The sequence below is a fragment of the Panthera pardus genome, unplaced genomic scaffold, assembly GCF_024362965.1.
Source record: "Panthera pardus isolate Hobbes unplaced genomic scaffold, ASM2436296v1 HiC_scaffold_3, whole genome shotgun sequence".
NCBI classification, from domain to species: domain Eukaryota; kingdom Metazoa; phylum Chordata; class Mammalia; order Carnivora; family Felidae; genus Panthera; species Panthera pardus.
In genome coordinates, this window is record NW_026526876.1 from 13,281,992 (window position 1) to 13,392,188 (window position 110,197).

Sequence of the window (110,197 nt, forward strand, 5' to 3'; positions counted from 1 at the left end):
ACACAGAATCCGAAGCAGGCTCCAGGCTCCGAGCTGTCAGCACAGAGCCTGACGCGGGGCTTGAACTCATGGACCATGAGATCATGACCTGAGCTGAAGTCGGACGCTTAACCGACTGAACCACCCAGGCGCCCCTAGAGTGAGCTTTTTTTTATTTTTATTTATTTTTTTAACGTTTATTTATTTTTGAGACAGAGAGAGACAGAGCATGAACGGGGGAGGGGCAGAGAGAGAGGGAGACACAGAATCGGAAACAGGCTCCAGGCTCTGAGCTGTCAGCACAGAGCCCGACGCGGGGCTCGAACCCACGGACCGCGAGATCATGACCTGAGCTGAAGTTGGCCGCTTAACCGACTGAGCCACCCAGGTGCCCCAAGAGTGAGCTTTTTAAAGGACAGTGGAAACAATGTCTGTGAGCCAATTAATGAGCATGAATGAACCAAACGTGGGAAATGGTTTCCATCGCTTCCTAATGAAACACCGCAGTCAACGATGCCACTCTGAGGGCATTGCAGATTTGAGACTAGTGTCTGCAGTCACATACCCGAAGCACCTGAAATCCCTCAGATCATACGTGTTTTGGCCAAATCCAAAAGCAATGCTGGAATGCACGTGGCGTTACCAATAAGAATGCACAGCTGACATACTGCTCAGCCGTGAAAAAGAATGAAATCTTGCCATCTGCGATGACGTCGACGTCGACGTCTGGAGCTAGAATGTGTTATGCCAAGTGAAGTAAGTCAATCAGAGAAAGACAAACACCATCATGATTTCACTCACGTTGATTTAAGAAACAAAACAGATGAACATATGGGAAGGGAGGGGGGGAAAGAGAAGAAAGGGAAACAAACCATAAGAGACTCTTAAACACAGAGAACAAACTGAGAGTTGCTGGAGGGGAGGTGGGTGAGGGGAATGGGCTAAATGGGGGACGGGCCTTAAGGAGGGCATTTGTTCTTTTTTTTAAATTAAAAAAAATTTTTTTTAATGTTTACTTATTTTTGAGAGAGACAGAGCACGAGCGGGAGAGGAGCAAAGAGAGAGGGAGACACAGAAGCTGAAGCAGGCTCCAGGCTCTGAGCTGTCAGCACAGAGCCCCACGTGGGGCTCGAACCCAAGAACCGCGAGATCATGACCTGAGCCGAAGTCAGATGCTTACCGGGCTGAGCACCCCCCAGGCACCTCAGGAGGGCACTTGTTCTGAGGAGCACTGGGTGTTGCATGCAAGTCACGAATCACTGAATTCTACTCCTGAAACCAACATTGCAGGTAAGTTAACTGACTAAAAATTTTAAAAAGAAAAAAAGAAAAAAAAGAATGCACAGCTGACAATCTTTTCTCTATTAATAATAATTAAAAAAAAATTTTTTTTAACGTTTATTTATTTTTAAGACAGAGACAGAGCATGAACAGGGGAGGGGCAGAGAGAGAGGGAGACACAGAATCTGAAACAGGCTCCAGGCTCTGAGCTGTCAGCACAGAGCCCGACGCGGGGCTCGAACCCACGGACCGTGAGATCATGACCTGAGCCGAAGTCGGACGCTTAACCGACCAAGCCACCCAGGCGCCCCAATAATAATTTTTAAAAAACAAAATTTGATCAACTGCCCTGTGGTCAAAACTGAATTATCTTTCTATCCACTCTATAAAAAATAGTGTTTGGGGCACCTGGGTGGCTCAGTCAGTTGAGAGTGAGAGTCAGGATTTCGGCTCAGGTCACGATCTCTGACCTGAGAGATCCACCCCTGCGTCGGGCTCTGCACTGAGCGCGCAGCCTAAGATTCTCATAAATAAATCGATAGATAAGTAAAGTGTTAGCAAATCTTTGCCTCGTCAACAGGGAAAGTCTGCATCAAAAATTTTAGGAGAAAACGCGTGAGCGGCGCGTCACGCGGCTAATCAGTGAGCTGTTTTATTAATTGTATGAAGTCTGTGGTATTCATCGGCTCTGTACAACGTGAGGTTTGTTGTTACTACTGTTCTTACTCTAATCAACGCTCACCTTCACTCCGAATTTTCCATTTTTCATACAAAGGGAGCTCCGAAGGGCAGGCGCCACCCATCCTGCGCTGGCCCCGCCTCCCGGGCCCTGACCTGCCGGGGGCGCCCCGGTGGCTGAGTCGGGAAGAGAAGGTCGCCACCGCCCCGCGAGGGTAGGAGCCCCGAGGAGCCCGCGCCCCTTCCCACCGCCTTGGCCGCGCCCCTGCCCCGCCGCCCAACCCCGCGCCCCTGCCCCCGGCGCCCCGCCCGGGTCCCCACCCCCCATCTCCCCGCCCCTCCGACGGGCCCCGGGGAACGCGCCCGCACGCGGCCTCACCGCCCTCCGCAATCCGCACCGTGAGGTGCGCACGCGTGAACGTACGCGCGCCCTCCAGGGTGGGGCGGCGGCGCGAGGGCGCCGCGAGGTTACGCACGGACACGTGACCCGCTGCCCACGTGACTGCCGACTGCCGGGCGGTGCGTCGAGCCTGCGGCAGAGCTGAGTCCTGAGAGTGGTTCTCGCCGTGTCTGCTGTCCTCTCCGCACGCAGACGCGGGCTGTGACGGGCTCGGGATGCACTTGCCCGGCGGGTGGACGTGGCTTATCGCTGACGACCGGGACGTGCTCCTCGTCGGCAACTGGGCGATGGCTGACGTCAGCCGCTTTGCTCCTGTGCCCTCGCGTGCAAGACCGTCCCGAGGAGACGGGCTCGGATGCTCCTTTCCAGGGCCACTGCCTCTACGTGGTGAGGCACTGAAGGGACAACAGTGTCCCGTGGGCAACGGCCCGCTGCCTGCCGCTAACTGTGGGGCGCGCCGTTTGACCCTAAGCGCTGCTGCCCAGGCTGCAGGGACGGTGGGTCCTGAACGGGAAACACGAGTCCCGGTCCGGAATTAGGATCTCTTCTGACACGGCCTCGCACGTCTCCTGCAGGGAAAGCATCAGTGAGGTCACCTGCCTTTCGGGTGGCTGGTGGTCTCCTCCTACCCGCCCCCCCCCCCCCCCCCCCCCGCCACTACCAGTAGTGGGATTTACATTTGGCCACTAAAACGTATAAACAGGAGTCAGAGGGCAGGCGTGGTAGGGAAAGAAGGAGTCCGTGTTGTTGCGCCTACTTCCTTGTCCCCGGGCCATTTTGGTTCGGAGTTAATCAGGCTTCACTAGGATAGCTGGAGAAAGGGTCTGACGGACATCTCTGTAAATTAGCTTGCCACCTGATTGGGCCTTTCCTACAGTGGAGACCTTTTGATGAGTTTTCACGTGGAAGGAGAATCTGCAAATTCTGGGCGTCTTCCGGGAAGTCCATCCACACACCTCATCAGAAGGCTCTTTTGGCACCGATCCTCCAACGTGGTTTTGTTGTCGGGTCCCTGCCCTGGGGCATTGATTAGATGTGTTGCCCAGAGGGGTTGCCACTGTTTTCTCCCAGCGGCCACTTTTTCGTCTCTGATCTGTCTGCCTGGATTTAATAAACATAGGCAATATTCTTAACACTCTTGTGGAGACGCGGCCTACAGTACAGCCCTGTGGGTGCACGTCAGGGGTCCTCGTCCCCTTTGGCAACCACCAGCCAGTCTTGATATTTCGAGCCAGGGCTGCCCCCTGTGCCCTGCTGGGTGTGTCACTGATGCTGCAGAAGTCCCTGCCAGCTGGCTTTGCCCAGGCCCCCACTTCAGGTCCTCCTTCACCTTCACCCTCCCTTCAACGCCCTTGGCAGTAGTGGTCGCACATCTGAGGTTGTATTTGTTCCCTACAGTTCTGGATGTCTTGCCTTTGCCCTGCAGATCCACATCTTTCTCTTCTGTGAGACCAACGGGAAGCTGGAGGGCAAGAGAGCCAAAGGGCTGTAGCCAATGGGAGGGACTGGCAAGGTGATTACAGGGGAGGGAAGAAAGGCTGGGCGGGTACTCCTCAGCACCTTCCTGCCTGCACGTGGCCTGACCCTCCACTGAGGCCACCGCTCCGGTGTGGAGCTTGATCCAGTTCAGCGCTCCTAGGAACTGCTCCCTAGCCTGGGTATTCCGGGTGCCCGGTGCCGTGGCTGGGGTGGGGCGCTGAGTACTCCTTTTAGCCTCCTTTAATCCTTGTCCTTAAACTCTCTGCAGCCATGTCCTTCGAGCATCCTGGCTGACACTCATAGTTTGACCTCAGCGGTTTCAGTGTCTGTGTCTCTTTCCCAATGCTTCTGTTGGCTTTCGAGAGGAGACCGCCATGTACAACAGCAAGTTCTGTAGATGCTTTTTACTTGAAAAGCTTCAGCATAAAAGTTGTTTTTTCCAAAAGGCATGTTCTTGGGAGAACAGTTCATACCTATTTGAAAGTGCAGGGTTTTATTATTTTTTTTTCAAATTATACAACTGGACAGCAAGAGGTCATAACAAAGCAGTTTTGTATTGGAGAAACAACTTTATTGGTCACAGAAAAGAAGTAGACCAAGAGAAGAAATAGAATTAAAAGAACAGTTTATTCATAATCATGCAAATTAGGAGTCCTTTTCAAATGATGGGGAAAAACATTGTTTTTGTTCCTTTCCAAAATCCAACCACCGTCACCACAGCACAGAACCTGCTGCCACTGCCCAGGACACGGACATTCTGGGCTATGAAGGTTGTGTTTCTTGACTTTTTGGTTTTTTGTTTTTAACAGCAGAAAAGGACATGAATTCAGAGATTTCTTTCCACGGGAAACTGAAGGAGGGAAAGCAGAAATCCACTTGTATTTGTAAATGGGCACTTGCCTTGCCCTCTTCCGGCCCCTGTAGGAGCCTGCCATTCTCATCCCCTGGCCTGGAGGGGCTGTGACCATCAGACCTGTCACACTCGGGGCCTGGGCAGCAGAGTGGCTCATTGGATGCGTGTTGGGCCCATAACCCAGGGCTCTATGGAGCGAAACCATCCGCGGCTACAGGCTCATCTTTTTTTTCCCAGGCAGCAGCCTGCAGACCTCACTCTCCGTGTCCCCTTCTGTCTCCCTATCAGGGTGTGCAGGGCCCACAGCAGCAGCCGGCTCCACAGTATGGTGGTCAGCACTCTGGACTCTGGACCCAGTGATCCGAGTTCAAATCTCGGTGGGACCTACGCAATTCTTTTTTGTCCCCCTTCCCTTGATCCCCACTTTGGTGTCTCTTCCCTCAGTGCCCTCAGACCAAGGGTAGCCTGACGGCAGCCCTGGTATCCTATGGTTCCATGGTGTAATGGTCAGCACTCTGGACTCTGAATCCAGCGATCCGAGTTCAAATCTTGGTGGAACCTGCCTCACCTGTGGCCCTTCTGTGTCCTCCTAGTGCCAGGTAGTGGGCAATGCAGCCCTCCGCAGGAAAGCCTGGTGCTTCCCAGACCAGGGTCTCCACTTTGGAGCTCACGTGGAGACCCCTGGCTGCAGTCTCCATTTGACGCCACTGGCCCCTCCTCGGTCACCGGTCACCTTTTCCTTGTATGTCCACCAGGACACCCCTAGTCCCTAGCCCCTAGGACTAGTCCCTAGTCACCCCTTTCCTTGTATGTCCACCAGCACCCCTAGCGCTGCTGCCTGTGGCTCAGAGGACATGGTCTGGTGCAGGGGCGAGTCTGCCCTCAGGGTGCACAGAGGCCTGGGGCTCTTATTGCTTCCGCTTGGGCACATACCTTTCCAGGGAGCCTCCAGGTCCAGACCTCTGAGTGGGGTTGTGTGGGTGGCCCAGCAGGGCTCCTGCCCATCCCCCGACCCCCGCAGAGGGAGGAACAGGTTAGAGATTTCCTGATCTCTGCCCTTTTTAACGTGTACTTCCTCTCTCTAGCTTGGCTTTTAAAAAGGGAGACCAAAAGGGGCTCATACTGTCACTGCCAGGAAACGTGAATTCTTTTCATTATTAGAGCAGATCCATACAAATCCTGAGTTAAGGGCCGGGGGCCTACCTCTGTGTCTGTTCCCACGTGACCTTGGCAAGACCCTGTCCTCTTGAGGGGAGCGGGAGGAGCTGGTCCTTGGGTCCATCACAACTCTGCTGCACAGATGGGATTTCAGTCCTGCTCCTGCCAGCTGCAGAGCCCCGGGGCTCAGCCTTCTCCTCATTCCTGTTCCCCCCTGGTCTTTGTGCAAATGGGCTCATGTCTGGTTTGGGGCCCAGGCAAGCACCCCAGAAGAGCCCAGCCCCCACATTTGCTCGTGGATTATGACAGGGGCCTACTGTGAGGACTCCTTGGTGATGTGCCTGTAGAGATTTCCCTATTTGTGCATAAAAAATCTGTTTTAACTGCTCTGTTTCCGATTGGGAACAAAGGCAATGGCTGAGGGAAAGGAGGTGATGTTGTAAATACCAAGTGTCCAGAAGCCAGAGGCTCAGCTTTGGGCCAGCAGCTGAGGTCAGAGAACACCATCAGGTCCGCAGCACAGGGGCCGGCACACAGGCAGTGCCCCTGCTCCACGCCCTAGGCCAGCATCAAACTGATGGTGTAGACAATGGCTGAGTTCCGATCCGCAGTCCAGCAGAGTTGAGGAAGAAAAACCAGGGTCTACAACGGCTGGGACTGGCTCACGGGCCAAGGCCAGGCGGAAGTGCAATGGAAAAATCTGGGCTCTGCAGGGCACTGGAGAGCAGAGCTATTCAAGACGGCCACCATGCACACAAAGCTGCCGGACACGGTCATGGTCCACAGGAGGTGCTAGCAGCACCACGGCTCCAGTGACAGCATTCAGTAGAGCGGGTCCTGGGTGCAACGTGAATCTGGACTTACTCTGCCCTCCTCCTCATGGTGGGCACCACTGCCCACCAGACACTCTGTGCACCAGCCCAGCTTGACTGTGGGGCCTCCCCCTCTTCTCTGCACGTAGGGCTGGAGTTAGGACAAAGGTGGCCATAACCCCAAGATGTGCTGCAGATGAGACCCCACACCTCGTGTGATCACACCTGGTCTGTCATCCTGGGCCCTGGCCACTGGGGGGCTTTGCTGCAGCTGGAAGAGACTGCTTTTGAAAAAAAATTTTTTAATGTTTACCTATTTTTGAGAGAGAGAGAGAGAGACAGAGTGTGAGTGGGGAGGGGCAGAAAAGAGGGAGACACAGAATCCGAAGCGGGCTCCAGGCTCCGAGCTGTCAGCACAGAGCCCAACGTGGGGCTCGATCTCATGAACCGTGAGATCATGACCTGAGCCGAAGTCAGATGCTTAACCGACTGAGCCACCCAGGCGCCCCTGGAAGAGACCGCTTTTGAAGCGAGAGGAGCAGCCCCCACACCTGACTTGTGGCTTTCTACGCCCCGAGAGCAAGGACAGCCCTCCTACTCTGGGCCATGGTGAGGCGAGGGGGCACGCGGCCCAGCGGGAAGGGGCATCTTCTCGACACACTCTCCACACTCAGACACATTCAACTGTTTATTCCGCAGTCAGCTACCATGGAGGATGACACCGGTCGTGACCAGATGGAAAGGAAAAATGTACGATTTCACGCCCTAGCCGGCTATCAAGCCGGACAGGATACGGAACACGATGAAGGAAATGGAGCCCACCAGGGCGTGACGGCACGGAGGAGTCAAGAGGATCAACCTCACTCGTGTTTACCAAATCCAAGTGCTTCGAAAAACCAAAATCAGGCCACTCGCAGATGTCTTTCTTTTGGAGGACGAGCCCAGATGTGGAGCGCCACGGTTCTGGAGGTTTCTGGCTGCTTGCTAGCCCTTGTTTGTATTGCGGGGAAACCACGTTCTATCCCTTCTTTAAGGCGCTCACAGGAGCGGCGCGGGCCGCAGGATGACAGTCACTCAAACAGCAAAGGTCGGGGGAGGCTGTCCCCTGCTAACCCCGCTGGGGAGGGACTGAGGCGAAAGCCTCCCGATCACACACCCTGGCCCGAGCGGGGCAGCCAGTCTGTCCTCCGTCCTTCCGTCCCCCTTGCCAGGCCTCCCCGACCTCGAGGGGAGTTCTCCTTAAAGGCTGAATGTAAAAGTGCAAGTCTGGGGCCCCCTGGTTAGAGGTCTGGTCCCAGGAGGCAGTTGCTACCGCTCTCTGACAACTGCAGCGGCGAGGAACGTGGCCCACTGCTACCAGAAAATCCGGAAATCCAGCTCTGTACACGAGCCCCCCGATTCCGAAAGGATGCAATTTGTTCACGTTCTGGCAAAAATGTTTTCAGGAGTAACGTAAGTGGGTAAAGAGCGAGCCAAGTCGGGCAGACCGGGGACCGTGGCTCCACCACCCCCGCAGCCTGCCCGCCTCTCATCTGTTTTCCACGTCACATCGCTCTGAGGCACATGAATCTGAACTTCTGGGGTCTTAGCTCTTCGCAGGACACTTTTTAGATTTTTTTTTTTAAGCCTAAAAGATAGTAGTCTGTCTCTATTTTTGTTCTTTGGGATATTTTTCGGTCTTAAGATAAAAGGGTACTTGAATAGGGGCAATCCTTCTCTCTTGTTAAAATATGCCAGTTGAACACACGTTACAAAGATAGCACCACGTCAAACCGAGTGAGGGAGCCGCCTACACACGGGGAGAGAGCTCCGGAAAGCACAGTAATGACTGAGAAGCGGAGCGGTTCTCCTCCAGCGTCTCCCTCCCTGGGCGGTGGTGGGGCCCGCTTCCCAGCCTTGCCCACCTTCACCACTTGATGTCTCGGCTGGCGGCAGGGAGCCCCGGGCCCCGGTACACGGTGTGCAGGGCCTCCCGGACCCTGGGGGAGTCGGCCCCGTCCAGCCACTCCCGGTACAGCTCCTGCACGTGGGCGCTGGTCTCGGGGGGCCGCACGGGGACGTCCGCGTACTTGCCCTCCATCTGCCGCAGCAGCGCCTTGTCTGCGCGCCCATCCTCCGCCTGGGCTTGGCCCCTGCCGTTCAAACACCCTGGAAGACAAGCAGGGAGCCTATGCTTTTTCTCCTCTGCGTCGAAGGGAGTGGCTCCGGGGCAGAGGAGAAACGACACCGCGTGCGGCGTCCCGTGGCCAGAGTCTGGAGCTGGACTCGACGTGCGGCCCCCAGCTCCCAAGGACAGCAGCTTACAGGCTCGCAGCCCCGGATGCTTCCTAGTCTTACCTACTTATGCTCTCCAGGAAACAGTTTTTACCTAAAACCGAATAGCCTGCCAACCTTTAGAATCGGAGGGCTGTACATGCAAATCCGGACCTCTGGTTTCTCCTGAAACTCATCAGAACCAGAAGAGCACGAAAACCGCTAACGGGCAGTCACGCCGCTGCTGTCTCGTAAAGCCTCTGGGTGCTGGTCACCCCCCCCCCCGCCCCCGGGCGGCACTGGGGAGGGGACGGGAACCCGGGAGCCCACACAGGAGCCTACCCGCCCAAGTACCGCAGCCGGGATGAAGGGCGTGCCTCTCACGTAGGCGTGTTGCTTACCTCCAAATGTGTTAGATGATGTCACGATTTATAGGATGACATTCATGGAAAAGAACTTGGAGCAAACTTCCACCCTGGTCGAGTCCCCTTCCGCCTTCCCTTGGCAGCACCCAGCAGCTGCACTTTTGACCCCAAATCCTGAAGACGCTCAGTGGCGGCGGAGGACCCTGCCCGCTCTCCCAGGGTCTGCTCCTCTCCTCAGACCCCCGGCCCCCGCCCCCGCCCCCCTGCCTCCTCACCTGCACCCGCACCCGTCTGCTCCCCGGCGCCCCCACATGGCCTCCCCAGACACTGGCGGGTTTTCACTAGCGCCCCGGCCGTGCCTCCTCTCGGCAGGCAGGTTCCAATCTCGTGGGCCCTCCCCACTCGGGGCACGAGTGGTCCCACTGCCACCCGGAGGCCACAGGATCCTCTCCCCCGACACCCACACCCACTGCACCAGCAAGTCCGTGGCCTCTGCTGTGGGAAGCCGCCCCGGCCCCTCTGGTTGGCCTCTGTTTCTCTGTCCCTCAGGTGGGGCCTAGCCACAGGTGGGGCCTCTGGAACTGAGAGCAGGCCCTCACCTGGTGCCACCGCAGGTGCAGCTCTTCTCTGGGACTATGTCCCAGGGCTTTTCTAAGGGGACACCTGGCTTTTCTGCTCTGTGGTGAGAGGAGGACAGGGACCACTGTGTCAACCACCAGGGCGGCACCCACGAGGTGTCAGAGTTGGGCGAGGCCTGCGGGCGGAGCCCCCGTGCCTTACCCCCGGCGCAGGCGAGCACCTCCACAAAGTGGTACGGGAACCTGCCCTTCTTCAATTTCAGAACCACATTCTGGATGTTTCGAAAGCCATACGCAGCAGCAAAGCGTAACAGAACCTCCCCGTTCTTTTCAAGGGTGACCTCCTGGAAGTCTTTGTTCCTGTAAGGTGAACAAAATGGGTTTTCATCTACAGAGTCCTTCCTCTGTAGCTCGACAATTGTTTTCAAATCTAAGTTGGAAACGTTAGCAAAATGAAAAGTCTGCGAACGAAAACAAAGAAGGCTTTTTGATCTTGGCTGTTCTGAACCCTATACCTAGGACAGCCCCCACCCCAACTCACACACACACGCACACACACACACACAGGCCTGGCTGGCTTTGGGCAGTTTGCCCTGGACAGCAGCGCTGACCACACAGGCAGACCTCAGGGTGCGGTAGGTGACCTCCCCCACGTCCTCGTCAAACAGCTGCTTGGCGGCGTGTCTGAAGACGTGCGCCAGGTACCCGTCGGAGCTCGCTCCATCATGGCGCCTCACCTCCTCCTCCTTCAGGCCTCCGAACCTTCCCAGGGAGGAAAGAGCAACAGCAAGATTAAGTCAGATGTCCAAAGTCTTACGATCCCCGTGAAGAGAGAAACCCCTCACAGATATTTATACTCTGGGGCCACAAACTCACGTTCCTGAGTTTTAACGATCGGACAAAGCAGCAGGCAGAGCCCCACTTGGTGCGCCCACATCAGGCACGTTCCCCTGGAACCCTGACACTTGGAGATAGAGCTGGGAATCTCTGGGCCACTCGGAAGCGTGTGCACGTACCCAGCGGGGACAGGCGACAGGCACCGGCTCTGGCCACGGGCACTGCAGCCAGCTGACTAAACTCAGGACGACCTCAGGACGACCGTCCACGAAAGGGCCTCGCCGGCTAAACAGCCCACACTCGCCCTGCGTGGAGCCCAAGGGAGCCACTCTTCCCAGGAGGTGACCCAGCCTCGGGCAGGTCCCGATGCTCAATGTCAGGAACACACGAAGTTCAGAAATGGAGGGTGCTGGCATGTCAGTGTCACCATGGAAACCCCCTTCCTCCAAGTGGCATCTCATACCAAGCCCGCCCACATCCCATGGAAGAGCCAGGAAGAGCGGGTTGTGGTAAGGGCCGAGCGGCAACACAGGAAGGGGAAACTCAGGTCAGGGGCCCCCACACCCTGTCCCCTGGCTGCACGTGGCCCCATACAGGAGGCTCCACCCACAAGGTGCCCCTCCCTGAAAGTCACTTACAGAGTATCGACGGCAGCGTCTTTTACCACGAGGTCGCTTTGCTCCATTATCTGAACGACTTCACCTACAGACAAAGAAGGGGCATGAGGCACCGAGGAAGCTGTCCTCAGGAGCTGTTTCCCAAATCATCTCCCCACTGGAAACCTGCTAAAGCGACCCCGGACGCCGTCATGCTCACGGAGGCAGGAACCCAGCTCTAGTGCAATGTAATCCCAAGAAAATGAAAAACTGATGAAACGTGAAAGAAGAGTCCAATTCCTCCTTCTGCCCTTGGAATGAGGGATTTTGCCATCTCTCCACATTTCTGTTTCTGAAGCAGAAACTTTTTGCACACAGCCTCCTGTGGACAGATGACCAAGGCGCAGTGGCTGCCCTCACACGGTATCAGGTTGTGTGCAAAGAGATGAGCTGAGAACCAGAACTGTTCTCCTACTTCCCTCCACACAGCGGCCCCCGGAAGGCTTTGTGGAAACAGCTAATGTTTACATCAGCCACCGAGGCATCACGTGCGCACGAGTGGACTCCATGTCTGAGAACGATAGTAAAACGGACTCTGCATCTCAGGAAAACCCACTATCTACCCTTCCTTGGCTGCTAGGGCTGTCCTGTCTCCCTCCCCCGGGGACCCGGGGGTTCTCGTGCTGGAGTTTCAGGTCAGGGGACCCACGCCCAGGAGTCCCTGTCCCCGAGAACTGGCCTAAAGTACACCCACGTGGGTTCAGCAGACGTAAGCCGCCCGCAGACTGCGATGTTCTGCGGAACGGTCCTGGAGGACGCCGAGGAACCACCCCCACCCCAGCACACAGGCTAGAGCAGGCCCAGGGCGCTGGAGCACCGTGGGTCCCCGCTCTGTCTCCAGGTGAAGGTTTGGTTTGTCCGCAGAGCCTCTGGGCTCACACGCAACTTTTCCGCGCTGCGTGAGCGCTGCCTCTCTCCACTTTCCTGCAGTCTGGCCCTCGGGGGGCCTGTCGTGACCTCAGAGGATGACGGGCCAGAGGCCCCAGCAGTCCCCAGCTATGCACCCCCCTCACCTGAGGTTAGTACGCAGTCAGCACCCCGGGAGCCGTGCAAAGCTGTGGGAACGTCTTCTCGAAGGGCTTCCAGTTTCCTATCGTAGCAAGGGGCCACGATAACATGGAAAATCTTGTCTGGGGACAGGTTCTGGGGAGAAAGAGCAAACCCAGGTTGGGGCTGTGGGAAGCGAGGAGGGCAGATGTGTGCCAGTGCCCACAACACCCCCCGGGGCCTTCCTCGGACCCAAGTTCCGACCTGTGCCCGCCTCCCAGCTGTACGGGGAGACCGTGCCCTGCAGACCCGGGCGGATTCACCCAGAGCCTATAAGGCCGATGGCCTGGAGATGCCAGGGAAGAGCTGTAAAGCTGAACCCGTTTCCCCTGAAACCTCTGCATACAGTGACCAAACATGGTTAAGAGTAAGCCACACGGATGGTTGCTCGACGCCCGGCTGGTTTGCCTTTGGACCTTCTGGAAACTTCCCAAGTGACACCTATCGGAGCTGCCCCTCTGGTGCCTACGGCTGAGCTGGAGTTGGTAGCCACGCCAGGAGCTGGCACAGTTGCTGAGTGACCTTTGTGGAGAGGCCTCGGTGGAAACACCCTACTCGGGGCAGTCTGAGGAGGGTGCCGGCCGGACCTCAGCAGCCCCACAGGACCAGGAAACTCCTGGACTCCCCCAAGCAGTGGGGCTGGGGCAGTCCCACAGTTCATTTTTCTGTCCCCAAAGTGAACACGTACACACTGACATCACAGTTATGATTCACAAGCTGTGGTGATGTTATGAGCGAAGGAATGAAAAGGGAACATTCCCACTGCTAAATTAACGAGGATGCCAGAACTGTGTGGCTTCTTGAAACTGGCTGTGGGTCTGGGGGATTCCTCCAGTTCCTGCAGGGCCAGACCTTGATGGTTCCCTGGAGAGATGTCTAATCTGACTGAGGAGGACTGTGGGGGCTCTGGCAGCCGGAGAGCAGGCCACGGGAGGGGCCACATCGTGGATGGCATGAGAGTGTCAGGGACCTCCGGAAGGACCCAGGCCTGGCCTCCACTAGGCTCCCAAGGCGGCCCTGGATGGCATGCGGGGGGTCTGCGTGGGGAGGGACAGCACAGGGGCCAGCTGACGATGGGGCACCGTCCATGGTGGGGGAGCCGGGGCAGGCGAGGGATGTGGAACGGCCTTCGGGGGCCTGGCTGGGAGATTTCCCGTCACGTGAAGGCAGATGCAGCCAAGAGGTCAGACACTAGCTGCTCGCTGTGGTGACAGGCCAGGGACTCCCTCAGCAGGACGGCAGCATTTCCACTCGGTCCGGGTCTGACACCACCCTGGTCGTGCGTGGTGGAACATTCCCTATCTCCTGGCCCACGTGCTGCCCTCTGGGAGGAGGCTGGCTTACCTGCCGTCTAGCGAAGTAATCCTTCACCAGGGAGCCCATGATCTGTTGGGGAGACTTAGCGGTGCAGAGGTGGGGGGTGACAGGGTGGCCCAGCACCCGCTCGGCATATCGGACCCAGCCTGGGGAGAGAACGGGTCCCCTGTCAGCTGCTCACAGTGGCTTCCTCCTGCTTTCTGTCACACACGAGGAATTCAGCGCTCCCAGGCCCTGTCACTTGGGGTAAAGCCAGACACCTCTCCTGACCCTAGGAGCTGGTGGCGGATCCCCCCCAGGAGCTGGTGGCGGATCCCCCCCAGGAGCTGGTGGCAGATCCCCCGCCAAGCTGCTTTTCCTCAGCAGCTTGGGCCACGCAGACCCCAGCTGCATTCGCCCCGGACGGGAAGACGCCCCTGCCGGCTCGCCAGAGAGGACGGAGTGGAAGGAAGTGAAAGCTGGTACAGGGGGTCCCCCAAAAGAGGAGGAGCACAAGCTTAGAGGAGCAGGCACGCGGCAGCGTCCCGGGGGGACAGGGCCCCTCTCCTCCGTGCCGGCCACAACACCGTCCTCGCAGCCGGCAGCCATGCTCAGATGCTGCATCGGCCACAAAGCCACCGGCGCCACTCACCTATCAGAAGTTAACGACCAACTGCTCACTTAGGGCGAGGACCACAGGAGGATTTCACGCCCCAGTGACAGCAAGAGACAGCACACTTGCTCTCCACCTACTACGTGCCCAGCACGGCACAAGCATTTCCTGAGTGGCTGACGGCCACTGTGCCCTCTGGGGTCACCCCTGCTATGGTTTCCAGGGGTGACAGGAGTCAGAGAGATCAGTGAACTACAAGGCCAGAAGCCTGGTGAGAGGCCTGCTGACCCCGAGCTGGGCGCGCGCACCACGGCACACGGGGGAGCACAGAAGCCTGGCGATAAAGCTGCTCGTCAGACCCTGGGGACAGCCAGCCACTGTCCTGTGACCGCCCCCGGTAGGGAGAAGCGGCAGGCTCCAGTCGACACGACTATCCCGTCCGAACAAACTCAAAGCACAGCTGTCACCTCCAGGACAGGAAGTGTCTGCCGCGACCCCCAAAAGCCCCAGGAGAGGGGGCCCTGGAGGAGGGCTCTCTCATCCCGGCCTCAAACGTTAAGATGAGAAACTGCCAAACACCGTGGCACCTTCGGGGCCCCAAGGCCCTGCCCCCCGGTCTCAGTGCCCAGGCCAGCAGCTCGAGACACGGCTCCCAGGCAGGTGGCACCTCTGGGCTGCGGGCAGGCTGCTGTGTGCTGGCCCTGGGCGCCCCACAACATCAGGCAGGACACCAGGAGGTAAGGGGCAGGGCCCACGGAGGACACCCGGCCTTGGGTGAAGACGGCTGAGCAGGGACAGAGAGGAGGAACCAGGGTCCCAGGCCCCACGGCTCCCTGCGTCTGAAACCAGACAGGCTAGCTTTTCCTGAGGGTTCCCTTCATCTCCCCCCGGAGACAGAGAGGCTGCTGCCGGCTTCACAGCAGCACAGGTGTGACAACGCGCTACCCGGATGCTGGCACTTTCCTCGTCAGGCCACGGACGGGATGGGACGAGGGGAGGTGCTTGGAGAAGTGGCCTGCAGATACGCGGCTGGGTGCCGGGCAAAGGTACACCCAACAGGAGGCGTTCTGTCAGGCTGTGGGCGGCAAGGGTACCCCAGGACCGGGGAGCCCTGTGAGCCAGCACGGGACTGCCCCCGGCCCCGATTCCATCTGCCAGGTCATGTCACCTCACCTTGACATTGCTTCAATTCCCTCACCTTGTCACAGGGAAGCAAAAATGACAATGCCAATCGTAGAAAAGGGATAGGTTTGAACCGAAGCTCACCTCCTCTCCCTGAATTTGAGAAAGGGTATGGAGCTGAACAACTCATAGTCCTGACACGTTTAGGTAGAAAGAACTCCAGAAGGAAAGTGCATCATTATCTAGGAAGAACATTCCAGAAGCTCCAAACCTACATGTGAACAGACTTGAACAGCTTGAAACCCTGAACACAGCAAGTATCAGGCCAGATCGGGGGTGGGGGCCGGTCTGCGTCAGTCAGTGGCTCAGTGAGAGGGGGCTCGGGCAGATGTGCAGGGGACCCGCGGGCACTTCACTCCCTCCTGACCCAAAAGCCCAGGGGGCCTGGGACCTCTGACCTCACCCACCTCCTCTCCTGCCCCCAAGGCAGACCCATGAGAAACGCTGCCTCAGGCCCACGGAGGCACAGCAGCGGGCTCTGGACGCTCACCCGGACAGGCAGAGGTGAGCATGGGCAACGCAGGCTCCTCCTCGCTGTGCTGGCGGAAGCGACGCACAAATTCCTTCTGACTCTCCAGCACGCTGAAATCCGCGGCTATCGTTGTGTCAAAGACATAGTGCACCCCTGCAAGAACGAGGGGAGCATTTAGCTTCTCTTGACCTGTAAGAGTCCGGAGACTCGAAGATCAGACTCAAAGGACAGACTCTATGGCACCCCTGCACGATCTCCCTCACTCTCGCCTCACAAACCGCAGAAGCCCAGGACTGTGCTTTAACTTTTCCTTGAAACAATAAACATGCGTCGCTTTTCACAATAACATACAAGTATTTTCTCTCTGGCTTCTTCTTGTTCTCTCTACATCTACATAAACACTTCATGGTAGCCCATAAAAGTAATGGAATATTGCAAGATACCAGCACCACTCTCTTCCAATCAGTGGCTAAATTTCAGTCTGTGATGATCCTTGATGTCTTGAAAATAAATGAGTAAGTTGGCAGCTCATACCTTTTTGATGGCTGCAATTGTTATGATTTGTAACCATCTATCTTTTTTCAGCTATCTTTTTAAAATAAATTTTCTTAATATTGGCTCGTAAGGATGATACATTTTTAATAATTACAATAAAGTTAAAATAACTTTAATATCTGCAGCTAGTCTAAATCTTAAAAGCAAAGTTATTCCTAAAAAGAAACATTATAAAGATAAGCATCATCTTATCATTTAAAGTATTACCTTAAATCAGTTTCGCTACAAATATATTTTATTAACGTATAATGTCCATTATTTTCTTTCAAAAAATTCTCCCGCAAGTGGAGCCGGGGTAGCTTAATCAGTTGAACGTCCGACTTTGGCTCAGGTCATGATCTTGAGGTTTGTGGGTCTGAGCCCCGCATTGGGCTGTGTGCCAAGAGTTCAGAGCCTGAAGCCTGCTTCAGAGTCTGTGTCTCCCTCTCTCCCTGTCCTCCCCCCCTCACACTCTGTCTCTCTCTCTGTCAAAATAAGTTTTAAAAATTCCCTCACAAGCAGTGGTGCCTGGGTGGCTGTCGGTTAAGCATCCGACTCTGGATGTCGGCTCAGGTCATGATCTTGTGGTCCGTAAGATGGAGTTCTGTGTCGGCCTCTGTGCTAACAACACGAAGCCAGCTTGGGGTCCTCTCTCTCCCCTCCCTCCTCTGCCTCCCTTGCTCCAGCTCTAAACCTCTTTGTCAAAATAAATAAATAAACTTAAAAAAAAAAAAAGTTTCCTCCCAAAATAGGGCCTTTCCCCATGAGAAGAGAGCTCTGGCCTTCGGTAAGGCCGAGCTGACCTGAGGCGTTCTCAGTTCACAAGTGTGAAGGGGTAGCTAAATCCGTGCTCGCAGCTGTGGCCCCACTGGGAGCAGGCAGTGTGCGGGGAACCCACTCCACGCCCAGCGCTCCGAGGAGGCGGCCGTCTTTATTCTGAGCGTCACCTTATTCTATTAGGAATCCCCCGTGTGCTTGGTCTCTAAAAACCACTGCAGAAAAACAAACTCGTGTTGGCAAACGGCCCCAGCTGTCCTCTCCTGAGCCCACCTGGCGGTGGTGTGCACGAGGGCACACGGGGCGGCAGATGCTCTGTGCATGGTGGCGTGGGGGGCTGGGGTTGGGCAGCTCTGGTCCGACGACAGCGGGTGACACAGGAGCCTTCTTACCGCCATTTTGCACAGTGCCATTCTAGCTCATTCACATCCGAGCTCCGAACCGTGTCTGAAAGGGACCACCTTCCTGTTTTGTGCACAGGACACAGCCCATTCCCTCACTGCTCTGCTCTTCAGAGCACATCCTGGGAACTCAGATGCCAGTCATCTTGCAGGAACGAGGCTCTACGAAACGCCTTCCGTGGGCCCCGGGAGCCGGGACGAGACTACACTCCTCGGCAAGTGCAGGAACCTCCAGCGTGTCCCCGGCCACCCCTTCCCCTCCATCCCTTGCCACTCCCGGAGGCCGGGCCACACCTGTCTGCACAGCAAGGGGTAAGGGACACCTGCGGGGTCTCCTCTTACATTCCTCAAGGTGCTCATGGAAGTCCTCGTCTACGCTGCGCCCCTGCAAGCTGAACTCTGGAGATACAAAGGGCAGCCATAAACTGGCATCCTCGACGCACAAACAACATCAAGGAGCCTCACCAAGACTTTTGAGGAAGCCGCAGAGTCTTCTGGATGCATCAGTCACACTGAGGCGGAATTTGGCAGCAAAGTAAGGCAGAGACTGAGGACACACCGACACCACCAGCACCTTGTGCTGTGAGGTATCACATTTCTGGAAGAAACAGAGTAGAGTGTCATTCATGGGGGGAGTGCGGAAAGTAACATAAGACATTATAATAAAAAGGTCAGAAGAGACACAATGTCATAGATGTTCTGCGGAAAGCCTCCTAAATATACAAGCACTAGCAAGTATAATTAAGGACATGGAAAAAGTGAGGACTAAAGAGTATGACGTCCTGAGACGCCTGGGTGGCTCAGTCAGTCGGGCGCCTGACTCTTGATTTTGGCTCAGGTCATGAGCTCACGGTCGTGAGATCAAGCCCCCTGTGGGGCTCTGCGCCGAACGTGGAGCCTGCTAGAGAGCCTCTCTCCCTCTGCCCCCTTTCCCCTGCTCACGCTTTCTCTCTAATTAAAAAAAAAAAGTACATCCTAAGAGATTTTGTCAATTTGATTTTTTAATGTTTGTTTATTTTTTTGAGAGAGAGAGAGAGAGAGAGACCCAAGAAGTCTCTGTGCTGTCCCACAAACTGTAAGCTCGTGACCTGAGCTGAAATCAAGAGTCAGATGTTTAACTGACTGAGCCACCCAGGCGCCCCTGCCAATGATAACCTTCACATCTTCTGACCTACACAGTCTGATTTCTTTTTCTGATTGTATTGTCTAGGTCCTTTAAACTCAACCTCCGATAACAGTGGTGATAAATGGTACTAACATCTCGATTCAGACCTCGGTGGAAATGCTCATAAAGATGTACTATTAAGTAGAGGTTTGCGGAATTTCTGGTAGATACCCATAGGCGTCAGCATTTCAGTTGCAGCAAATGGGTACGCAACTCACTGGAATAAATAACAAGGAAATGGCTGTTTTGTGAAACTGGGCTGGTGAGCCAGCCACTCGAGTTGTGGTCAGGGACACGGCAGTTTGTTGAGTTTGAGCCCTGCCTCAGGCTCTGTGCTGACAGTGTGGAGCCTGCTTGGGTTTCTCTCTCTCTCTCTCTCTCTCTCTCTCTCTCTCTCTCTCTCTCTGCCCCTCCCCTGCTCATGCTGTCTGCCTCTCTCAAAATAAACTTAAAAAAAAAAGTTATCACTGGCAGACAACACACCTACAAAACTGGAAGTAACCTAGGAAACTAGGAGAATATCAAGCTTACAAAATAGCTACATACAGATGATACATGAAAACCAAAAGCTTTCCACCCCAACAAAAATCAGCATTACAGAATTTAACAGATAAGAGGCGGTATGTGTAACAAAACAACCACAGAGACCCAGCCACACCAAGAACACATTACGTTGCAGAGAACAGACAAAGATGCAACATGAACACTTGGGGGGGTCACACAGCCTAACCAGAGGCACAAACCACGATCATGGACGAAAAGATTATTCAGTAAAATATAAACTTCCCCCTCATTAACCTATCGACTCAATGCAACTCGCGTCAAAGACCCACAGTTAATACCCAATAGTACAAGGTCAGCCAAGAGAGGAGAACACAGAACAAAGAGAAGGATGGGGTCTACCAGCAGCTGGGGCCTGTTAAAATAAAATCCAATAAACCGTACGTGCGTCTAGCAGTACAAAAGCCTTCTTATGACAACGCAAATTAAAAGCTAGCGAGGAGAGAGCGCCCTGCACAGCTCCAGAAATCCAGTGACTCAAGTGTGACGGGAGTGTGCACACACACTACGGGAGACGCTCCACCCGGGAGAAAACATCTGTGCCCTGTGAGCCGGGCCCAGGGTGCTGCGAGGGGGTTGCGGGGGAGGGGCTGGGAATGGCTGAGTCTGGACTTGTCTACACGAGGGAACGGCCCTCCAAGCTGTTCAACGCCTGGCAGCCGAGTGCAGTCTCGAACTCACAGAGCTGTGAACAGGCGGCATACAATATGGTCAATGAGCATGTTAAAGATGTTCAGCCTCACTGACGATCAAGAAAATGCAAACGGGATCTTCTAGTGATCACACTGGAAAAGCAAGGAGTTTGAGAGCAGGTGTGGTCAGCATAGCGGGACGTGGGCGTTCTCACCTATCACTTGCAGGAGCATAAAGGGAGATTCTGGCACAAAGTACCGCCACTAAAGAAGAAGAGCCCGCGGTTTTGTTCCGTGGAATGTGCCAGTGTGTGGGGGGACCAAGATGCGTCGTAAGTGAGCCGAGTCTGCTCAGTGTAATAAGACAGCTGAAGCCATCTTGCTTGGACAAGGACAAGGGTGAGCAGGCAGGGACGGGTGAGCACGGTGACGGGAGCCGACAGGGTGAGGTCTCCCGGCTCAAAGTCCATCCCGCTGCTTGCCCACAGACCTCCCAGGGAGCCCGAACGCCAGGAAGGGGACGGACAGACACCATGCTGACAACCCAACATGTTATTTCTATCTGAAACTGTGCCCCCAAAATGCTGAAGGGCGTACCCAAGAACACGCCACAGGGGTGGCAAACACAGAGAACATCGCTTGGCTCTGTCCTGGGCCACGTCAAACCCGTGTTCCTCCCGGCCTCTGCCCCGCTCAGGCACACCGCGCATTGCGAGGGGCAGACCCAGGTGTGCCTTCCAGCTCCCCTGCCTCCCTGGCCATTCCTTTCACCTGTCTTCCTGTCAGGAAAGACACTGTTCACAGCTGAGTGACACAGGTCTACAGGGCAGCTGAGGGACCACAGCACTGGCCCAGCCTGATGAGCCCATTAGACCAGAACCCCACCTCTGTGAATAGACCGGGGACCTTGCCTCATTCCACGTCAGTGAGGGAGTGTAGCCCTGGGTGGCGATCGTTCTGGCTGGCGGCGGACTCTGGAGAGGGCAGAGTCAGGCAAGGGACACAGGGCCAGGGCCAAGACCTATGCCCTGACCCCAGCAGAGGCTTTCACGACTCACCTGCACCGGCCCCCTGGGCCGCAGCACCAGCAGGTGCCCCAGAAGCCCTACCTTATTAAGGTTCAGAACTCGAAAGAAGTCCTTGGCGTTCTGCTGGGAGACCTGGAGCCCTTCCTCTGCAGTGACACAGCTGTCACACGCCAGGCAGTCACTCAGAAATATCTTGGCATCGGCCAACTTATGGAATTCTCCCTTCTATAAAAGAAAGATGAGGTCGGTTTTGGTCTGATATTTCAGTAAAAACTCTAACATGTGCTTCTCTAGGGAGGGTGGCAGCATGAGACCAGCACAGGACATGGACCCCCTTGAACAGCACAGAGCCAGGCCTGCAGCTCGAGGGGCTGGAGGGGCACAGAACAGGCCACAGTGACACCAGGGAGTCTCACAGATGACAATCGAGGGCGGGAGCAGGACGGCACTGTCGTGTGGTGGGAAGAAATCGCCATTCCTGTGTCTTGGGAGCTGGCCCGGACCTTCTCCTCCCTGTACCCCTTCTGTGTAGCCCCTGAGGACTCCTGCTTGGCCGGGTGAGCTCCCCATGGAAACCCGTGGCCTGGCCTCAGGTCTGAATGGGGCCCAAGACTTTGCACTTCTAACGTGCTCCCAGGTGGGGCCAGACCTGCCACTCCCAGGGTCTGGAGCACACGGCCGGTGCCCAGTAGATACTGCTGTGCTCCACCGAGAATACGGCCTCTCCGTGCCTGCAGGGGTGTCTGTGAGCACGCTCTGCACTGTGCCCAGCAGGACTTCCTCCCTGCCCGGTGCACCACCCAGTCCTTTCTGCAGGCTCTCCTGGGCCAGGTCTGGTCCTTCCCCTCCCTCTTGTCTCCTAAACATGTGCCTGTGCGGAAGACTGCCCAGCACCCCTGCTCTGCCATCAGCCTTACCTTCCAGAGCAGTGCCAGCCTCCCCACCCCCAACACCTCCCCAGCCTTCACCTCCAGCGGGGCTCTCACCCTTCTGAGCTCCAGACAGACGGCCATCCCACAGAAAGCTCAGCGTCTGTGGAACCAGAACTGCACTCTACTGCCTGTGCTGCGTCCTTTCCTGCTTTTGCCACTCCGGCGGGCCTGCCCAGGCCCCACCACCCTGTCTCCTGTATCGTTTCCTTCATTCTCCCCTGCTCTAGCCACCTTAAGCCACCCGCCCCCAAACACACATACGACCTGTCCCCTTACCCAGACGCCCTCAATGGCTTTCACTGCCCCTCCCCCAGAGCACTCTGTCCACACCTCCCTTGTGCCTGGAAAGCGCACCCCACCCCTGACCTGCTCACGTAAGGGGGTACCACCCACCGTGCTGGCAGGGCGTCCACTGAGGCCGTGTGCACACCTTATCTCTGTGTCACCACGGCCCTGGGAGGGAAGTAACTCGACTCTCCAGCTCACTGATAAGGAAACTGGGGCTCCAGGGTTTAGATGTCTGTCTGAGATGACGAGGCCAGCGGGTGGGTGTGGGAGGCACCGGGCACTCCCCGCCTCTTCCACCTTTGTGCCCTGGGTGCCGTTCTCACCCACTGCTTGCCAAACCCCACGGCCGCCGGACCACAGAGCGGTGCCAGTACAGGAGGGACGAGACCAGTTCCTGTCGGGCAGACGTCGAGACTACAGAGAACCCTGCTGCTCTTCGCCCCACGTTGCCAGCTCTCCACTAGTGAGGTCGGTACGAGGACTTGCCAAGGGAAGAGCGACCTCCCCCTACCCGGTAAACACAAACCGTCACTTCTAGCTGAGGAGGATGCAAACACTCAAGAACGGACTTAGAGAAGAAACCACTAGAAAAATAACCTTACAGGATCAGATTTGAATTATTTTATAAGTTACCTACCTAAACTCCCATTTTACAGAATGAAGCTTCTCATTACATAAAATTGGATATTCCAATACTATAACACTCCTTCTAATAAACGATTAAGGAGGACGCTTTTCTCTGTTCCTCATGCAGCTTGCTTTGGCTCGGTGTATTCTCGGAAGGCTGGCTCTCGGGCACATCTGTCTCAAAAGGTCATGTGCCTCGGAATGACGGACCTGTGTGTGTGTGTGTGTGTGTGTGTGGCCCCGGGCAGGGCAGCACTTCAGTACCTTCTTTCCTAGAGCATGATGTGCTGGGGACAGGAGCCCTCGAAGAGGACAAAAACGGCCACAGCCGTTTACTCCAGGCGAATACAACACTGAAAAACTACTTGCCTCTCCGTTCTCCAGGGCCAGACTTGGTACGTCGACTGATGCATTCTCTTGGTCATCGGTTTTTGTTTTTTTACTACATTCCTTGAAAAGGCAAAGGAACATATAAAAGAACAACTTTTTAATTTGACTCCCTGAATTTGCAAAGATGCACATAGTCTCCCCTCCGTTAACCTCATGTGTAGAAGTTTTTTCTACAAAAATAAAAGCGACCGTACTTGTGGACACACAGAGACAGACAGACAGACAGACACACACACACACACACACACACACCCTCCTCTATCTGTATCTGTATCCCTTTTAGTAACTGAGAACTAGAAACAATGGGGCCTTCCATCCACAGGTAAATCAACACCGACTACCAGGACACACATCATATTTAGAACACAATGGACTAGAACTGTACGCGAAGCTCTGAAAACGCACCTGCTGTATGTTAAGTAAAAAAAAAAAAAAAAAAAGTGATGGAATATTTATATGAACCAATATTTATATGAACAAACCAAAAACCCCATTCATGCACTGAATGGCTATGTATGTTCCGCTGCCTAGAAACAAGTGTGGAAAGCCATCCCAGTTACCATGGTTACGCAGGTGGAGAGGACCAGCCCAGACCTTCCTGCCTGTATAGTTTTGTTACTATAAGCATGTTAGCTGTAGAAAAGCCTCCTCAAAAACATTTTTTGATCATGGTTTCAATCATCCACATCAAGAATGGTGTTTTCCGTGACTGCCCTGAGTGGTTGCAGAGGTTGGTGTTTTGGGGGGTTTTTTAGTATTCTTTTTCTGGCTTCAAAAATACTTTGCGAGCATGGACAAGTGCACGGAAAACTAGAAAGACGAAGCATGACCCCAACTGTAACGTTAACTACAAGGCACCTGAAAACGTCACCTGACACGCAGTAGTAGCTCCAGACACCTGGCGAGGTGCAGCGCCCGGAGCTTACCAACCATCTACAGTCGCCCTCCATCCAGTTAAAACCCCAACTAGTTCTGCCAGACACGCGATCAAGGGTGCAGGTTGACGCGGACGCAGAGGCGCCCGGAGCGGCGATCCGGGGGACCGGGAGCGAGGACCGCGCAGCGGCTGGCGCTGCCCGCTCTGGGCACCGGGGCTCCCGCATGCTCGCAGACGCGGGCAGCCCCGATCCCCTGACCCCAAGCAGCCTCGACCCCGGACAGGCCGACCCTCGACTCCCTGACCCGGAGCGGCCCATCTCAGCCGGGCCGGCCCCCGACCCCAGCCCGGCCGGCCCCCGACCTCCTGACCTCGAGCAGCCGGGCCTTCCCCTGCAGCCCCCGGCCCCCCACGCCCAGACCCCAGACCCCCGACCCCGAGGAGCCCACCTTCCGCGTGCAGTGCTCACACTTCATCTGGAGCGGGGCAGGCAGGAGGCCAGGGCTCGGCCTGAGAAGAGCACCGGGAGACGCGGTCACTGACGCCCGCCACCCGCCGCCCTTTGTTGTAGTCGCCCCCGGCCGGCCCCACCCCCGGAGTCTCCTCTCGACCAATGAGAGCGCTGGGAAGGGACAGGCCTCACCACTAAACCAATAGAAGTGAGAAAAGGGCGATGCGGCTCCCTCCCGCACGGCTCCGCCTAGGCCAATGAGAGCACCGGGAAGGGGAGGGCCGGGCCCCGGAGCCAATCGGAGTGCGCGGGGGCGGGGTGCGGCGGACGCCCTGGAGGCCCGGCAAGTTCTCGCGCCCGTTTTGGCAGCGCGCGGGTCGGGGGCGGGGGCGGGGCGGACGCGCGGACCCTCTCTGTAGGAGGCAGCCCCGAATTGTCCTGGGGCGCTGGGCCGTCAGCTCGGCGCCGCCTCACGCCCGTTTCTAGGCTTCGCCGGGCCATCGCCATTGCCGCCCCGAGGCGCGTCACGTAGGCCGGTCCCGGTGGCAGTGCGCACGCGCAGGTGTGCACCACGTGGCGCCTTAGGGCGCACGAAGTTGGGTGTGAAATGAGTCCTCCGGAAGTTCTAGGCAAGTGTGTGGATGCTTGCCTTACAAATAGAGAGCAGTTACTGATTCTGGGAGTGATGACTCCACCTGCGGGGCTGAAATGAAAATGTTTAACTCTTAATAATGAAAATAAACACTTTACAAAATCAGCGTCTGCCCCTTACAGGATGATCAGAAACGAGAGGCATGCCTAGAAAACTTGAGTAGAGAATAGGAAAAGTAACTGGTGACCTTAAAAATAGAGTTGCCATTTTACCAGAAAAAATGGGTGTATTTGGGAATAACAGAGAATTGCAATTGGGACCAAGCTAGCTGTACCAAAACCATAATAGGCAAGTCTGGAAACAAAGGAGATGAGCACACTTTTATAGAGGAAAAGGGGATGTTGGCAGAGGCTATTGTAAACAGAAAGTCCAGTGGAGTAAAGTAGTGGCCTCTCAGCACCGAGCTTGACTGCTTCTCCTGGCTGGGCGGTCCTGCTGCAGTAGCTGAGTACCTGCAAGGATCCTGCGGGGTCTGCGTTGGAGACCAGCGGTCGTGGACGGAGAGCGCCCCTGCCTGGCCCCAACCCAGCCTAAAGAGGGTTTCCTTGATTCAGTTTCAGGATTTCTAGTGCTTCATACAGCTTTTCACAAATGCCTCTGTTAACTCAAGAGGTCTTTTTAAAATTTTTTTATTTATTATTTTTGAGAGAGAAAGAGACAGAGTGCAAGCGGGGAAGGGGCAGAGAGAGAGGCAGACACAGAATGGGAAGCAGGCTCCAGGCTCAGATGTCAGCACAGAGCCCCATGCTGGGCTCACACCCATGAACTGTGAGATCATGACCTGATCTCACACTGAAGTCCCACACTTAACCAACTGAGCCACCCTGGTGCCCCTAAACTCAAGAGGTCTTAAATGGCTCCCAGATTAATTCTCTGCATTACTCAAATCTAGGTCAGCAGCTCTCAGAAAACACATTCCTTCAGTTTTAAGCATGAATAACAGGGTATTTTGCGGTTGTCACTTGTATATATTTCTCATTATTTTAAAAACGTAACCATGATACCATTACCGTAATGTGTGAAAAAAGAAAATTGCAATTACTTAATTTCATCAAATATGTAGTGTCTAGGTTTCCCTAAATTGAACTTTTTTTTTTTTTCAGTTTAAATCAGGACCTAAATAAGGCCTAATATATTCATTGGTTTGAGTATTTCTTGTGTCTCTTTTTAAAAATTTTTTTGTTTTAGAATAACTTGCAGCTCACTTAGAAGTCGCAAAGACACCATGGAGAGCTCCTGGTCTAAAGGCCTGTGTGTGCGTTTGAATTTGTAGGTTCCATCCACATCCTGCTGGCCTTCTTCTTGCATATCGCTATAAAGGAATCCGGTGATTTGGCTGTAGGGCTTCCAAGAATTGCTGCCTGTGTCCTTGTGGAGTCCTTTCATATATCCTTGTTGTCTGAGTTTCCAGTAAAGAGTAGTTAGAACATTCTCATGTTTTGATCACGGGTTAAATTTGTTGGCAAGACTATTTCATGTATATTGTAATTCCTTCAGGAGTTTATACTAACCGTCTTTTTTGTGATATTAATTAGCGCACATTGATGAAACTGCATGGATCCATTCATTTATTATAGCAATTTTTAACCCTACCGTTTCTTCTAATTTAAAAAAAATTGTTTATTTATTTTGAGAGAGAGCGGGCACAAGCAGGGGAGAGGAAGAGAGAGAGGGAGAGAGAGAATACATCAGTGCAGAGCCCAGTGTGGGGCTCTATCCCATGAACCATGAGATAATGACCTGAGCTGAAATCAAAAGTCAGACACTCAACAGACTGAGCCAACCAGGGGCCCCAGTTTCTTATTAATTTACTAGTGGGAATACTTTCATAATGATAAATTCCTCTCATTCACTATTTGGTTACTCTGTTGTAAAATTTATTTTTTTTATTATTAATGTTTATTTAATTTTGAGAGAGAGAGAGAGAGAGAGAGGGAGACTATCTGAAGCAGGCTCCAGGCTCTGAGCTGTCAGCACAGAGCCCGATGCGGGGCTTGAACTCACTAGCTGTGAGATCATGACCTGAGCTGAAGTCAGACACTCAACCGACTGAGCCACCTGGGTGGCCCACTCTGTTGTAAATTTTATAAAGAAAGGCAGGATGAATGAATCTGTCAAAAAAAAAAAAAAATCCAAGTTCCTTTGTTAGTATCCTCTGAAAGTGAACGAAGGATTTAAAATTGATCATTATGAATTATGGATTTAAACCCTTGAAGATTTTTGATTCATATTTTTTAAATGTTTTAGTTTTGAGAGAGAGAGAGCATGAGTGGAGGAGGGGGAGAGGGAGGGTGACAGAGGATCTGAAGCAGGCTCTGTGCTGACAGCAGTGAGCCGGATGTAGGGCTTAAAACTCATCAACCTTGAGATCATGACCTGAGCCGAAGTTGGACGCTCAACTGACTGAGCCCCCCAGGTGCCTTGATTCATTTGAATTATTGTTCTTGTTGATGCTCAAATCCTTTTTTTTTTCTTGTTTTCTTTTTGGCATAGAAAATCTCTTCAGCTAGGCTCCAAAAATTTTTTAACAAGATGCTAATAGTCTGTTTGCTTTTTGATACATCTGCTTGTGCATTTCTTGCTTTAGACCTGAAATCACTCCTTTCTCCCAAAAGCCCGGTTCCTTTAGTAGGAACTGCTATTTAAAAACCACAAAATCTGTACTAGTATTGTTCATTGCTACTGCATTGGTCATCGTTTCCAGTGGACAGCATTAAGAGACATTTTTTTTTTAATTTTTAATGTTTATTTTTGAGAGAGAGAGGGAGAGGGAGAGAGATCAGGGGAGGAGCAGAGAGTGAGAGGAAGACACAGGACCCGAAGCAGGCCTGCAGATCCCGCAAAACACAACCAGGAAGAAAAGCTCTTCCTCCTGCAGTGTCTCTCCAGCACCCTCTACTGGCAAAGCTTAACACCATGCCAGAGAGCACACAAAACATAGGGGTTCAGGTCCATTTTCAGGGATCAGGCAATGAAGTTTGAGTTTAGAGCTGGTTTAATGCCTTGGTAATTGGCACAATATACAGGTTTATTCACTCAGTACCCTCTTTATGGATGTTGTATTTCCAGTCTTGCTTTTGCCAATAGTCAGGATTTTAACCAAATTGACTATCATTTGGTTACACATGTGACATTTGTAAGAGTCCAGCGCAGTCTTCATTTTTAAACACCTTATAATCTAGTAGAAAAGGTCAAATTACGCAAATAAATGTAATGCAAAGTAGAATTTCCTAGGTATCATCCCAGTTCTACCCAAATTCTGAGTAAGACCACTTCCTGTTGCAGTAAGCAGGACGAACTTAAAGGAAGTACTAACAATTCCAATCAGTCTTCAAGAAGGAAGTCCACTTCAAGAAGGAATGTGAGCTGAGGGCTCAGGTCGGCGAGGCTGCTATGCTCAGACAGAGCCCAGTTTTGCTACAGCTTAGAGGAGACGGTCTCAAAGCGCTCAAGGTGTGGTTCCTGGACCAGCGGTATTAGCAACATGTAGATTTTCAGCCCCGCCCATAACTGGGCACAGGTACCAGCCATCTGTTTCAGTAAGTCTGCCAGGTGATTCCGATGCATGCTCAGGTTTGGGAACCACAGCAGAGAGTGTCTGAAGGAGACTGGTAAAGTATAAAAGTCATCTGCAAATTTTTGATCATGTGCCTATATTGGTAAACTTGTAGGGTTATGCATACTGATGTTCATATATTTCTTTATAAGGTAATATGCAGTGTTATACTATTATGCATGTTATAAAACACACCGAGAATAAATATGAAAAAAGAAAAACAGGAATACAAACTCTCCTATGGTCTTTCGGCACCCCACATATCACTTGGCCTTACCACTTTGGAGATCACTGAGGCAGGTAGACAGTGACTACACGGTGAAGACATACAGGTAGGGTCCTTTCCTCATCTGGTCAGAATTAGAAAGGCAAGTTAGGGTCCTACTCGGGTCCTCATCTGGCCGCAGTAAGGGAAGGTGGTGTTTTGGTGGAGCAGAAAGGCCACCTATGCGGGCATCACAAGGTTTTCCTGGAGAAAACAGTCTCTCTTACCACAACTCTTTTTCGCAGACATCAGGGCATGTTTATTAGCAATAGATAAACTATCATCACAAACACGTCAGTGTTTCGTTTTCCCAGCTACACTGGGAAAGTTGTTTTGGGGTTAAGGATCTCTGGTTTACACCTGCCCTCCCCTACTTGCCTTGCATGGGCTGTTTAGATTTAAATTTTTAGCCTGTTGAGGGGCACCTGGGTGGCTCAGTGGGTTAAGTGTCCAACTTTGGCTCAGGTCATGATCTTCTAGCTCCTGAGTTTGTTTGTTTGTTTGTTTTATATATATATTTTTTTAACGTTTATTTATTTTTGAGACAGAGAGAGACAGAGCATGAACAGGGGAGGGTCAGAGAGAGGGAGACACAGAATCTGAAACAGGCTCCAGGCTCTGAGCTGTCAGCACAGAGCCCGACGCGGGGCTTGAACTCACGGACCGCGAGATCATGACCTGAGCCGAAGTCGGCCGCTTAACCGACTGTAGCTCCTGAGTTTGAACCCCGCTTGGGGCCTACTTTGGATTCTGTGTCTCTGGCTCTCTCTGCCCCTCCCCCACCTCCTCCCCTCTCTCCCTCAAAAATAAATATTTAAAAAATTAAAAAAAAAATAGCTTAAACTTTTAGTCTGTTAATATACTTTGGGAAGTATAATAAAAGGAAAACTTTAGAGTGGAGTTAGGAGGCAGGCAGGGGGAGCTGTTGGCCCAGCATTAGTTAGCAATTACAGATGTTATGCCCAGAATTCGTGATCCCCAAAGCCCACCACGGAGCTGAGTCCAATGCAAAAGCAAAGAGCCTTTATTCGAGCTAGCTCGAGCTCAATCCCCTACCTGCACCGACACAGCGGCAAGATACCGGAGAGAGCGAGCGAGTTTCAAAAGCACAAAGGTTTTATAGGGGTCTAGGGGCAGTTGGTGAGGTAATGGCTGTGGCCTCAGCCGATTGGCTGGGGAAGGGTCGGAGTCCTGGTACGCAGGTTGCCAGGTGTGTTTTGATTGGGAAGTTTGAACGGGTGAGCAGGAGGTTACTCAAGGGGAGGAGGCGTGGTCTGAGGTTTCTGCGATTTTCCCGGAAAGGGGGCATGTCGGGGGCATAGTCACTCAAGGTGGAGAACACAGAACAAGATGGAGTCGGCCGGTGTAGGTCTGCTCTTTCAGACTCAACAGAGGCACCTTGCAGGTGGACGCTACTTACCCAGCAACAGGAAGGTTTCCTGCTGCTCCGGCAACAGCCCAGCCAATGAGAGGCCACTATACTACCAGCTCCCAGTTTAGTCCAATGGACATTCTGTTTACAACAGCCCCGCCCACCCACCAACTGTATAAAATGGCCTCCACGTCCTGGTCTCCAGACTTGCTTGTTGTTCTGGGTTGGGGTTCTCTGCTATTCTCAAATAACCCCATCTTTACTGATAAAATAGCTGGCAGTGTTATTTTTAAGGTTAACATCTTAATAGGATACATTGAATCTATAGATCAAAGTAGCAGGACTTATTTTTTACAATAACTTTTCAAACCATGAACGATTTTAGCTGTAGTTCGATATTAAAGTGTTTACATTTTTTTTTGCCATAGTTTGTATACGTCTGTTGTTACATTAACTTCAGAGACTGCTTTTTATTCACATTGTAAGCGAGGCTTTTTTGAGGCATAATTTACAGACTTGCTAGGGGTCAGTTACCCCCAGTTAGAGTGGCGTCCTTAGCACGTGGCTGTCAACAGCATAGGCGACCTGCTTCCTGACTGCATTTGCTAGCTTTGCTCTGGCACAACACCAAGGTGCCCTAATGGCACCCCTTTCACTCTCCCTCCAAGCGGTGGAAGAACCAGAGGGCCTGAAGGCCTACCCCAGCCCCACCCCAGCTCGGGAAGTCAGCAGCCCTACTCCGCCCCCGGCAGTCAGGGAAGTCCGTCGTTCCGCACCTCGCAGGGTGGAAACCTCCCACAGTTCGCGCCCAAATGCCGGAAGTCAGTCGACCCGTCCCCGGAAGTCCGGAAGCCACTCCCTGATCGTCCCCAACCCCGGAAGTCGGCAACTCCCGCTCCCTAAGTCCGGAAGTCAGCCACCCCGCCCGGCCCCCGGCAGTCCAGAAATTACCCCCAATCCGACCCCCAAATGTCGGAAGTCAGCGACGCCCGCTCACTAGAGTCCGGAAGTCAGCCGCCCCGACTCCGGCAGTTCAGAAGTCAGCCGCTCCGCCCTCCGCCCCGGAAACCACCCACAGCCCGCCCCCAAGCCCGGAAGTGGGTACTCCAGCTCCCGGCAGTCCGGAAGTCGGTGCCGCCCCGCCCCTGGCAGTCCGGAAGTCAGTCGCCCCACCCCCGACCCCGGAAGTCGGCGGCTGGTTGTCCGCCGCGAGGTCCCGGCCCTGCGCTCGCGCCCGCCGGGTCGTGCGCTCGGTAGGGTCGGGGTCGGGCCACCGTCGAGGGCTGCGGGCGGGCTGCAGGTGGCGCGGGCTGGCCACGCCTGGGTTCCAGGGCGTCCTGGAGCTGCGGGAAGCGGGCCGAGCGCGCAGGGCCTGGCTGTGGGGGTCGGGAGCACCCCAGTGGTGGGCCAAGATCTAGGACCTGGGTGTGTCGAGTGAATGCACCCTTTACTGTCAGATACTTGATTTGACTTTCCTGGAGTTTCTGCAAAGCCACTCCCTAGCTGGGTCCCTCGAGCAGTGCTTTGCGGGCGCTGCGGTCTTCGGGGCAGTTAGGCCGCTCGGCGCAGCATTTACTCAGCAGATGCTTGTGCTCGTCCTGACCCTCCGTTGCATAGCCTGTTGTCCCAGCGGCCGGAGGGCATCGTAGAGTGGCTTTCTCGGCCAACGCCAGGGCGTACTCAAGCTACCGCGAGCCTTTCAGTTCCCTTTCTTGGTGGAGGCCGGCACAGGGAAATGAGGGCGAGCTGGTGGGTTCTGCTGCGGTGTCAGAAGCTTGAATGCACGCTGCAGAGGGCTAACGGTTTCCAAGTTGGACGGGGGCAGGTGGCGGTCAGGTGCCTGTTGACGCTTTGCGAGGCTGAGCAGAGCAGGTAGCCCCAGTCCAGTCGGTGTAACTGGGCAGAGAAGGGTCTTGAAAAAGAAAGGGTCTCTGGGGGCTGCAGAGATGGCCGTGGGCACAAGCTGACTGGTTCCACCGGTGCCCAGGCTTCCTTCCTGGGGAGGAGCTGGGCGCTTGTGTGCAGACAGTGGCGGGAGGACTCCAGTTGTCTCTGTCTGCCCGTCCGCAGCCCGTCTCCTGTTGAGAGTGGTGCCCTCGCGGTCCAGGGATGTACATGCAGGTGGAGTCACGCACCAGCTCCTGCCTCCATCTGAAGAGGGCTCCAGGCATCAGGTCCTGGTCTCTGCTTGTTGGTAAGAATTTCCATGTTTTCCCTCAAGTTAAAAATCTAACTTTAAAAAAAGATGAAAATGAAACTAACTTGTTCTTCCTTTGTTCCGTTACCCCCAAGTATAGCAACTATTTTGTTGCTTTGTATCTTCCCAGCCTTTACGCTCTGTGCATGCCTTTGCAGAGAATTCCCACAGCCCTTTTTTCACCACTCAGCTTCTCCTACTGTGTGTGTTCTTTTGAGGTCTTGCCGTTCCCCTTTTACTTGCTTTCATACACCTGCTTGCAGGTGTATGTTGCAGGCTCACGTGATGGGCCACAGTTAATTCCTGTTTTCTCTCCGTCCCTGGCGCCATCTTTCCGAGGGTCCTGCACCCGACTGTGCTGCGTTGGTGGGATCCGAGGAGTGAGGGGTGCAATGGCTGTGCCATCAGCAGTGGTCTCTGGTTCATCTTTCCCGTCACCCTGCATGTGGCCTCTTGCCTGTTCTGCCTCACGTGCCATGTGGTGAACTTTATATACGTCTTGTGTTCGTTCCATACCACATGCTGTTGGCAGGTTCCTCTGTCTGGTTCCCACTCAGCCCTGGAAACTTGAGTAGAGAAGCGTGTCCAGGGAACACTGTGAATGGCATTTGCCATGTTTCCGAGTGTACTTCCTGGATGTTTCCCCCACTTAAAAACAATTTTTTTTTTAAATTTAAATTCTAGTTACTTAACATACAGTGTGTTTCCCCCACTTGTGAGCCTGTGGTCTTCTGTCCCCCTGCTCCCCACCTGCAGCCATCCCTGACCCCCGAAAGGCCTGCTTGTCTGGGCCTGGGGCTCCTGGGAGGAGGGGGCTCTGGGCTGGTGGTGGCCCAATACTGAGGCACCTGCTTTCTTTTCTCTTTGCAGGAATCTTGTCTATTGGCCTGGCTGCCGCCTACTACAGTGGAGGTGAGGTGCTTCATCTGCTCACCCCCTGCCCCGCAAAGTAACTTCCTCTGCCGTTTGGGAAACAGAGCAAAGAAACAAAACCTTCATTCGTGACCCACTGAGGCATAGCCTTAGGAATTGGCGCCCCTGCCTCTGCAGCCCCAGCTCTGTGCACTGGTGTGGTTTTCCTAGTATGCCTGTGCCATGAAGCCTGTGCCTTCCCTTTATATCTGGAGCATTTTCCTGTATCGTGAAATATTCTGCAAAAAGGTGCTCTCTTGTGCCAGCCTGATGTTCCAGTGCAGGCTGAGCCATACTTGCAGCCCCCCTGTAAGTTCCTGCCCTTCCATTGTCACAGGCTATGCCAGCCCAACTCCTCTGTCTCCGGTAGACACTGGAGGGGGAGCTGAGGGCACCCAGAGCTGGCTGGCCGTCCTGGGCCAGCGTTCCTTGCAGGCACGGGCAGCCAGCCAGCCAGCCCCAGCCAGCCCCAGACACCACTCCTGCCCAGTGTCCACTGGGGCGGGGCCCCTCATGGCCTCTGCCCTTCACCTGGCTGCGTCCTGTGTTTGCTCCTCAGATAGTCTGGGCTGGAAACTCTTCTACGTTACAGGCTGCCTGTTCGTGGCCGTGCAGAACCTGGAGGACTGGGAGGTAAGGTCAGCACAGGCAAAGGCGCTCAGGTGTTTCTGCTCCAGGCTTCCCCACGTGGGCATCACAGCAGACGCAGAGGCTCTGAGGCCTGAACTTTTAGCTTAGTGGTTTCTGGTTAGTGGCATTCGGCTCCTGGGCAGGGAAATCTCCTGAAGCTGTTTTTCTCCTAGAAGCTCTTCGTGACTGTTTGCACTGAAATTCTTTACTCTTGAGTGTTGCCATAGCACGGAATAGAATGATGGGCTCCCTCGGTGGCTAATGTCTGTCTCCCTTGGTGGCCAACAACCTCCCCTGTGCCTTTGTCCCCTTCATGAGGAACCACATGACCCAGCGTTGCTCTCTGACCTCCGAGCTTTGACCTCCATGCTTTTGTTTGACAGCCTCAGCTGCTGTGCTTGCTTCTCTTTTGCTTGCAGAGAGCACCTGCTTTGATGCCCCTCTTTCTCTCTACACACCCTGGTCCCGTGCTCCCAACAGACAGGAGCACGAGAGCATCTGGCTGCAGGTGTTTGGCTCTGGCAGAGCACTTGGCCGTCAGGGTTGGGTTTCAGCTGGGTGTCTTCCTGAGCGTCTGCTCTGGCGAGTCCGGGCCTCCTCTCTGGAAATTTTGTGTGTGGCTGGCTTGCAGAGAGGCCAGCAGCCAGGTGGTCACCTTCTGGCCGGTTTTCCAGGAAGCTGTCTTCAACAAGGGCACCGGGAAGGTTGTGCTGAAGACGTTCAGCTTGTATAAGAAGCTGCTGACTCTTTTCCGAGCTGGTCACGACCAAGGTGAGGCGCAGAGAGTGCACAGGACCCAGGGTGTGGCGGGAGGCCGGCTGCCCCAGGCTGGATGGAGGGTGGTGAGTGGAAAACAGAGACCAGGCCTAAGGCCTGGAAGTGGGGTGGGTCCAGGCTGGCCATTCAGTGACTTGGGGTTTTGCCCTGCCTGGTGGACACAGGGTGCGCCCAGACATTGCCGGGTAACCCCTAGCTCAGTGGCCAGCCATCAGGGACCAGGAAGGCATTTTTCAGCAGTTGGGGGAAGATGAAGCAGAAAGATGGGCAAAATAGAGCTCAGCTCCTCCCTGATGCGCTTGAGGGCACGGGTAGAGTTTTCAAGGGGCCGGCAGGAGTGCTAGATGCCCAGACAATGCTAGTGGCCCAACCTTGCGCTGTGGTCACTGACCAGTGATGAGGGTCTCTGTACGGTAGCCTCGAAGTGGCGGTGCCCAGCACACAGGCAGGAGGGGCAGGCGGGAGGTGGGCAGAATGCAGACACTGACCAGCTCCCCCGCAGTGGTGGTCCTACTGAATGACATCCGGGACGTGAACGTGGAGGAGGAGAAGGTCCGCTATTTCGGGAAGGGCTACGTGGTGGTGCTGCGGCTTGTGACGGGCTTTTCCCACCCTCTCACCCAGAGTGCCATCATGGGTCACCGCAGGTAAGCTGTGGGCAGGGGACTCGTTTGGCCAGGGCTGGCTGCCTGTGCCCCTCACCCCCATCAGGTGGCCCTCACAGTGGACTGCCCAGCATGGCAGGGCACAGGGAGGGGACTTGGGGAAACATGGACTGTCCCTGCCACTAGGGGAATGTTGGAAGTCCCCACAGGGACAGAAGGGTCTCCTTGAGGACAGAGGTCTGGGGTCAAGTGAGGGTCGGGGCCAGAAGGCACCAGGTCCTAGAAGTGGGCGGTCCGGCAGGAGGTAGGTGTGGTCTTCCTGGCCAGCACCTCCGCGGGGGTAACTTGCCCCTCCTCTTGTTGCCCGGCCCAGTGACGTGGAAGCCATTGCCAAGCTTATTGCAACCTTCCTGGAACTGCACCGCCTTGAGAGCCCCGTGGAGCTGTCTCAGAGCAGTGACAGTGAGGCTGATGGTCCAGGGAGCCAGAGCTGACGCCCGCAGAGCCCCTGGCCTTGGTTCTGGTGGCACCCTCGTGGGCCTCCTGGGCCACCAGCAAGTCTTCCTCCAGCGCCTGGCTGTGTCCCTGGCAGCCCCGGGGTGGGACCCTCAGCCATTCCTGCTGCTTGCTTCTGTCCTCTGAGGACGCCACAGGCTGGACTTTCTCTGCGGGCTTTGAGGTGTCCGGGGAGGGCACGAGCCTGAGATCTGCCTCTTCCTGGCATCGGACGGCTCCAGCCTGGGCAGCGTGGAGACCGGGTCTCTGGAATGGGAAGGATGCCCAGGCTCCCCAGGGTGGGGAGGAAGGTTTGCCAGCACTGGCTCCCCCCGAGCTGTTCAACCCCCTGGTGCAGCAGGCGAGCACAGGGCCAGCAGCTGGATCAGGCTCTGAGGATGCCCATGCTGGCGTGTTGTCCCCAGGAATCCCAGTGCTCGCTACACACAACCTCCCTTCCCCGGCTGGATGTCCTCATTGGTTAGAGAGGTCCTTCCTTGCCCAGGGTCTGCAGGGCCCAGGGCAGATGGCGAGGGTCCTGTCTGGCTGTGTGCACTGTGGCCACGCCTGAGACCTCCCCAGCCCACAGACAGCAGTCTCCACCCAGGATCACGGCTGGGCTGTCACAGGGCAGAGAAGGCCTCAGCCTAGGCGAAGCCTGCTGGTCACGAGGAGGCTCTCTTGGCTTCACGGTGGGCCTAAGCCAGGGCATCTCCCTTAAGAATCAGGTCCTGGCTTCTCGAACCCAGGCAAGAGGTGGGCTGGGCCCACAGCTGCCCCTCAGTGGGGCCCAGGGCCGCAGGGCGGCAAGGGCACCTCTGAGCAGGCCCTCAGGAGGCTGTGTCTAGGAATGGTCAGGACACAGAGCACTGCAGTGTCCCCAGGCCCTGGGTGAGTGAGGACAGTAGTTTCTAGGAAGCGAGAGAAACGAGACACTCCCTCTTCTCCATGGTGGCCGCCAACTAGCCCTGATTTGAGGACATAGTCATTTATACAAGCCAAAGTTAGGTTTTTAAGTCGTTAAGTCTGAAAGCCTTTTTCTAAAATAAAGTATGAAACGTCGTAACGGGTTTGTGGTGTGTTCATCCCAGACGATAGATGCTCTGTACTCTGGAGGCGGCTCCCCGCCCCCCCCCCCCCCGCCTTTGCTGGGCCCCCAGGGTGAGGAGGGTCTTGGACCCCTGTGCAGGCCTGACTGCAGCCAGCCAGACCCGTGGCAGTTCTAGCTTCCACTCCCTTTATTTCAAAAGAGCCGAAGCTCCCACACAGACTAGCAAGTAGGCCCGGCACATCATGCCTTCCATTGGCCTTTCCAACGACGGCGGTCCGCGCCGTGGGTGCTGCCCGTGGCCGGCGGTCCCAGGCGCCTGGCAGACCTAGGGGGGCCCCAGGGGATGGCTCAGGCTCGGCCCCTCCCCTCAGGGGTCCTGACCCGAGTGTGGGCTGGGGCCGGGGCCGGCGCCGGCCGCCTCCCTGAGGTCCTGCACCAAAGCCTGCAGCCGCTGCAAGCTGGGCCGCGCGTTCTCCTCCAGCCACTCCTCCACGGCGTCCGGGTAGAAGACACGATGCAGGGCGGCCTCCAGCTCCTGCACCAAGGTGCTCCACCTGGCCAGGAGGCTGAGGACCAGAGCCCGTGGTGAGCCCGCCTGCCGGGCACCCCTGGGTGACAGCTCACAGCCTGTGCGCCACGCTCACATTCCGAACAACCCTACAGGTCGGTATGGTTCTGTGCCTCAGTTTGCCCATCCATGAAACATGGCTATTAGTGCCCACCTCACAGTGTTGTTGGGGATAAATGAGTGACTGTTGTGTTTTCACATCTAAAACTGGAATGCTCTTTACATCTAGCTGGCAGGGTTTTTCTTTATGTGTGAACCTGACAGCATCTGATGGCATCTAACCCTCCGTGGACACTGAGTTGGCCTTGGCTCAGAGCTGTGAGCCAGGAGAGCCCGGGGGCAGGGGGGCTGGCTGGCTGCCTGGGACTCTGTCCCCACGGTGCTGGGGCGGGGGGGGCGGGGAGGAGATGTGGGGCATGCGCCAGCAGCAAGGCCAGGACAGGTCTCCAGCAGGTCTGGCTCCATGATGAGCCCTGGGCCCTCACCTTCTCAGGTGGGAATGTCCTAGCCTCTAACACTGAAGGCACAGCAGTCAGCAAAGCTGACTCCCCTAGGAATTCGTGGCCGCAATACCTACAGAGCTTGTCTTAGTTCAAAGCCAGTAGCCACAGAAAGCTGTCATCGGGCGGCAGAGGACGCGCAGCCCTGGGGGTGGGCACCGCGGGGAGGGGGCGGCTACCTGAGCGCCTGGGGCTGGATGTGCTGGACCATGACCGGGTGGATGAGCTTCCGCCCGCGGTGATAGGGGCTGAACCAGCCGGTCACGTACCTGCAGGCAGTCCGCACAGGCAGACCCGCTGCAGCTGACATGTCTGCCTCACGGTGGTTTTAAGATCCCACTTCTAAGAAACTTAGGAGTCTGGGAGGCATTTTAAACAGTCGCTTGCCCCCGGAAGTCTGTCTGTGGCCACCCTCACCCTGTCCCGGGGGGAGTGCGGGGTGGGGCTCAGCCCCTGCCTGCTCACCTGTCCCTCTCCAGGAGCGTGTCCACAGAGCTGCGCAGGTGGAGGCCGACGTGCGTGATGAGGGCCAGGATGTCGCTGCCAGGGAAGGAGCCGGCCCCCTCGCTGCACGGAGAGCCACCGTGCTGAGACGGGTCCACAGAGTGCGAGGGCAGAGGCAGGGCTGGGGGTGGGCAGGTTACCTCATAAGATCAGTTATTTCTAGGCTTGAGATCCCAAGAAAGTTCTCCACTCTTGCTTTAACGTCTTCGGTAAAGCCTCCTGCAACCAACCACAGATGGAGGTGGTTGGAGGGGCCTCTGGAGGGGAGCGAGGCAGGGGCCCTGTGCCACGGTGCTGGCCTGGTGGTGGGCAAAGTGGCCAAGGAGGCCAGCATGCAGGTGCCAGCCCCAAGGAGACCTCGGGGACAGATGGGCCCGTGGCTTCTTATTAAACACACGAAAACGGGCTCATTATGCTAAGAACAAGAAAACAGAGAATCAGGAGCAGCGACACCCCTCGGGAGACCGCCGGCTGTGCCTCCGGCGCCCCCACGGTGTCCCGGGTGCACGCAGCACCTGGCAAGTGTGGTTTCTCACACGTGGAGCCGTCCCGAGCAACTGGAAAGAACCAGAGAGGCCAGCAAGCACCACTGTGGGCCGGGCTCCACGTCAGTGTGGGTGGACACATGCCACTGGTGCAGGAGGGCACCAGCTGGGAGGGCAGGAGGCCTGTGTCCGCGGAGGGTGGAGGGCTCCACAGCAGCAGTGCCCTCCACGGAGCAGGGAAGCTGAAGCCAGCGCCCAGCACGAACGGGGTGTCCGCTGGGGTGTCCCTGTGCCTTCCTCCTAGCGGTTCACAACCACCGCTTCAGAAGCCATCGAAGAGAGCGGAGGGCGGGTGTCTGTGCTTTTCCTGCTGCATGCAGCCTGCACGCAGTCTGGGAGCCGGGCCTGCTCCCCCCAGGGCCTCCCACACCTTTCTGCACCAGCACCACGTGCGCCAAGCAGTCCTGTGGTTCAGGTGCACATGGTTCTGTGCCATCTGCGAGTCCCCGTCTCTGCCAAAGTGGCAAGTGCTGGGGCCAGCCCGGGCATTCAGTGGATTTACATAGCAAGGGCCCTTTTCTGCACCTCGCCCATGGTGAATTTCCTTCACGGGCTCTCTGGGGGCAGCAGGGGAGGGGGGTGGCTGAGCCCCCCTCTGCTGGTGTGAAAGACCAGAGTCCAGCCCCAAGGAGACACAGTCGGCGGCATCAGGCACTCCCGCCACCCGGGAGGAGCAGGAGACCGTACCGTGTAGGAGCGACTGCAGACAGACGGCCAGGGACGGGATTCCCACGGGCAGCAACTCGCACAGCACGGAGAAGTGATCGTACCTAAGTGCAGGGGAGAGGGGCGCTCAGCTCCCGCTTGCACACGAGACAGAGCTGGCTGCTGCCTCTGGAAACATCCCACCCAGAAGGCCCTGCCTGGGGGCCCGCAGCTGCCTCCGCCTCTGCCCCCCCGGGCGCAGCAAGGAACCAGGCCTTGGTCCGGAGGAGGGGTTCACGTGCCGCTCCGCTTTTCAAATGGTGTGAAATCCCCAAGAAGCCAAAATCTGTCCCCATGCCCGCCATATGTGAGACAAGTCACGTGTGGCCCCTTGGAGGCGGGGCTGCCGAAGTGGCCCTCTGCAGAGTCTGGGGGCTGGCTGGCCGTGGGGTGTGAGGCGCCCAGGCGCCTCCCCTCTGACCGAGGCCCAGAATGGATGGGCCACGGAGGGGTGGTCGTCCCGGGCAGCAGCGCTGCTTCGACCCTCCGAGCAGGTCGGCCCGGGAGCTTCCCCGGGGCCTGGGTGGCCTTACCTCTGCCAGCCGGTCAGGACGATGCCCTGCAGCATGTCTGCGGGCCCGCTGGCCGCCACCTGCAGCCACTGCACATTGTTTCTGAGGTGGTGCTCGATAGGGGTCAGGGCCTGGCTCGCCCCTGTGGCCCCCTTGAAGGCACTGGCGGCCCACAGCCGGAGAAAACCACACCTGCGGTACTTTTCCATGAGGAGAGCTGAGTGAGAGAGTGTACGGTGTGACCGGCCCGGGGCCCGAGGGGCCGTGGCCGCAGAGCCCAGACACTGAGAAGCCAGGAGGAGCCCACAACCGGGCAGGCTTAAATCTCAGTGAGAGAAGAGACTCGTGGAAAATACCACAGAGGACAGGCTATCCCGGTGTGACCCGCGGCGGGACGTGTGCCAGGGGGCTCCCGGGGCTCACGTGGGAGGGGTCTGAGTGCAAGCTGAGGCGGTTAGCAGGATTCTGATGAACCTGAAGCCCCTGGGCCGCCAGGGCTCCAGGGTCTCAGAGGCCGTGGCCAGGTCACTGACCTTTGCCGTGGATGTCCAGGTCGGCCCCGTAGTCCCAGAGCACGGGCTCCACCAGCTGTGGCACCCCTGATGCTGGGGGCAGAGAGAGGCTGTGAGCTGAGGCCCGTCTGGACACATCCTGGCAGCCCACAGGCCTTGCATTACAACGGAGCACAGGCTGTCTTGTTTAGGGGGCATGAGTTGTTTTTTTTTTTTTTAACGTTTATTATTGAGAAACAGAGAGGGACAGAGCACGAGCATGGGAGGGGCTGAGAGAGAGGGAGACACAGAATCCGAAGCAGGCTCCGGGCTCTGAGCTGCCAGCACAGAGCCCGACGCGGGACTCGAGCTCACGAACTGTGAGATCATGACCTGAGCCGAAGTCAGAAGCTTAACTGACTGAGCCACCCAGGCGCCCCAGCGGGGTGTGGATTTTGAGAACAGACTCGAAACAGTTGAGTTCTTGACAGTAAATGTCGCAACCATGAAGCCAGCCAACTTTGGAAATGACCAGACTCTGGGAGTTCTGTAAAAAGCGAACCCCCAGTCTCGGGTCCCAGAGCTTCCTACGAGGGGGAAAGGCTCTGTCTGTGTGTGACGGTGGGGGCGCTAGGACTAGTGCAGTAGGAACACGTTATTCCTTGGATTTAATTCTACTTAGTCCTAGTGAGAACCCAAGTGGCCACACCTGGGGAGGGCTGCTGCCACGGACACACCCCAGTCCTGCAGAAGTGGGGGCAGTGGCTAGGCTCCAGGCCGAGGCTGTGACTGGACCATGGGGTATGTCTCTGTCTCATCCCAGAGCCTCAGCCACGACCCCTGCAGGGCTGGCCACAGGGTTGTGTGAGGCTGAGGCGGTTAGAGGCACCAGACACTCAAGGCCCAGTGGGACCCTTTCGCCCCCATCCCCCATTAGGGCCCCACGGCTACTCTCCATTCAGACTCATCACTTTGTAAGCCTACAAGACTCTAAAATGCCTTCTGGAGGAATGGCCCTTTTGTGTGAGAAAATCTAGAAAGTGGCTCTAAGGGGGTTGCCTGGAGAGAGCACTTCGGGGCAGGGGTCCTAGAGTGCTCCCCCCTCCCCAGACCAGGGTCCTGGGAGCCGCTGGCCTCCTTACTCCCTACTCCTGGCACCAGAAGCCTGGGGGATGGGCCTGCCAACCTGAGAGCTGGTCCTCGGGGATGGCCCGCAGCATGTCGTCCCACACCAGTGGCGTCGTGGCGGGGTGCCGAGCCAGCACGTGGCAGGCCACCGCCTTCATGTGGGACAGACACAGTCTTGCTTTGGTGTTATGCTCCTGTCGCAGCCACCGTCTCGAGGCCTCACCCTCTCCAAGATAATAGACCTGGAAGGAAACACAGGCCCGCCTCCGGATCGCCCGGCCTCACTGCAGACACACTTGGGAGAGAGACCGCGCTCATGCCATGTCTGACGGATCTCAGTGGCAGCTGCCTGTGGGGAGGAGCTGGTGAGGGGGGGCCCTCCTTCTACACTGAGACCTAACTTCCACTCAAGATTTCCTCTGAACATTCACAGCAGCCCGAAGGCAGAGCTAACCTGAGTGTCTGCCAGCCAACGGGTACATAAAGCACATGGGGGCTGGCTCTGCCCCTGCCGGGGGCGAGGACAGCACGGCTGTCTCAGGCCACAGGCCATCCCTCGTCCAGCTCCGTGGCTCTGCCCGCATGAGGTCACGGGTCAGCTGGGAGGGATGACCTGGCTTTATCCTTCGTCCTTTGGTACATTGACTACTTTTGTACGTAAGAGAATACCCCACAAAGTGGGACCAGGAGCAGGGGCTGCGGCAGGAGGGACGCCCGGTGGGTGAGGCTCAGGCAGAAGAACCGTCGAAGGACCCACCTCGTCGCAGCCGACGTGGAGCCACCGGGCGCCCGGGTGCAGCTCCATGACCTGGCTGATCATGGCTCCCACCAGAGCCAGGGACTCCGCCTCATGGGGGTTCAGGGTGTTAGGGAAGAGCGCCACTTCTCGGAGGTGAGCGAGAGCCTCGTGCTTCAGCACAAACTGCGGAGAGATGACAGGAGGTGACAGGAGGTGACAGACGCTGCAGCCACCCTGCGGAGTCACAGGCAGGGCCTGCTCCAGGTCCCCAAGAGGGCGCTGGCGGGCCGGGCTGAGCCCCTGTTTCCTCCCAGTCTGCCCGGGCTGGGAGAAGAACACGAGAACCAGGCTGCACGGGCTGTTCAGTACGGTACAGATGTCAGCACGTCCTCCCCTGAACACGTGCAGAACGGAACACTGGTCAAAACAGCCATTTCAGGGCTCTGGACGTGAACCAAAGGTGAACACCACACCTGAAGCCTGCTAGCACTGTGGTAAGAACAGAGAGTCTGCGGCCCCCCCACCACCACCCGGCGCTGGCTGAGCGCAGACCCCCTGGGGCCACCGTCTGTGAAAGCGGCAAAGTCCCCGAACTCTGCGGTCCTCATGGTGTGTGTGTGGGGGGGGGGTGGCGGCTACCACCAGCCAGAAATGTGATGGGTGACCGTGGAAAGGAGAGCCGTGCACACACGGCTAAGGCAGGGGACTGGGTGAACTCCCAGAGCCCCCAGTGCCTGCAGCACAGGGTGGGTCCTGACGGCTCAAGCACACGGCTTCCTGGGCCCTGGCTGACCACCAGCCATAAAGACAGAGGGGTGGCCCCTAGGAAGCCAGGCCAAAAATATAAATTAGAATAAAACACTATGGGGTGCCTGGGTGGCTCAGTTGATTAAGTATCTGACTTCAGCTCAGGTCATGATCTCACAGTTCATGGGTTCTAGCCCTGTGTCAGGCTCTGTGCTGACAGCTCAGCCTGGAACCTGCTTCAGATTCTGTGTCTCCCTCTCTCTCTGCCCCTCCCCCACTTGTACTCTGTCTCTCAGTCTCTCAAAAATAAACTGTTAAAAGAAGAATTTTAAATAATGTATAGGGGCACCTGGGTGGCTTAGTCGGTTAAGCATCCAGCTTCAGCTCAAGTCATTATCTCATGGTTTGTGAGTTCAAGCCCCATGTTGAGCTCTGTGCTGACAGCTCAGAGCCTGGAGCCTACTTCAAATTTTGTGTCTCCCTCTCTCTGCTCCTCCCCCGTTCATGTTCTGTCTCTGTCTCTCAAAAATAAATAAGCGTTAACGCGCGTGCGCGCGCACACACACACACACACACACACACACACACACACACACACACAAACAGAGGCATCAGTAGCCACACACAGCTGGGGAGACAGGCCTGCAGATTAAATCCAGGCAAGTCCAACCACTTGCAGGGGAAAAAGTCAGATTCTCTATAACATATTATCCGAAATGTCCAATTTTCAACCAAAAAATCATGAGATGTGCAAATAAACAGGAAAGTGGAACCCAGACTCAGGAAAAAAGCCAATGGATAGAAACTAACACTGATGTGGGCCCAAATGTCAGATTTATCGATTACTTCAAAGAAACCATTATGAAAATGTTCCCAGAATTAAACTATAATAATGAAAAATGAAAATCCATTTCATGGGCTCCACAGAAGATTTGAAACATCAGAAGAAACAGTGATTGGGATGACAGACCAATAGGGTCTCCTCAGGCTCAACAACACAGAGAAAAGGTGGGGAGAACAAAGAGACTCGGAGACCCGTGCGGTGACATTAGGTGCCCTAACGCACATGCGAAGGGAGCCCTGGCCAAGAGGAGAGAATGGACACAGAAACACTTGAGGACGTGGCCCAAAACTTCACAAAAGTGATGAAAATAATCTACAGTTCCAAGAAGCTCGACGAGCCCCAAGCAGGATAAATGCACAGAAACCCAGACCTAGAAGTCCTACTAACCAAACCACTACAGCAGGGCAAACGTACACAGGGAGTCCTGAAAGCATCAGGAAAAGAAAAAACTTTGGGAAATAATAACATAAGGAAAGGCTGACAGAGCCTGTTCACGGATCGGAGAAGTCAGCAGAGTAGAGGTAATTTCTCCCCAAGGTGACTTACAGATTTAATACAATTTCAATCAAAATCCCAGCAAGGTTTCTTAAAGACATACAGATAAACTTAGTCTAAAACATATATGGAGAAGCATGAGGCGCCTAGGTGGCTCAGTTAGTTGAGCGTCCGACTCTTGGTTTCGGCTCAGGTCGCGATCTCACGGTTGGTGGGATCAAGCCCCGCGCTGGGCTCTGAGGACAGCCGTGTGGAGCCTGCTTGGGATTCTCTCTCTGCCCCCCTCCCCATGCTCTTTCTCTCTCAAAATAAATCAATGTACATTAAAAATATATATATGGTTCAGAAATGGGCCACAAATAATGTCAACTGATTTTTGACAAAGATACAAAGGCAATTCCAAATTTCAAATTCCAAAGAAAGGATAACCTTCCAATCAGTGGTGCTGGCATGACCAGCCATCTCGAGGGGTCATAGGCTATGTGCAAAACACAATAAACCTCACCCTACACCTCAGGCCTTACAAGGCAAGAGTTGACAAGAATTAAGTCAACATGGACCCTAACAGCAAGTGGGAAGTGTGCAAATGTAGAACTTTAGAAGGAAACAGGAAAAATCTTCATGATCTGGTGACTGGCAGAGAAATGACACCAAAAGTACGACCCATCGGAGCAAAGCTGAGAAACTGGACTCATCAAAATTAGAGACTTTTGTTCTTTGAGATACACTAAGACGATGATGACAAAGTACAGATCGGGGGCAAATGCTTGCAAATCACACACCTAACAGACTTGTGTCCAGAATGTCCAGAGAACGTTAAAAACTGAACAGTTCAGAAGACAAAATGTGCAAATACTCATACGGCTATGTCACAAAGTGGGTATCCTGGGGCGCCTGGGTGGCTCATTCAGTTGGGCGGCCAACTACGGCTCAGGTCGTGATCTCGCGGTCTGTGAGTTCGAGCCCCTCATCGAGCTCTGTGCTGACAGCTCGGAGCCTGGAGCCTACTTCGGATTCTGTTCTCCCTCTCTCTCTTCCCCTGCCCTGCTTGCGCTCTGTCTCTCCGTCTCAAAAATAAATAAACATTAAAAAAAAAATTTTTTTAAACCCAAAAAACAAAGGGGGTGTCCTGATGGTACGTAAACACAGGTAAAGGACCTCCTCCAGAAAGGACCAACCTGAGGACACCTTAACTTTGGATTTGCGGCCTCCAGCACAGAGAGAGCACGCTTCCGTAGTCTCAAGTCGCCTGGTTGAAACACTTTACTGCAGTGGCCCCTGGAAACAAATGCACCCTGAGAGCCCCGTAAGGGCCCCCTCAAGGAGCAGGATTGGGAGGCCAGGCTGTGCTCTGGAACGACGGAGAAAGGGGCAGAGGGCACCGCTAGGGGGGCCTTCCAGCAGGTCAGGCGGTAGTTCACACAAGGGTGGAGACGGGGATGGCAGGTGCCAACTCAAGAGCCTGAGGAGCAAAAGCACACGATGGCCCGAACTGCAGGGGTGGGAGGGGTGGCGAACAGGGCAGCGGAGACTGGGTCTGGGGGTCACGGAGCACGGGGAGGGGAGGCAGGAGTGGGCACCGCATTGTCTAGGGAGAGCGTGAGGTGAGGAGGGAGGGTTTCGAGAGAAGCCGTGGGGACCGCCACATCCAGCGGCAGCTACAGGAGAGCACGCTGCCGGCAGAAGTGGCGTCACAGCCGGAAGTGGGGGGCCGGAACAGCGTGGGGTTTGGAAGGGAGCAGCTGGGGCCACGCAAAGCCCGAGACTCAAGTTAAAGGGACGAGAACCCGTGGCTGCATTTAGTGACTCGGAGGACGGGGTGGGGGCGGGGGGGCTGTGGAGATGCTCCGTGGCCCCTGGTGGTGGGAAGTGAGGAGCACAGAGAGCGCATCACGGAGCTGCGACAGGAAGGTTAGAGGCCAGAGGCCTGGGCGGTGGGGGGGGGCGGGGGGGGGGCGCAGGGGCGGTCCCGGGTGCTCAGCTCGAGAAGGGAAGGGCTGCCCGTGGGTCTAGCAGGTGTATCTGTTAGAGGGAAAAACGGAACCTGCAGCCACTAAGTGTTTAATTTGCTCTTCATTTTTGATGCAGACGTGAAAAATGTTTCCGAAGATCACACAAGAGCTTGGGGAAATATTTTCGGCATTGAATGATGAATACAAGTTAAAAAGTAAAACAACTCGGCCCTCAGGGCTCCATGGGAATCATGCATCCCCCACTGGCTCTTTCCCACCATTCCTGGGACAAAGTCGCTCTGATCTAGAGTCCTGTGCTCTCCGGTCGTTTGCAGGGCAGGGGCTTGCAAGAAAGAGCTGCTCCCTGCCTGTGTACCCCTGAGCCCCACACCTGGGTATCAGGAACCTTTGTTCCTCCCACTTACCTCCATGTGTCCAAATGTCTGTACCAATGGAATGACCTCTAGCTCATTCAGTGCAGCCAGATGCAGGATCTCTTTGATTTCAGGGGGGCTAGAGAGACAAACATCGATCACCCAGAGAGGTTCACACCACCTCCATTCACACGAGAGCTCCAGTTCGCACCACCTCCTGTTCACACCCCAGCCCACGTTCACACACACACACTCATGCTCCTGTTCACGTTCCCTCTCCCTTGTCAGGCTCCAGGGGGACTCTCCTTGGGAAACTAGTATGGTCACCTTTGGTCACTATTCCAAAAAGTACAAAAGATATGCCTAAGGTTTCAGAGAGGGCTCTCTAGGATTTTGGAAAATGATGCTGTTATGTTCTCAAATAACAGTTTGCTTTTTACTTGCTATTCTTACCCAACCTATAAGAAGCAAGTCATTTTACAAGAAATTAGAAATCATATCCTAGAGCAGGAATGGTAGATGGGCTGAAGGACAAATCTGCCTGCCTGTTTTCACACGCCCCATGACCTAAAAATGGTTTCTGTAGTTTAAAATGGTTGCGAAAAATCAAAAGCGGAATAATATCTTATGACATGTAAAAATTATATGAAACTCGAATTTCAGTACCCACAAACAGCTTTATTGGAACACAGCCGTGCTCACTCATTTACATTATCACCCATGACTGCCTGTGCTCCACAAATGGTTGTAACAGAGGCCAGGTGGGCTGCACAGCCTAAAGTCCTGACTGTCTGGCCCTTTACAGAAAAGCTGGTGACCCCTTTAATAGAGGAAAGAGAAAAGAGCTTCAAGGTTGCGGTGGCGGGACTCAGCCCCGTGGGCGTTAGCTTTCGTCTAAGCACGCCTGAGGGCAGGAATGCTCCAGGTGGTGAGGACAGCACCCAGGAGGGCTAGTTGCCCACTGCGTTACCAGCTGTCGTTCATGAATTTATCTCAAAAACAAAATGATTTCCAGTTTCTGTATGTGTTTGAACCATTTCTTAAGTTAATCAGTTCTCTGAATGTATTGATTTTAAATAGACCTTTTTCAAGCTTCACAGGTACCCCAGCACTTTTTCCACTTGAAAAAACACACTAAATAAACAAAAGGTGTTCACTGTATGAAGAAAAACAGAATAGTGTGAAAAGACACCTCACTGCAATGTTAACACTCTGAGCATGCGCATGGGGCATGGACATTTTGGGGAGTTCTGACATAGAGCCAAACCTCCCTCCAGAACGGTGGGGTGCTTCAGAGCCTACCAGTGGGAGGTTTGCTTTTTCTGACCTTGTGAACACAGAGCATTAGAACTTTTTAAAAAGTTTCACCAATTGGATAGCCAAAATGGTGTTTGACTTGTTTTAATTTACTTTATTACTATCGTATGCTTATCGGACATTTTAATTTCTTTTGGGGGATCTGCCCGTTAAGATCCTTTGCTCATTTTCCTTTTGGGTTATTTGTTATTGATTTACATGGACACCGTAACTCTAGGGGCGCCTGGGTGGCTCAGTCGGTTGAACATCCAACTTTAGCTCAGGTCATAATCTCATGGTTTGTGAGTTCGAGCTCCACATTGGGCTGTCTTCTGGCAGCACAGAGCCTGCTTTCAGATCCTCTGTCTCCCTCCCTCTCAAAAATAAACGTTAAAAAAATCATAAAATGGACACCATAACTCTAAAGCCCGGCAAGGTACACCCACAACCACTGTATCTACTTTTACGGATTCTGACCCCCTTTCCTTTGATCTTTGTTTTCCTGATGAGGGTCCCAACCATGGCCTTAAAGAGCAGCATCCCCTTCCCCACCCCCCCGCCTCCCCCAATCCTCCACCCTCCCCCTAAATGTTTCCAAATTCTCTTCAGTGAGTGTGTTTTACTTTCGTAACTAAGACAGGCGTTTCAAAGCCAGACGTGGGCTGCCCCACCACTGCCAAACCCTCGCCTGCCCTGCCCACACTTCCAGGCGGCCCCAAGCAGCCGCTTTCTCCGTGGCTGGGGTACCTGTACGCGTGCTTGGCCCTCAGCAGCCTCAGGTGGCCCTCGTAGGGAAACATGTCTTCGTACTCAAGGAGCAGCCCATTGGCGCCCAGGGCATGGAACAGAGGAAAGACCTGGGGGAACAGGGATGCTGTGAGGATGCGACTATCTGAAGGAAGGTGACAGCTGTACCCCATGCGGTCTGCCTTCTTGCTCGAGGGCATGGTTGTAGTTGAGATTCACATTTTTCCTGGAAACGTTTAACCAGAACGCATACTTTGTGTTACACCGAATCGAACTCTCTACCATCAAGTCTTCACTTGACACAGGGTGTCTGCACCTGTGGAGCAGAGGCGCAGCTCAGCCTGCGGACAGCGAGGGGCTGAGGGCGTGGCAGGAAATGTCCCCACCTCCTCCTCTACCTTTATTTCAAAGGGTATGACTTCCTATTCTCAACGATTTTCAGGACTAGTTCATGTCTACCATACACAGACCTGAGATTTCTTTCTGGTCTGATGTCAAGGCCAGGGTGGAAAAGAACACACCTTGGGCGCTGCTGGAGGGGCCTCCTGCAGGTATCTGAAATAGCAGCCCCTCCCTGGATGATGGTCGTTGCGGGTTCCACAAGATTTTAACACTCCTGTTGATGTATCTGTCAAGCTTTCTCTCTCCACAAGTGTGGGGACATTCTGACGCAAGCTGGATGGAAGGAGCAAAGGAGCCTGGGGCTAAAACTTAGCTGTAGAAAGTTCATAATCAGTAGTAGACTGCAAATTACAAAGAGAGGTAGACAGATTGTGGAAAGGAAAGAGCTCATGCAGGTCAGGCGTGTGGATATCGCAACATAATGGTCTCGGTATCTTCCATTTTCCTCGGCATTTTTCCCTCCGGTTTCCTTCTTAGCCTGTCGTGGCCATCTGACCACCACAGCCGTTTGGCACTTCGACCGTTGGGGTTGGTGGTGATCCTCTGTGTTGTGGGTGGTGGGGAGGCTGTGGGGCCGGGCGGCCTGGCTGTCCCCAGCACACACTCCGTCCGGCACTGGACCCAGCTGGGGAGAAGGTCTTCACTGTGAAACCGCACAAGCATGCACACACGTGACAGACTAGGCCCCTGTGTCCTGCTGTCAAGACTCAAAATCGTTTTACCTAATTTCCACTTTTCTGACTAGAATATTTCTAAGCAAATCCTGGACAACACAATTGTTCACCTATAAGTAATTCAACACATATCGCTGACAAAGACTTTTCACAAAAGCACAACTATAGCAACTATCCCACCTAACCAAACCACTCTTTAATATCATCCACGTTCAAATTTTCCGTCTAGAATCTTTTCACGTGCACCTTAAGCCCAGTCCAGACGACACCCACACACTGCACTGTTTTAACAGATTTTTTAAGGTTCTCTGATTTTTAACGGTACCCTTTTTTTAATTTGAATTTGAAATTTTAATTTGAAATTTATTTGTTGAGGAAATCGAGTCCCTTGTTTCGCATGGTTTCCCAAATTTTGGATTTGATGGACGGTATTCTTAAGATGTCCCTTCGTGTGTTTCCTGTTCTCGTGTGTGCTGGCGGTTAGACATGAAGGTGAGATTAGATCCAGGTTTCATTCTTTTGGCAAGAGTACTTCATAGATGCTTCTAGAAATCACAAGTCTGGCTGCTCCACTGGAGTGATGTCAGGCTGATCAGTGGGTTCAGGGGCATCAGCCAGACCCATGCCTTGAACTTCTGCCCAATGGTTTCAACTACCACTGACATTACCTAGGGCACCCTGAACAGGAACTGTGAGGTGGTGACTTTCCAATGACGTCATTCCTCATGTCTGTTGGCTGGAACGCTTCCTTAGGGTAGAATTTTCTCTCGGCAATTATTTGGTTACTCCAGCCCTGCCACTGCTGCCGCTGGTGGTTCTTCAGTAAATTCTCTTGGATGTTTACAATAGCTGGTCTGTAGCTTTTGTACCATGAAGACCATTTTGGTTGGATACAAAATCCTTGATTCATGTTTCATTTTCTTGAGTACCTTAAATATGTTCTTCCTTGTCTTCTGTCATAAAATGTTGCTGTCAAATATCTGGTGCCAGCCTAATTTTCCTTCCCTCATACAGAACTTGGGCCTTCTTCCTGTGTGCCCAAAGGAGTTGTTCATTTTCATTTTCTTTAATCCGATACCTTTACCAAAGGATGCCTTAGTGCCCGTCATCCTAGGTATACAGTATGCCCTTTCCACATGCAGACCCAAGTATTCTTTAATTTCACAAAAGCGTTTTTGAATTGTAGTTTCTGAGCATTTGTCCTAGAGCACTGCTTTGGTTCCCTGCTCTGAGGACTGTTGAGCATGGCTGAGATACAGCATCTTGCTCATCAAGAGGTGGGGTCTACCCCCAGCCTGGAATCTGGGCTGACGTGGACTTGCTTTACCAAGAATCACGCAAGGCCCAGGATGGCTTGCGACTCTGGAGCCTAAATGCTGCCCTGTGACTGCCGTGCAGACCGGAGGCTGGCCTACCCTCCGTGAGGCCAGGCACCCACGTGGAGCAGAACTGAGGGGCCCAGTGGACAGCCAGCACCAACTGCTGGACATGTAAGGCCATCTGGGACCGTCTGGCATTCCTAGTTGTCAGGGGACTGCGAACACAGGAGGGAACCGGGGCAGACCGGCAGAGCCACCCACCAGACCAAAGAAACAGACGGAAGGAATTGCTGTCTGAAGCCTCTGATTTTGGGGTGGTCGACCCCCCAGCAGCAGGTCACTGAGGCAGTGGCTCCAGCAGCAGGGGAGCTGGACCTTCTTGGCTTATCTTCTGCATTTATCAATTTGTTACAACGCTTTTTATCTCTTCATGTGTGACATTTTCTTCTTCGTTATTTACTTCCCAAGAGTATGCTTTCCACGGTGTGTGCTCACTTCTGTCCTTCTAGTTTAGTCTCTGACTTTGTTTCCTTTTTTGTCATAACTCATTCCTGAGCCTGGTAAGCGGTTGCTCTGTACCCTTCTGTCTGGCTATTACTTGCTGGGCTTCTCTCCTTCTGATTTACACTGTTTGCTCATAGCTCCTATCATTTTCTTAATGTCTTTTATCTTATTTTGAAATATTACATACGGCTTCATCTGCTCTGCGGTCGCATCTTCCTGGTGCACCTTTGTCATTATGGTCTTCCTGAGATCATGATTCTCTTTTTTCTTACAATGCCTGTGTATGATATTTAACCACAATCCTTTTCTGCTACTCATGTTTTTTATTTAAAAAGTTAAAAAAAAATTTTTTTACATTTATACTATGTATTTTTTTTTTTAATTTTCTTTATTTTTTAAAATTTACATCCAAATTAGTTAGCATATAGTGCAACAATGATTTCAGGAGTAGATTCCTTAATGCCTCTTACCCATTTAGCCCACCCCCCCTCCCACAACCCCTCCAGTAACCCTCAGTTTGTTCTCCATATTTATGAGTCTCTTGTGTTTTGTTCCCCCCTCTGTTTTTATATTATTTTTGTATCCCTTTTTTTTTTTTTAAACTTTAGAGAGAGAGCACAAGCAAGGGATAGGGGCAGAGGGAGAGAGAGAGAGAGAGAGAGAGAGGAGAGAGAGAGAGAGAGAGAGAGAGAGAACCTGAAGCAGGCTACACATTCAGTGCAGAGCCTGATGCAGGGCTCGATCCCACAACCTTGGGATCATGACCTGAGGTGAAATCAATAGTTGGATGCTGAGCTGACTGAGCTGCTCAGGCACCCCACTACTGCTCAGGTTTGTTTTTTTTTTTAATTTTATTTTTTTAACATTTATTCATCTTTGAGAGACAGAGAGACAGAGCACAAGCGGGGAAGGGGCAGAGAAAGGGGGACACCGAATCCGAAGCAGGCTCCAGGCTCTTAGCTACCAGCACAGAGCCTGACACGGGGCTCGAATTCACGAACTGCGAGATCATAACCTGAGCCAAAGTCGGACATTCAACCGACTGAGCCACCCAGGCGCCCCCACCCTTTTTTTAAAAAAAAAAATTTTTTTTCCACTACTGCTCAGGTTTAAATGAGATGTGTTTTCTTGTATTTTTAAGAATAGGTTCTTTTTTTTCTTTTTTTAAGGTTTTTTTTTTTTTTTTTTTTTTTAAGTTTATTTTGAGAGAGAACGTGAGCAGGGAAGGGGCAGAGAGAGGGAGAGAGAGAATCCCAAGCAGGCTCCATGCCACCAGCACAGAGCCTGACGCAGGGCTCGGACTCACGAACTGCGAGATCACAACCTGAGCCAAAACCAAGATGCTTAACCACCTGAGCCCTCCAGGTGCCCCTAAGAACAGGTTCTTGTGTTTGGAATGGAGATGGGCCGGTCCAGGGCTCCCCCTCTGTGGTTACAAGAAGAATCAGGAGTTGCAGACACCGTGCAGCCACTTCCACAGCACTTGGCCTCGGCATCCCTTCTCTCGGCACTGGAACCTTTCCTCTGCTCCGCTTTCAATGTTCTCGCCCAGCTCACTGTGGATTCTCTTCCCAACGCTGCTGTCTTTAATGCGGGGCTGTCTTTCTAGAAGTTTCTGGAAGGTATTTCTGAGAGCCTTGGGCCTCTGCAACATCTTCTTCTGAGTCTTTCTGCACTCACTCTCAAATTGCAGCCAGTGAAACCTCTCCTCAGTTCTTCTCTCACGGAGGACCTGTACTTGCAGGGCAATTTTCTGGCTTCTCTGGTCTTGGCCCTGTCAGAATTCCTTCCTCGGTCCTCCACCACTGCCTGCCTGGTTACTAATCTCACATGGGTGTTACACTGTTTTGAGGTCTGGCTATACCGCTTGGGGCTCATGGGGACACCCTCCCACCTACTTTTGTTGAAGAGGGTATTAGTTTTCTAGGGCTGCTGTATCAAATCACCACAAACTAGGTGGCTTAATGCAATGAGGATTTAATCTCTCTTGAGTTCTACGAGCCAGAAATCAAAAATCAAAGTGTGGGCAGGGTGGTGCTCCAGGGAGGAACCCTTCCTTGCCTCTTCCAGCTCCCAGTGTCCCTGGCAGTCCTGGTGTTCCCTGGCTTATAGATGCATCCCTCCAATCTCTGCTTCTGTCTTCACAGGGTGCCCCACGTCTACGTTTCCCTCTTCTTGTAAGCACATCACTCATGGGATTAGTACTACTCTACTCCTGCAAGGCCTCATCTTATGTCGCTTATAACTGCAAAGACCCTATTTTCAAATGAGGTCACACTCACAGGTACAAGTGGTGAGGGTTTGAACATATCTTTTCTGGGGACACAATTCAGCCCGCAGCAAAGAAGCTGTGGGTTTCTTTTGTTGTTCCCCCTGCCCCCTTTTGCTATCCTAGTTGCTCAGTTTCACAAAGGGATTTGGGGGAAACTCAAAACCTGTGCTGCTTCCAGCATCATGCCCCAGCCTGGAAGCCCGTGGTTGTGCTCTAAATACATATTTCTACAGAATACTGTTTACCACTTTGGAGACCAAAGCCAAGGCAAGGGAGACTGACTAGAGGGAAAGGGGCTCTTACCTCAGAGAGGTAGGAGACCTTTGGTGGAGCTCCTTTAAGGTCCAGATGAACTAATCGCATCTTAAATGGTGAAGAACCTGACATTTCACTATTTGTCATGAAGTCATAGGACAAAATCTCTGGTCTGGGCACTTCTTCCTAGTGGAGAAATTCAAAGTTAGAAGCGGCGGAGGCTCCTTTTTGCCCCTCGGCCTCACACTTTGTGTTTCTGTCCTGACACGCCCAGGTGTGCTTTATCCACTAGGAGGAAACTCATTTTACCAACGTGAAAACGAATCAAGAAATCTACCTCATGTTCAGATAAAGGGACCTCTGCCACTTAATCGTGATGTGCCCCTAACACGGAACAGCACTCGTTTCCTTACAAGATGGCTGTAATAACACAAGTGGCCACAAAATAATTTTGTTTGAAAGACTGTCTTGAGCTGTATGTACCACGCGGGGAAAACAGGCAGGTAGGCGTAAACATTTTTCAGGCCCTACAGTATAATGTTTCTGTGGAAAATTTATCTTCAATTTTACTTTGAAGAGCATTAAAAATCATTTACATTCTAGAGCCCAAGTGAACTTGGTTACGGAGGAAGAAACTGTAAAAATTAAGTCTAGGTCAGAGAAAACCGTCTAGGATTTAAAATAGGCCATGGATAATTTGAAAAATAAGTGAGCCACAAGTATATTAGAGCTGACTAGTTTACATTAAAGTACAGGAAAAGATCTAGAGGGTAATGAAGTAGTTGGGAAAGACTGAAATCTTCCCCCCACTGAATATAAAAACACAAAGGATGAAATGCAAAAAGTGAAAGAAAACCTTTACATGGTGGTCATTTTTACAGTCCACTAATTCAAACTACCCATTCTGTGAACGGATTCACAAACCCCTAACCTCAAGAAATCTATTATAAAGCAGGCAGGATAAAATAGATGCAACAGAAACCGGTTTGGTTTTTGTTTTTTTTTTTTTTTTAAGAAATTATATTCAAAACAATCGCAATGACAAAATCTTCGAAGCAATTACCTAAGTTACCAGCTGCCGGGTAGATGAGTTTTGTGAACAAGCATTCTGAAATTCGCTTTTAAAGTTGAGTTATTTAAAATCGTACAGACCAATTCCATTCTCCAGGGAACAGACTTAAAAGAAACACTTCCAGGCTGAGGGGTGTGCACTGGTGGTGTGCACATCCCCTCCGGTTCAGACACAAGCCCTGCTCCCGCCCCCGCAAGCCGAGGTAAGCGAGCACCGACGTCTCACCTGAAACACACACGGTGGCTTAACAACGCGAAACCTCCGCAAAATCTGAAGGAAAAGAAACAGAAGTCAGTGTTTCATCTCTGAAGAGTGTGCGACTCTCTTTGCTCCGGCTCCCTCCTGCACGAAGTCTGCAGAAATGAGACTATCCCGAAGACCGGGGCAGGAGGTCACTGATCAGCCTCTCCGCTGGGTGTGCACCCGACGCTGATGGCACCCCGAATGGCACCCGAGCTGCACTCCGCTGCCCAGTTTCGGGAGTGTGGGCAGGCCTTTCAGACCAGCAAGTGTGTGAACATTTTCCCTCCGGGTGCTCGCCTTCTCCTGACTCCGTCCTCGCGCATGAACCTCTCTGGTAGCTGCGCTCCTTCGGGACCAGGCTGCTGGCGGGGCTGGGTGAGCGGTGCCTTCTCACCCACTGGACGAGGTCCTGTGCGGAAACAGAAAGCTGCACACCAGCTGGGCCCTCGCGAGGTACGCGTGCGCGGAGCACCAGCCGGGCCCAGCACCCCAGGCGTGGCGCGGACCCCAGGGAAGGAAACGGAGACCCCGGGAGGAGGGCTTGGAGACCTCTGAGAAGGGCCCGGAGACCCCGGCAGGAGGGCGCGCACGCGGACGAGAACGCACTTCCTCTGACTGCAGGCTCTGAGGCTCAGCGCGTTCCGAGGACGGAGAGGCGGGCGGGGGGCGCGCGGGTGGGCGGGGTGTCCGGCGAGGTGCGCGCCCAGGTCCGCGGCGCCCCGCCCTGCTCGGCGTTCGGCCTCCGATTGCTCGGGCCTGGCCGCCAGGCTCGGGGTCGACGGCCGAGCGCTTCGCTCTGCGTCCCAGGCCGCGACGGCCTCGCGCTTCCCCTCGCGGCGCTCGTCCCGGGCTCGGGGCGGCTCCCGCCTTCGACCCGGTTCCGCAGCGGCCTGGCCCGATGGCGCCTCAGCGGAGGGGCGCGCTCAGGGCGCCCGAGGGCAGCGGGGCGTCAGAGCGCCGGCGCCCGTGCAGGTACAGGGCAGCGTCGGGAGGGGCGAGTTGCGGCGGGCGGGGCGGGGCCGTGTGATGGGCGTGGTCTGCTTGGGGCGGGGCCTCGGGAGCGCGAGCTGCGCAGCTGGGTCGACTCCTCCTCCCCGCCCCGGGGATATCTATGATCACTGTTTAAAATAATCAGGTGTCCACTCAACATGGTCTGACCATGCTGTGCCCACCTTGGGATTTAATTAACTGGAATTCGTTTTCTTCATATAGCACTGCAAAGGGGGGAGGCACATATAAAAATAAGTCAGATTCCCTCCTTTTCAAGAATTAATTACATATTTAAAGCAAGGGTGCCTTGATCTTTTTTCTTATTTTTTGCAAGTTCTTTAAGCCCTACAGTCACCAAGTTTTTCCTAGACAACAGAGCACACAGTTTCTCAGTTACACACGTGCACACACACATGCATGCAACATCAGTAATTACGTTAGTTAGACATACAGTTAACCCAGGTTGTGCAAGAAGTGTCTTAATTATGAATGATTTTCATTGTTGCTTGTACTGTCCTCTTGGCTGGCTTGTGGGTGGACTCACACCTTAGTTACGTCCACCAGGGGCGCATGTGTGGTTCTGGAGGGTCACTTTCGGTTTCAGGGAACGTGATTGGCATTGGCAACATAGATTCAGGTTCTCCATGAGCCTGGCTGGGCTGGGAGGGACACTGGCCGGCAGCTCATCTGGTTGCCAGCACAGGGCACAGTGAGCCCTGCCTGGTCAGATGGGGCTGGGGGCCACACTCCCCACCATATCCTTCCAGGCTGGCGAGTGCTTCGGGATTGGTTGGGAGTAGCTCTGACCTCTGTTAGGGCAGGAACAGTTTAAGGCTCCCTGTGATTAAGTGTGAACATGCTCCCTGGTCATCGTGGCCCACTTTTCAGCACATGTGAGTGCAGTTGTGTTTTGTCCTCAGCACAAAGAATGTCCGGGCACCTTGGGAGGTGCAGAGGAAGTGGCTGAGAACTACCGTCCTGGGGGCCTGTGCTGTGCTTACTGGGCTCCTGCTCTGGAGCAGCCTGGGGGGTGATGATGGCGTCACTGAGGTCCTGGCTCACCGTGGGGAGATCCTGCCTGGCAGGTTCATTGAGGTGCCCTGCTCGGAGGACTATGACAGTCACCGAAGGTTTGAAGGTAGGCGATGCAGCCTTGGTCTGGGAAAGAGCCTTACGCGAACACCGAACGTGATGCGTTTGAGATGCGTGGGTCTTTCGCTGCAGCGACGTGGTGTGGGGGTCAGGGGGGTACAGTGAAACTTTCCCTCCTTCAGGTCGGTTAACCCACACGTGGGCTGGGAAGTGCAAGGGCAGGCCTGCTGATCACCGAGGTGCCCCACACTGTGGGTACTATCTGTTGGAGGAGACTGCCTGAAGGGACATAACAGAATTGGAAAGGCAGGGATGAGAAAGTTGAAGCCAGAAAAGGCATTAGCTGTAGAGTGTCATTAGGTGTATTTGCTGCAGAAAATGTTGCAACGAAAAATGTCCCTACCAGAAGCCCTTCCTGGTGTCGTGTAGTGTGTCCCTGTGTGTCCCCTTCTGGAGGGGAGGAGGGGAGTGCTGCCCAGAGGCAGCGGCCGCCCTGGAGTTCAGCACCCTGGAGAGCCCCCTCCCCCCTCCCCTCCTCCCCGCCCCGCCCCGCCCCGCCCCGCCCCGCGCCTGCCCCGGCACTGGGCACTGTCGGCTTTATTTCCTGCACGTTCGTTGCTGCCTGGACGCTTTCTCAGTTTTAAAAACCTAGCCTGCGCCACTGGGTTTTGAGGACAAAATTCAGTTAATTTTTTAATTCGGAGCAATGCTTTGGACCTGAACTGGAAGAAGATTGCCGAGTCTTTCCACTGAGGGGCGCTGTGGTGACGCACACCAGAGGGGATTACCTCCCCCTGACTCCCTCAGCCTTTCCCTCTTAACCTGTGTCCCAGCTTTTGAGAAAGTATTTTTCAAGTAGTTAGAAGTGAAGTTTCTTCTTGCCCATTTAATAATTTAGCCACATTAAAACAGTTTCCGGGGGGGGGGGGGGCACGGGGTTCCAGTTTGGGATGATGAAGGCATTCGGGAGATGAATGGTGATGTTGGCACAACAGTATGAATTTGCCTCATATCCCTGAACTTGTACACTTAAAAATGGTTACAATGGGGGGCGCCTGGGTGCTCAGTCGGTTAAGGGTCCGACTTTGGCTCAGGTCATGAACCCTCAGTTCGTGATTTCGAGCCCAGCAGTGGTCTGTCTTGCACTCAGCACAGAGCCTGCTTCCGATCCTCTGCCTCCCTCTCTCTCTCTCTCTCTCTCTCTCTCTCTGCCCCTCCCCTCCCCCACTCTCTCTCTCTCAAAAAATTTTTTTTAAATGGTTAAAATGGTAAATTTTGTGTTATGTATATTTACCACAATACAAAGAATAGTTAAAGTGTATTTAAAGCTTCTTGGGGCGCCTGGGTGGCGCAGTGGGTTAAGCGTCCGACTTCAGCTCAGGTCACTATCTCGTGGTCCGTGAGTTCGAGCCCCGCGTCGGGCTCTGGGCTGATGGCTCAGAGCCTGGAGCCTGCTTCCGATTCTGTGTCTCCCTCTCTCTCTCTCTGCCCCTCCCCCGTTCATCCTCTGTCTCTCTCTGTCTCAAAAATAAATAAACGTTAAAAAAAAAATTTAAAAAAAAATAAAATAAAGCTTCTCGTTGGGGCAGGGGGCTCCTGATGTGGGAGGATCTGCCCCCTGGGGGGTGTCTGGACAGGCTGCTGCACTGTGTGTATGTGGAGTGTGTGCTCATGCACGTGCACAGATGAGTCAGCCATTCAAAATTCACTTTTTCACCCAAATGATGCTCTTCACACTCACATTGAACACGTGTCGCTGATGGACTTTAGCATTTCAAAACTTATGGGGTTTTGGTTCTGTTTAAAAATTGATTTCTGGGGCGCTTAGATGGCTCAGTCGGTTGAGCATCCAGCTCGGGTCATGGTCTCGAGGTTTGTCAGTTCAAGCCCCATGTGGGGCTCTGTGCTGACAGCTGGGAGCCTGGGTCCTGCTTCAGATTCTGTCTCCCTCTCTCTCTCTGCCCCTCCCCAGCTTGCACTCTGTTTCTCTCTCTCAAAAATAAACATTAAAAAATTTTTTTAATTGATTTTGGGGGCACCTGGGTTACTCAGCTGGTTAAGTGTCCAACTTTGGCTCGGGTCATGATCTCACGGTTCGTGAATTTGAGCCCCGCATTGGGCTCTCTGCTAACAGCACGAAGCCCACTTCAGCTCAGGTCATGATCTCAGGGCTCGTGAGTTTGAGCCCCGTGTCAGGCTCTGTGCTGACAGCATGAAGCCCGCTTCTGATCCTCTGTCCCCCTGTCTCTCTGCCCCTCCCCCTCACACGTGTGTGCTCTCTCTCTCTCTCTCTCAAAATAAATGAACTTAAAAAATGGTTAGATTTTTTAAAAAAATTGATTTCTAACCTAATTGCATTGTAGGCAGATAAAATAATGTGTATGATATCGATCCTCTGATTTTGGCTCAGACTTTCATTTTGTGTTTTTGTAAATGTTCCATATACACCTGGAAAAATGTTTCCTAGTGGTTGCGTGCAAAGTTCTATGTAATTCTCCTAGTCTCCTACCATGTATACAAACCATCTATATCCTCTGGATTTCTGCCTCCTTTGTCCATCGAGTACTGAGAGAGGTGTGCAGGAATCTCCACTTCGACTGTGGGTCTGGTAGCTTCTGTCATGTTGACTGTTTCGCGTTTGAGATGGTACTAATGCTGTTTGTCACACCTTCATCTTCGTGGTAAACTGTTTTATCACCTCTAAATATGACCCTCTTTTTCCCTGTAATGATTCTTTTGCCTTAAAGTGCATTAGTTATACAGATATCACTCTCCAACTTTTCTTTTGGTGATCATTGTATTTTCTTTTATTATTAACCCTTCTGTGTCTCATATTTACATTTTTTATGAAAAGCATACATCTGGCTTTTGTTTATAATGAAAACACCTGTGTCAGTAGGATTGTATTAGCCTTCTGGAATTGAAGCACCCCTCCCCCGATGGTCCTCCAAGTAGAAGTTTATTTTCCCCACACAACAAGGCCCAGAGAGAGCCCCCCCCCCCCCGCCCCCAGGTTGGCCTGGTGCTCTGTGAGCCCCTCACCACTTGTACTCAGTGTGTGGCTCACATGGTCTCAGGACATTCTCTGACCTCCAGGCACCAGGCTCATGTTCCAGGCAGGAAGGGGGGAGAAAAGATGAAAAGTTAAAGGTCAGCCCAACAGGTCCTGAGTGTCCCAAGTCTCCATCTCATTGGCCAGGACCTGTTGATGGCCCACCTAGTACAAGGGAGCTGGGCCCACCTTAAGTGCTGAAACACAAGGAGTTTGCAGAGCCTGTCTGCCTCTGATGCTCTGCCTCTTCCTGGCCTCATCCACCTGACCCTGGCTCCATCCCCAACTGGGCTTCTTTATCCTCATGCCCCTAAGCAGCTGCACCTCCTGGTTGCAGCGAGGCAGAGGGAGCTCAGGGTGGGACATGTGGTAAGCACATTTGGTGGCAGCTTTTGCTGGGTCCCTGGGATAGGACAGTGACTAGAATTACAAGCACAACTTCAGTTGTCCTGGAAGGACTTTCTCACAGGGGCTTAGGAAGGCTGGGTCTGTGGTCATGGATTGTCATGGATGCCGCCTCTGGGGTGGCTCAGGGCTCTCTTCCCAAGGGTAAGCAATGAGCCAGATGCTTCCCAGCGTCCTGCCTGGTGTGGGACCACCAGGAGTGTGCTGTGCCCAGTGGGATGTCAGCGTGTCCTACACAGGATGCACTTATGCTGAGGAATCATTGTCGCTTCTCTGAAATTCATACCTGTTTAGGTGTCCTTTATTTTATTTTATTTTATTTTATTTTATTTTATTTTATTTTATTTTATTTTATTTTATTTTTTAATGTTTACTTATTTATTGAGGTGGGGGGTGGGCTGCACTGTCAGCACAGAGCCTGATGCGGGGCTTGAACTCATGAACTGTGAGATCATGACCTGAGTCGAAATCAAGAGTTGGACGCTTAACCAACTGAGTCACCCAGGCACCCCTAGGTGTCTTGCATTTTATTTGCCAAATCTGTCCCCCCAATCCTGTGGAAGGCACAGCCCACCCCACAAAACTGTCCCTGGGGAAGGCCAGCTACAGGTAAATCCTCAACAAATGCAAATGGCTCTGTTGGGATTCAGCATGGGGTCAGCATCTCATTCTGGCTATCTCTCTCCAGGCTGCTCCCCTAGGAAGTGTGGGCGGGGCATCACCGACACCGTCATCACCAGGGATGAAGCCCAGAGGATTCGCAGGTACCCAAGCCTTTTCTGTCCTGAACAAGTGTGAAAGTGGGGCTGGGGGACAGGAACCAGACAATTACTACGAAAAAGATGATTTAAAGAAATTCATTTAGAACTCCCTAAGAATTTTCTTGTATGCTTCCAAGGGCAAAGGTAGGCTTTTCCAATTTCCAGGAGCGAAGGCTTTTGCCCTCAGTCACGTGGCTGCTGATGGAACCTGCCAGAAGCCTAACCACTCTTCACGGGAAGTGGTTCTGACCTGTAGAGGAGGTCGGGGCAGTGCTGCTTCCATGAGCTGCTGGCGGAGCCCTGGGACACCTGTGGAGAGCAGGTGGTCACTAGAGAGCAGTTCAGTCTCTGTGCTGAGACTGGCTAGGAATTAGCCCTTTGGCCAACTAGCTGTGACTCAGGATGGGGCAGGAAGTCTTACTCAGATACAATTGACACTGGCTTTTCCTTTGTTGGGATTAAAAAAAAATTTTTATTGTTTATTCATTTTTGAGAGGAAGAAAGAGAGAGAGAGAGAGCGCGCGCACGCGTGTGGGGGAGGGGCAGAGAGAGAGGGAGACACAGAATCCGAAGCAGCCTCCAGGCTCCAAGCTGTCAGCACAGAGCCCGACACGGGGCTTGAACTCACAGTGTCTGTGAGATCACGACATGAGCTGAAGTCAGACGCTCAACCGACTGGGCCACCCAGGTGCTCCTAACAACAAGATCTTAAGGTTTTGATTTTCCAACAACTTGTTCAGACACAAAAGCTGTTTAGACACACATGCCAAGTGCCCAGTGGAGCAGAGTCTGACTCTCGAGCTGCCTTTTGCCCATGTGCCCAGCCGAGGGTCCCGGCTGCCTTCTGCCAGTGGTGTGCCCAGCTGAGGGTCCCAGCAGGGAGACGGTCCCCATGCTTCTACATAACAGTGTAGGGACTTGTTGGGCAGGAGTCAGCGATATTTCAGGGGCCGATCTGTCCCCAGTACAGCTTCCTGGTAGGCTGTGATTGGTCTGTAAAATGCTCTTGCGTCTCCAGTGATGTGGATGGTCCTGTCAGATGCAGCACAGGCCACCATGGGGCCTCTACCTCCTCAGCTGGGGATTGCAAAGGTGTCCCCCCAGCCTTTGATGACCGGGGGGGACACGTCAGCCCAGAGGGACCCAGTGGGGGTAGTTCAGCCTATTTTAGTGGGCACCAGCTCTCAGTGCCAAAGGTGGAAATTAAATTTAAGCTCAGTAGTTTCTAAACTGTGTCATATATAATTAACAAGACCATGATGAAATATTGCCATTTTCTCATTTGGCTTTGCAAATTGAGTCCTTTGGTCTGAATGTGTGTTTATATCATAAACAGTAAATGATCTGTTAACATTGCATTAATCGTGCTGGTTGTTACTTGCCCAGCTATATCATAGACTATTCTACCGACTAAATCCTGACTTACAATGACCTTTCCCCACAGCATAGCCGAGAAGGGGCTGTCCCTGGGAGGATCTGATGGAGGGGTGAGTTCCTGCTTTAGTTTTCTTTCTACCCCTTTAACTTGCTCACCATCCGAGGGACAGCAGCACTGGATTTGCAGGGCTCTTGGGTACCCCCTCCCCCCACGCCACATTTGGTGGACATGGGAGTGTCCCCTCTCTTCAGGGTGAGTCACAGCAACCTGCTCCAGATCTCATTCGTATTTCAGACACCCAGCTGGGGGCAGATGGACCTGGTCGCAGGCAGTGAGCTTAGGGGGAGTGAGTTAGGAGCCCAGTGAGGAGGGTGACAAGCCCTGGAAACAGGAGAGGCTGAAGTGGGAGGGCTGCTGGGAAATGGTGGCAGACACACTCCCCAGGCCCCGGGCAGGAGGTGCCCACAGACACGGTGTGGGCACTGTCATCTGTGAGGTGCAGGGGGCTCAGGGCTCACATGAACGACTCACCCCCCCCCGGAACCTGGGGATAGGACCTTATTTGGAAAAGGGTCTTTGCAGATGCCACTAAGTTAAGGGACTCAAGAGGAGGTGGTTCTGGACTGGGTGGGCCCTAAGTCCAATGGCGAGAGAGGCAGAGGGAGATCTGAGGAGAAGCCACAGGAAGATAGAGGCAGAGGTGGAAGGATGCTGCCACAAGCCAGGGGACGCCTGGAGCCACCAGAAGCTGGAAGACGCAGGAGGCACTCTCTCCTAGGGCCTCTGGAGGGAGCGTGGCCCTGCCCACACCTGGATTTAGGACCTCTGGCTTCAATAGCTGTGACGGGATAAAGTTCTGCTGGTTCAAGCCCCCAGTTGGTGGTGATTAGTTACAACAGCTGCCGGGAACAGGCGGCCAGCACTGTGTCTCATCTGCCTCCTGGGCAGCCTCTGTCCCTGCGAACCCTGCACGTCAGCTTGCCTTCCTGTGTGGCATCCTGAACGTGGGTCTCCTCACCCAGTGAGTGGAGCTGTGGAAGATCAGTCCCCTCTGCATTGTTTGGTGATCCCTGGATTATCGCCATTACACGGATCTGAATCAGTCTACATGTTTGAAAGTCCTGGGAAGATTAGTTTACAGACTTTGGTAGAATTTCTAAGTATTTCTCTGATGATCTGCATGGCGTTATTTTATTCTGCAAACTTTTACCTGGAAATTAAGCTCCTTTTATTTCTGTTTGATTTGATTCAGAGGGAGCATTTATTAAAAACCCATTTGTGCATGGACTCATTTCTTATTCATTGTTGGGCATTCCCCCAGGAAATTGTCTTGTGGCAAATTATCAGATTTGATGTCTTTAAGCTCAGTTAACATTTATTTTTTTTAAATTTTTTGTTTTTACATTTATTTATTTTTTGAGAGACATAGAGAGACAGAGCACAAGCAGGGGAGGGTCAGAGAGAGAGGGAGACACAGAATCCAAAGCAGGCTCCAGGCTCTGAGCTGTCAGCACAGAGCCCGACACGGGGCTCAAACTCACAAACCGTGAGATCATGACCTGGGCTGAAGTCGGATGCTTAACCGACTGGGCCACCCAGGCACCCCTCAGTTAACATTTATTAAGCTCAAATTATGTTCAAACCTCCGGGCTGGTTGCTGTATCAATGAGGAAAGATATAGTAGCTTCCCAGACAGCATAAAGATGATTTGTCCTGGTGACCACTTCTAGATATGGGGAAGGGCCCACAGAAGGGAGTGCACAACACTTTGGCCATCCTGTAGAGAGGTATGACTCACTAATTCCACTCCTAGGGATTTCCCAAGAGGATGAAAGCATCTTGTCCGCCAGTGCTCAGAGCAGATTTGTAATAGCCCCAAACTGGAAACAGGCCACGTGGCTGTGGCATCCCGGACCACGGAGTACTCCTTAGCAACAAGGACGGTGGACGTCTGTAGACACGAAGGCATGAGCAAACCACAGAGAGGGGATGCTGAGTGGAAGGAGCCAGACCCAAAAAGAGCGTATCCCACATGATTGCATTCACAGATAATTCTAGAAAGCGTGAATCTGTCATGGCAGGAAGCACATCAGTGGTTGCCTGGGTGGGGAGGGGTGGGTGGAGAGAGGCAGGAGCAGGATGGTAAAGGGGTGCAAGGACATTTTGGGATGTGGTTGTTATCTTGGTGATTGATGGTGGTTCATGGGCGTGTGATGTGTGGTCCCCTTACACCTCAACAGGGCTGAAGGAGGGAGGGTGGGTGGGGTGTGATTCAGCTGCAGGAGTTCACAGACTGTGGACTGTTTTCAGAAAATCGGACTAGGCAGGAGAGAACGAGATGTCCTATACGTACCCTGGGCCCAACTTTCTTGAAACCCAGCACTGCTCCCTGGCCCAGGGCGAGCATAGGCTGGATCTCAGTGGTCTGCGTTTACCTTTGGCGACTTTCAAACCCCGTCACCCTGTGCTCTGTGCACGTCTTTTCCAGGCGTCCATCCTGGACTTGCACTCAGGAGCCCTGTCTGTTGGGAAGCACTTTGTGAACCTGTACAGGTGAGAGCCCAAGAGGGGCTGCGACCCTCTCTGTGCGGTATGACCTTGCACCCTTGTGCAGTTCTTATCTGGGAAGTGGGAGGTGTGGCCCTTCTCATGTGCAGGGTCCCTGTTCACCAGCTGCAGGGAATAGTCTAGTGCTACACCCAGGGAGCGCTTCTTGGGGAAGCAGGACCTACTTGAGGCCTAGGGACAGCTAAAGGAAGTGGGGGGGCAGTGGTACCCGCCAGGCTCTGGGGCCAAGGGGAGCTGGAAAGAGTCAGGGGCACTCTGATCCTCCCTGAGGCCAGGAAAGGAAAGGGATTCTCCCAGCCTTGCTGAATGTCACCCTCACTCTGCTGGTATTGACTTCCCTGCCTTTTAATCACATAGTTGTCATTGTAGAGGGAGCAGTTAGGACAAGCTAGTTTTCAGGGACCTACTGGTTAGTTGGAGGAAACACTGAGTTTAAAGGAAATAAGGAAAAGATTTAAATGTTATATAATAAAACGTTAACAATAAACGTTTAATGAAATGTTGCATTTGTTAATACTCTGTTTTTTCGCAGATACTTTGGAGATAAAATACAAACCGTCTTCTCAGAAGAGGACTTCCAGTTGTACCGGTGAGGAGGAAAGGGGTGAGGAGGTCAGATGTGGAGGCAAGTGCAGCGGGCTGAGTGGGGAGGGCCGAGGGTCGGTGTGCCCAGGAGCCCAGCCCAACCGGGGGCGGAACCCAAGTGTGCCCCGCCCACCGGCACTGCCCACCCACCACCTAGACCACACCCACCCCACCCACCAGGCAACCCCACCCCATCCTCGTCCCGCCCACTAGCCCCGGCTCCACTCCACTCCATCCAGTCCACGCCCACCCACTGCCCCCGCCCACCACGCACCCTAGACCACACCCACCCCGCCAGCACCGCCCACTCAACTCAATCCAGGCCACGCCCACCCCTGGCCTACGCCAAGCCCTCCCCACCATTCCCCTGGCCTGGCCAGGCCACGCCTACCCCCTTGGTCCCGGTCGCACTCACCCCATCATCACCCTGTCCCCTTCCCCCTGTGGTGTGCCTATCCACTTACACCGGCCTAGTCCCAGCCTGCCCCTGACCACACCTCCCAGTCCGTGGCCCACTGGTCACACCCATCCAATCCACGCTTCGACCACGCCCTCAAAGACCACCACCCATCCACGCCCGCCGGCCACGCCCCAGCAGCGTCCCCTTTCAACCCCGCCCCCCCCCCCCCCCCCCCCCCCAGCCCCTGGCTTGTCGTGGGCATGTTGGGAACAGAGGGTCTCACCAGAGGTGAAATGCACCGTTCACTTTGTTGGAATCCAGGCAGGTGGATGAAGGGGTGGTACCTCTCTGCCCCCAGGAGGCCAGGGAACCCAAAGACCCAGCGAGTGGCCGCAGAAATACTGAGGGGAGGCGGGGTTGTGCGGACTGGTCTACTCTCCCGGCTCCGAGGTTTCCTTCTTCCCCTAGCTCCTCTCTGGCCCTCTGCGCAGTCAGGGCAGACGTGCGGAATTCACCCGAGCACGCTTTGTGCTGGTGGGTAGTACACAGGGCAGCCGCCTCCGCAGCTGTGGGTCTAGCCAGGCCATTGCCCTCACGCCACCCAGTGGAGGCTGCGTGTGCCCCTCGGCCCAGGGCTGTTCTCTGGCCTTCATGACAGCTCACGGATACGGAGGCACATCCAGCCTCAGGGGGGTCCAGCAGCTCTTGTAACCGCCGTGCAGGGCTGTGCCCACTCCCCAGTCACACCACACATGCCAGTGCCACCCCCACTTGGTGCCCTGTCAGACACAGCCCTCCTGTCCTGGCAGCTCCCCCGCTGGGGCAAGGTGTTCGTTTGTTTTTGTTTTGTTTTGTTTTGTTTTTTATCTTGGGGAGAGGAGAAGGGCAGAGAGACAGAGAATCCCAAGCAGGCTCTCCGCTGCCAGCACAGAGCCTGACTCTGGGCTCCTTCCCATGAACCGTGAGATCATGACCTGAATCCGAAATCCAGAGTCTGGCTCTCAACCGACTGAGCCGCCCAGGTGCCCCAGGAGTGTTTTTGTTTTTTACTTAAAACTTTTAACTTTTAGATAATCAAGACTTCCATGCTGTTTTGGGAACTAGCACAGGGAGACCCTGTTGTACCCTCCACCCAGGATCCCTGACTGCAACTGCTTCGTGTGAGAGTAGGGTGTCGCCCCCAGGATGTGGCACCATGCCACCTTTTTGTTCAGATTCCCTGCTTTCACCTTATTTGTGTGAGTGTGTGCAGTTCTATCCCCGTGTGGGTCATGTAAGGGCCGCCAGTCACGCCACCGGGCATCCCGTCCCCACGCGGCCCCCACTTTGCCCTTGTGCGCCCTCAGCTCCAGCACCCATCCCCAGCCAGCAGCCAGCAGGCCTCCTGGGCTGGAAACACAGCTGCCGCTTCCCCTTGGTCACGTCTCCAGGGAGACAGCTGGAAAACAAAGCTGGGCTACGGGTCCAGAGAGAAGTGAGGGGTCGGATGAACTCTACACATGAATAGTAACGGCAGTGAGTGGTGCACTTGATCCCTGCCATGCGCTAGTGACCTCACTTGGTGGCTGTGAAGTCTGGGCCTGGAGCACGACAGGGTCTCCTGGTGCAACCAGCCGGGCACTGGTGGTGCAGGAGCCTCAGTCTGTGATTACCCAGTGACCAGTTAACGTCGTTCACCTTGTTACCGTTTAGTAAAAAGTGTGGGTCGGTATTTTCACGTTCATAAGGTCGATGAAACATATGAATGAACACCGTGAATGAAGGGAAAACAGCAGATTTCTGTCTCATTTGAGTGTGAACATGCAGAGAGGAAGGGTGTCGGTCACCTCTGTAGTCTGGAAGGGCTTGCGGTCGCACACAGAACCCAGGAAGGGTTGCACAAATGAAAAAGAGTTTGTATTTCTGGAGAGAAAACCCAGTCGGTGGTTGCACCCAGAAGCATGCGTGCTGTCGCTGGGCACGTGGGCACTGGATATGATGGCTCCCAAGAGGCAGGCGATGCCCCCTGTGTTCTAGTGCAGCTTAAGGTTTAGTAAATGAGATTGGTAATTATCAATGAAGAAAGAGGGAAGGAACCAATCAGTTTCACACGATAAACCAATTGTTAAATAATAATAACTAAAAAAATAATGAAAACTTTTCAAAATATGTTGTTGAAGAGTGTTGTCAAGTAGATGGCAGTGTTTAGGGAAATCTTTTTTCTCATCTTGTCTATTCTATGGTTAAAAATAACCGAGCATTTGGAGACATGACCAGAATATTACCAGCACGAGATACCAGTGTGATCTAATTTATGGTCTAGATCATCACAGAGCACATCTGCAGGGTGACAGAGCAGGGTTTGGGTGACCTCTCCACTGCTGTCTCCCACACAAGGATTCCGATAATTCACAGAAAATGCAACGCTCCGTCTGTGGGTCTCACAAACCTGGAAGGAGAATGGTGGCTGAGATGGGCTATCTGGCCAATGTTCAAGGCAAACATTTGGTCTGAACCGTTCCCCGCACCACACCTCGGGCTGTTACACTCAGGACCACGTCCACGTCGTGTCCTGGACTCTGAGTCACCAAACCGCCTTTTCTGGATGTGCCGAAGATAAAAACCACCAAATCGCTTCCAGACTTTTCTCAGCCGCCATCTGTGCGCTGACATCAGGGAGAATACGCAGCATGATATGCACAGAAGCCAGAACCATGAAAGCTGAGGACTGTCCTGGTGGCCCCGTGGGAGCCGTCGCCACAGCGGGAGCCGTCGCCACAGCGGGAGCCGTCGCCACAGCGGGAACCAAGAAGTGGAAGGCCAGTGTGCCCCAAGTGGGCGGGGCTCTTTCTGGCTCCGAGGTGGAAATGTTAAGTTGGTGAACATAGAATAAAAGTGAGGAAACCAGGAGAGAGAAGCAGAAAGTACTGCAGAAGCTGAGAGAGGAAGCTTGTGCGTGGAGTGAAGCTGGGGTTGATTCCCGGAGGAGCACCATCGCTTTGTCAATGCGTCATCCACACCGTGTGCCGTTTGGTGACAGATGGAAGAATATCATGAGTCTCTAAGTTCTTTCAGTTTGTCGGACTCTGACATTTGGCTAAGCTCTGAAATGCTTTGGGCCTTGAAGGTGAACAAAGATGAAGAAACGGAGCCCGCTGGATAAGTGATGTGCTCATAAGTACTTTTTATGACTTGGGTGATAAGAGCTGCTGAATGCATATGTCCCTCCTACCCCATGGAGGAGTCCGAAGAATTCTGAACATAATTGTTGGTCCAGCAGAAGTTCCATGGGCATCACTAATGTTAGAATAACTACTTACTGAGATGAGTTTGGGGGAGCCCCACCCCAGGAAGGGTCTAGCAGCACCCCCAGTTAGTGCCCTGCCTTGTGGGAGTGCCCTTGAGCACGTGGTGTGCATGTTGAAGCATCATCATCAGTGGTTTGGAAATGTTGGAATGATTTATGTCCTGTTGGGCTGGAGCTCCATCATTTATGGTCCTAGACCTAGTTTACCATATATTCTCTAAGTGTGCACACAGGTAGGTACCTGTGTGTGCACATGTATGTGTGTGTGCACACCTGTACATGTAGGCGCGTTTGGGTGTGTACACGTACGTACGTGTATATGGGAGCAGGTATGTGCATGCGTAGATGTGTGTGGGAGTTAGTGTGTTTGGTGTGTGTACGTGTGTGCGCATGTGTGTGGGCATGTATGTAGGTAGGTACGTGTGTGCACGTGTGTAGATGTGTGTAGGTAGATGGACAGCAAGTGCATGTGTCCGCCTCACAGGTGTGGCTCAGCCTGTGTAGCGCTGCTCCCCTGCCTCCTGGCCTCCCAGGAGTCGGCTCCCTGGGGCTCTGTGGAATGGGCCGTGCAGGTCAGCAGTGGTCCAGGGAGGGTGGTGCCCCCACCACGAATGCCCGTGTGGTGAATTGTGCCCCGTGGCACCTCGCCACACAGCCGCGTGTGTAGGGCTGGGAGCCCAGACCCCTGGACGTGCCAGGGAGGGGCTGGTGTCTCCGGGGGCAGCACCGCTCTGCCGCGGCAGGAATGGCCCGAGCCCCTGACCACGTACGGTGCAGCTCTCAGACAGGGCCGAGGTCGTCCTCTGGGCCTCTGTCGGGAGCACGTGCACCCTGTGCAGAGGGCCGCTCGCCCCGCAGCCGCCTGTCTGTCCCCGCAGATGGGGCCCCCGCCCTTGGCCATGCCCCAAGGAGCCGGTCCTCAGGGTTCCTGGCTCTGCACACGATGCGCCTTCACACGTGCGTGGACCGCACGTACGTCTGTCCCATCTTGCTGCTTTCCCACAGCCGTGTCACTCTGTAGCGTGGCGCTGCGTGGGCTCCGTGGGGCCCGTGGAGAATCCTCTCCTCTGAGGCTGCGCTGCTCCTGGGTGACGTCTGTGTCCTCTCTACAGGGACGTGCGGCAGAAGGTCCAGCTCACGATCGCCCAGGCTTTTGGCATCAGCGCATCTTCGCTGCACCTGACCAAGCCCACGTTCTTCTCCCGCATCAACAGCACCCAAGCCCGGACGGCACACGACGAGTATTGGCACGTGCACGTGGACAAGGTGGGCACCCGCTCTCCAGCATGGGCCCCGGGGCTTGTTCGTGGCTGCCCGAGCTGCCCGCCCGGGTTTCTGAGTGTCCACTGCGGCCTTTCTGTGGTTGGGGTTTTACACATCTTTGTCTCTGATGCTCAGGTGTGTCCCGAACCCCGAGGATGTAGTCGGGGGGGGCGGGAACCTGTCCCCAAGTGATGGTGAAAAGTGCTTTAAGAAGTGGTGGGCACTCTGTCCTCTGTGGCCGTCTCCACTGGCGCCATAAGCTTCACCATGTGTCCCCCGGGCAGCCTTCTGTTGCCCCTGCAGCTGCAGGTGGCCTCTCCTCGGGCCTGCCTGCCCCGCCCCCATGTTCTTCCTCTTCATGGGAAGATCTCTTGACCACTCCGGACCCTCTGGATTTCCCGTCCTTGCTCTGCTCTCGATCCGTGATGTTGACCAGCTGCAGGAGGAGCCCGTCCCTTCCTGTCCTGCAGCCACCCCACCCCCCCACCCCCCTGCACACCCACGGTCTCGGCATGCTGCCAGGGGAGACCTGCCTCGGGAGACACCCGAGGGCTGCCATGTGCTCAGGTGACCCAGGACACCCCTCGTGTCCCTAGATGCTAGAACAAAAGAAGCAAGTGGAAAATACCCAGAACCGGGGTGAGTGATGAGGCAGGTTGGGATGCACGCTTGCAGATGTGGCTTTGGCTTCAAGACCAGCCAGACGCCTAGTGTCTGTTTCATCTCGACTGAGCTGATGGAGGAGGCACCATGCATGGCTGCGAGCACTTGCGTGTGGTTAGTGAAACTGAGGACCCCGACGTGTAATCGGCTCAAGCCAGTGTAAACAGAAGTGGCATCTGTGGCCAGTGGCTCCCGTGTGGGCCCACGCCGCTCTGGGGCTCCACCAGATTCAGGCTGGGAGTGTGGGGTTTCTGGCCTCCAGGTGGCAGGCACCATGTGCTCAGATCCGGCTGTGATGGAGCCCCATCCCCCTGCACCTCGTGGCATTAGCAGCTTTTGACCCATTGGTAACCACGGTCAGATCATCATTCGGGGACAGGGTGAGACCTTTGGTGTCAGGTGATCGCAGACACTACAGAGGCAGAAGAGGGTGTTCTGGTGCTGAGGGAAAAGACAATGTATGCGGAGGACAGACAGGTACTTCCAGCACACAGAGAAGGGGGCCCCACGCGTGGGCTGGAGTCCAGGAGGATTTCCTGCACAAAGGAAGGACAGCCGTCCACACACCAGGAAGAGTCGGTTCAAGAGAAACACGCCCTGGCTGCGTTCTCGAAGATCATACTCTTCAGGCGGGAAGAGACAGGCCCCGGTGACAAGTCGGAAGCTGCAGGCTCTCCAGAGGGGTGCTTAGAGCCAGGAGGCCACAGAAGGGTCTGCAGGAGCCAGGGCAGTGCGAGGAGCCAAGGACCGCTCACACGTGGGCATGGCGAGAAGACGTCCTCAGACACAAGAGAACTGGACCGTGGCACCTGCTCATGATCCGCGGGGCTCCTGTCTCTAGCTCAGGACAGACTCCCCACCAGAGCCCGCTGCTTCCAGTTTCCTCCTTACCCGGGTCCCCGGTTTTCACGTGAGCTTTGGGGGGGTTCCTGTGTAGCATCTGGGGATGGGTGGGTATGAGAGGGTCAGGCTCCTGGACCCTCCTGCTGTACCTGGGTCTCTTTTAAGCTTATGTGGCTCATGTATGCTTTCAACTCATGTGAGGTTCACTGCTGAAGGTGTTCTAGAAGCAGGCCCTGGGAGATCGTGGTCTCCCATCACCCTGGTGTTTGTTTGGTGAACGAATATCAGTTAAGGCGAAGCCAAGATGGGCTCTTGGTGGGGTTGTGGAGCCAAGCCCAGGTGTGTAGAATCCAGCTTCATGTGGCCTGGTGCAGAGGGCACAAGGTGATGTGGGGTCTCCGTCACCACAGCAGCCTTGCTGGTTGGCCACCTCATGTCAGGAGATGACTGTTGTCATGGTGATGGGGGTAAAGATGGTGGCAGGGGAGAAGGCTCTTCAAGCTGTGGTCAGACATGTCGCAGGAGGTTGGCCGGGGGCTTCTGCGTCCCGTTCCCATGATGCCTACAGGTGTCAGTAAAATCTTGTAAGACTGGCTGTCAACCCAGCAGCTTAGAGGGAGGGGTCGGGCTGCGCGTCAGGGCTGGCGGGGTGACGTTTCAGACTAATTCTTAGACTCTTCCGTTACTGTTCCTCTCCTACCCCAGACTTGCTAATTGAATGGTTCATCAGCCTGGAATACATTGTTATGTGATTAAAATTCTTTGCACGAGAAAAGTGCATCTCTCACTAATTCCGTTTATTAATTATTAAAGCTCTTTGTTCTGATCTGTGTCACTGAAGCCCTTGGAAATTACATCTTCCTTTCATATTACAGTTAGTTTCTCCTCGGCAGCCCGAGGTTTTAAACCAAACCCTGAAGGTGTCACATTGAAAGCAATGTGTCTGTGCGGCAGCCCTGGCCTGCAGTGGCTTCCAGGGGTCCCTTCCGTCCCCGACTTCGGGGCATCTGAGGAAACAAACGATAGCCGCCCCCTGTTTCCATTCCTTCGTCCAGGCGGGAGTGGGGGTCGATTCTCAGAGGGTCCGTGCTCAGACACACCCCTCCTCTGCAAACGAGCATCTACACAAAGAGGGTCAGACACAAAAGGACAGATCCCGTGGGATCCCATGGCTATGAGGTCTCTAAAGTTGTCAGAAGGGTCAGCACCAGGGGGCGGGGGGCAGGGGTGAGCGTGTAATGGGACAGTTTCCATGTGGGAGGCTGGAGTTCTGGAGACAGACAGGGGATGGTGGCACAACAGTGAGAACATGCCTGCTGCCCCCCGGGCTGCGCACTGAGGTGGTTAAATGGTAAATTTATGGCACGTGTTTTTACTAGAGTTAAGAACAAAGGTTGGAGTCGCCCAGCATCTGAAAGAGCGACAGCACTTGCCGTTGCTGCTGGTGCAGGAGACTGGCCCTGCAGGTCAGCGATGACGCTGCCACCGTCCCAGGAATCGCTATGGTGCCGGCTTGTCTGCCCTGCGTCCTGCACACGCTGCCTTTCCGGAAGACAGCTGTCCGGGCGTTTGAGCTGTGCCAGAGTCCCAGCAAAAACACACGACCGTGGGCTCAACCAAGGTGTTTCTGAAGTCAAGAAGGCAGTGAGCGGCCTCTGTTAGGTGCACGTGTTGTATGCTGACCTCTGAAGGCTGAGAGCGGTGTCCTGGGCTTGTGTGCCCCACGAGCACCTCGATGGTGACGCGCTCCCTCCCCTCTGCCCACAGGTGACCTATGGCTCCTTTGACTACACCTCGCTGCTCTACCTCTCTGACTACCTGGACGACTTCGGCGGAGGGAGATTTGTGTTCGTGGAGGAGGGGGCCAACAAGACAGTGGAGCCAAGAGCAGGTAGGGCCCTCACGCGGCAGCCCCAGGCATGGGCAGATGCCCAGCGATGCTGCGCTTGCCTGGATGCGTCTGCTGGTCCTGGACACCCAGGGGCCCCACGGGTGCCGCCGCCATGGCACAGCGGTTCCCAGAGCCCGCCCCTCCCTGCCCTGTAGTGCACTCCCCAGAGGGACTCAGCAGCTCACGTGAGGTGATACTCCCAACCTGACGATGTCGATAACAGCGCTGAGCACTGGGGCTTGCCTCCCCGGACACAGTGCGGACACTCAGCTGCCCAGTGAGCAGGTGCTGGGCAGATGACGTGTCCCTCCCTCTAGCACTTGTGGGGAAGAGGGGGGACTCACAGACAGACCCGGCCACTTGGCTCCAGCCCAGGTACCTCGGACAGCGCCAGTGCTGTCCACCTGCTGCCGCGTCTCACCTGTGCCTGTGGCATTGTCCTCACCTGCTCACTGGGCTCCTGCCGGCTGGGAGCTCGGTCAGGCCAGTGAGGGTGCCCACCTGGCTTGGCCAGAATGTTCCTGTCAGCCATGGGGCAGTCCCCCAAGCCGGTGGGTCCAAACTGCTCCTTGTAGTAGCTCTGAATTGGACACCAAGTGGCTTGGAAATCAAAAGGCATAAAAAAGAAATTAAACCGCTCGGGGTTTGCTCTCCTCCCTCCATGGGGTGAGCACAGGAAGAGGTGTAGACCTGGGCTCAGTCAGTGGGCAGGAGGGGCCCTGGACACCCTGCAGTTCCAAGGCTTTAATGGATAAAGAACCAGAGAAGCTTCTGTCACTGAGGCTGGGTGTTACATGCACATGCTTTTGAGAGGTGCCCTTGTTGTCCCAGAGAAAAAGAACATGCAGGATTACAGACACTGAGTTTCTCTCACACGCTTGGTTACTCAGTTTGTGAGCCCAATCTCTAAGTTGTTTACTGAAGAGTGTAAAAAGCCAGAAAGTACCTTTTTGTGAATACTGAAATGTTTTGTGTTTATAGAATTGGGTGGGCAGTACAACTCGATGCACCCCTGGAAGACATAGTCCTGGAGGATGTGGCCTTGGGGCACACGGCCCTGAGGGACATGGTTCTGGGGGTCGTGGCCCTGGGAGACTCTCCCCTGGGAGACCCACTGCTGGGGGACACAGGTCTGGGGGACGTGGCCCTGGGGGATAGGTTCTAGGGGACGTGGTTCTGGGAGACATGGTCCTGGGGGACATGGCCCTGGGGGACAAGGTTCTAGGGGATGTGGCCCTGGGGGACATGGTTCTGGGAGCATGGTTCTAGAAGACGTGGCCCTGGGAGACAAGATTCTGGGGGATGTGGCCCTGGGAGCCCCACCCACCAGTGTAAATGTTACAGGTCTGTCTTGCTCTTTGCCTCGTGTGGTGAGTTAGCAGCACTGGTCCCTGGACAGATGGTGATTTCATCCTCTGCTAATAATTTCCTTGTGGTTCTGATACGAGCGGCCTGCCACTGGGTTCTTCAGAGCATTTCTGTGGAAACTACTCTTACTTAATTACTATGGACTTTTCACCCGTCAGAATCAAGTGTAGGGCTTACCTGCTGGTTGGACAGGACAGAGGGGCTCAGGATTGTGCAGCCGGTGCCGTACTTTTCTCTAGTTACCACACCGGCACTTGATGGGGTCTGAGGGCCTCTTTCCAGGTGGACAAGATGAGAGGCAGCCACACTATTTTATACGATTGACTGTGTGCTGTCCCTGCCTGGGGCTCAGCGAGGTACATTCGTCCCCACAGACATCGTGGGAGCTGTCGTTTGACTCTGGAGAGACGCACAGCAGCTCACCCACCAATGAGACCAATTTAAATGTTATGGTTCTTGCTTTGGACAGTCTCTCCTCTCTTGTGGAAATTCACAGGAAAATACACACAATAAAATACACACTTACATTTTCCCACTCATTCGATCTTTCCAGAACCCTCACTCTTTTCCATAGACCTGGGTTTCCAATGGGGACCATTTTTCTTTGGCCTTAACACTCCCAGCCCCATGGGTCTGCCGGCTGTGGCTCTTCTGTAAATGCCCTCATTTCACCTTTTCTAGCATATTTCCACTGGCTGTGAAATTCTGGAGTGATAGAATTTTCCTTTCTCTGTAGAAACATCATTTTATTTTCAGGTTCCATTCTTGCTGAGGGAGAGTCGTTGTCAGGGTCACTGTCCCCATGATCACTGCCTTTTTTCTCTGCTGCTTCCAAGATTTTCCCAAATGACTCATTTCATCTGTTTGACTGTGATGGGCCTCCGCGTCCCACTCGGGGTTGGCTACACCGATTGGATTGGATTGGATTAAAAGCCAGGTTTTCACGACTTTGGGGAAAGTTTGGGTCATTGTTTCCTCAAGTTCTCTTTTTCTGTCCCAATGTTAACTTCTTCTGAGGCTCCAACAGCATGAATGGTGGAAGGCTCTGTATTGTCCCAAGCCCCTTTTCTCTGCTCTTCAGCACCTCTGTCTACAAACTGTGCGGAAATGCTGGAAGGGACACGGAGACCCCTACTGTTACTGTGCGTCCACAGACACTTGAGAACTGCGTCTGTCTACATGGGCAGAGGGGGTGGAAGGGCACGGGAGGCCGGCGGCCGCTGTGCAGACAGGCCTGGCTGCTGTCCCATGTCTCAAGTTTGAATCAAGAGACCAAGGACAAGATGTGTTTTAAAAATGTAAGTCTTGGGGTGCCTGGGTGGTCAGTTGGTTGAGCATCCAACTTTGGCTCAGGTCATGGTCTCACGGTTGGTGGGTTTGAGCCCCGTGTCAGGCTCTGTGCTGACAGCTCAGGGCCTGGAGCCCACTTCGGATTCTGTGTCTCCCTCTCTCTCTGCCCCTCCCCGACTTCCACTCTGTCTCTTTCAAATAAACATTAAAAAATAAATAAATAAATGTAACTCTCAGAAAGTGTGGTGGGTCCGGATTGCTCTGGGAAAGCGTTTCCTTCCCATGGGGGTGGCTGGGCTGGTCCAGAGGAGGGGACTGCACTGTGTGTGAGTTCCAGGAGCCCCCAGGCTCACACTCATAGGTTTCCTGTGTGTTCACCATTTCTTTTGCTCTGCTGTTTCCAAACAGAGCCCGGTTCTCTGTTTACAGCTAGAAAGCAGGGCGTGTCTGAGGTGGCTTCTTCTCTCCTTTGCAAAGATTGCGGTCAATTTGCAAGTATTGATGGAAGCAGTCAACTGTCCAGCAGTGGCTTTGTGGGTTTTTTTATTGTTTTTTGTGTTGTGGGTTTTTGTTTTGTTTTGTTTTGTTTTAATTCTTTTTATCTTAGAGAGAGAGAGCATAAGCAGGGGAGGGGCAGAGGGAAAGGGAGAGAATCCCAAGCAGGCTCCATGCTTAGTGCAGAGCCTGACACAGGGCTCAATCAATGCCCCAACCCTGGGCTCATGACATGAGCTGAAATCAAGAGTCGGACGCTCAACCGGCTGAGCTGTAACTGTGAAGGGAAATGTGGTTGTCGTGGGGCCTTGCCACGCGGCCAGAGCATAGTACCTGCTGAATCTCAGGTTCCTCCGTCATGGCTTGGAAATGGTCAGCTCGCTTGTAGAAAATTCTATAGTGCTGTGTGCAAGGCCAGTTAAAGACAGAAGCAGTTGAACATGGAATTGTCTGAAAATGGACAGGTTGGAAGGGCCCCTACTCTGGACTCCCAGAAGCTGCCTTTCCCTAGGCAGAAAGGTGAAGACCATTTATCTCAACTTGAAGGGAGCTGACGAGGCATTGGGTGTTTTGTCTTGACATATCTTTCTTGATTCTTTGGTAAGACGTTGCCATCACTCTCCAGGGTTTGGTTTTGTCTGACATGGGAGTGGAACCTGAAAGCCTGTGAGGGGTGGGCCTGGGGAGGTCACGTGGCCTGTCGGGGCACCCTGGACGGTGCTGGCAGGACCTGGCCCCCACATCTGGGCCCACCCACCACAAAGAGGGCCAGGGCGGGGGCTGGGGTGCCCCTGACGCATGGAGGTGTCCTGCTGCAGCCGTTCCCATGGTGGGTACACCTGTCCTATTTCCTGGTTTGCTGTGTCAGGGCCGGCCATGTGTGTGGCCTCCGGGTCACTTCCCTCTTCTCTCCTCTGTCCTAGGCCGGGTGTCCTTCTTTACCTCAGGGTCCGAGAACCTGCACCGTGTGGAGAAGGTCCACTGGGGCACCCGCTACGCCGTCACCATCGCCTTCACCTGCAACCCCGACCACGGGATCGCAGACCCTGAGTTCACGTAGCCCTCCTGTTCACGGCACCCTCCCGCTGGGAAGCAGCCACACTGAACAGAACATCCTCCTCTCCCCATTTCAGCCCATTTCCTTTGAACAAGGTGCCTTATGAATCACCCTGGATTTTGATTTCCTGATGTTTCGATCATTTGTCGTCCGTAAGTAAATTAGGGGGAAGCAGCTTTTCACCACCAAGCACTGTGTGTTTGCTTCGGCGTGCTGTTGACATCAGGCCCAGAAGCTAGCAGCGACCCTTCCTCAAGAGGGGATCCCGGGGCCCTGGGTGGAAATTCCCATTTGTGAACAGATAATCATTTGCCTGGGCCTCATCCAGATTCATCTGCCGAAGACTGACTTTTGAATGTGGATGATGCCATGACCTGTAGAGAAGGTCCAGTGAGTGCACGGCTCTGGGAGACACGTTGGGGGCCGAGGACCTGAGACACCAGTGATGTGAGTCCCTCCTGACACGGCATCTTCCAGAAACCAAGCTGGTCACACCCTGCAGGAGACCCGGTGATGCTCTGCATAGGAAGGCAGGGTGCGGGGTAGGCCAGGTGGGGCAGCGGGAATCGATTCCCCAGACGGCACGTATAATCTGGGGGAGCGCCGGCAAAGTACAAAGCAGCAGATCAGACATCGTGACGGTGGATTGAGGCCAAGCAGAGGACAGGACACCAGTAAACTAACCGTCAGCTGAACCTCAGGCCCCTAGGCTCCAGGGGGCCGCGGGGAAGGAAGGAGCGTCACTGATTGCTCGTCCAGACCCTTTTGGACTGACTGACGTAAATACCGGTGTTCAACTTGATCTTGAATTTCAGAAGAAGTGAGTGTAGGGCTGGCCCACTGCCCTCCCTGAATCCAGGTAGCCCCTCCCTGGGCAGGGGCTCTGCAGGCTCCTGTTCACCGTCCCAGCCTCCCACCTGCCCTCCGTTCCCCACTTCACCCCCACCAGCTGTGTGCTGTGCCCCACAGAGTGGCAGGGGAAGGTCTGCAGCCGGTGACCAGAGCGGGTGCCCGAGCCCTGTTCCCCCTGCAGCCCTGCCCTGAGCTTTCTTCTGGGTCCACACCTTGGAGACCAAGCAGACCCAACAGAGCTGGGGGTACAGGCTGTCCCTCATCCTGAGAAGGCCTCATGGTGGGCATGATGGGTGACGTCCCAATCCCTGTGGACACAAGAGGCGGGGGTTCGTGATCTTGCCCCAGTCACACAGCTGGCCGGTGCCAGCTTGAGCTCTCTGGGTTTCCCGGGCCCAGGAGCATTCCCTGTCCTCTTGTGCCCCTTGCTAGAGAAGACAGATGTGAGGGGGGCCTATTCCTGGAAAATGCCCATGAGGGTGAGGAGGGGATGGGCGCCATCCAGGGTCTCCACGTGCCCAGGGTGGGTTACTGGACCAAGGCTTTGTCCCCAGGAAAAAGTGGGCCATATGTTTATACCTGCCCCCCCCTCCTGGGTCCCCAGTCCCCAGAACAGACCCCAGCCACACAGCCGAGACCCTCCTTACCTGTGGGGCTGCTGGGGGCTGACAGGTTTTGTGGGACAAGGGAGCATGGTGGTGAGGTACTGGCCATATGGCGGGCCTCTCTGTGCCTGTCTCTGTGGGCCAGTGCAGGGGGGCGGGTGGGTTTGGCTGTCCGCAAGCCATTGCCGAGGCCTCGTGCGGGTCTTGGCTCAGACACACTATGTTCGGGGGCCTTGGTAAACATACCCCTCAGAAGGAAGTCCAGACCCCTCAGATGGGTCAGGACCCAGCTGTGAGACCCCAGCTGGTACCCCAACCTCAGCCACCCCTCCGTCTCCTGCCCAACACAGGTGGGCACACCTGCCCATGCCGTTGGTCAGCGCCTCCCTCACCCCTAAAGTCACCCACCCCAAGGCCCCCTCCTGACTGTCCAGAAGGCTCCTGGCTACCAGCTGCATGCTGCCCAAACTGGCATGCAGTGGGCACAATCTGTCCACCTCCATTCTGTCCAAAGGCCACGGGCTGGGGGAGGGAGGGCGCAGAACAGGAAGGGGGGGTGCGTTGGTAGGGAGAGGGCAGAAATGGAGGCGCCCTCCCCGGTCAGGCCCCAGGCCCAGCCCTCACTTGGCCCCAAGTCCCTTGGCTCAAGGCAGCCTCGGGATTTTAGGCTGACACATAGCTGTGGGGTGAGACACAGGCTCTGGGCTTTCAGTCCTGCTGCAGGGGGCCTGAGGCCCACAGAGGGCAAAGAGGGGCTGAGGGGCAGGTGTTCCTGGCTCAACCCCCACCTGGGCCCCACGTGGCCTGGCAACCCCCACGTCTGCGTTTCTCAGGTGTGAAAGAGGGATAAAAACTTGATGAAAAGGGGGAGCAGTGGTGTGCTCGCTGAGGGGGCGGCCCTGGGGACCAGGAAGTACACACATGGAGGGAGGGCAGGGTGGGCCGGACCCGCTAGACAAGAGTTCCCCAGGCCACGGACTGCCTAAAGCCACCCACCTGCTCTGACCCCGGTCAGCATCCGGCCGGGGGTGGGGAGAAGGGGGCAGGTCAGAGCTGTCCAGCCTGGGGGCATGCCCTGGGCAGCTCAGGGCATGGGGCTCCCCTCTGGGGCCTGGGCCGGCTCCGGGAGGACTGGCCCCTGGCCCCCCACGTGGGGCCGGGCACCGGCCGGTCTGGAAGAAGCAAGTCTGGGCTCCTGGCTGTGGGCCGCTGGCAGCATCGCTTCCTGCTTGCGCATCATCTGTCTGGAATTCCGGTGGAAAAATGTGCCCTGGCACTGGGGCTCTTGGATTCCTGGTTTGGTGGTTTGTGGGTGTCGGAGGCCCAGGCTGGACTCTGGCCACCCCTGCCCCCCCCACACGGGGATGAGGGCTCCCAGCTTCTGCTAGCTGCGCTCCCCTCCCTTCTCATGCCTGGTGGGGGTTGGGGGACGGTGGCCCCACAGCTGGGGGTGCTCTTTGGGTGCTCTCTCCAGGGGACAAAGGAGCCCCCGCATCCTGTCCCCCAAGGCCGGCTCTTTACCTGACGCAGATCAGGAACGCCTGTCAGCTGGGTGTGCACAGGTGTTGAATCCCGTGAGTTCAGGCCTCTGAGAGCCGCTCAGATGCCCTCCCAGACGGGGCCACCCGCGGCACCCCACGAGCACTGTCACTCCCCCTCCCCCACCCCCGCGAGGGTCCGTTAGCTGAGCATGGTCTCCAGCAGCAGAGAGCTGCCAGGGCAGGTGAATAGCGGTGCCTGCTGGTTTAGGTGCAGCTCGCTTCCCAAAGAAGGAGCTCCTGGAAGGATTAGGAACACAGGGAGGCACTCTGAAGTGTGACTTTCTTGCTGATGAAGAACCTCCAAAGTGCAGCAGCCCTGGGCGTGCCTCCCGGTGACACGGACTCCGTGGGCGACGCTCCCTGGGCCAGGCTGGCTCTTCCTGCCCTTCCCACTGGGACCCTTGGGAGGTGGCATGGTGGGACTCCCGCAGGCCGGCCTCCGGGGGCCGGGAGCGCCCGAAAAAGCCCCACCAGGCCCTGTGGCCCGGCCACGGAGGTGATCGGCAGCCAGTCCCTGCCAAACCGAGCCGTCTGGAGACCGAGGGGCAGGAATGCGCCTGTGCCTGGTAAGCCCATCATCCCCACTGGGCTCCGGAGCCCGGACGCCTGCCCGCCACCTCCTGGGAAGCAAAAACTCTGCTTGGCTGTGAAATCTCCCAGCTTCTGGTTTCTTCCCCAGCTCCCACCAGCCCCCTCCACCGCCTCCTGGAAGACAGAAGACAATGAAATAAGGAAGGGCAGCAGGTCCCCGGTCAAGGAACATAGTTCGTTCATTTATTCATTCCTCACTGGAGGGTGCCGGACCCTCCACTGTCCTGTTCGCAGGGGCCCACAGCCTGCCTGGGATACTGTCCCCTCCCCGTATTTGCTTCAGGGGCTGAGTGGGGCCTGGGGCGGGGGGCCTGGGGAGGGATGCCGGGGGATGAGACAGGGCAGGGAAGAGCCCTGAGGCCTGGCATTCGACCTCTCTCCTAATGAGCACCCCATCCCAGCCAGTCATTGTTCCGGGGGGGGGGGGCGTGAGCCCCCACCTACAAGGTCCTCTCCCGCCCCGGCCCCCCCTTAACCCAGGTTCAAGCCAGCCCCGCAGACCAAAGTCCAAATTCATGAAACATTCAATCCGCGGGCAGACGTGCTTCACAGAGATTCTACTACCTTCCCCACATGCACCCAAAAAACAGTCAGTCCCGGCGGGGCACAGACACAGGACCACTGGTAGCTGCTGGTGACGCACCGCCCAGCAATCGTGTGTCTGGGAGTTTCTCAGGGAGACGGAAGCAGCATGGTCTGTCGTGGCCCGAGACTGTATGCACGAGGCCACCCGAGGTAACAGGTGGCCGTCCCTCCATCACAGTGCTCCTCAGCGGCAGAAAGTAGCGATGACCGCGGCATGGAGGCCCGGGCCAGCTGACGGATCTCCTCTGTGAGAAGTCCGAGAAGCAGCGAAACCTGTGAAAACGAGGGCGAGGACATGGCTTCTGGGGCCCACGGCAGGAGGGTCCGCACTCTGGGGCGGCCGGGCCCCATCGGGACAGGGGTGGGGCGGCTCGGCCGCCGGGTCCCTGTCCTGGGTCATGGGATAACACTGTTGGTTTTCTCAAGCATCTGTGCCAAGCTTTTACGAAAATGGGCGCACGTGTGCTCACACACCCACACGCACGCTCCCGTTTGTTTGAAGGAAGACCTGGGATTACATTAGACGGTCTCACCCTCTGTTCTCCCCGCCATTCTGCCTTTGGTCTACTCAGTGATGTCACTGCTATTCTCCGAGACCACAACCTTCTCACCTCAATGCCATGTCATCATTACTTAAAACCGTGGTACATTCCGTGGGGTCTTTGACTTTCAGCAACGCTGAAATGAGCATCTTTATCTACATCTGGCTTTTGGATTTCGGATAAAATCCTGAAAGTGGGGTTATCAGAGCGTGAGTTACAAACGCTTACCTGCCTCTTGATGAGTCATGCCACTTCGTGCTTGAGGATATCATTTCTGCTTGACCCTTAAATGTATTTTTCTGCATCAGAATTTTAAATGACCTATGTGATTGAATCCATCTGTCTTTTCCTTGGGTTCTGGGTCTACGTCATGCTTACAAAAGCCTTGCCATTCCTGTCTCTAGAAATATATTCACAGTATTTTTCTCTTCATTTTTAGATGCTTTTATGATTCACATTTGCACGTAAAATTCCACCTGAAGTTACTTTCCTTGGGGCCCCAGCCCATGTTCTCCCAGTCCCGGTGGACCTTACCTCCATCCTGTGTTGGATGCCTCATTTCCTGGGTGACACTGAGCTCGGGGCTCTTTCATTTCTGAGCCCAGGCCACCCTGTTAGACTGGTTACAGCTTCAGAGGACGTTTTAATGCCTTGGAGGAAATCATACTGACACCTTTGTTCTCCACTGCTGTCACCATGTTTCTAGGTGAACTGCAGAGGGATGTTTTTCCAGTTCTGTCCCAAACCCTGTGCCCCCAGAGCACGAACACCCAAGGCTCAGCATGAACAGAGACCCTGCCTCCAGGATGGGCAATCAGGGCAGGTGATGGGTCAGCACATCCAGAAGGAAAACCAACACGGCAAAGTGTCCTGGAAGCTTCTAGAGGCCCAGGAGCAGCCCAAAGCAGCCTGTGGTGGACAGCAGGGTGGGAGTGGTCTGGGCAGTGGTGAGGTGACCGAGGCAGGGCAATAGTGCTTTTTGAGCTGGCACGACAGTACGCTTGATGTTGCCACAGGCCCAGGCTGACCTTGGCGATTTGTTCATTTGCAGGTCAAGGTGCTGAGTGGATAGCATTTAAGTGCCCAGGGACCTCATCATCACCCTGAGTGTCCCTCAGTCTTCATGTGCTCACCAGACAGTTCAACATTCCTCCTGTCTCCACTGTTGACCCCACTGGTCTGGAGGTCAGGCTGGGCCCAGGCTGGGGTCCTCCCGGCTCATGGAAGCCAGTGCTGTGGCCTCAGAGCACCTGCCACTCCCCCTCCATCCCCTTTCTCCTCCCTGCCTCCTCTTCCTCGTCTCCCATGGGCCCCCCTGCCCAGGAAGGAGGTTGCCCCCCAGTGAGGCCTCCAGGCTTCAGGATCTTGGTTTGGTCTGATGGGTTCAGAGTGGACCTTGACACTGACATAGAGGGATGGCCTGGGCCCCTCCCTCCCTGTGTCTGTGCCTCTGTCTCTTTTGCTTGAGGGCCCACGGGGTGGGGGTGGGGCCTGATGCGCAGTGTCCCTCCCTGGTTCTGCCTCGCCTGCAGCAGCCAGAAGCCTGGGGGCCTCACCCAGAATGCCTGCTCAAGCAGGAGGCTCACACAGGAGGCTCCCAAGGCTGCAGCCTTCTCTCTAGATTAAACTCCCCCGGAGAGGGGGAAAATGTCATGTTTCAACTGAAAATCACCAATATCCCCCCAAAAGGACACAGTCCCCCGCGTCCCCAGAAACTGGCCAGACAAGCAGATGGGCCCCAGACCCTGTGGAGGCAGCCTGGGCCGGGTCACCGAACCCCCTTGGCCTGAGCCGAGGGGGCTGTCCAAAGCCCTTCTGCTCCAGGTGATGTGGATTCACGGAGAAGGCCCTCAGCTGCCGGGCTTCCTCCCTCCTGGGAGCTGTTGGAAAAGCCTCAGCCTGTGGGACTGCCCTACAGCCGCCCAGCCTGATCTGAAGGCAGCCAGGCTCAGGGACATGCCTGGTCAGAGACTTCCCTGTGTCAGGGGACGGAGGCCCTGGTCATTGTCTTCCCAGGGACAGGGGCATGGAGGGACCTGGTCAATGTCTTCTCAGAAACAGAGGGAACTGGCCAAAAGGGGCTCAGACGATCCATAGACCCAAGATGCTACAGAACCAGGAGGGTCCACAGTGACGACGGCCATGAAACCACCTGTCTCCCGAAGGGCCTGCCGGTGGCGTCTCCCCCCATACACGTGACCAGGTGGGGAAGTCCAGGTTCCTGGGACAGAACTCCAAGTATGAAGCCCGGGCTCCCTTTGGTTGGAAGGCAGTGGCCCAGCCTCCACCACCCACCCCTCCCGGAGCCCCTGAGCAGCCCTGTCCTGACACGGGCCTCAGCCGGTCTACCCGGAGCAGCTGCTCTTTTGTTATAAACCAGAGCGCACCGGGAGGGAGGACGGCGGTGGGGGCCCCCAGGGCCTGCGGGCGCGGAAGCTGTGCGGCCCGGAAAACAGTCCGGCAATTCCTGCAATGCCATAGGAGCCTCCCCACGGGATGAGAACATCTCTGCACACAGACGTGCACACGCCTGCTCAGAGTAGTGCTGTCCCCGCTGGGGGGGGGGGGTGCTCAGGACGTCCCTCAGGTGACCCCGCAGTGAGTACTCAGCTCTAAGACAGGACGGGGTGCTGACCCCCGATGCGACGTGGACGGACACCTGCAATCAGCTAACTCTGAGCAAAGAAGACTGTTCTCCTTAACGTGGGCGGGTGGGCCTCAGCCATTCAGTTCAAAGCCTTCCGGGCAAAGGGAGGAGGCTGCCCAGAAAAGCAGGAATTCTACCCGAAGCTGCAACTTGAACTTGGGTCCACACCGCGCATTTCAGACTTGCCAGCCTCCTCATTGCATGAGTCATTTCCTTAAAAGAAATCCTTTTTTGTTTTTTTAATGTTTATTTTCTTTTTGAGAGAGGGAGAGAGAGAGAGAGAGAGAGCGAGCGCAAGTGGGGGAGGGGCAGAGGCAGAGGGAGACACAGAATCCGAAGCAGGTGCCAGGCTCTGAGCTGTCAGCACAGAGCCCGACACGGGGCTTAAACTCGTGAACTGTGAGATCGTGATCTGAGCCGGAGTCGGACGCAAACTGACTGAACCACCCCGGTGCCCCGAAAGAAATCCGTTATACCTTACGTCCTACCGGTTTCCTGGGCCACCCTGACTGACGGACGTCCTAACATTGGACTGGGTAGTGGTTGCACCGCTCTGTAAATTGACTCAGAATTTCTAGTTGCACTTTAATTGGTGGATGTCACGGTGTGTAGTTTCGCCTCAAGAAAACTGTAACTGAACAGAAGCCCGGACGTGTCAGAGCTCAGCGCTAGCTGCCAGGTGCTCGGCCCCGGGCGACCGCACACCCCGGCACCTTCCCAGGGCAGCCCTCCCTGGTCCAGGCCCTCCTGAGCTCCAGCTCCTGCCCCGGCTCAGAAGGCCTAGACCCTCAGCAGCCTCAAAGCCCTGGGGGCCCAGACTGGGATTTGAGGCCCTGGCGAGGGTGGGGGGCACAGGCAGGGGACCCCCCTGCAGGATCCAGCCTGGCCTCTGAGCAGGCGGAGGAGCCTGGTGAGGCCATAAAGCCGGGCACCGTGCCTGACGGGTCGTGGGTCTTGAGCCAGACGAGGCCTCCATAAATCGTCGGCTAAGTGGGTGCTGGGTACCAGGGGTGCGGCACGGGGAGTGTCAGTGGGCCCAGAGAGGCCAGCGAGGCCACAGCAAACCTGTTGGGTCTCCACGTGGCAGTGTGGGGGCGAGTGCACACGTTAGGAGAGGGTGCACACGTGTGTGTCGATCATGTCCACAGGTGAGCCCCTGCCTCGTATTTTAAACTCTGAAGCACCCTGGATGGGTCGCCTGCCGGGCAGGAGGTGGGATGCCAGCCCCAGCAGAGCGCCAGGCAGTGGTGTGCCCGGAGGTGGGGGCAGCAGTGGGGGGGACAGGGGAGAGGGGAGGGGGTCGGCCAGGGGAGGCCGCGCTGGGGGCTGGAAGAGTGCGGTAGCAGAGAGAGGATAATCGATGGACACCACGGGTGGGGGGTCTCTCGGGGAGGCGGTGAGGGGGCTGCTGGGAGGCAGGAGTTTGATTTCATTTATCGGACCCAGGCCGGTGGGTGCGAGGCCTGTGAAGCCAGCAGCCTCTGGCCGTCCTGTTCTGCGCCTGAAGCTTCAGCCCTTTGCCAGGCAGTCCCTCCCTCCTGGATCCCACTGCCTCAGGGGAGCCCGCCCTGCTGAGCCTGTCTTGCCCCAGTGGAGGCTGGGGCCACCTGAGGTCCCAGCATCGTGGGGGTTGGAGGCCGGGATGGAGTGGACTGTCCCGGGGCAGCAGACCCGTGCCCGCCTGTGCTCAGGGTCTGTACCACGAGGCTGGCAGGGCAGGCTTGGCCCTGAGTGACCAGGAGAGACAAGCACACAGGCAGGAGTCCCAAGTCCAGTTTGTGCACAGGACCAGGGACCTCTGCCTTGTGTTCCCAAAGGGCCCCTGGGCCTCAGCTCAGCCTGCAGGAAACTGGCCCACGGGTCTGCCCTGTACCGACTCGGCCCTGACAGGGGACTCACTTTTCCTGGGGCTCTTCTCCCTCTTCCCCGGATGAGGCCCCTAGAAACTTCTGCCCTGCCTCTGTGCCTGTGTGTGTGTGTGCTTGCGTGCGCAGGTGCCTGTGTGGGTTTACGTGTGTGTCAATCTCTAGCCTCAAGTCGCCTAGGACCTGCGGCTCCCACTCCCTCTCTCTCAAGGATGTGCCTTGGCCCCTGCAGTCAGGACTGTCCTGCTGGCTGTCCCCCACCCCATTGCCCTGGGGCTACTGCCATTGCCTTGCTTCTCCTGACCCCGGAATCAGGGGCTTCCTAGCCTGACCCCCCAGCCTGCTGGTGGCCTCACCTCACCAGATTCCTCCATGCCCTCACTGCTACCTCGGAAAAACCCTGTCCGCACCCCTGCCACTCAAGGCCTCTGGGGTCAGGACACTGCTGACCCCGGTCTCATCTGTGTCCCCCAAGCCCATCATGGGGACATGGTGCCCCCTGCCTGCCCTTTGCCCCTGCCCTTCCTTCTGTGTCCCTGGAAGCCGCGTCCAGCACTCCTGGGAGCATTACGCAGGACACTCAGGTCCCTTCTGACACAAGATGTGTCAATCCAGGTCTTAAGTTTGGGGTCGAAAATGTAACTTTCTCAGTACTGCTCCAAGAAACGATGCAAAAAGCATTCTCATGTGCAGATGAATGGGGGCTGCAGGGACACTTTGGGGGCATCTCTGGTCTCCAAGGCTGGGGGCTTCCTGGCACACCCTAAAATCAGGATTTGGGAAGCGGAGACCTGGGGTCTTGGTCAAGGTGCAAACCTAGGGCCATTCTCTTCCACAAGCATTTGGGGTCCCAAGTGGGGCCAATGGCCGCAGACCCCACCTTCAGGGGCTGCCTGCAGGGGCAGGAGCTGTCCACTCCCACATTAGGATCCTAGTGGGGCCTTGAAAGGGATCAGGAAGGGCCTGGATGGTACTGAGCCTGACATGCAGCTGAGGCTGAGACCTGCCCGTGGGGTAGGAGCCAGGCCACAGGGTAGCGTGTAGAGGCTGCGAGGGGTGGGGACAGGTCTAGAACCCTTCCCTGTGGGCTCTCTGTGGACAGAGCCTGGTGGCCTCAGTGTCCCCAGAAGGCCTAGCTCAGACACGGCACGCAGGAGGCATGAGGTAAACTCCCATGCTGCAAAGGGGTGCGATCTGAACCCCCCAGCAGTTCCTGCCCTGGAATGCCATCCCCCAGCTGCCCCCTCCTCCCCGAGCAACGTGGGGCTGTCTTTTCCTACCCTGTGGCAGGCTGGGTGGCACGTGCCCACCACGTCAGGGCAGCTGGACCAGGCCCCTGCAAAGGAAGATGTGCGTCCCCCCCAAGCAGACCGACAGGCCCCGCCCCGTGCTGTGGGAGGCATCCTGAAGAGGCTTCCCACCCCTCCACAGCCCATCCCCGCTGCCAGGCCGGGACAGGGGTGCAGAGCGCGGGGTTTATCGTCCCAGTGCTGACACTGTGCGGAATGGAGCCACGCGGGAGCTGGGAGGGTCGGGGACAGGGATGGGTCACAGAACAGCGGCGCCACAGGGACCGCACCGCAGCCAGGAGAGGAATGTGCCTGCCACGGGTCCCAGCAGGCCCTGGCCGGGCACTCACTGTGTCTACTGCTGTGGGTGGTGAAAACTCTGTGGGCCACGGCCTTCAGAAGCTGGTTCCGGGCCTGACGGACCCCTCTGACCCTCCCACAGACCCTCCTAGATGGTCTGGGTACCAGGAAGATGGCTGGGCTGCTGATGCTGAACTGAGCCATGCAGAAGGGAGAGCAGGGAACTTTCTGGATGAAGGCTAAGTGATGGGGGACAGTGGGGGCCGAGGAGGGGCTCCAGGGGGCAGACTGCATTCTGGGGCCCTTCCCTGCAGGACTCAAGCCTCCCCCACCTCTCGACCCCGGTGCTCACGTGGGGCCCCGGGACGCTCAGGCGCAGGCCGCTCTAGAGGCCGCCGGAAACAGGGTGATGGTCTCGGTGGCCTGCTGGCTGCTGGAGGACAGCGAGTGGCCGGAGCCGCGCTGGAAGCGGACCCGGCACGGCAGGGAGTGGCCGGCGCCCGCGGGCCCGCGGCCACTCCTGGCGCGGAGCGAGCGCCGGCGGTACTCGCGGTAGTTCTTGGTGAGCAGCGTGTAGAGGAAGGGGTTGACGCAGCTGTTGCCATAGGTGAGGCAGGTGGTCAGGTAGTTGACGATGCGCGCAGCGCGCGGCGTCAGCGTCTGGGCCCCGCGGTACTGGGCGAGGAGCTGCCACAGCCAGAAGGGCAGGAAGCAGGCCCAGAAGAGCAGCACAATGCCCAGGATGAGGTAGAGCACCTTGGGGTTGGGCAGCCGCCGCGTCTGCGTGAAGGAGGCCCGCTGGGACAGCCAGTAGGCCCGGGCCAGGCGCACGTACAGCAGCCCGATGACCGTGCCGGGCCCCACGATGCTCGTGCCGAAGAGCAGGGTCAGGTAGGCGCGGTGGGCACGCGGGCCCCACACCGGGAGGCAGAGGCTCTTGTGGCCCCTGTGGACCAGCCGGATGGCCAGCATCATGGGCAGCGCCAGCAGCAGCGCCAGCAGCCACGTGCCCAGGGCGAGCACCTTGCGGTAACCCTTGGAGCGCTGCACCGTGTCCAGCGGCCTCAGCACCGCGGCGTAGCGCTCGCTGCTCATGACGGTCAGGGTGAAGATGCTGGCGTGCATGGTCAGGAAGTCCAGGCTGAAGAGAACTCGGCAGCCCACGTCGCCAAAGTGCCACTCCTTGGTGACGTAGGTGGCCACGATGAAGGGGATGCTGAGCAGGTAGAGGAGGTCGGCCAGCGCCAGGTTGACGACATAGACAGACATGGAGGCTGAGGTGTGCAGGACGCGGCACATGACCACCAGCGTGTACACGTTGCCGGCCACGCCCACCACGCCCATGGCCGACAGCACTGCCCCGATGGCACCCGTGGCCACCAGGTCCTCCAGGGAGCTGGGCTCTGTGGGGCTGGCCCACGAGCGGTTGAGGGATGCGTTGGGGGCAGCAGACGGCTCGGGGAAACCGCTCACGGGCGCGGGGCTCAGCGCCATCTCACGCGGGGCTCCGTGCGGGGGCGTGCTGCTCCTTTGGACGGGGAGGGGGCATCTGTGGGCAACAACCGTGCTCTGTGGGAGAAGATGCTCATTAAAGATGCAGCTGAGGCAACCACCACGCTCCCGGGAGGCTGTGTGAGGGCACAGTCCCCACCGGGCTCAGGGGCCTGCAGAGGGACAAGGATCATCGTCTCCCGATGCCCCTTTGGGGACTCTCTGTTCAGAGCCCTACGGCTCTGCCTCATTTTCCCCAGCTTTCCAGGGGGCCCAGAGAACCACCCAGACCAGCTGTCCCTAGTGCACGCCTCCGCAGCACCCCCAGCCCAGCCTCAGAGCAAGTCCAAAGGCCTGTGGGGTTGACTGGTCTTTTCTGCAAACCAGAACACCGCAGGGCAGCCCCAGGGGGTGGGGGCAGCAGTGGGTGGAGCCGGGAGTCCTCCCCAGGCCGAGGGCTGTGCTATTCACAGAGTCCTTTCTCCCAACTGTTTTCTCCTGCACACTTCAAAAAAATGTGTTTAGATTACTAAGGTAATATTCACTGATTTTAAAAGTTAAACCAGGAAAATATTCCCCCTGGCGAACAGGGGGAAGCACCTGTAATCTCTCTTTATCCACAGGGGGGAAATGAGCCTTGATTCCTACCTCATGCCATTCACAAAATAATTCAAGGTGGATTGTGGACCTGTGTATAATAGGTTAAATCAACCAAGCTAGCTAGCTTCTGGAAGAAATGCAGAATACCTGCGTGACCACGGGCAGGCAAAGATTTCTCAAGAAAGAACAGAAAACACTTAAAATAAAACAGGAGACCAGGCAGGTGGACTTCATTAAAACCAGCGACTTCGCTGAGAGTAAAAATGTAAATTAAATTGTGAAGTAGGAAAAGACTTTCAGAAGACAAAGAACTAGTAACCAAAATACATGAAAGAACTAAATAGACACAGACTAAGGACTCAATCGGAGGGGGAAAAAAAGAGAATTGAACAGGAACTTTCCAAAAGAAGTATCCAAATGGCCCAGAAGCACATGAAGAAATGCTCAACATCATCAGTCGTCAGGGAAGCAGAGTTCAAAACCACGGTGCGCCCAACCTAATGGCTACGATCCGAAAACAGATACAGGTGTCTGGGCTGACGGAGGAGCCGGCGGGAGCGTGAAATGGTGCAGCCCCTTTGGAAAGCAACGTGGCACCGTCAGCAAAGCGGGACACGTCCTCTTCCTGAGCCTGGGTCTGCCCCCGAGAGAAGTAAGTGCAATTCTCCACAAAGAGACAAGCGTGAGAACGTTGGCAGCAGCTTATTTCTGATACCCAAGAGCTGGAAACAGCCCAAACTTCCATACGTAGAAGCGTGGATCAACAGACTGACATCTCCCTAGAAGTGCTCTGCAGCAGTGAAGTGGGTGGGGTTGCCGCCTGAGTCGGTAACTTGGAGGAAACTCGCCCATGCAACGTTGAGCGAAGGAAACCAGACAGAAAACACAGCTGTGTGGGGCCCTTACGGGACGTTCACGCACCGGCAAGATGCTCTGTGACAGTGGAGGTCAGAGTAGTGGTTACCTACTCTGTCAACTGGTAGGGGCACTGGGGAGTCCTGGGGGGGGGGGGGGGGAGGGTTGGGGGGGGGGACTGAAGCAGGCTATGCCCTGATCTGGGTGGTGGTCACACGCATGGGCACAGACACATGTACTTAAGACCTGTGCTTCCTGGATGAAGATTATCCTCACAAGAAGAAGAACCGCCCCCCCCCAAAAAACGTGGGATACTTAACTGCAGGGGGCGGGGTCTGTGTCACCCCACGTCCGGGTGTCCAGGGATAATAATGGCTTCAGGCGTTCTCCCTCTGCACGTCCAGTGGCGGTAATAACAACGGTGAGTCTGGACTGTCCCACCCTGAGTGACCAGAGCCCCGCGTGCTCTGAGGACCGGCCCAGCCTCCGGTCGGGTGCCCGGCCAGGGTGCCCCTGTACCCCCCCCTGCTGAGGGCTGCAGGCCTTGAGGGAGGGACCACCAGGAGGGATGTGAAGCCCCCCCCCCCCTCCGCCCGCCCAGATCCTGCGGCTTCCAAGAGGGCCTTGCGCTCACAGCCCGCAAGCAGCCCATGCCAGGCACCGCGGGGCCGGCGGAAGGGCGCCCCGACACCCGGACGCCCCTTTGCCTCGACGCGCGTCCTGCTCCCTGACAGCCCCACGCCCCCAGCCCCGGCCGCGCACTCGCGCTGGTGTCCTGCTCCTCACTTACCAAGCGTGGGGTCCGTCCCGAGTCCTGGGTCACCGAGCACGTCCCCAAGTTCCCGGGTCGGCGGAGGGGCGCCCGCCCCCAGGTCCCACCGGGAAAGCCGCACTCGCGTCCGGACCCGGACCCGGGTCGTCGCCGCCACCTGCCCCGCCGCCAGCTGAGAATGCGCCGCGCGGGTATTAATAACCCGGGGCCGAGGGGGGCGCTGGAAGGAGGGGACGCGGCTGGGGGCGCTTGGGGGCGTGGGGGCGGTGCTGGAGGGAGGGGGCGGTGCTGGGGGCGGTGCTGGAGGCATGGGGGGCGGTGCTGGGGGAGGGGCGGTGCTGGGGGGCGGTGCTGGGGGGAGGGGCGGTGCGGGGGGCGGTGCTGGAGGGAGGGGGCGGTGCTGGAGGAAAGGGGGCAGTGCGGGGGGGCGGTGCTGGAGGGAGGGGGAGGTGCGGGGGTCGGTGCTGGAGGAATGGAGGGCGGTGCTGGAGGAATGGAGGCGGTGCGGGGGGCGGTGCTGGAGGGAGGGGGCGGTGAGGGGGGCGGTGCTGGAGGAATGGGGGGCGGTGCGGGGGGCGGTGCTGGAGGAAAGGGGGCGGTGTTGGGGACGGTGCTGGAGGAATGGAGGCGGTGCGGGGGGCGGTGCTGGAGGGAGGGAGAGGTGCGGGGGGCGGTGCTGGAGGGAGGGGGCGGTGCTGGAGGAAAGGGGGCGGTGCGGGAGGGGCGGTGCTGGAGGGAGGGGGCAGTGCGGAGGGGCGGTGCTGTAGGGAGGGGGCGGTGCGGGGGGCGGTGCTGGAGGAAAGGGGGCGGTGCGGGAGGGGCGGTGCTGGAGGGAGGGGGCGGTGCTGGAGGAAAGGGGGCGGTGCGGGAGGGGCGGTGTTGGAGGGAGGGGGCAGTGCGGGGGGGGCGGTGCTGGAGGGAGGGGGCAATGAGGAGGGGCGGTGCGGGGGGCGGTGCTGGAGGGAGGGGGCGGTGCTGGAGGAAAGGGGGCGGTGCGGGAGGGGCGGTGCTGGAGGGAGGGGGCGGTGCTGGAGGAAAGGGGGCGGTGCGGGAGGGGCGGTGCTGGAGGGAGGGGGCGGTGCGGGGGGCGGTGCTGGAGGGAGGGGGAGGTGCGGGGGCAGTGCTGGACCAAAGAGGGCAGTGTGGGGGTGGTGCTGGAGGGAGGGGGCATGGCAGGGGGCGTGGCGGTGTTGGCTAGAGAAGAGTCCAGCACAAGTGGGATCCTTCCCGCTGGGAGAGAGGTGAGGAGGCGGGAGGGGGTGTCGAGGGGAGAGGCAGACGGGGTTAGGGGGCGCCTCCCCGGGTGGGAAAAGGCAGGAGCTGGAACACTAGGGCCAAGGACCACAGGTCGCCGTCAGTGGCCGGCAGCCCAAGTGGGAGTCTGAGCAGGGCTCACCCTGAGTGAAACAGACGCCTCGCCCCTCTGTGCCTGCTCCCCTCAGTTTCCCTGAGCTCCTGGGACTCTTGGTTGTCAATCAGGCCCTGGACCTGCGTGCAAGCTGCAGGGGGACAGTGGGGGGGTGTTGAGAGACTGACCAGGCCATGACCCAGTGGCATTAATGACATTCACATTGTGCAGCCATCACCATCTCCAAGTTTCTCCTTTTCCCAAACTGGAACTGTCCCATCAAACAGTGTCTCCACCCCGAATCTTATGTCTCTATGGGTGTCACTCCTCTAGAGACATCCTGTGAGGGCCGTCATACAGAATTTGTCCTTTAATGTCTGGTTTCTTTCCCTTACTATAATGTTCTAAAGGGTCATCCGTGTAGTGTCTGAACTTCCTTTTCACTGCTGAATAAGGTTCCATTGTGTGTATGACCCACGTTCTGTCCTTCATCTGTGACCACTGGCTATGCCCCCTCTGGAAGCTGTTTTGTTTAACAATTTCCCGCCCCTTTTGTGGATGCTATTCTTTCCTTTATCGCTGAAAAATCTTAACCATCCTTATTATCAGGTCTTTTCAATTTTTTTTTAACGTTTATTTATTTTTGAGACAGAGAGAGACAGAGCATGAACAGGGGAGGGGCAGAGAGAGAGGGAGACACAGAATCTGAAACAGGCTCCAGGCTCTGAGCGGTCAGCACAGAGCCTGACGCGGGGCTCGAACTCACAGATCGTGAGATCATGACCCGAGACGAAGTCGGCCGCTTCACCGACCGAGCCCCCCAGGCGCCCCTTGTCAGGTCTTTTCAGACAGCTCCATCATTCTCAGGGAGCCCGGCACTCTATGAACACTGCTCCCCAGTCCTCGCTGGCAGACGGAGACCTGAGCCTGTGGATCTCAGTACAAGAGAGTCTCACTGCTCTTAGACAAGTGGACTGACTCATAGACGGGTCTGACTCTCACCCTCTCCCTCCATGGGCAGGTGACTCAGTCTGATGGGGCTTAGCATGTTGGGGCTTATCTGCCGCCTTTGGTCCAAACACCCCCATAACCCAAGAGTGTCCGGTCACAGAAACCTCCAGGATACAGCCCTTGGCCAGCTGCCAAGGTGGCCGAGCAGCTCAGCCTGAGGCCTGAGCCCTCAGGGCCACAGACTGGGAGGTACAGATGACCAAGGACAGTCATCATCAAAAACATGGGTCAGCTCCCTGCCCTTCCATGATCCACCTTTGTGTCTCCTCTCCTGGTCCTGCAGAGTCACAGGCCACACAGCCCACGGCCCTCTCTCCATTTGCACCATGAGGAAAGGACAGGTGCACATCCAGCGTGCTTGCTGGACAGACCCTGTAGACAGTGGGGAAGGGGCTGGGCAACAGGAGCCAGGCATGGGGAGAGGAAGGTAGGGAGGGGCCCGAAGGTGCTGGTGGCCAGGGATGGCCCCTTGTTGGTAGGGGACACTGAGAACCTTCCTCTTCTGCGTGGTGACTCAGCCTGGACCCGAGAAGCTCACTGCTCAGTCCAGAGCCAGGGGCAGGGGCACGGGGCCAGGGCTCCTATGAGAAATGGGAATTTGGGGCTGTTGCTGCCGTCAGGAGTTGTGGGGGCCCCACAAATCTATTGTGCTCTGTGCAAAAGTAACCCTGCGTGACTGTGATTCACTATATGGACCATTAAATCATAAATAATAATCCTAAAACCCTCACTTCCCATAAATGTGAATTTAACTTTGCTTTTTGGGTTCATTATATTTTGAAATAATCATTTTTCTGTAAGAACTCATTTCCAATTGCATCACTAAATTCTGTGGAAAATGAGTTTCCATAGACAGAAATCTGGCTTCTTTACAGGTGCCCCGTTCAGCCCCAGCACAGACTTGTCAAAGAGGCACATTCTTGTCACTGTCTCCTTTCTTCCCCTTAAAACAAACAAGCCAGAGAAGGATAAAGGGGAGGAGGCAGGACTAGGGGGTGGGGAAGTGCACCCCTGGCAGGGCCAGGCAAAGGCTGTCTGTGGGTGGAGGCCCACCTTGGCAGAAACGGCCAGGCTGTATCCCCACCTGGAACTCAGGCAGGGCCATGGGCTCCCTGCACAGCCCACAGCGGAGGACACCTGGCCCAGAAGGTCCCGGCAGGGATGTACCTGCCTGGCTGCCCCAGGGCCTCCCCAGGACCCCTCTGTAGTCAGTGGCTAACTGCACTTTTCGAGAAGACCCTTCCCTCGGTGATGCTGCTAATGTTGCCCTTTGCTTTCAATTTCAGAAGGTGCACGTTTTCCAGTCCTGGTTCTAAACACCTCAGACAAACACAGGTCTCCAGTTGGGGGTGACCCCTGTTAATCAGTGGAGAGCCTCCGGTATCTGAGCAAGCACTTGAGCTCGCATAGAGCAGAGTCAGGTGCAGAGTGCTCCCCTGACTTAAAATGTCCTTGGTGGGGGCGCCTGGCTGGCTCAGTCGGTTGAGCGTCCAACTTCGGCTCAGGTCGTGGTCTTGTGGTTTGTGAATTTGAGCCCCATGTCGGGCTCTCTGCTGTCAGAGCAGAGCCCAGTTTGGATCCTCTGTCTCCCTCTCATTCTGCCTCTCCTCCGCTCATGTGCATGCTCTCTCTCTCTCTCTCTCTCTCTCTCAAAAATAAATAAACATTAAAAGAAAATGTCCAAGCTTGGGAAAGCTGAGGTGCAGGGTGAGTGGGGAGAAATTTCAAGTACACGAAACAATGTCTTCTCCCAGTCCTGACCCTTCGTCCCCTGGGGAAGGTACGTGGGTCCCCACCTCTTGGAGAGGTACCGTGGGTCTGAACACTGCAGCCTCCCCGGTCCCAGTGGGGCTACTCAGGCTTGGTGACCTGCGGAAAAGGCCCGATTAAGGTCTACAAAATCTCGGTTCTGAGTAAAAAGGCTGTTTGCAAAGCCCCTGAGAGCCATTCTGGGGTCTTCAAAGGTGGGACTTGATGTCCAAGTGAGGGTAGAAACTGCAGGGGTTCTGGATTTCTCCTGCAAGCAGTTTGACCAAGGCCATGTGCATCCGTGGAGTGTAACTCCTGACAATGTGCACGTAGCAGTGTGCAGAGGGTCCTTTCCCTCAGCACGGCGGCCCTACTCCTCCCATCTCCCTCCGAAACAAGTTCGGGAGCTCCACTTCCTTCCTGAGGACCATCGACCCCGTCCGTGAAAGCGGCAGTGGGGTGCCCCAGCCCCAAAACTAATGGAGGGGCCTCTGCAGCAAAGTTCGAAACGGTGGGTGTCCTGTGCCTGTACATCTCTCCCGGGAACTTCCTCCACCATCGCCATCGCCATCGCCGTTATCGCCACCACCGCTTCCGCCATCCGCACCACCATCTCTGCCACCGCCGTCGCCACCGTCCCACCATCGCCACGACCAGCATCACCACCGCTATCATCAGTTTCGCTTTCGCTCAGTAGACAACACATAACTGTGAGCACCATCTAGATCAAACGACTGTGTTTTCAGTATCTGTTTCAGATTGTTGTTTTAGGAAATAACATATCCATAGCCCTCACTCCCCTCTCCCCCCCTCCCTAGAGCACCACTGCCCCGACTCTGGAGCAACTCGCAAGCTTTTTTTTTGGCCAGGTAGTTCCCGTGTGCAATTCATAATGTGCTTTAAAATGTTCATAAATGGGACCGTACTGTACTCATCCTTTTCCAATCTTCTGTTTTCTCTCCATCGGAAAAATAAGAGCTCCTTCACCCCTCTGAAAGGCTCTGGCGTATTCCACCGCATGCATCCCGGCTAGTTTACAGGGACCCCCTCCACCCCATCCCAAGGGCCAGCAGCTGACCAGACTGACTCCGGCCGGGCTCCGGGCCAGATGTAGAGGTGGTCGAGGAGATCCGGACTCCGGCTGTGTCAGTGGGAATCGGGTGCCTTCCCTTGTCGACCGGGTGGCCTCGGGGGAGTTACCGTACCTCTCTGTGCTTCAACATCCTCATCTGTCAAGTGCTGCTGAAAGAAGTGGCCTCGTCAGAGTGCTGTGAGTTTTCAGTGAGCTTCATGCGCGTGAGTGCTGCACGACGCAGGTGCGCAGGTGGCGCTCAGAACCCACGGGCTGTTAGATGATGATGGTGATGAAGATGCAGGTGAAGCCGTGGTCCCTGGCGTCAGGGAGTTTTCTGTCTGCGTGGTGAGAGCGGCGCTCAGCATGCACACGGCCGGCCACCCAGCCCCGGGGGACCTGCATCTGGGCGGCACCATTTGGCTCTTGGCAGTGGGAGGAGAAACCTCCCAGGTGGTAAGGGGAGCGGGTCCGGGAGGGTGTCCCGGCTGAGGGGCTACCTGGGCTGTGGGGCTGCTGGGATGTGGCAGGAGGAGGTTCTGCCAAATCTCAGGGGCCAGTGCAGCGTGACCTGCCAGGCAGCAGGCTGAAGACAGAGACTGAGATGGGACAGGCCACCTCAGTGTCCCAGCTGAGGCCGAGGTGGCCGTGTGTCCCCTGCTCCGGGGACCTGGATATGTGCCCTGTGCAGGATGGGCTGTGCTCCGGCAGCAGCTGCAGCAGCAAGGCCCAGAGGCCCCCAGGCCTGAGTTGTCAGAAGGTCAAACTCCAGAGGGAGCGCCCCCTTCCATGCAGTGCGTGGGCCCTCTGGGGGACAGGCTGCATCTGGACTCAGCGTCCCCTCCTCGTGTCCTGGCAGTGACTACAGCCCGGCCCTCAGCCTGTGACCCTGAGCACCTGCTCTACCCTGGGGTTGGGGGAGGAGAGTCTCAGACACCATTTGTCCTCCTACCTAAGACAGAAAGTGCTAGAGAATCCTGAGAAACATAAAGGGTTTCTGTCTGTAGATGGGGCAGGTCTCCTTCCCTGAAGCACCGCCTCCACCCACGTTGCCCCCAACAAAGGAGACTCAGGGGCGGATTGGAGACGCTCTGTTTTTCTCTGCTGTGTTTCCTCCAAGCTCCTGGGGTCCAGCTGCTGGAGACCACAGGCCACCTCAGAGAAAATCTCCTCCGACACAAAGATGCCCCTCACACCCTGGGGCGGGAGGGCTCAGACTGGCGCAGGCCCCTCCGGGGAGGGAAGAGATGCAAGTGTGCTTGTGGTCAGCCACATAGACGTACGTCCCAATGGTGTCCATTGAGGTCTTGCTGGCATAAACCGTCAGGAGAGCTGGCCAGTCCTGACCTCCTGCTTCTCTTGGAAACGCAGCAGCTCTGGGGTCATGGGGCCCCCGCCTGATGGGCAGCTGCCCCGGGGGTGGGGGGATGTTCCGGGACCTGCAGGGATTCCAGGCCTCGCTGGCCCCCTCCAGGAGGCATACGCTCGGTGTCCACCGCCCCTCCCTTGGGCCCCCGCCCTCTGTGTCCTGCGCTCTGGGCCTGGTTCCTATGCCACATGCGGGTCTGTCCTCGGGCTGGTGCAGCGGCGCCTGATAGGATACAGGGCTCCCAGTTAAATTCGGTTTTCTGATCAACAACAAATAATTTTTACTGCTGCCTGGACATCGGACAGGAACGACCCTCCACAGGGACCTGCCTGAGCTGTGAATGCAAGTGAGTGTAGTTGTTTGTGGTGCTGATTCAAATTCAGAGAGAAAATCCGCCCTGTGATCTGAGGCAGCGTGAGGGCCAGCCGTGCCCTTAGCAGCCTGAACGGATGCAGCTGTTTTCAGTGGAGAGAGTAATTGACATTGGAGCCCTGTCTGGGGGCGTTCGGGGGTGGGGGTCGTTTTCACGGGTCCCCTGGGACGAGCACACAGGTATCTCTACTCTGGACTGATGTGCTATGACTTTGACATTTGATTTTTTAAGTTTGAGGTGAAATTCTCATAACCTATTATGCAATTAACTATTGTGCAACTGTCACCTCTATCCAGTTCTAGAACATTGTCAGTGTCTCCAAAGGAGACCCTACACCCGTTGAGCAATGACTCCGCTCCCCCCTTTCCCCCGGTCCCTGGCAAGCATGATCAGCTCTGTCTCTGTGCAGTTGTCTATTAGACATCCACGTAAGTGGGTCCTACGGCATGGCCTCCCCCCACTGGGCGTGACGCTCTGGGAGTTCGTCCACACTGTGGCGTGCGCCGGTGCCTCACTCCTCTTATGGTGAATAACGCTCCGTTGCACGAACGTGCCGCATTTGTTCACCCCTTCATCTGGCCATTTGGACCGTGAACGGTGCTGTGACGAACACGTACCTACATGGTTACCTACTGGGCACGTCATTCAGATGGTAGCTACATATTTCATTTTGGGGGGATTTCATATTTTTTTGCTTTCGCCATCACCTGGTGAGTCGGTGTCTTCTCTGCTTTCAGGTGAGACGTGCTCAGGCACTGCCGGCAGTCTGGTATGGAGGGGAGCTCTCGCCTGGGCGCTGCCGGAGGACTGCTGGTCCTGACCAGGCACCCCCAGTACTGCAAAGAAGCCTGGTCATTGAGGGAAAACAAAAAGAGGCTGCCCCACACAAGGGTCGGCTGGAATAATGAATGAATGGACTGTTTAACCTGGAGGGATGGAGAGGGGACGAAGGCAAGACCAGGCTGGGTTTGTTTGGGAGAGGAGCCAGGCACGTGTCCCAACGGACTCCAACTCACTAAACTCCTAAAATTATCAGGGCTGTTGAAGTGCAGGGTTGCAAACTCGTGCTGCATGATTGCTTTGTCACCACTTAATTAGCATCAGAGGCCTTCATGATTTAACCAGGAGCCTGGCTTCTGCACACACAGGAGGGAGACTGCCCTCAAAGTTGCTAGGGGTAACCCTAACTCACAGTAAAACCCTCCGGAGTGGACCTGTGTGTGTCACTGAAAGAGTCACAGCCCACCCTTGAATCATGGGAAGGCTGTGTCACCCAGAGACACCAACAGAGGGCTTCAGAAACCTCCAGATCAGTCATTTCCAAGGAGAACCGACTGCTTCACAGCATCTTCTCTGCCCATGGCGCCCTGTGTCTGCTAGAGCACCCGACTCCTGGGAAGGAGCAGCACCCTGGGAGGCTGGCCCCTGCCCCTGCCATAGCCATTATTGTTCAAACACGGCCCTTTATTTTCAGTGTGCATGTGTTTGTTTATAAATAACGTGAGAAGCACCAGGGAACCAAACTCTTACCAGGAGCCGAACTTGACTCACCTGCCCTGTGCTGTCCCACTTCTGTCTCCTACTCTGGGAGATCAAAACCTGCCAAGGACTCATCCAAGGCACCGAGATGACAAAGCCAATCAACAAGGACTAACTGAAAGATGACTCAGCCCACGGCTTGATGCAAAACTCTTCTGACTTTATTTAGTTAACAAACGACACACAAAGAAACGGGTAGTAAACGGTCAAACCGCATAAAATAGCCAACATCCGAAACCAGGCCTCTCCCAGCGCACACCAGCGTCCCCACTGCCGCCGACAGGGTCTCCTGGGGCCCCAGAGACCGTCCAGGCGGAGGCAAGCACGCATCCCCGTCGCCCCCACCTCCGCATGCTCCGGGGCGCGCGTGTCCCACTCGACACACCCCTGCGTGTGGCCAAGGGCGGGGCCGGGGTCCAGACGCGCACCCTGCACCCCACTTCACAAGCTGCGCGGCAGCAACCGTTCGCGAAGCGCGTCGCCCAGGGCGTCGCGTTCCCGGCTCCGTGGCGTTTGGCGGAGGAGAACCTCTCTCCCGCTTACGGGCTTTTGGGTCCCTTCCACGGAGGCAGAGACGGTCCCGATCCTCAGTCCCGACGCAGCTCCCCATTCTTCGTCCCCAGGCACCGGCCCCCCTATTCTTGGCCGGTGGCTCCCCTGGCTGTCGCGGGGAGGGGGCGGCCAGGACGACGGTGGCCACTTGGGCCTCGGGCCCTCAGTTCTGGGGCCCTCGGCCGAAGGGCGGGAAGCGGGCCAGCTCCCCCGGGGCCGAGGCTCCCACGGCAGCCAGGCTCCCCCCACTGGGCCCGCTGCTCCCGGGCCCAGTGGTGCCGGGATCCCACCCGTGGCAGGCGGAGGCCGGGGGCCCGGGCGATGCGGGGGCCCCCTCCCTCACCCCCGCCTTGGCCCAGGGGCAAGAAGAGAGGATGGCGAGTCCCCTCTTCAGCAGGGCTGTGTCCGCAGGGACCGGCTCCTCGTCCTGCCCCGGAGGAGAGGACTCCAGAACGCTCCGCTTCCACCGGTGCAGGTCCTGCTTCTGGGGTGCGTCTTGGAGGCCCACCGCCCACACCTCATCGGGCTCCAGCAGCACTTTCCAGGACTTTCCAGGACTTTCCGCAGGACCCACCCCGGCGTCGTCTTCCGGAGGTAGACGGCATCGCAGCAGCCCGCCACGGAGAGGCGCTGCGCGTCCCTTACCCAGGCCTCGGCCTCGGCCTCGGCCCGGGCCTCGGCGGGGTCCACGGCCCGGGCCTCGGCGGGGTCCACGGCCCGCGTGGTGCCCAGCTCCAACACCGTGGGCTCCCCCGGGGGCAGGTCCACTCTGAGAAACCCCTGCCACGGAGGAGGGGGCCTCGGCCAGTGTGCGCGGGCGGGGGCCCCCCGAGCCTCCAGGGGAGGCTCTGGGTCCAGTCAGCGTCCTCGGGGCCCGGGCCCAGGGGTGCGGCGTCCCGAGGCTCCAGCTCGGTGGGCGCGAAGTGGTGGTCCGGGCCCTCCTCCTCCGACCCCGGGGGGGCCGACCGCCACTCCACAGACCCCTCCTGGGCGGGGTGACCCTGGCCCTGCCCCCAGCTCAGCCCCATCCCCGGGCCCCAGCCCTGCTCAGGCCCCGCCTCGGTGGGGCCCATCGGCTTCCTCCGGCGAGTCTCTGGGCTCCAGGAAGGCAGCCTTGAAGCAAGCGAAGCAAATCCCCAGCTGGTCGCCACGTCGAAGCTGATACGCCCAGGACGCGCGGAGGTAGGACACGTCCTCGTCCCCGTACCGCACGCTGACCGGGGGCACGTGGCCACGCTGCCCGCCTCCTACCGGGGTGGGCAGCGAGGGTGGGACGCGCCGGGCACTTCAGGTGGCCCGGCCCACGGGTGGGGGGAGGGGCGGGAGGAGGGGGAGGAGGAGGAGGAGGAGGAGGAGGAGGAGGAGGAGGAGGAAGGCGAGGATCAGGAGGGGGAGAGAAAGAAAGGGGCTTCTTGTGCAGGTATTTGGGGAGGGGTGGGGGTGGGCGAGCTGGGTCCCAGTTCGACAGAGACCTGCAGAGGTTGGGCAGGTTGGACTTCCGGAAGATTCTTCAGCTCCGGCCATGGCTCTATTCTCTGGGAAGCTGCAAAGGGAGAGAGAGCAAGCGAGGTCGGGTGCCCCCTAGCAGGCAGCTGGGAGGGTCACCGGGGGGAGCCGGGGCGGGGGGCCGACGGCTTGAGACCTGGCCCTTTCAGCTCCGCCCTGCTCAGTGCAGCTGCTCCCAAGGCCTGTGGGGCACACGGCCCCTCCCCCACGGCCCCCCACCCCCAGTCGGCCTTGCCCGGCGGCACCTGAGAGGACCTCAGGGAAACTGAGGGGGTCTGATGGGATCCGAGGGAAACTGCCAGAAGCTGATGAAACTCAGAGCACCTGGTGGGAGCTGAGGGAAGCTGAGGGAACATGGGGGAACCTGAGGGAAAGTGCCGAGGGAAGCTGAGGGGACCTGATGGGATCTGACAGACACTGAGAGAAGCTGATGGGGTTTGACAGAAGCTGAGAGAACCTGACAGAACCTGAGGGAACCTGAGGGAACCTGACAGACAGTAGCTGAGAGAAACTGATGGATCCTGATGGAATCCGAGAAAACTTGAGACAAACTGACAGAACCAGATGTTGAGGGAACATGGGGGAACCTGAGGGAAAACTGCTGGAAGCTGAGAGAACCTGACGGGATCTGAGGAAATCTGAGAAAAACGGAAGAACCTGATGGAAACTGCCTGATGCTGAGGCAACCTGCCTGGAAGCTGAGGGAAACTCATGGAAGCTGAGAGAACCTGACAGAACCTGAGGGAACCTGACAGAATCTGAGAAAACCCGCGGGATCCTGATGGGATCTGAGGGAAGCTGAGGGAACTCTGGGGAACCTGAGGGAAACTGCTAGAAGCTGAGGGAACCTGAGGGGATCTGACAGATTTGAGAGAATCTGATGGGATTTGAAGAAGAGGAGAGAACCTGACAGAACCTGATGGATCCTGAGGCGACCTGATGGAATCTGAGGAAACCTGACAGAAGCTGAGAGAATCTGATGGGATTTGACAGAATCTGAGAAAACCTAAGACAGAACCTGATGGGAACTGCCAGATGCTGAGGGAACATGGGGGAACCCGAGGGAAACTTCTGGAAGCTGGGGAAACCTGATGGGATCTGAGGAAACCCGAAAGAACCTGAGAAAACCCGAGAGAAACGGACAGAACCCGATGGAAACTGCCAGATGCTGAGGGAACCTGCCTGGAAGCTGAGGGAAACCGATGGAAGCTGAGAGAACCTGACAGAAGCTGAGGGAAACCGGCGGGGTCTGAGGGAAACTGACAGAACCTGATGGATCCTGATGGAAGCTGAGGAAACATGGGGGAACCTCAGGGAAACTGATGGACACTGAGGGAAACTAACAGAATCTGAACGAACCTGAGGGAACCTGATAGAAGCTGAAAGAATCCGATGGGACCTGACAGAAGCTGAAAGAATCCGATGGAATCTGATGGAAACTCAGGGAACCAGCCCCAGCCACCTCAGCCTCTCACCCCACCCCGCCCCCTGGGCCCGCGTCCCCTGGACCCTCTCCTCGGCCGAGGGGCTCTCACCCTGCCTGGCACCTCCCTCCTACAGGCACCCCGCCCCCCCAGAAAGGAGGGGAGGCAGTGCACCTGGGAATGTAGAGGGCCCTTTCCCATGATGCCCTGGGCTCATCTGCATGTCTCCCAGGAGCCTCGGCCCACCAGCAACTGAAACTGCTGAGTCACCCACCTCCCTCCCAGGAGCCCCGGGCAGCCCCCCAGGCGGGGCAGGCTGTCCCCCTCTGGCCTCCCCAGCACCGCCGGGCCTCCGTGTGTGTGTGTGTGTGTGTGTGTGTGTGTGTGTGTGTGTGTACGTGTGTGTACGTGTGTGTACGTGTGTGTGCTCTGGCCCATAGAACGCTTCTCGTTGTCCTTTCCGTCTGAGGGTTTCTGGAACTGGGCAGATGGACGCTTCTCCGATGGCCCTCGTCCCTTCGTGGGTGACCTGCCGGCCCCGGGTCCTGTCCCGTGGTTTAAAGTGGGTTTTTTCTAGTTGTCTCTTGATTAAAGGTTTTTTATGAATTCCAGAAAATGTTCAATTCTCAATTATTTACATTTGAAACACATTTCCCACTTTTGTGGTTTATCTCCCTTTGTTTAGACTCTGTGGATGAGGTCGAATGTGTCAATCTCTTCCTCGAGACAGATCTTTTTTAAAAAAAATGTATTATTATTATTTAATGTTTATTTATTTTTGAGAGAGAGAGAGGGAGACACAGAATGAGAAGCAGGCTCCAGGCTCTGAGCTGTCAGAACAGAGCCCGATGCGGGGCTCGAACTCATAAACCGTGAGATCATAACCTGAGCTGAAGTGGGACATTTAACCGCCTGAGCCCCCCAGGCACCCTCTATCTTTTTGGTCAGAATCTTTAGTTCACCAGACCATAATGTCAGTTTCTTACATTTTCACCTTATTCTTTCACTTTTTTGCTTGTGTCCTTTGCTTCATAACTTTGTATTTAAGTGTCTTTTGTAAAAAATGTAACACAAGAGTATAGATACAGGGCTGTTTAAGTAATTTAGCAAATAATCAGGTCATTCAGCCCTCCCTTCCAAACTTCCAACCAGTGTGTCCAACTGCACCCGGCACGTCCCCCAGGACATCTGACGAGTGTCCCTGATGAACAAATCCGCAGCTGGGCCTGGACGGGGCAGCGCCTGGAGGAGAAGACTTAAGCTGTTTCTGTCATTAGATGACAGCAGAGTTCCTTGGATCAGTGTTTCTCGAATTTTGCTGCAAGTCAAATTGTCTCGGATGTTTGAGAAGTCCCCGTGTCCATGTCACTCCATTGGTGGACCCCCCAAGGTGACCCCCGGTCAGTCATGCCCTCCCTGTGATTGAAGGTGGAAACCGTGACTTGTTTCTTACCAACAGAAGGGGCAGAGTTGACGGATGTCACCCCCTCGATTGCATTATTTTACATGTACGTACATGATTGTACACGTGTACATATTATGCATGATTAGGTTATGTGATTGCATCCTATGCACACATTGTATACACACGTACACTATCATATATTGATATTTACACTTACACACCTCATGTATGTGTGCGCACACGTGACCGCACACATGCACCTGTGTGTGCCCCAAATCGACTTGCTCCTGCTCTCCCCTCTGATGGAGGGGGGCGACAGCCATGCTGTGTACTGTGGGTGGGGGTTGGAGCCTTTGGTCAGTGGGAGGGGCAGGCGGCTGCCTCGGGAGAGTGGGTGGGGGGACCTGCCATGACCTGCAGGGATGCAGCGTCCCCCTTTCCGGCCCCTCCCGGGCTGGCGGCTAATGAACCAGAGCGGCCCTCCTGGCGAATCCTCACCCGTCTGCTAACCCAGCAAGCCGTCAGCGCCCTGGCATCGCTTCTGCTGCTGATACACGTCTTTATCGACGCCTCTGTCACGATGTGTGATCCCTTTGTTCTCTAGCTCCCCTCCCGGCCAATAATCCAGAGCGTATGATGGAGCCTGCCTCAGGTCTCTATTGGACACAGAGAGAAGAAACTCAGGGCACAAAATGAAACAATTTGGGGAGACATTTTTCCGTTTCCCTTCTCAGTACCCAGGGTTATCAAGCTTCTGCTCCGCCAGGGACATCTTTGTGGCGGGGGCCATGCCTCCACCCCTCCCCCGCAGCCCCGCTCCCCTCCAGCAGATGAGCAGCGCTGAGGACTGGGGGGCCGTGCCTGCCAGCGTGGCTCTGTGCCCCCGCTGTGAGGACCGGCAGACCGGGCATCTGAACCCTGGCGGGTTGGAACCACCACCCACGTGTCTAGTCCCTCTTGGCTACCTCACACTGGGTCTCCCTTGGAATGTGGACCCTCCAGGGCAGGGCTGGGTCCCACCCTCCACACTTCCAGACCCAGGGGCTGACGCTGGGTAGACGTCCCCACCTCCTTCCCCGGGTCTGCTGCCGCCCAAAGCCCTTTGGGAGCAGACTCGACAGCCCCTGGAATCTCCCTCAAGTTCCTTCATGTCAAGCCTCGGGAGTGCATGGTGTACCCGCATAGCCAAGGCCACCATGTCCACCCAGACCCCACGTAGCTACGCGGGTGTCCATCAGCCATGCCACTTCCCGGCAGTGGAGGCTCCGTGCCCAGCCAGCGCAGCCCCGAGAGGGACCAGATTCAGGGTGAACGTCTCTGCAAGGAGGGAGCGCCGTGTCTTCCCCAAGCCCCCACATGACCGCCTCCTTGTGTGCTGTCTGCCTGCCCAGCCCTGGTCACACTCTGTCTGGGAGGCACCTGTGCCCCTGGATGGAGAGGGGGGTGCACTGGAAACAGGGCATCCCCCAGCTCCCGCAGCCAGAGACACGATCACCCTACGTGAGCCGAACAGGTAACCACAGACAGATTTATTCCCTTACAGTTCTGCACGTCTGAAGTCTGAAGACTGCAGGGCTGGCTCTTTCTGGAATCTTCAGGGACAATCCCCTCTCTTGTCTTTTCCAGCTTCAGGAGGGCATGCACACATCGGCTCACGGCCCCTTCCTCCATCCCCAGGCCAGCAACACAGAGCCCTCTCTCCTGGCTGACCTCTATTTCTGTCCTCACACCTTCTCTCTCTGACTCCAACCCCCTACCTCTCTTGTAGGGACCCTTGAGATGCCATTAAGCCCACTTGAATCCAAGCTAACCCCACCCCCACCCCGCCTCAAGGTCCCTAACTTGATCACACCTGGAAAGTGTCTGTAGCCGGGTAGGTGATATACACCCAGGTTATGATATTAGGACATGCACATCTTTGGGGACATCATCCAGCTGACTTCAGACCCAGCCCATGCTCTCGATGGCCCTTGACCCGCTCTGGAGTTTTCAGAAAAGCCTTTCTTCTCTCACTACACGTGGGAAGTGCCTGGGCTTTTGGACTCCAGCTTCTCGCATGTGTCTGCAGGCCCTCAGTCTGTGAGGCTGGGCTTGCCGCCCCTGACACCAAGGCCTAGAAAGATCCCGCAGGCCTATTTGACCTGGAGGAGGAAAACGGGATGAGGACTTTGGGCTGAGGGAAACAGCTTCTCAAAATCTCAAAACTGGATTCTGCAACAGCTGCCCAGAGGCCAGCAGTCAGAACAGGTAAATGAGGAGGAGCTGTGCTGCCTACAGCCGGCCGCTGGGGCCCACGCCAGCGCAAGCCTCTCAAAGCTCAAAACTGGGTCGGCCTGGCCTTCCCAAGTGCTTTGAATTTCTGGATAGACAGAGAAGTAAAATTGGACCACTAAGGTGTTACCAACAGCTTATTTTTACAGCCAAGGCATCTTTCCATAAAAGACATTTTTCACACCGGAGGTAAAAAGTCCATACTTCCTGACAAAAGGATCTTAAACTGAATAAATTTCACTCCATGAAAAACTCCCTCCTACTTTTCTCATTAGGCTTCAGAGCAAGGGGACTTCCTGGCCTGCAGTTGCCCCAGAGGCCTTCTGAGTAACCAAGACTAAAACCGTAGGGCACAGGAAGGAAAGAACTTACACGTGGATTAGAAAAAACCCGTAAAAACGGAAATGGACGATCTAGATCCGAAGCTCAGAACCTTCTGTCAGGCTGTAACACATGTAATACGGATTGGATACCGCAGAAGACAGCCCCGGTGAAACCGAACAGCGTCAATCTCCAAGTCCAAGCACGAAAAGAAGAGGGAGAAAACAGGACTGAGCATGAGGACATGTGGAGGCACTCCGGCCGGAGCCCTACAATGGAGGGGCTATCCCTGGGCGGAGTGCCTGAGGGCGGGGTCTTGAGGACAGGAGACAG

At 55.7% G+C, this 110,197-nt stretch overlaps 5 protein-coding genes, 1 long non-coding RNA gene and 1 other non-coding gene across 10 annotated transcripts; 4 read left to right on the forward strand and 3 right to left on the reverse strand.

The window, feature by feature from the left end:
• The first annotated feature begins 3,727 nt into the window (after positions 1-3,727).
• Positions 3,728-5,853, forward strand: LOC128774285 (uncharacterized). The gene is made up of 2 exons (XR_008418839.1): positions 3,728-5,435; positions 5,491-5,853. It is a non-coding gene; the product is annotated as an uncharacterized LOC128774285 (long non-coding RNA).
• TRNAQ-CUG (transfer RNA glutamine (anticodon CUG)) lies at positions 5,160-5,231 on the forward strand. Its single transcript has one exon. It is a non-coding gene; the product is annotated as a tRNA-Gln (tRNA).
• A 1,462-nt stretch (positions 5,854-7,315) lies between the features above and the next one.
• NARF (nuclear prelamin A recognition factor) lies at positions 7,316-24,749 on the reverse strand. Its single transcript, XM_019465816.2, has 11 exons — positions 24,601-24,749; positions 23,254-23,334; positions 21,119-21,262; positions 18,117-18,249; positions 15,958-16,092; positions 13,721-13,839; positions 12,343-12,472; positions 11,312-11,375; positions 10,461-10,598; positions 10,039-10,196; positions 7,316-8,788 (listed from the first exon to the last, which is right to left on the reverse strand). Exons 1-11 carry the CDS (start codon positions 24,625-24,627, stop codon positions 8,547-8,549), a joined length of 1,371 nt encoding a protein of 456 aa, XP_019321361.1. The 5' UTR covers positions 24,628-24,749; the 3' UTR covers positions 7,316-8,546.
• Positions 24,750-31,568: 6,819 nt separating this feature from the next.
• On the forward strand, positions 31,569-37,129 carry LOC109276743 (cytochrome b-245 chaperone 1). Its single transcript, XM_019465822.2, has 7 exons — positions 31,569-31,700; positions 32,518-32,641; positions 33,515-33,556; positions 34,116-34,189; positions 34,861-34,957; positions 35,466-35,610; positions 35,942-37,129. The coding sequence occupies exons 2-7, from the start codon at positions 32,557-32,559 to the stop codon at positions 36,060-36,062; spliced, it is 564 nt and encodes a 187-aa protein (XP_019321367.1). The 5' UTR covers positions 31,569-31,700; positions 32,518-32,556; the 3' UTR covers positions 36,063-37,129.
• Positions 37,130-37,283: 154 nt separating this feature from the next.
• On the reverse strand, positions 37,284-55,692 carry HEXD (hexosaminidase D). 2 transcript variants are annotated; one of them, XM_019465812.2, is made up of 12 exons: positions 54,736-55,692; positions 49,262-49,371; positions 47,270-47,357; positions 42,825-42,989; positions 42,126-42,309; positions 40,982-41,053; positions 40,470-40,665; positions 39,919-40,001; positions 38,827-38,905; positions 38,648-38,749; positions 38,362-38,451; positions 37,284-37,680 (listed from the first exon to the last, which is right to left on the reverse strand). In XM_019465812.2, exons 1-12 carry the CDS (start codon positions 54,832-54,834, stop codon positions 37,482-37,484), a joined length of 1,467 nt encoding a protein of 488 aa, XP_019321357.2. In that variant the 5' UTR covers positions 54,835-55,692; the 3' UTR covers positions 37,284-37,481. The 2 variants fall into 2 exon arrangements, with proteins under 2 accessions (XP_019321357.2, XP_019321360.2); XM_019465815.2 differs by lacking the exon at positions 38,362-38,451.
• Positions 55,693-56,720: 1,028 nt separating this feature from the next.
• OGFOD3 (2-oxoglutarate and iron dependent oxygenase domain containing 3) lies at positions 56,721-79,578 on the forward strand. 3 transcript variants are annotated; one of them, XM_019465820.2, is made up of 9 exons: positions 56,725-56,974; positions 57,913-58,130; positions 62,230-62,305; positions 63,747-63,789; positions 66,169-66,233; positions 66,781-66,837; positions 71,632-71,785; positions 75,056-75,179; positions 77,629-78,051. In XM_019465820.2, exons 1-9 carry the CDS (start codon positions 56,901-56,903, stop codon positions 77,808-77,810), a joined length of 993 nt encoding a protein of 330 aa, XP_019321365.2. In that variant the 5' UTR covers positions 56,725-56,900; the 3' UTR covers positions 77,811-78,051. The 3 variants fall into 3 exon arrangements, with proteins under 3 accessions (XP_019321363.2, XP_019321365.2, XP_019321366.2); XM_019465821.2 differs by lacking the exon at positions 77,629-78,051 and adding an exon at positions 79,256-79,578 and having other exon boundaries at positions 56,733-56,974; XM_019465818.2 differs by lacking the exons at positions 75,056-75,179; positions 77,629-78,051 and adding an exon at positions 72,067-74,128 and having other exon boundaries at positions 56,721-56,974.
• A 10,995-nt stretch (positions 79,579-90,573) lies between these two features.
• Positions 90,574-94,138, reverse strand: UTS2R (urotensin 2 receptor). Its single transcript, XM_053892930.1, has 2 exons — positions 93,943-94,138; positions 90,574-91,775 (listed from the first exon to the last, which is right to left on the reverse strand). Exon 2 carries the CDS (start codon positions 91,698-91,700, stop codon positions 90,576-90,578), a length of 1,125 nt encoding a protein of 374 aa, XP_053748905.1. The 5' UTR covers positions 91,701-91,775; positions 93,943-94,138; the 3' UTR covers positions 90,574-90,575.
• Positions 94,139-110,197: the final 16,059 nt, after the last annotated feature.

Coding starts and splice junctions, on each gene's coding strand:
- NARF (XM_019465816.2), bottom strand. CDS start 24,627: ATGAAGTGTGAGCACTGCACGCGGAAG. Junction 12,473..13,720: donor ATTACTTCGCTAGACGGCAG/GTAAGCCAGCCT, acceptor CTTTCTCCCCAG/AACCTGTCCCCAGACAAGAT. Junction 10,197..10,460: donor GTCACCTACCGCACCCTGAG/GTCTGCCTGTGT, acceptor TTCACCTTACAG/GAACAAAGACTTCCAGGAGG.
- LOC109276743 (XM_019465822.2), top strand. CDS start 32,557: ATGTACATGCAGGTGGAGTCACGCACCAGCTCCTGCCTCCATCTGAAG. Junction 33,557..34,115: donor TGCCGCCTACTACAGTGGAG/GTGAGGTGCTTC, acceptor TTTGCTCCTCAG/ATAGTCTGGGCTGGAAACTC. Junction 34,958..35,465: donor CCGAGCTGGTCACGACCAAG/GTGAGGCGCAGA, acceptor GCTCCCCCGCAG/TGGTGGTCCTACTGAATGAC.
- HEXD (XM_019465812.2), bottom strand. CDS start 54,834: ATGACAAATAGTGAAATGTCAGGTTCTTCACCATTTAAGATGCGATTA. Junction 41,054..42,125: donor CCCCGAGGACCAGCTCTCAG/GTTGGCAGGCCC, acceptor CTCTGCCCCCAG/CATCAGGGGTGCCACAGCTG. Junction 38,750..38,826: donor GAAATAACTGATCTTATGAG/GTAACCTGCCCA, acceptor CTCTCCGTGCAG/CGAGGGGGCCGGCTCCTTCC.
- OGFOD3 (XM_019465818.2), top strand. CDS start 56,901: ATGGCGCCTCAGCGGAGGGGCGCGCTCAGGGCGCCCGAGGGCAGCGGG. Junction 56,975..57,912: donor GAGCGCCGGCGCCCGTGCAG/GTACAGGGCAGC, acceptor TTTTGTCCTCAG/CACAAAGAATGTCCGGGCAC. Junction 66,234..66,780: donor CACTTTGTGAACCTGTACAG/GTGAGAGCCCAA, acceptor GTTTTTTCGCAG/ATACTTTGGAGATAAAATAC.
- UTS2R (XM_053892930.1), bottom strand. CDS start 91,700: ATGGCGCTGAGCCCCGCGCCCGTGAGCGGTTTCCCCGAGCCGTCTGCT.